The 134,994-nt window shown below is 55.9% G+C and overlaps 9 protein-coding genes and 1 long non-coding RNA gene across 77 annotated transcripts in view; 5 read left to right on the forward strand and 5 right to left on the reverse strand.

Annotated features, from left to right (window-relative positions):
- The window catches only part of GTF3C2 (general transcription factor IIIC subunit 2), a 23,651-nt gene extending 22,931 nt beyond the window's left edge, over positions 1-720 (forward strand). For all 6 annotated transcript variants that reach the window (XM_017340859.4, XM_051843071.3, XM_051843070.3 and 3 more), the window contains one exon: positions 1-720. This exon is cut by the window's left edge and continues 288 nt beyond it. The gene's annotated coding sequence lies outside the window, so the exon portion shown is untranslated.
- Positions 721-2,995: 2,275 nt separating this feature from the next.
- On the forward strand, positions 2,996-14,430 carry MPV17 (mitochondrial inner membrane protein MPV17). Of its 50 annotated transcripts, none has more exons than XM_070069311.2 (9): positions 2,996-3,128; positions 3,587-3,661; positions 10,525-10,640; positions 10,873-10,965; positions 11,050-11,145; positions 11,378-11,410; positions 11,653-11,705; positions 12,620-12,706; positions 13,387-13,729. In XM_070069311.2, exons 2-8 carry the CDS (start codon positions 3,592-3,594, stop codon positions 12,687-12,689), a joined length of 531 nt encoding a protein of 176 aa, XP_069925412.2. In that variant the 5' UTR covers positions 2,996-3,128; positions 3,587-3,591; the 3' UTR covers positions 12,690-12,706; positions 13,387-13,729. The 50 variants fall into 50 exon arrangements, 47 of the variants coding, with proteins under 47 accessions (XP_069925412.2, XP_089182785.1, XP_051699058.3 ...); XM_089326659.1 differs by having other exon boundaries at positions 10,560-10,640; positions 10,847-10,965; XM_089326666.1 differs by having other exon boundaries at positions 3,058-3,128; positions 10,560-10,640.
- A 538-nt stretch (positions 14,431-14,968) lies between these two features.
- UCN (urocortin) lies at positions 14,969-16,171 on the forward strand. Its single transcript, XM_008254603.5, has 2 exons — positions 14,969-15,107; positions 15,382-16,171. Exon 2 carries the CDS (start codon positions 15,395-15,397, stop codon positions 15,779-15,781), a length of 387 nt encoding a protein of 128 aa, XP_008252825.1. The 5' UTR covers positions 14,969-15,107; positions 15,382-15,394; the 3' UTR covers positions 15,782-16,171.
- A 112-nt stretch (positions 16,172-16,283) lies between these two features.
- Positions 16,284-39,296, reverse strand: TRIM54 (tripartite motif containing 54). Its single transcript, XM_008254602.5, has 9 exons — positions 38,677-39,296; positions 21,781-21,953; positions 21,084-21,255; positions 18,214-18,309; positions 17,445-17,678; positions 17,166-17,188; positions 16,943-17,067; positions 16,724-16,816; positions 16,284-16,436 (listed from the first exon to the last, which is right to left on the reverse strand). The coding sequence occupies exons 1-9, from the start codon at positions 38,842-38,844 to the stop codon at positions 16,426-16,428; spliced, it is 1,095 nt and encodes a 364-aa protein (XP_008252824.1). The 5' UTR covers positions 38,845-39,296; the 3' UTR covers positions 16,284-16,425.
- Positions 39,297-40,809: 1,513 nt separating this feature from the next.
- DNAJC5G (DnaJ heat shock protein family (Hsp40) member C5 gamma) lies at positions 40,810-43,925 on the reverse strand. The gene is made up of 6 exons (XM_008254616.4): positions 43,791-43,925; positions 43,055-43,170; positions 42,562-42,775; positions 42,241-42,385; positions 41,139-41,201; positions 40,810-40,949 (listed from the first exon to the last, which is right to left on the reverse strand). The coding sequence occupies exons 2-5, from the start codon at positions 43,165-43,167 to the stop codon at positions 41,155-41,157; spliced, it is 519 nt and encodes a 172-aa protein (XP_008252838.1). The 5' UTR covers positions 43,168-43,170; positions 43,791-43,925; the 3' UTR covers positions 40,810-40,949; positions 41,139-41,154.
- A 23-nt stretch (positions 43,926-43,948) lies between these two features.
- On the forward strand, positions 43,949-62,509 carry SLC30A3 (solute carrier family 30 member 3). 9 transcript variants are annotated; one of them, XM_008254618.5, is made up of 8 exons: positions 43,949-44,185; positions 58,656-58,837; positions 59,535-59,681; positions 59,779-59,932; positions 60,453-60,651; positions 60,870-60,975; positions 61,201-61,335; positions 62,222-62,509. In XM_008254618.5, exons 1-8 carry the CDS (start codon positions 44,040-44,042, stop codon positions 62,368-62,370), a joined length of 1,218 nt encoding a protein of 405 aa, XP_008252840.3. In that variant the 5' UTR covers positions 43,949-44,039; the 3' UTR covers positions 62,371-62,509. The 9 variants fall into 9 exon arrangements, with proteins under 9 accessions (XP_008252840.3, XP_089182774.1, XP_008252839.4 ...); XM_008254617.5 differs by lacking the exon at positions 43,949-44,185 and adding an exon at positions 54,013-54,352; XM_051843077.3 differs by lacking the exon at positions 43,949-44,185 and adding an exon at positions 54,493-54,615.
- On the reverse strand, positions 56,154-67,648 carry LOC149128163 (uncharacterized). Its single transcript, XR_016229529.1, has 3 exons — positions 67,510-67,648; positions 66,814-66,930; positions 56,154-56,291 (listed from the first exon to the last, which is right to left on the reverse strand). It is a non-coding gene; the product is annotated as an uncharacterized LOC149128163 (long non-coding RNA).
- A 3,225-nt stretch (positions 67,649-70,873) lies between these two features.
- Positions 70,874-92,765, reverse strand: CAD (carbamoyl-phosphate synthetase 2, aspartate transcarbamylase, and dihydroorotase). Of its 4 annotated transcripts, XM_051843065.3 has the most exons (45): positions 92,533-92,765; positions 92,188-92,327; positions 88,722-88,851; positions 87,800-87,942; positions 87,540-87,681; positions 87,190-87,361; positions 86,549-86,734; positions 86,266-86,378; positions 85,834-85,979; positions 85,471-85,602; positions 85,150-85,383; positions 84,818-85,039; positions 84,450-84,638; positions 84,148-84,272; positions 83,872-84,002; positions 81,863-81,975; positions 80,912-81,156; positions 80,519-80,765; positions 80,184-80,282; positions 79,800-80,024; positions 79,530-79,712; positions 79,154-79,372; positions 78,742-78,909; positions 78,243-78,425; positions 78,035-78,139; positions 77,033-77,272; positions 76,745-76,826; positions 76,294-76,460; positions 76,030-76,194; positions 75,810-75,941; positions 75,410-75,611; positions 74,896-75,086; positions 74,657-74,797; positions 74,403-74,504; positions 73,912-74,008; positions 73,676-73,726; positions 73,338-73,382; positions 73,063-73,232; positions 72,873-72,947; positions 72,266-72,478; positions 71,977-72,102; positions 71,691-71,846; positions 71,481-71,582; positions 71,254-71,348; positions 70,874-71,169 (listed from the first exon to the last, which is right to left on the reverse strand). In XM_051843065.3, the coding sequence occupies exons 1-45, from the start codon at positions 92,612-92,614 to the stop codon at positions 71,067-71,069; spliced, it is 6,729 nt and encodes a 2,242-aa protein (XP_051699025.3). In that variant the 5' UTR covers positions 92,615-92,765; the 3' UTR covers positions 70,874-71,066. The 4 variants fall into 4 exon arrangements, with proteins under 4 accessions (XP_051699025.3, XP_051699026.3, XP_089182763.1 ...); XM_051843066.3 differs by lacking the exon at positions 73,676-73,726; XM_089326637.1 differs by lacking the exon at positions 72,266-72,478.
- Positions 92,766-92,905: 140 nt separating this feature from the next.
- On the reverse strand, positions 92,906-96,917 carry ATRAID (all-trans retinoic acid induced differentiation factor). Of its 3 annotated transcripts, none has more exons than XM_008254622.5 (7): positions 96,808-96,917; positions 96,097-96,218; positions 94,244-94,315; positions 93,991-94,062; positions 93,780-93,901; positions 93,414-93,511; positions 92,906-93,216 (listed from the first exon to the last, which is right to left on the reverse strand). In XM_008254622.5, exons 1-7 carry the CDS (start codon positions 96,904-96,906, stop codon positions 93,112-93,114), a joined length of 690 nt encoding a protein of 229 aa, XP_008252844.3. In that variant the 5' UTR covers positions 96,907-96,917; the 3' UTR covers positions 92,906-93,111. The 3 variants fall into 3 exon arrangements, with proteins under 3 accessions (XP_008252844.3, XP_017196355.3, XP_008252843.1); XM_017340866.4 differs by having other exon boundaries at positions 95,673-96,218; XM_008254621.5 differs by having other exon boundaries at positions 96,411-96,917.
- A 646-nt stretch (positions 96,918-97,563) lies between these two features.
- On the forward strand, positions 97,564-110,952 carry SLC5A6 (solute carrier family 5 member 6; the record flags this gene model as incomplete). The annotated part of the gene is given in 17 exon segments (NM_001082637.1): positions 97,564-97,729; positions 102,294-102,381; positions 103,187-103,714; positions 103,961-104,026; positions 104,350-104,401; positions 104,791-104,858; positions 105,097-105,251; positions 105,618-105,758; positions 105,945-106,074; positions 106,553-106,641; positions 107,055-107,167; positions 107,492-107,559; positions 108,594-108,680; positions 108,826-109,007; positions 109,208-109,311; positions 109,561-109,676; positions 110,019-110,952. Coding segments are annotated over 15 exon segments (1,911 nt in total). The 3' UTR covers positions 110,166-110,952.
- Positions 110,953-134,994: the final 24,042 nt, after the last annotated feature.

Raw genomic sequence — 134,994 nt, forward strand, 5'->3', positions numbered from 1 at the left:
GCCTTCCTGGACAGTGATGCTGCCAGGCCTGACCTTTAGGCCTGCCTCCCCAGGACTCCTTAGATCTCTCTCCTTCCACAGACTTCTTTAGTCACAGCCCGCTGTGGGCAAGGGGACTGCTCTCCCACAAAGGCGCCTCAGCCTGAAACTGTGGCTCACGAGAAACGCTCGGGCCTGCCCCAGGCTTGGGAGTCAGATTGCTCATATTGAGCATGTTGTGGAGTGGGTAAAGCTAAGTAAAGGTACTGGGTGTTTTTGAGACCACTTGTGAGTGGTGTTTGGAGAACTGGAAAGGGTATCCACATGAAGGCTCTTGCTGGGCTATAATCCAGGATCCATTGTCACTGCCTTCCCAGACATCCTCTTTAGCTTAACCAACGGGCCCAAGAGGGTGACAGTCACTTACGGGACTGAAGCTGCTTCTAGCACCTTTAACCGAGGCCCGCCACCAACAGCCGGCCAGGAGATTGGCGGCTCAGCTCTTGCTCCTGCGTAGGAATCTCCACTAGTCACCTGGCCCTAGCTGGGCACTCCCAGACAGTCATGTTTTTAAAATCTTCCTTTCTATCAAGTCAAAGAGCAAACCTCTTGATTTTACTCATGGGTGTTAGAAAACCTAGTCATTCTTCCCTGTAATTGCCCTTTTAAGTATTTAACAATAGCTATCATGTGTTTCCCAAGTCTTTTCTTCTCTAGATTAAATATCTTCAGTTACTACAACCATTCTTTTACACGTCATTTTTTTTTAAATTTGAGAGGCACAGAGAGGGAGAATGTCCACTCCTCAGATGCCCTCAATTACCAGGGCCAAAGCCAGGAGTGGGGAATGGAGGTCTCCTGTGTTGGTGGCAGGAACTTATTATTTGAGCCATCCTCATTGCCTCCCAGGGTCTACATTAGCAGGAAGCTGGAGTCAGGAGCCAGAGCCAGGAATGGAACACCCAGTACTCTGATGTGGGATGCAAGTGTCTTAACTGTTAGGCTAAGTGCCCACTCCATGCACATCATGATTTTTGATCCTTGTGATCCTGCCACATAGACTTACTGTGGGATGAGGCAGACTCAAGTGACTACAATACTGCCTCAGCAAGGATAGGCCCCAGTAATGAGCAACAGGCAAACTGTAGTCTTGGAACGCATGGGGTACAGGCTGGGATCTGGAGGGCAGTAGAAAACCTCAGGAAATAGGAAAAATAGGCAGCCAACTCCCATCAGGGAGAGGGGAGAGTAGGTGGACATGAAAACCTCTGGCAGCCTAGAGGGGTGATGGGCAAGATTCTGGGGAGAACTTTTTGCTGCTCTAGGGAATTTATCATGTCAAAATCTCCTTTAAGAAGGGGGAATCAAGTAGTCCAGTCTCCTGTGCAGAAGAGGAAACCTTGGTCCCTAAGCAGCACAGGGAACCTAACGCATGGCCATGAAAGCAGCCGAGCATTGCGCTGTCTGCTGTCACCCAGCTCTGGTTGGGCCGCAGCCTTTGGAGCCGCTCTGCTCATTCTGCACAGCAGTGGCACACCCTGCAGTGAAGACAGGGAACGACTGGAGACCCGCGGCGGGTCCCAGCCTCCCTGCTCCTGCAGCTGGAGCTCAGCCGGAGTCTGCACATCCAGAAGAAACCCCGGGTGGCGCTTTCTGATCCTGCTCTTTACTGTAGACTCCCCCAGGCTGCGGTCCTCCAACCCTCTCTGCAACACATTCATTCACTCCCCCAGGCTGCGGTCCTCCGACCCTCTCTGCAACAACAATCATTCACTCCTGCACCTGGAACGCTGCTCACACTGTTCCCTCCAGGAACATCCTCCTCTGCTGAATCCTGCCCATCCGTTAGGGTCCCCGTTCAGATTCCACCTTCACCAGGGAGCCTCCCAGATTTCTCCCTCCCCCGTGCTCCCCAAGGGGGAAGGAAGGGGAAAGGAGGTACAGTGCTGAGCACTGTTTCAGGCACTTCGTGTGTTAATCTGAGGCAGGTGTTGTTTTTACTTCAGAGAAGGAGTGTGAACAAGGTCAGGTCATCAGGAATTGGTGGTGGGATTCGAGCCTGCCGGTCTGCCTTCAGAACACAGCTTTCCGACCTGCCACAAGCGTGGGCTGTTAGTAAATTCACTTCTTGGAAATGGTGTTTTGCAGACAGGAGCCTTTTAATGAAACGACAGTGAATTCTCTTGCTTCCCTGGCTTCTCCAGTATCTGTGACAGGATTCTCTCTGCGTTAACCACATAGGAATTGAGTGGACTGGGGCCGGAGGTAGGCAAGTGGAGAGCGGTGAGCTCCCTGCCTCCCACGTGTGGGTCCCTGGAGCTAAGCAGAGCTGCCCGCCTGACAGCGCCCCTTGCTAGAAAGGATCCTGCGGTGTGTGCACAGAATCCGAGTGTTAGAGCTGGAAGGGATTCAGAAATCACCTAGTAGCTCTCAGACACTTCGCTGTGGGCCCCTTTGTTAAAAATGGCTCTTTCTAGAGGTAATGTATTTTAAACAGTTGCAGTAGGGACCGACAGCCCCACTCCCACACAAACACCTCCTACAGACCCCTGGAAATGAGGGGTGCCGTTTGGAAGCCGGACAGTGCACCCCTTCGTTTTACAGATGAACGGTTAAGTCCGGGTGTAGTGACCGAGGCTCCCCAGTCCCCACGCCGCTTTCCTGCAGGGGCTGTTGTGGGCAAAGCGCTGAGCCGGGTGCTGTGAGGACGAGTGGGAATGAGCCCGTCCCACCCGCTCGGCTCACGACGGAGGCTGGGAGCAACCTGGCGACGAAAGGAGCGCACGCACTAAACCACCACTTAGGGCGTCCCTCCTGGTTTCTGAGACCGAGGGGCGACAAGCTCGCGTCCTTCGGAGCAGCGAGGGGCGGGGCATGGAGGGGCGGAAGCAGGCTGAAGTTGGACCCAAGTGGGAAGTAACGCCCGGCAACACCACACCGAGGCCCGACGCATCCCACTCGGAGAACGGGTGACCGAGCGAGCAGCTCTCCACGGTGTTCAGTGGCGTTGTGGACTCTCATTCCCCTCCGCCTGCCAGGGTCCCACCGTCTGCGGGCAGGCGGGCCGGAAGGGGCGGGGCTTGTGGCGGAAGTCCCTCGGCCAGCGCGCGTCACGTGGGAGGACTGCTGGGCGCGGAGCGCGCACTCAGGTGAGTGACGGGTGACCCGCGGTCACTGGCTTGGAGTGGCGCGCGCCACGAGCGCCCACAGGGCTCGTGGTCCTCCAGGCCCAGGCAGCGATGGATCCTTTGGCTGGCGTGGAGTTGGACTCCGTATGCGTACCGGTGCTAACTGAACCTGGGGGCTGACTGAACTCACTTTTCCGGGACCCAAGCTCCGGGTGGGCGCCAGGGCGAGCTTGCCCTGACAGGTTCCTCAGTCGGAACCTGAGGTGGGGTGGCAGATGGTTACCGCCAGGAACCCAGGGCTGCCACAGCCTTCTCCCCCGACTGTCCGGGGCGGCTCCTGTGACGAAGCATCCCTCTCGGGCCCCTGCCCCTTTAAGACGCATTGGAGAGGGGGTGGGGGAAGTGGGCCCAAGGATGTCAGGCGTCGTCTTCATCGTGGGGAGCCGTGGGGGTGACCCCCTCTCCTGTTGGCTTGGCAGGAAGCATGGCGCTGTGGCGGGCATACCAGCGGGCCCTGGCTGCTCACCCGTGGAAAGTCCAGGTCCTGACGGCTGGTGAGTGTCCCTCTGGGACCCGAGTGCGACCAGAGCAGGCTGATTGACAGGCGACGGCGCACCTCCCTCGTTTCCTGCTTCTTTGCAGACCCCACGCAGCCCCCAGTGTGCTTTGGAGGGTAGATTCCCCGAGGCTGTTCTTAAGCACACAGCAGAGGATCTAGGCATTGCCCAGGAGTCTCCAACTTGGAAAATAACTCATAGCAAATACTCTAACATTTTACAGTGCGCAAAGCACTTCCACGTCCAGTATATCGTGAGGGGCCCACAAAGCATATTTGAATCATGTGAGATCACACACCTAAATCTGAAATCGAGGTTCTCAAACAACTATCTTATTTTTCCTAGTATTTCTTATTGTGAAATACCCCAAAGAATAGTAAGACATATATTTACAGTTTAAGTGGTATTGAGAAGGAACATTCCTGTATCAGTACCCGGATTTGAGAGCCCGTGAGTGCCTGTCTGAGTTAGGCAGAGACTGCCATTTTCCTGGCTTCTGTTTATATCACTCTTTCGCTTTCCTATCTATGTGTGCATCCCCAAACAATATACTAGCCAAGCTTTTTTTAGAACTCAATGGTGATTGAGTAACAGCCTCACCGTGGTAACCCAGCGACTTACCTGCACGTGTTCCCGTCTTCACTCTGCAGGGCAGCTCCTGTAAGGGGGCGGCGCACAGCTGGGTAACTTTATAGGAGGAGGGGCCGGAAGTCTCTGACCACTGGGGCAGTGCAAAGGGGAATCTGGTTAAAGCGGGGTGTCCCCTGTGTTTGGAGGAAGGGCGCAGGATTCTAAGAGGACTCAAGAATGTTGGAAGGGGTGGGGAGCTACAGAAAGCAAGGTTGAAAGGGGCTCCTGATGGCCAGCATCGCCCCGCGTCAGCACTAGAGGCGTCACCGCGGGACAGGTCAGCGGATGGACTCTTGCCCCTCCTTGGGCCCTTCTCCAGCCTCCTGTGCCCAGCCACCTCGTGTCCTGTCCTCGGAGCGTCCGGCAGCCTGCATGACTCACCTGGCTGCGTGTGTGGTGACTCACGCTGGACTGTGTGGCTGTGATGGGAACTGACACGCTGGGCCCTCTGCCCAGCCTCAAATTCCCTCAGGGCCCAGAGCTGCCAGGTGGCAGGTTCCCCCTCGTGGCCGGCAGACTAGGGAAGGAAGGATAGTCCTTTGGTTTCCCTATTCAAGGGATCTGGAGCTGGAGCCCCAAGGGGCCTGAGTGCAGAAATGCGGCTGAGTGGAGGCTCTGGGCCATTGGTGGCAGAGCGCTCCGGCTCCCCTCCCTCAGCCTTCCTAAGGCTCTGCTCACGTCCCAGCTCAGCCCTGAAGCTACCTGTGGCCGCCTAGCCTTCTCAGACATTTCCTCCCTTGGACGTGGAGCAAACTACACATAAAGCGAGAAGGTGGATTTAGCTCACTGAGCCGTATGTGAACCCCAGCATCATAGTCCCTGAGGTCCCGTCCCACCAGAGAAAGCACAGAGATTTCAGACTTGGCTTTGGAAGACCAGGATTTAAATCTCAGGGCCATAGCACCTAGGAGCTGCGTTATCAGGACGCGTCAGTAAACCTCTTAAGGCTTCAGTTCTCTGAGGCTTGAGCTTAGCAATAGGACCTTACAGGGACAATGGAGGGACTATCTCTAAAAAGGCTTTAGAAATCAGGAAATGCTCAATAAACTTAAAGGCTCAAGAGGTTGGCCCTTCTTGTGACTACTGGCAATCCAGGCACAACAAGCTGTTCTTCTACAATGGTGTTGGGTTAGGTGTGTTCCACTTGCCATTGTGGATGACTGTCTTAGCCGTAGTCTCCAAAGAACAGAGCCTGAAGCCCGTGTGCAGGTGCTTTGTTGGGGAGTAGGAAGTAACCCCGTGGAGGGAAAGAGAACAGTAAAAAAGTGCATTATCAGATTGGCCGCTGCAAAGGGCCACTGGTTGCTCAACCCCTTGAAACTGGCTGAGAATCTTTCGAACTACTTAGAACTCTGAAAGAACAGTCGATTCCCTGCAGGGAAGAGGCTTTCCAGCTCCCACCCTGCGTTGGCCAAAGGTTCCCCTCGGGATGTGACCTCCCCGCAACGCGCTAGGTGCACAGTCACTGACGGCATCGACAGTGAAGGCCCAGGGGTGGATAGGCCTGGAGGAAGGATCCACTGCTAGGTCGAACTGCAGTGCTGGCTAGAATCAGACTTCAGTCGCAGAAATCTGAACCGGCTCAAGGGAAGTGTGTAATACTCGGTTTTGGCAAGCCGGAGTCAGGCGCAGGGCAGCCTGGGGAAGCTTTGCAGTGTGTTCCGCAGAGTCTGAGTCAGCCGTATCCCTCCCTTTCTTGCGGGCCCTTTCAGTCTCCACTTGGCCCGGCTCCAGCCATCTTAGGTCACCTCGTCCCACTATGGGGGTAGCCAGGCTCCCGCAGACACTGCCTTCCCTGGAGTCTGAAGTAGACCAGAATGTGAGAGCTCAACAGGCCTAGGAAGCCCTCCAGTCTAGTGCCTGGTACCACAGCAGAAAACTGAGGCAAAGGGAGAATGACATGCCCTGAGGCCTTGTGGTGGGCAGTAGAGCTGGCGTTAGAACCAGGGCGCTGGGGCCAGCGTTGCGGGAAAGCTGGGAAAGCTGCCACTGGAGATGCTGGCATCTCGTGTGGATGCTGGTTTGAGTCCCAGCTGCCTGCTTCCGATCTAGCTCCCTGCGCTTGCACCTGGGAAGGCAGCAGAAGATGGCCCAAGTGCTTGGACCCTGCAACCCATGTGGGAGACCAGAAGAGAGTTCCTGGCTCCTGGCTTCAGTCTGGTCCACCTCTGGCCATTGTGGCCCTCTGGGGACCGAACCAGCAGGTGGAAGAGCTCTTTCTGTCTCTCCCTGTTTCTAACTCTGACTTTGAAATAAATGTTTCTTTCTTTTTTTTTTTTTTTAAGAAGTGTTTGTTTATTTATTTGAAAGGCAGAGTTACAGAGAGAGAAGGTGCCCTTATGGGATGCCAGTGCTGGATACGTGCTACACCACAGTGTGGACCCAATAGATAGATAGATAACCAGCCGAGGGTGCTGCCCATGGCACTGCCCTGCACTTGAGAGTCTTGGGGCCAGCAGACGCTGAGCATAGTCTCGGCTGTATTTAGATACTCAACAGGCAGCAGAACCTTCCATTCTGGGTCATTTTCTCACAGTAGGTTGGGTTCAGACCAGGAATGGGAACATTGAGGCCAGGTGCACTCTCCCATTTCCCACATGCTGGGCTTCAGCTCCCCCTGGCTCTGTACCAAACCAGCCTCTTATCCCAACCAGGCAGGCAGTTAGTTCATGGTTGGAGACTCCTGGGCCAGCAGCAACGGCCCCATGTCGGTAGCTGTCTGTCCTGCCCACCTGCCTGTACTGCTCCTCATTCCAAGAAGCTGCTTCCTGTCCCTCTGCCATCTTGCCTTCCGTAAATGCTTTATTTTTCTCACATATAAGACTCCACACTAAAGTTAGCAGTTGGGGCCAGCGCTGTAGGTTAATCCTCCGCCTGCAGCACTAGCATCCCATATGGATGCTGGTTGGAGTCCTCGCTGCTCCACTTCTAATCCAGCTCCCAGTTTATGGCCTGGGAAAGCAGTGGAAGATGGCCCAAGTCCTTGGGCCCCCGCACCCACATGGGAGACCCAGAGGAAGCTTCTGGCTCCTGGCTTTGGATACACCCAGCCCTGGCTGTTGTGACCATTTGGAGAGTGAACCAGTGGATGGAAGACCTTTCTCTCTGTTTCTTCCTCTCTCTCTGACTCTGCCTCTCAAATAAACAAATCAATCTTAAAAATAAAAATAAAAAAGGACAGGAGCAAAATAGAGGAAGTAGGGAATTTACCCCTACTCTGGGAAAATGTAGAAGTTGGGGCTTTTCCACTTGTACGCAGGGTGATCCCAAATCTGTGCTGAGGCAGGCTCCCCTTCCCGGGCCCGCTGGATCTGGTGGGGAGTGACGGCATGAGAACTGGCACCGGCCCAGAGGTATGATGTCACACCCGCGCCAGCGTCTGCTCACTGGGCTCTGCGCCCAGGTTGGCACTGGGACATCACTACCCAGCAGCCCCTTGCCCTGCCCCATCAGGACCCTGGGCATTGGTGTCTGCAGGCCTCCAGCCACAACTCCAAGGAGAAGGAATCCAGGGCACTGGAAGGTCCTGGACAACCCCTCATTTCCGGGGCGGGGTCTGTTTGGGTTGGGGAAGGGGGCATGAAGAATCTGAATGGCCGATTCCTTCCTCAAAGGATCCTGAGGGCTGCAAATACAGGTCTTGTTCTTTGGACCAGCGCCTTAGACCAGCATGGAGTTGCTGTGGGTCCAGGGGCTCCAATCATCTGTGGGCAGAGCAGGAACCTGTGGTGTCTGAGATGAACAGAACTGGCAGAGGCTGCAGAGTGTGCACCACTTGTCACTTCCGCTGTCACCCGGTCATCCTTCCGGCTTGATGGGCACACTTCAGGGGCCTAGAATCCATCTTTCTCAAAGCCTGTTGGCTTCCAGGACCATGGGGCTAAAAGTCAGGAACCTGTGTGACTGTTGGCAAGGCATACCTCTCTGGGTCCTGGGAATTTGTTGCCTGTCATCCCCACAAGGTGACAGGAATACTAGGGAGTAAAGACAGTGTTAGTCCAGGAGGCATCTCTGATACACAGGCCCTTGGGGCCCTGGCTTGGGCAGGGACTCTATGCAGAGTAGCAGCCGCAGGAACCTCCTGGAACCTCCTGGCCTCTGAGCCTGTGACCTCCTTGTTCCTCCTCGAGAGAAGCCCTGCATCCATCCCAACTCCACTACTTACCAAGTCCAATCCCTCAAAGACTTCCTTTATCATCAGATGGAGGTGGGTTCACTTCCTGCCTAGGCCTTTTGTGAGGATTAAGTGTGTGAGAGCCCTTTGCACACTGACCATCTGGCCCAAGTGGACAGTCAGACCGTTAGTTCCTCCATTTAGGAAGTGATTGCCTTTTCTGTTCCCCTGTGCCGACCTTCTCACGCCCCTTTTCTCCCTGGGAGTGCACCTGGTACCTCCTGTTGTCAGGTGGGGGTGTGGGAAAGTGTTAAGAGCTGACTGCCTGGGGGTGGGGAGCAAGCCTCCGTTCCCTGGTTCTCTCCTGCAGCCTGACCACAGTCCTTCAGGCTGGACGTGGAGTTCTCCATGCCCTTTCCCAGGGTAGGCCTGTGATTTGAGGCTGTATGACATTTTTCCTTTGTTGATTTCCTGAGCTCCTGCCAGGGGGCTCCTCTGAGTGTCAGAGGGAATAGTTTAGCAGAGGTGTTTGGGCTTCTGTTCTTGTCCTTGGAGACTTCATATCTAGCAGTGTTCTGGGAAGAGCCCCCACCACTTTGGGGATTCCCTGGAGAGCCAAGACAGGGCTGCCTTGATGGGTGTGCCAGGGGGCCTGGGGCTGCTCCATGACCAGCAGCCCAGCCCCCAGCCTCCCCCAGTTGCCCATGGGTAGGCTGTCCTGGGGCAGAGCTGTGCGGAGGGTATGGGGGAAGAGCAGACCAGTGAGTGTGCAGCCAGCGTGGACGTCAGAGCCAGCTCCGGGCCAAGGAACAGGGTGGAAGATGTGTTTGCCCAGTGCTAATTGAGGGCACAGGGACAGTGGTGGCTGTGGGACCGGAGGGGCTCTCATTACTCAGACAGGCGAGCTGGAGGTTGTGGGGTCACCCCCAGACGGCCCCATCAGGGTGTGTTTGCTAGAAACCGTAACGCCACTGTCATTGACGGGGCTTTGTCAATAGAGATGATGTCTGTTTTGGCTTCTGGGTGGGGGTGACTGATGAGGGCTGCTTGGAGCTAGGCATCTGCAGTGACGGGAGGGGTTGCTGGTGCGCAGGCCTGGGGGAATGGCTGTGACACCTACACCAGCTCAGTCTGGGGTTGCCATAGGGAAGTCAGGGTTTGGCTGATTCTGCCAAGAGGTGGCCAGGACTCACTTCACCAGTCACCTGCCTGCCTGGTATCACTTGAGCACTGTTGTTTTAGAAAAAGAGTTACTCCAGGGGCCGATGCTGTGGCGCAGTGGGTTTACACCCTGGCCTGATGCGCCAGCATCCCATATGGGCACTGGTTCGAGATCCAGCTGCTCCACTTCTGATCCAGCTCTCTGCTATGGCCTGGGAAAGCAGTGGAGGATGGCCCAAGTCCTTGGGCCCCTGCACCCTTGTGGGAGACCGGGAGGAAGCTCCTGGCTCCTGGCTTCAGATTTGCACAGCTCCAGTTGTTGCAGCCAATTGGGGAGTGAACCATCAGATGGAAGATCTCTCTCTCTCTCTGCCTCTCCTCTCTCTGTGTAACTCTGACTTTAAAATAAACAAATATTTTTTAAAAAAAGAAAAAGTTACTCCTGCTGCTTTCATAAATAGAGACCCCCAGACCAAGGTAAAGAGCAGTGGCCAGGGTCCTTGCCGTCCTACACATAACCTAGTCACAGAGCAGTGTCCTGGAAAGACCCGGGTCTAACAGTCCCGCCCCGGTTCTTGCCTCAGTTCTGCCCTTACTGGATATGTGAGCTCCTGCAATCTTGTTTCCACACCTCTAAAAGCAGGGGTTTGGATGAAATGACCGTGCAGGTCTCAGCCCCAGGATCTTAAGATTTTCTTCCTCTGTCTATAGTTTCTGATTCCCCCATTGCTGCTCAGTACAGAGCTCCTGGGCCCTAGCCTGTTCATCCCGGTTTCTGATAGGCACACGCGAGGTGTCACCATCCTTGGGGAGAGGAGGGCTTTGAGGCAGGAGAGAGGAACTGGTCCTTTACCCCCAGAAGGAAGAAGCCCTGGGGCCCAGAGTGCCAGAGCAGACTCACTTCCCTCCTGGGAGTAGCAGCCATGTTCTGACAACACCCGTGTACCCTGCACAGGGTCCCTGATGGGCCTGGGTGACATTATCTCACAGCAGCTGGTGGAGAAACGCGGTCTGCGGGAACACCAGACCGGCCGGACCCTGACCATGGTATCTCTGGGCTGTGGCTTTGTGGTAAGTTCTGCCCGCAGCAGGGTTGCAGCTGCTGGGACGGTGTTCTGGTTCTGTGCTGTCCTTTAGTTGCCTGTGCCCTCTCCACGCTTCAGCCAGCCCTGCCACCCTCCTTTTGTCTTGGTGTCTGCCTCCCTGGGAGTTGGGTTCTGGTATTTGGGGGAAGAGCTTTGTGATTTAAAAGCCACGGGTCCCCTCACTGCATCCAGCTCCTCTGTCTGGGGCTGACTTTCAGGGCCCGGTAGTAGGAGGCTGGTATAAGGTTCTGGATCGGCTCATCCCAGGCGGCACCAAGGTGGATGCCCTGAAGAAGATGCTGTTGGATCAGGTGAGCAGAAAGAAGAGGGAGTCGGGAAGGGTAGGCTGGGGGCAGGGCATTAAGGTGCTCACGAGCTTTCATTTCTTGTCCTAGGGGGCCTTTGCCCCATGTTTCCTAGGCTGCTTCCTCCCTCTGGTAGGGACACTCAATGGACTGTCAGCCCAGGACAATTGGGCTAAGCTACAGCGGGTGAGCGGCGCAGGTGTGGGCAAGGCCTCTGGCTGCCAGGGTGGCAGCGCATGGGGAAAGAGGTAGGCAGAAGGTGGAGGTGCAGGTGGAGCCCTGGGCTGTGGAGCAGAGGAGCTGAGGGGAGTGTGAGACAGGAGTGTGCCCTGAAGAGAAGTTTGTGTGTAACATTCACACGGGAGGTGGGAGCTGCTAGAGGAAGACGTGTTAATTTGTTGTTTCTCTGTCTCTTCAGGATTATCTTGACGCCCTCATCACCAACTACTACGTAAGAGCTGACACACTCACAGCCTGTCCTGTTGCCTTAAGTTCAGAGATGCCCTGGGGGTCCTTCCAACCCAAGAACCCCTCCATTGGGGTTCCCATTGGCTGCGTGGGCACCATGCTCAGGGAAGCACTCAGCAGGTTTTCAGCTGTTACTGGCGTGCAGAAGTTGGGGCAGGGGCAGGGCCAGGTAAGGCATTGAGTCTAGGGGCCAGCCACCTAACCATCACCTTCTGTCCCTTGCAGCTCTGGCCTGCTGTGCAGTTAGCCAACTTCTACTTGGTCCCCCTGCACTACAGGTATGCAGCCCCCTACCCCACCCTGCAAGGAAGAGCCACGTTACCGGCAGTTGGAAGCAAATAGTAGGCAAGCTCAGGTCCCCAGTGGCACACTCTACCCTGGTCAGAGCCTCTCAGATCCCCAAGTGTTTTTTCCAGAACCTCTCAGCCTTTATAGAACCTGCTCGGGGTGCCTGCCCACTGACTGTCATCTTCCCAGGGAGGATTCTGCTTCTCAACCCTTGATTCTCTGCCTTTGATGGCACATCTGCAGGTTCAGTGTCTAGGGTGCCACAGCCTAGGTTACACAGACAGGTAGACCAGAGGGCCAAGTAGGAACCTGGTCGGGTTAGTTTACTGCAAAGTAGTAATAATAAACATGATTGCTCAAGCACAGTTTTTTAAAAAAGAGAGTGGAACTCACGATAGTAGTTAGAATGCTTGAGTTGAGGGGCCTTGGGGATAGGCCAAAATATAGAACTCATCAGAGGGAAGTCAAAATTTACATGGCTCACCATGCTAAAAGAATGGGGAATTACCAAATCCCAAACACTAGGATCCTGAACAACCTCTTTGAGCCAGGTTAACTTAAGATAAATGGAGATACTACTTTATCCAGCAGGCAGAGTATTTTTGAAAGGAAAAATCTCAGCTGGTGCAAGGTGCATAGAAAAATGTATTTGGAAAGGGTGTGGCCAGGGGCCTGTGTGGCAGACCTGTGCGTGTCACCACAACTGCTGAGGGTGCTTAACTTCGGAGGTCCTCATCCAGGAGACAGAGCTCGGGGATGGCCCCGGATCTGAGCTGTGTCCTCTGGTCCAAGCCACACAGGCCCCCCTCCATGAGGGGCTGGCGGGAGGAGACTAACTCCGGAAAGGCTCCCTCCCTTTCCCTTCCCCCTTCCTGCCCGTCACTGTGCTCTTCCTGCTCCGTAGGTTGGCCGTTGTCCAGTGTGTTGCCGTCATCTGGAACTCCTACCTGTCCTGGAAGGCACACCAGCTCTAAGCCTGCCTTGCTCCACTGTTAGTACCTTGCAGTGACAGCTTGACCCTAGAATGGTCAGACAGCCTCCCCAAAGGGGCCAGGGCAGTTTCCATGTGGTTGGGCCACTCGCCAGAACTTCATGGGATTTGCCCTCTGAGCTGGCACATTTCACTCTAAAATGTAAACTAACTGCGTCTGAAGTCACTAAAACCTTCATAATGCGTCACTTAACAAGAAGGAAGCTTTCTGAGAGGTGTCTCATTAGGTGCTTTTGTCATTGTGAGCATCCTAGATGAGAGATCAGTCACTTGAGGTGGCCTCTTGAGATGAAGCCTACAGGCCGCTACCAGCATAACTCAGCACACAGTCAAGGTTGTTAATAGGTAGGACACGCTAACAGTTAAAAGTAGAGCATAGTAAATACATAAGCCAGTAACATAGTCGTTTATTACCAAGAATTATGTCCTGTATGTAACCGTATTTACTGTACTCACATGACTGTAACATGGTAGGTTTGTTTCCGCCAGCATTGCCACAGATAGGTGAGGAATGCATTACACTTCCATGTTACAACATCACCATGGCCACAGTGCCGCCAGGTGGTGGGGGCCGCTGTGGGATGTGCAGGTCGTCACATCAGCATCATTAGGCAGCACCTGACTGTGATCATACTCCCACCATGGTACATAATTCCACAAATACATGTTTTTTTTTAAAGATTGATTTATCAGAGCCGGCACTGTGGCAGAGAGGGTTAGGCTGCCGCCTGCAGTACCGGCATCCCATATGGGCACCGGTTCGAGTTTCGGCTGCTCCACTTCTGATTCAGCTCTCTGCTAATGTGCCTGGGGAAGCAGGAGAAGATGGCGCAGGTGCTTGGGCCCCTGCACCCACGTGGCAGACCCAGAAGAAGTTCTGGCTCCTGGCTTTGGTCTGGCCCAGCCCCGGCCATTGCAGCCATCTGGGAAGTGAACCAGCGGATGGAAGACTTCTCTCTCTGCCCCTTCCTCTCCCTCTCTGTAACTCTGCCTTTCAAATAAATAAATAAATCTTAAAAAGCGCTTCCAGGTCTCCCACATGGATGGCAGGGGCCCAAGTACTTGGGCCATCCTCATCTGCTGCTTTTCCCATGCCAATAGCAGGGAGCTGGATCAGAATTGGACCGTCCAGGACTCGGACTGGCACCCATATGGGATGCCAGCATCTCAGGTGGTGGCCTTCCCACTGTGCCACAATGCTGGCCCCATAAGTATGTGTTGTACCATCTGACCTTGTCAGTTTTACACCCAGTGGCCAGCAAATGCCACTCATCCCCTCTCTCCCCAGACACGTCTGCCAGTCCAGCCCTTCCCAGCCCAAGTGCAGTTCCAACTCTTTGGGGTCCTTCAGACCGCATATGCTGCAGTCAGTATGGCATGGAGTGTGTATCTGGCACCTGCAGAGGAAATGAGCAAGACTCAGCAGAAAACCACTGAGGAGTCACAATTTCTCGAACTGGCCAGAGGCCTAGGAGCACCAACCCAGTGTGGACACTGAGATCCTTGGAAGTCAGGTCACCCGTGAGTTAGTGACAGCAGAAACTTGAACTCGAGTTTCCTCACTTCTTACCCAGTGATCTTAACTAGAAAGCCAAAGCTCTAGTAACACTGTTGTCTGCTTCCCGGGAGAAAGACTGGCCTTTGCTAAGCCACCACTCTGGGTGAACTCAGAAGCAGAAGGAGCAGCCTCATGTGGTCCTAAAGCACCTTGAGACTAGAGACCCTCTTGAGCTTAGTGCCTCATTCAGACAGCCACAGGACCTTAGACCCAGGGTTGTAATGAGGTCTTTAGTGGAGACTGTGGCAGGCGCTGGTGTTGGCTGAATGCCCGTGGTGTGCTGCCGACTCTCTGTGTGCACAACTGGTAGCTCCAGCAGGGGACTAGATCTGAGCAGCAGAGCCTTCTCCGATGCCTCTGGCTCCCGGCCTGAGGCCCCCGGACAGGGTCAGCACCATGGACAGCTTCTGCGGCTCGCCTCCCTTTCGTGTGCCTAAGAAGAAACTCGGGAGTGGTCTGCCTTGGGAAATGGGCCTCCACACTGCTGGCTGCTCTAAGGGGGCGAGGGGCACTGGGGGTGTCAGAGCAACCTCTAGGTCCCAGCCGGCTTCCGGATCTCGGTAGTCCAGTTCTGTTTCCAGCGCTGGCCTCAGGGACACGATCTCGTGTCCGGAGTGTGCCCCTCCGGGGGCGCGCAACCTGCAGAACTCGGGGCTGAAGCTGTCATTGCTTCCACGATCGGTGCGAGCTCTTCGCTGACGTCAGTCGGAGCTGTCCTGGCGCTATATAAGGCTGGCGGCGGTCCCGGGACAGACCCCGCGTTTCCCCAGGCGCACTCGGCCCGCCCCAAGGGACAGAGGCTGGAGCTCCGTCTCGCGCCGGGCGGGCGCTCTCCGACAACCTGTGAGTGGCTCCCAGCGTCCACCCAAGCTCCCTCAGCACCAGGACTCCGCACTCAGTCCACCCACCGCGACCCGCCGGGAGGGAGGCACGGAGCTCGGGGAGGAGGGCGGGGGGAAGGAAAGAGGTGGGCCGGGCAGCGGCTGGAGCTGGGGGCAGGCTGTGCGCACTGGGCGGCAGCCAGAGGGACCCGGCAGGGCACTGGGTGTGCGCAGGGAGTTTGCCACCTGCGGCTGCCCCAGGCACACCTCACCCCGCACTACCCCTGTGTGTTCAGGGCCGGCGGCATCATGAGGCAGGCGGGACGCGCGGCGCTACTGGGGGCGCTGCTCCTTTTGGCACAGCTGCGCCCCGGGAGCAGCCAGTGGAGCCCGGCGGAGGCGGAGGCGGCGGCCGGGGTCCAGGACCCGAGTCTCCGTTGGAGCCCCGGGACGCGCAACCACGGCGGCGGAGCCCGCGCTCTCCTCTTGCTGCTGGCTGAGCGGTTTCCGCGCCGCGCGGGATCGGGCAGCTGGGGACCCAGGACTGCGAGCGAGCGGCCGCGGCGCGACGACCCTCCTCTGTCCATTGACCTCACTTTCCACCTACTGCGGACCCTGCTGGAGCTGGCGCGAACGCAGAGCCAGCGGGAGCGCGCCGAGCAGAACCGCGTCATATTCGACTCTGTGGGCAAGTGACCGTCGGGCCGGGGCCGGCAAAGCCCCTACCTCTTCCCCCTCCACGGGCTGGACCGTGCGCGACCGGAACTGACTCAGTCCCGCTGGGCATCGTGCGTGGCCCAGTCACCCAGGGCACTCCCTGCGTGTCTTTTTTTTTTTTTTTTTAATAAAAGTGCGGAAGAGCCTTTGACTTCTGTGGTGGGGGCGCGGCAGCCACTACAGGGTCAGAACCTGTGGGAGGGACCCAGGTGCTCAGGGGCCCCGCGAGAGCAGCTTCCGGCCAAGCCCCCATGAATCCAGTTGCCCCCGAAACCCACAACCCAGAGGGCCCAGCGCCCCCGCACCACCCCCAACCTTCGTCCCAGAGCACGGGCTCGAGGGGCCGCTCCTGGCATCGGGGAGATGCCCAATGGAGGTTCGTCTCTCTTCCGCCCCCCAAATGGTGTTTGGGGAAGAGAGGAAGGCGGCGAGGTCGCCTGAAGCTGAGGCTACGGGAGTGGGCAGCGAAAGGAGAGATGGGTCGGGGACGCCAGAGTCCTTTATTGAGCCCCTACTCCTGGGGGCGGCCGGGCGCGGCGCCGAGTTGGGGCGCGGGGGTCGCTGCGCAGATCCTCCACCACCCCGGCGCGGGCACCGGCACGGGCTCTCCAGCTGGGGTCGGGTCAGCGTGGGCCTGTGCTCGGAAGGTGCAGCTCGGTGAGCAGATGCCCCAAAGGCCCACTCCCGCTCCTCAGTCACGTGGGCTTCTCCTCTGCTCGCCCACCCACCCAGGCTCTCACCCAGGCAGCGGCTGGTGGCGAGGAAAGTGTGCTTTGACGCGCACTTAGGGCTCTCCTTTGTGGCTCGGAGAGGGTGGGGGCTCCAAACGACCCCCGATGCCCGGGGGAGGGCAATCACCCGAGCAGGGGACAGGCGCGTGCCAGTCCGCCCCACTCCCCTGAGCCCTAGGCCCGCGCTCACCTTCCGGCGCATGCGGCCGCTCATCCTCTGGCCCTGCGCCGCCCTCATCCCCGTCCAACGCCACCTCTTCATCGTCTTCGTCCCCGGAAGCGCCTGGGCCGAAGGAAAGCGGGGTGAAGAGGCGGCCCGGTCTTTTCCGCCGCTGCACCCACGCCGAGGGTCTGAACGCACAGCCCCCGGCGGCCGCCGCCGCGCGCCTGCCCTCTCTCTCTCTCTCACCTGGCTGAAAGTCGATGGTCCTGAGCATTTCGGCCACGTGCTCCACGCTCACGGTGAACTGATCCATGCTTTCGTAGCCTGGCTCCGGCCGGCCCGCCAGCTCCACCTTGGACATCGCCCCGACCCTGCGGTGGCCGCGGCGGCTCAGCGGGCAACGTCCCAGCCCCCTCAGCCCCTCCCGGTGCCCGTGGAACCCGCGCGGCCCCTTCGCTCCCCTACTCACTTATTGATCAGCTCCTTGGCCTGCTGTAGGGGAGAATAGAGGGTGCGAGTAAGCACGGGGCGAGCTGCCCACTTCTACTTCTCACTCAGGCCTGTGGGGCAGGTGGGGTGCACATCCTAGTTCGTTAGGGAGCAAACGAGCTCTGGGCGGGGTTTGGGGAGGTGGGAGGTGACTTGCCCCAGGTCAAGAAGCGACAGACAAGACTTGAACCTGGGTCTACAGGTGTCAGTGCCCAGACTCCGACGCTATGCGGGGCAGCCGGCGCCCCCCAGCGCCCACCTGGAGGTAGAGCGCCATCTGCGGCTCCTCCATGGACTGGATGGCCGACTCCACCAGCTTGGAGGAGGCCTCCAGGTGGTCTCCGTACTGCCGGATGAGGCCGCGGACCCGCTGCAGCTTCTCCTCCTGCTCGCGGGCCAGCGCCTGCAGCAGCTCGCCCTTGCGCTCCTCCAGCACGGCGCAAAGGCTCTCGAACCTCTGGTTTAACAACTGCTTCTGCCTCCGGCTGTTGTCCTAGACCATCCAAGGGAGAGAAGAAGGGCGCTGCTGAAACCCTGTGGCTGGGAGAGCAGGGATGCTGGTCCTGCTTCTCAGTGTGACTCAGAGAGGCAAGAAAGCAAGGTGCACGTGGTTCTGGGCGAGTTCATGGCAGAACCGGAATCCGCCCTGCCAATCTTTCCAGAAACAACAGTGGATACTTTAATGCAATGCCGTCACCAGGGGCTCTCTGTATCTTTGGCCCTGGGCTTCCCTTGTATGGATCCATTAAATTCTCAGAAAGACCCACTGATCCGGCCACTATATCATGATCATCATCATCACCAACACCACCAAAGCATGGAGAAGTTAAATAACTGAACCAAAGTCACAGAGCTACTGAGCAGCAGAGCTGGGAGTCGGACCTGGCTGAGCATATGCTAACATTTTTAGGAGGCCAGAAATGTTTTGGCCGTGTGAGCCAGAGATCAGAGAGGAGCAGTTCCCTTGGGAGCCTGCACTGTCCACGTCAGCCCACGTGTTCCCTCGCCCCCGCCCAGCCCAGGCTCACCTCGATGGTCCGGCACACTTCTTCCATCTGTGTGATCACTGCTTGCACGCGGTCGTTGCCTGCCACCAGCATCGCGATGCCGTCACTGAGCTCACTCTGCCGCACACACAGGCCAGCTTAGGGCTGGAGGAGCTGGCCCACAGCTGCTCCCCTCCCTCCCCAGCTGGGGCTGCAAGGGCGAGATGTGCTCCCTCCCCCACCCCTCCATCAGTGCATCTACAGAGATCTAGAAGGTTTGGAGCCATCCAGGAAGTGGGGAAGCACACTCTCTGGTTTCTGGAAGGAGACACAAGCCTTCCATCGCCAAAGGAACTGACATTCTCCAAACACCCTCCAAAGGCCAGCCACTGCGCTAGATGCTTTATCTGTAGATTCGTGTCTTCCATCAGTTCTGCAGCATTCCTAGTGGCTGTCATTCAGATAATATTGCTTCTTCTCCAGGCTCTGTTCTCTCATTCTGGGAGTCTGATCAGCCAGTTAGACATTCCTTTTTTTTTTTTTTAATTTATTTGACAGGTAGAGTTATAGACAGTGAGAGAGAGACAGAGAGAAAGGTCTTCCTTCCATTGGTTCACTCCCCAAATGGCTGCTACAGCCAGCGCCACACCAATCCGAAGCCAGGAGCCAGGTGCTTCCTCCTGGTCTCCCATGCAGGTGCAGAGCCCAAGCACTTGGGCCATCCTCCACTGCCCTTCCGGGCCACAGCAGAGAGCTGGACTGGAAGAGGAGCAACCAGGACTAGAACCCAGCACCCATATGGGAGCTGGTGCCACAGGAGCTGGAGCCACGACACCGCCTCCCCCCCCCCCCCCAGTTAGACACTCTCATTCTCAACCTGTCATCCCCCAGGGCTGCATCCTGTTCTCAGTCCTCTTGTTCTATTCACTAATTACCTCTTCAGAGAAATCTGTCGTTTAATTAATTCCCTGAATGTTCTATTCCAACAATTAAGTTTATATTTCTTTTTTTTTTTTTTTTTTTTTTGACAGGCAGAGTGGACAGTGAGAGAGAGAGAGACAGAGAGAAAGGTCCTCCCTTGCCGTTGGTTCACCCTCCAATGGCCGCCGCGGCCGGCGCGCTGCGGCCGGCGCACCGCGCTGATCCGATGGCAGGAGCCAGGAGCCAGGTGCTTTTCCTGGTCTCCCATGGGGTGCAGGACCCAAGCACTTGGGCCATCCTCCACTGCACTCCCGGGCCACAGCAGAGAGCTGGCCTGGAAGAGGGGCAACCGGGACAGAATCCGGCGCCCCGACCGGGACTAGAACCCGGTGTGCCGGCGCCGCAAGGCGGAGGATTAGCCTAGTGAGCCGCGGCGCCGGCCATATATTTCTTTTTTAAAAAATATTTTTTATGTATTTACTTGAGAGGTAGAGTTACAGACAAAGAGAGGGAGAGACAGAGAGAGAGGTCTTCCATCTGCTGGTCACTCCCCAGGTGGCTGCAACAGCTGCAGCTGAGCTGATCTGCAGCCAGGAATCTGGAGCATTTTCCCAGGTCTCCCATGTGGGTGCAGGGGCCCAAGGACCTGGGCCATCTTCCACTGCTTTCCCAGGCCACAGCAGAGAGCTGGATCAGAAGAGGAGCAGCCGGGAGTCCAACCAGTGCCCATATGAGATGCTGGTGCTGCAGGTGGAGGTTCAGCCCACTACGCCACAGTATTGGCCCCATGTTTCTATTTCTAAAAGCTTTATTTGATTCTTTGTCAAAAATGCATGATCAGAAGCCAGTGTTGTGGCATGGCAGGTAAAGCTGCCACCTGTGACGCTGGCACCCCACATAGGTGCTGGTTCAAGTCCCGGCTGCTCCACTTCCAATCCAGCTCTCTGCTGTGGCCTGGGAAAGCAATAGAAGATGGCCCAAGTCCTTGGGCCCCTGCACCCTGGTGGGAAGATCTGGAAGAAGCTCCTGGCTTCAGATCAAGCAACTCCAGCTATTGCAGCCTGCTGGGGGAGTGAAGCAGTGGATGGAAGACCTTTCTCTCTCTCTGCCTCTCCTTCTCTCTCTGTGTAGCTGACTTATAAATAAATCTTTAAAAAAATAAAGAAAGAAAGAAAGAAAGAAAGAAAAAAAGATGGCCCAGGTGCTTGGGCCCCTTCCTCCATGTCGGAGGCTCCTGGCTTTAGCCTGGCCCAGTAGGGTCTGTTGTAGCCATCTGGGGAGTGAATCAGTGGATGGAGGATATCTCTTTATGCTTTTTTAAAAGACTTATTTATTTGAAAGGCAGAGTTACGGGGTGGGAGGGGGGAAGAGAGAAATCTTCCATTTGCTGGTTCACTCCCCAAATCGCTGCAACAGCTGGAACTGAGCCAGGCCAAAGCCCGGAGCCAGAAGCTTCATCCGGGTCTCTCATGTGGGTGCAGGGGCCCAAGCACTTGGGCTGTATTCAGCTGCTTTTCCAGGCACATTATCAGGGAGCTGGATCCGAAGTGGAGCAGCCAGGACTCAAATTGGTGCCCATATGGGATGCTGACATTGTAGGTAGTGGCTTAACCTGCTGCACCACAATGTTGATCCTGATCTTGACTTAAAACCAAGCGATGGGGCAGATTTTTGGCACAGCAAAGATGCCGCTTTCCATCTCTGCTTCCAATTCCAGCTTCCTGCTGGTGCATTCCTGGGAGGCAGCAGGTGACAAACCAAGTATTTGGGTCCCCGCCACCCACGTGAGAGATCTCAATTGAATTCTGGGCTCCTGACTTCAGCCTGGCCCAACCCTGGCCATTGCAGGCATTTGGAGAGTGAACCAGAAGATGGGTGATCCATGTTTGTTTCTTGGCTTTGGCAATGAAACTAAAATAAATAAAACCAAGCGGAATAAGAGGCCGACCCAGTCCTGGTCCCCAACCCTCTACTCCCTCCCTGCTGGATACCTTTTGGCGTTTGTAAATGGTGGGCAGCGGGGCCACCTCGCAGTCCTTGTGGGCCCCGAAGACCTTGCAGAGGGAGCAGGTGGGCACCTCGCAGCTCAGGCAGTAGATGTTGATCTTCTCGTCCTCATGCTCTTCGCACATGAGGTGCTGCTCGGCCTTGGAGTGCAGTGGCCTGGAGAGGAGCGCACAGGGGCGAGGTGGCGGGGTCAGGGGCCAGGCCCCAGGGAGCACCCAAGCAGGTTGGGTGGCAGGGAGGGCCAGGTGCCAGCCCCTGAGGAGCGCCCGTGCGTGTGGGGCCCCTCAACACCTTCTCTTCAGCTCCACCAATCACCAGCACCTTCCCTGCCCCTGCCGTGGGTGCTGCTGGGTGGGTGAGTGACTTCCATGGGGCTCTTAATTTGGAGAACAGAAGGACTTAAGAGGTGGAGGAGGCGTGGATCCGAAAAGAGACTGCATTTCGGGGGCCCTGGGAGCCCCACGGGACAGCAGATATGAGAGGGGAGAGGGGAAACCTGGGCCTGGGTGGGGCAGGGAGGCCTGGCCTCTCTGGGTGGCTGGGGGCAAGCCCCTGCCTCCTCTGGGCCCATCCTTGCATCCCCAAACCGAAGGAGCAGATCGCCTGATTCCACAGCCCCCCCCCCCCCCACGGAGCCCCCAGGCCGTGCCCCAGGCGGCACACGCGGCCCTGACGGCTCACCGCGAGGACTCCTGCTTGTAGATGTCGATGATGTTTTCCACGAGCAGGTTCCTCTGCAGGCCATAGACCCCGTGTCTGTCCAGGACAACCTCGTGCCTGCAAGATGGGCAGCGGAAGCGGCCTCCTGAAGACACGGTGCTGGAGCCCCGGGATTGCCACAGAGGGTTGGAGGCCTGTAGGGATGGGTGTTGTGAGAAGGCGGGCACGGCGAGGTGTGCGAGGACTGAGGGAAGCAGGGGTGAAGGTGGTGAGGGCGCAGGAGGAGGAGGAGAATGAGGCAGGGCGGGGCAGCTCCGGCAGGCGGGTGGCCATGGAGTTCCTGGGCCCCGCCTCGTCACCCAGCCTGGCTCTGTAAGTGTTCAACTCCATAGCCTAGCTCTTGTCAGGGCCCAGCCACGATGGGGTCTCTACCGAGGGGTCCAGTTTGGAGCGATGGGGAGATGTTGGCCTCTACAGGAAAAGCTGGGGTAGGAAAGGGGCTCGGAGCCAGACCGTAGCTGAGAGCTGGATCGGAAGTGGAGCAGCTGGGATTCAAACTGTCGTCCATTTGTGATGCCAGCACTGCAGGCGGCGGCTTTACCCACTACGCCGCAGTGGCATCCCCTGCCCTAGCGGTCATTACACTACACGGTCAGATACAATACAGCTTGGGCTAACTGAAGGTGATGTCCAGCGCTAACACGTGTCTCTGAGTCTTAGGCAGAGGCAAAGGTTTTCAAATGAAAACAAACTGCATTTCATGTTAAACACAGAGTGAGAGAAACACAGATGGAGAGAGAGCGCCCATCTACGGGCTCACGCCGCGAATGCCCCCAACAGCCAGGAGTGGGCCAGGCCAGAGCCAGGAGCCCAGAACTCCATGAAGGTCCCCCACGTGGATGACAGAGACCCTCGCACTCGAGCCATGCTCTGCTGCCTCTCAGAGTGCACTCCAGCACAGAGTGGGATCGGAAGTGGAGTCAGGCACCTGCCCATATGTGGACGTCCCAGGTGGCGACTTAACCACTGTGCCAAATGCTTGCCCTGGGATGACTGAGCATCAACACCCTTCACAGAGGGAAAAGGCTACAGCCTAAAAATCGGTGATGCAACTCTAGATGGACGTTACTGAAGCAAAGATAAAGAAAAGGCAACCCAGGTGTCAAGGCCAGGTGTCCCACAGAGCGCCAAAGGGCTCCTTCCCACCAGAACGGCCTGCTCGTCTGTGACGGAAACAAATCCTGGTACCTGAGCAGTCAACCAGAGGATGGAAGAGCTCTGTCTCTCTCTCTGTCTTTCTTCCTCTTATTTTTTTAAGATTGATTTATTTATTTGAAAGTCAGAGCTACACAGAGAGAGGAGAGGCAGAGAGAGAGAGGTCTTCCATCCACTGGTTCACTCCCTAATTGGTCACAACGGCCGGAGCTGCGCCAATCCAAAGCCAGGAACCAGGAGTTTCTTCTGGGGCCCAAGGACTTGGGCCATCTTCCACTGCTTTCCCAGGCCATAGTAGATAGCTGGATCGGAAGTGGAGCAGCCAGGTTTCAAACCAGCGCCCATATGGGATGCCGGCGCTTCAGGCCAGGGCATTAACCCGCTGCGCCACAGCGCTGGCACACCCTCACTGCCTTTTTTTTCTTTTTTTTTTTTTTTTGGACAGGCAGAGTGGACAGTGAGAGAGAGAGATAGAGAGAAAGGTCTTCCTTTACCATTGGTTCACCCTCCAATGGCTGCCGCTGCCGGCGCACCGTGCTGATCTGAAGCCAGGAGCCAGGTGCTTCTCCTGGTCTCCCAAGGGGTGCAGGGCCCAAGCACTTGGGCCATCCTCCACTGCACTCCCGGGCCACAGCAGAGAGCTGGCCTGGAAGAGGGGCAACCTGGACAGAATCCGGCGCCCCGACCGGGACTAGAACCCGGTGTGCCGGCGCCGCAGGCGGAGGATTAGCCTAGTGAGCTGCGGTGCCGGCCTCTCACTGCCTTTCAAATAGATAACAATAAAATAGTAAGACTTTGAAAACAGTTCAATTTCACGTTCTGTGCTTTTTACCGCAACTTTCACAGAGGGAACAGAGGGAACCAGGAGTGGGGGATCCTCAGCCCCTGGGGCTGCCGCTCATTCCCCGCTGCCAGGACCCACAGCCGAGGCAGCACGTGCCTCTCCCCAGCACCCCCCACACTAAAGAAGTTTCCTAAACGCTCCTCGCTCCTCGCAGCGGCTAATCCTGGAAGCCGGGAGGCCGAGACGCCCTCACTCCGCGGGCAGCCCACCCCAAGGCCTGTGCTGCAAGAGCCTTTCTCTGCGGGAGAGGAAGCAGGAAGCCGAGCGCACACAGGTGAGTGCGGGCACGGGGCAGGAGGGCCTGCACCCTGGCCTTCTCTGCGGCCTGGCTCAGCGCGGCACCACGGGCCAGCGTCTCCCATGTGGCCTTCCGGCCCCTGGTCCCGCGGCCCCCCTGGGCCCGGCCTGGCTGCCCCTTCTGAGACAGCTTCAGTTGCCTCCGCCCGACTCCCAGCCCTACTTTTTTGCCAGTCTCTGGCACACACACACACGCACGCACGTGCACACACACACACGTGCACTTTGCTCCCAGGACTACATTTGCCTGGCAACAAAATAGTAAAGCTGATCTCTGGGACTTTCCAGGGCTGCCCGGTGCGTGGTGCGAGACTCACGTCGCCTGGAGCCCTTCACTGTGCTTCCCAAAGCATGGAGCCACCTGCTGTGAGCGATAGGAAGACTGTGGCGGGTGGCAGCAGGGACATCGAGGGTCTGTATGAGTTTATTCTGATGCAGGTTAGGGAAAAACGCCTGTAAGACTGGGGATTTTTTTCCTGGATGTTATTGCTTAGGGTAAGGATAGAGAAGACATTGCTTAAAAAATGCAAATGTTAAATCATTCTCCAGGTATGGGTCTGCAGCTATGGCCAAAGTCAGGAAGGAGAGGTGCGAATGAATCCCTCTCCTGTCACAGTTTGTGGGACTGCTGTCCCCAACCTTTCACTTCAGAAAAGCATCCAGGGGCCGGCGCTGTGGCGCAGTGGGTTATAGTCTGGGCCTGCAGGGCCAGCATCCCATATGGGCTCTGGTTCGAGTCCTGGCTGCTCCACTTCCAATCCAGCTCTCTGCTGTGGCCTGGGAGAGCAGTAGAAGATGGGCCAAGTCCCTGGGCCCCTGCACCCGCGTGGGAGACCTGGAAGGAGCTCCTGGATCCTGGCTTCAGATCGGCGCAGCTCTGGCCGTTGCAGCCAATTGGGGAGTGAATCAGCGGATGGAAGACCTCGCGCTCTCTCTGCCTCTCCTCTCTCTGTGTAACTCTGACTTTCAAATAAATAAATAAATCTTTTTTTTTAAAAAAGCATCTATCCTGGATGTGTGGATAAAGCTGTTTCTCCTTGGTACCATCTCTGTGTGTGTGTGTTTTTAAGATTTATTTATTTGAAAGGCAGAGATACAGAGATAGAGAGGAGAGAGGAGAGAGGAGAGAGAGAGAGAGAGAGAGAGAGAGAAAGAGAGAGAGAGAGAGAGAGAGAGAGAGAGAAAGAAAGAAAGAAAGAAAGAAAGAAAGAAAGAAAGAAAGAAAGAAAGAAAGAAAATCTTCCATCTGCTGGTTCATTCCCCAAACGGCTGCAATGGCCTGGGGTGGGCCAGGCCAAAGCCAGGAGCCAGGAACTTCATCCGGGTCTCCCAAGTAGGTGCAGGAGCCCAAGCACTTGGGCCATCCACTGTTGCTTTCCCAGGCGCATTAGCAGGGAGCTGGATCGGAAGTGGGGCAGCCGGGACTTGAACTGTGTCGGATGCTGGCACTGGAAGCGGAGGCTTGACCCACTACGCGGCAGCGCCAGCCCCCACCTCTGTGTGTTAACATTGGGCATTTAACGCAGCCAAAGGAGGGAGGTAGCACTGCTGAGAAGGCCGTGGCCCTGCTCTGTGCGACCTTGGGTAAGTCACTTCTCTTGGAGCCCCCAATTCCTCAGCTATAACCTGTGCTTGTGAACTGGGTCACTGAGCCTTTGTGGAAAGAACTACAACAAGAAGTTCAGATGCGCACAGCAGCTGCTGCGAGATGTGCACGTGGGGTGGGGAAGGGAGTTGGTGGTTTCTGTCAAATCCTCCCATCTCACACCTGGAGGCTGCCACCACCTGTCTGGCCGTCTAGTGTGTCACCCCGCCTGGGTGCTGCCCGCTGGCTGTGTCTGGAGCGCCCTCTACCGTCCGTCGTAGGCAGTGCCTGAAACCCCATCTCAAGCAGCCTGAGTGTGTGCTGATAGGCAAATTCCTCCAAGTCGGCCCAGCGACCCTGTGGCTTCTCTCCTCCCCCGTCCTTGCCTTGCTCCTCTGTTCCCACCCCACGTTGTTATTTACTACATTTAACTATCACGTTCAAGAGTGTTTTAAAGAGCTTACTGGGACGAGACACCGTGAAAGACAGGAACTACAGCAATGATCTTGTAATTCCACTTTGGGAGCAAGCCCAGGGATCCAAATTACAAAATACAAAGATCACCACCGTTTATGCAGAAAAAGGTGTTCCCACTACATGAAGAGCGGCAATCAATCCCATGGAATGCTCTTCTTCAGTTAGGAAGAATGGGGTGGGCTCAGGCATTCTGTGCAGTGGTTAAGCTGCGGGTCGGTTCACCTGCATTCCTTTTCACACTGCCTGGGTTCGAGTCCTGACTCCACTCCCAGTTTCAGCTTTCTGTTTTTTTTTTTTTTTTTTTTTTTTTTTTTTTTTTTTTTTTAAGATTTATGTATTTAGCTGAAAGGCAGAGATACAGAGAGAGGAGAGAGAGCGAACGACCGAGAGAGATATCAATCTTCTATTTGCTGGATCACTCCCCAAGTGGCTGCAATGGCCTGGGCTGGGCCAGGCTGAAGTCAGGAGCCAGGAGCTTCTTCTAGGTCTCCCACAGCGCCTGTATGGGAAGCTGGCACTGCAGGTGGAGGATAACCTTCTACGCCACAGCGTCAGCCCCTCAGCTCCCTGTTACTGCAGACCCTGTGAGGGAATGAATGTGAAATCAGAGAACTGAGTCCCTGCCACCACATGGGAATCCAGGATTGAGTTCCTGGCTCCTGGGCTGTGGGGAGTGGGGAGGAAACCAGCAGATGGGAGCCTGTTCCCTCATTGCCTCTTGGGCAAATAAAATAAATTATAAATTAATTAAGACAAAATTGAAAAGATTGCGGTAGATATGCATGCACTGTCATGCAGAAATATCGAGTTGTTATGTGGAAAAATTAATTTGAACATATACTTGATACCACTTTTGGTAATACATGTGTGTCACTATTTGTTAAAGAAAAAATGGCAGTATATACACCACACTGCTGATGGCATTTGTCTCCTGGGGAGTGGGATTATGGGGATTTATTCATTCCACAATTTACATTATCTACAAGATTTAAATTTATACAATATATTTGTGTTATTTTGCAATTAGAATAAACAAAAACCTGCCTTTTAATATCAGCAACTACCTGGGTATTTAATAATAAAAAGAATATTAAATGACATACAATGGAATATTTTGCTTCTATCTTTAATTGCGTTCTTCGTAACAATGGGGAGAGACTCATGTTAAATTTTAATCATTGGGCCGGCGCCGCGGCTCACTAGGCTAATCCTCCGCCTAGCGGCGCCGGCACACCGGGTTCTAGTCCCGGTCGGGGCGCCGGATTCTGTCCCGGTTGCCCCTCTTCCAGGCCAGCTCTCTGCTGTGGCCAGGGAGTGCAGTGGAGGATGGCCCAGGTGCTTGGGCCCTGCACCCCATGGGAGACCAGGAAAAGCACCTGGCTCCTGGCTCCTGCCATCGGATCAGCGCGGTGCGCCGGCCGCAGCGCGCCGGCCAAGGCGGCCATTGGAGGGTGAACCAACGGCAAAGGAAGACCTTTCTCTCTGTCTCTCTCTCTCACTGTCCACTCTGCCTGTCAAAAAAAAATTTTTTAATCATTAAAAATCAGAATATAAATCTATATAGACCATAGAATCCTGGTTTTTAAAATAAATTTTGTTGGTTTTTATTTATTTGAAAATCAGAGAGAGATAGAGAGAAATATCTCCCATCTGCTGGTTTGCTCCTCAAACACCAGCAACAGTCAGGGTTGGGCTAGGTTGGAGCTGGGGTCCAGGAACTCAGTCCAGGTCTCCCACATGGGAGTCCAGGACCCAAGTGCTTGAGCCATCATCTGCTGCCTCCTGGGTGCACATTAGCAGAGCGCTGGTATCAGAAGCAGAGTGGGGATTCTATGCAGGCGTCCCAAGGTCTTATCTGCTGTGCCAAATGCCTGTCCCCTAGGATTCCAATTTGAAAATGAGTGATGGGTTTACAGGTGGTTTCCATTTTCCTTCATTGCATTCATCTACATTTCTCAAATTTCTCCATATAGACCATGAATCACTTTATAAGACACATAAAAATAAGAAAGAAAGTTTTGAAATATTTTTTCTTTTCATGATAGAATTGTGGGTTTGTACTTCTCCCTTTCTCTTTTTTTTTATTTTATTTTATTTTGACAGGCAGAGTGGACAGTGAGAGAGAGAGACAGAGAGAAAGGTCTTCCTTTGCCGTTGGTTCACCCTCCAATGGCCGCCGCGGCCGGCGCACTGCGCTGATCCAATGGCAGGAGCCAGGAGCCAGGTGCTTTTCCTGGTCTCCCATGGGGTGCAGGGCCCAAGCACCTGGGCCATCCTCCACTGCACTCCCTGGCCACAGCAGAGGGCTGGCCTGGAAGAGGGGCAACCGGGACAGAATCCGGCGCCCCGACCGGGACTAGAACCCGGTGTGCCGGCGCCGCTAGGCGGAGGATTAGCCTAGTGAGCCGCGGCGCCGGCCTCTCCCTTTCTCTTTTTTAAAATAATTTCTGAGTTACCTGCAAGGGCCTTGGGCTTTGGGAAAAAATTTTACTTTTTTACAAATGCAATGCTCAGGCCTAACATGAAAGACAGAGGGCGCTAGAGTGCCATAATAAAGTAAGAGGTGGTCAGAGAACATTACCTAGAGAACTGGTAACTAGGTTAACTCAACCATGATCAGGTGTGAGAAGATAGCATTCAAGACGGACCTGAAGTCAGGGCAGACAGGTAGCAGAAGATGGTAAGTCACAAAGTTGCAGGAGCCAGGAGGGTCTATAGGAATTTAGGTTGCCAATAGGGGATCAGGGGAGAAGCAAGAAGGGTGGGCTTTATCTCAGAGGGGTTTGATCCCAAGGGTGAGGATCTGAACTTGATTTTGTAGGTTACCTCTCTAACCTAACAGAGGAAGCTGGATGGGTGGGAGGGGGAGAGAGGCTGCGGGCAAGGATTGGCTGGGGAGCGAGTACCGCAGTCAGCGCACGTCACAGGGCGTTCGCTCAGAGAGTGGTGAGCCCGCAGGACTCGGATGTGTGGTGTTGGGTCGAGCAGGGAGCCAGAGGCCGCTCTGGAGTTGCAAGGCGGGGTGCCTGGGGAGACCGGGGAGTCCCTCACCAGGGGCCACAGACCCTGAGAGATGCAGGAACGGAGTTGGGGGTTGGGCTCTGTGGACTTGGAGGAGGAGAAAGTTACATCTTGACTTTCACTCGCCTCTGGTGGCGATCAAGCCCTTCCCTCGGTGATGAATGCGGGCTGCAAACCGCAGCAGTTTTAGTAGCACCTGGCTCTCTGTCACCAACGGAAATAACAGCTGTTTCCCTTTCACATTACGGTTGCTGCTGAAACCTCAAAGTTACACCTGTCATGATCTCTGCGCGACAGTGGGCGTTGGGCACACTGCTCCACCTCAGTATTCAATGTGTTAACCATCCTACTCTGTCATACACGCTTTCGATATTTGGGTAATTATATCTCAGGGCTCCGCAAGCTCCTTTTCATTATTGCTGCTCTCTCCTAGTGTCTTTTTAGACGTTTCCACCTTAATTCCCCTCCTTGCCCCCTTAAATGTTAATGCCCGAGACACACAGTGCAACCTCCTTAAGCACCGCATGCACGCCTATGCCTCGCACTCCTTCAGAGCCATGTGTGTTCCATTTTATGCATTTAAAAGCATCGCTCTGGGGGTGGGCCTTGTGGTTAAGATGTCCAATTCTTCATCAGAATGCCTGTTTGAGTCCCAGCTCCACCTTCGGATTCGAGCCAGTGCAGGCCCTGGGAGGCAGCAGGTGATGGCTTCAGTAGTTGGGTCCCTGCCACCCGTGGGAAAGACCTGGGAGGAGTTCTAGACTCTTGGCTCTGACCTGACCCAGGCCTGGAGAGAGAAGCAGCAGATGGGAGCGCTGTCTCTCTGCCTCTTGAATAAATTTAAAAAATAGGCTGGCACCGCGGCTCAGTAGGCTAATCCTCCACCTGCGGCGCCGGCACCCTGGGTTCTAGTCCCAGTCAGGGCACCGGATTCTGTCCTGATTGCCCTCTTCCAGGCCAGCTCTCTGCTATGGCCCGGGAGTGCAGTGGAGGATGGCCCAGGTCCTTGGGCCCTGCACCCGCATGGGAGACCAGGAGAAGCACCTGGCTCTTGGCTTTGGATCAGTGCGGTGCGCTGGCCGCAGCAGCCATTGCAGGGTGAACCAACGGCAAAGGAAGACCTTTCTCTCTTTCTTTCTCTCTCACTGTCCACTCTGCCTGTCAAAAACACATTAGGGACAAGCATTTCACCTAGCAGTTAAGACACAACGTGAGACACCTGCCTGGGTTTGAGCCCCAGCTCCACTCCTGACTCCGATGTCCTGCCAGTGCACCCTGGGAGGCAGCACTACTAGCTCAAGTAGTTGGGTCCCTGCCACCCATGTGGAAGACCTGGACTAAGTTCCAGGCCAATGGCTCCCACCTGGCCCAGCCCAAGCTCGTGTGGGCATTTGGAGTGAACCAGCAAATGGGGGATTTCCCTCTGTCTGCCTCTCTGCCTCTCAAAGAAACAAACAGAAAAAAAAATTTAAACTTTTTAAAAGTAAAAACATCATGGGGTCAGCATTGTGGTGTACCAGGTTAAGCTTCTGCATGCGATGCTGGAATCCATACAGCACCAGTTCAAGACCTGGCTGTTCCACTTCCAATCCAGCTCCCTGCTAAGTGCCTGGAAAAAGCAGCAGAAGACGGCCCGGGTGTTTGGGTCCCTGTACCCACGTGGGAGACCTGGAAGAGGCTCCTGGCTTCTGGCTTTGGCCTGGCCCAGCCCAGGTCATTGCAGTCATTTGGGGAGCAAACCAATGGATGGAAGATCTATCTCTCATCTATCTATAACTCTGTCTTTCAAATAAATAAAAAATAAATCTTAAAAAAAGATAAAAATGAAAGATAATGCATCAACTATGCACTGGGCTGCAAGTTCAGGCCTTTAAAACAAATTGTTTGTAAAACGGAATGCATAGGTTTCATAGACTGACAAGTGAGTCAATGGTACAAAAAAAAAATTGCCCTCTTCCCTGAGTGTAAGTTCCCGAAATCCCTCGTGACAAACAGGGATTGTGTGCTCCGAGGCAGACAGCAGCCTCCTTAATGCATCCTCAGAGCTCATCACCTCTACGTTGTGCTAAAGCTCTCTCTGCTAAGATTCCGTTAGCAAAACCACAGCTCCAGCATCTGCCTCTCTTTCTGTTTCCAGACCAAGAATTATCTACTGACTCCATGGTACACACAAATGTCTGGTTTTCCCTTTGCCTCTTACATTTCCACAAGGGAGACTGTCCCATACAGTGAAACTGTGTGCCAATGACGTGATGTGTGGGACCCAGGACACCCAGACTGACAGCCCCGCTTGTCCCCTTGTGTGACTGTAACCTGTTTCCTGCATCTTCCCCTATAAAATGGAGATAACATCCATTATTTTCTAACTCAAATGCAATCATGTTTGTGAATGTCCCCTATAAATTATAAAGCCCTACACAGCGGCAAAGGAAGGCTGGTGATCCAGATCTAGATCTCAAAAATAAATGACCACACAGAAACACAAGGGCCGGTGCCGTGGCCTACTAGGCTAATCCTTCGCCTTGCGGCGCCAGCACACAGGGTTCTAGTCCTGGTCGGGGCACCGGATTCTGTCCCGGTTGCCCCTCTTCCAGGCCAGCTCTCTGCTGTGGCCCAGGAGTGCAGTGGAGGATGGCCCAGGTGCTTGGGCCCTGCACCCCATGGGAGACCAGGAGAAGCACCTGGCTCCTGCCTTCGGATCAGCGCGGTGCGCCGGCAGCGGCGGCCATTGGAGGGTGAACCAACGGCAAAGGAAGACCTTTCTCTCTGTCTCTCTCTCTCACTGTCCACTCTGCCTGTCAAAAATTTAAAAGAAAGAAAGAAACAAACAAACAAACACGGGGCATGAACTATGTGTCACTGCTCCTTCCTCTCTGTGAAGAATGGAATGGAATGGGACGAGTAGATGGAATTTCATTCTAACTCACGTGCAGGCCTCTTGTGTGGCATCCACTCCATGTGCTGTGTGTGTCCCTTTCTCACCTTCTAGTTCTTTGTAACACTGCATAGCACCTGATAGGAATGCTCCATCCTGGCGCTGTGGCGTAGCATATAAGGCCACTGCCTGCAGTGCTGGCACCCCATATGGGCACTGGTTCAAGTCCCTGCTGCTCCACTTCCAACCCAGCTCTCTGTTATGGCCTGGAAAAGCAGTAGAAGATGGCCCAAGTCCTTGGGCCCCTGCAACCATGTGGGAGACCCAGAAGAAGCACCTGGCTCCTGGCTTCAGACTGGCACAGCTCCGGCTGTTGCGGCCAATTGGGGAGTGAACCAGTGGATGGAAGACCTCTCTGTCTCTGCCTCTCCTTCTCTCTCTGTGTAACTCTGACTTTCAAATACATAAATAAATCTTAAAAAAAAAGAAAATAATTGCTCCATCCAGCAAGATGCTCTGAAAATGCAATTAGGGGCCGGCGCCGCGGCTCACTCGGCTAATCCTCCGCCTGTGGCGCCGGCATCCCATATGGGTGCTGATTCTAGCCCTGGTTGCTTCTCTTCCAGTCCAGCTCTCTGCTGTGGCCTGGAAAGGCAGTGGAGGATGGCCCAAGTCCTTGGGACCCTGCACCTGCATGGGGAGACCAGGAAGAAGCACCTTGCTCCTGGCTTCGGATCGGCGTAGCTCCGGCTGTAGCGGCCATTTGGGAAGTGAACCAACAGAAGAAAGACCTTTCTCTCGGTCTCTCTCTTTCACTGTCTATAACTCTACTTGTCAAATACATTTTTAAAAAAATTAAAAAAGAAAATGTAATTACCTGACAAACCCATACTTATCTCAGAATGTTTCCCTGCTTCCCTGGCTATCCAGGAGGCTGCCAGCTGGGGGGCCAGACCTGGGGTGTGCCTCCCCCAGTCTGAGGTCCTGGCCAGTGGAAGATCATGCAATGGAAGACCACGCAGGTGTCATGAGCCAGGTGCTCAGAACACACTGGAAGGTTGAGGAACCTCAGAGAACCCTAGTCTTCTACTGGTAAAGGCTGAGCGGTGGGTGTGAGAGGGATTGTAAGTGGGGATAGCTGTGGCCGCCAGGTCCCAGGAGAGAGCCTGGCACAGAGGGTGATAACCCAAGTCCTGCTTAGCCAGGAGGGTGATGCGTGGGACAGCAAGCCACGTCAGGACACTGGTAACAGGACAGGAAGCCCTTATAAAATGGAAATCCTTTCTATTTTTTTTAATTTATTTGAAAGGCAGTGTTACCAAGAGAGGAGGAGATACAGAGAGAGAGAGAGAGAGAGAGATCTTGCATCTGCTAGTTTACTGCCCAGTTGGCCACAACAGCGGGGCTGGGTCAGGCGGAAGCCAGGAACCCAGAGCTTCTTCCGGGTCTCCCACTTGAGTGCAGGGGCCCACGCTCTTGTGTCATCTTCCACTGCTTTCCCAGGGAGCTGGATATGAAGTGGAGCAGCCGGGTCAGGAACCGGTACTCACATGGGAAGCTGGTATCACAGGCAGAGGCTGAACCTGCTATGCCACCACACCAACCCCTATACTATTTCTTGAACTTGTGAAACTTTTTTTAATTTTTTTTTTATTTTTTGACAGGCAGAGTGGACAGTGAGAGAGAGAGACAGAGAGAAAGGTCTTCCTTTGCCGTTGGTTCACCCTCCAATGGCCGCCGCGGCCGTTGCGCTCCGGCCGGCGCACCGCGCTGATCTGATGGCAGGAGCCAGGTGCTTCTCCTGATCTCCCATGGGGTGCAGGGCCCAAGCACTTGGGCCATCCTCCACTGCACTCCCTGGCCACAGCAGAGAGCTGGCCTGGAAGAGGGGCAACCGGGACAGAATCCGGCGCCCCGACCGGGACTAGAACCTGGTGTGCCGGCGCCGGAGGCGGAGGATTAGCCTAGTGAGCCGCGGCACCGGCCCGAACTTGTGAAACTTTGTTAGAATTACCAAGAGACATTAAAAATCAGTTTCAGATACTTTTAAAATCTACAGATACGTAAACAAGCTGGAAGGGGTGAAAGAGCCTGATTGACACTCGTGGCAAATCGCTGAAGAAACTGGAAGAGAACCCAGCCGTGCTAGGTGGTTTGTTCCCAAGCAACCAAAATTTTTCACCCGAGGAAGTCAGACTCATAACCCTGCTCTAAGGTTACTGCAAGCCACAAGATGTCAGTGCACCAATTTCTCATCAAGGTTGGGCTGGAGGAGCCGTGTAGCCCTCGGGAGAGTGGGAGTGGCTCGGGAGGCAGGCTGGGTGGGATCTTCACTGGTGGGCCTGCACCTGAGAGCAGGCTGTAACAATTACCCAACAAAGAACTGGAATTCGGGTGGAGTGACACCGAGGTCATCCCTCTCCCAGAGGGTCCTGTTGTTAGAGAAGGACCCCCCCCCAATCTTGCTATCCCTACCTCCCGAGTCCCTCCCTCTGGAGACGCCCTCCGGAAAAGCTGCCCCTGAACAACCTTGCAAAGCTCTAGCCATCTGCTGCATGACAGGCTGCAGCTCACGAGTGTCCACAGTCAAGAGGAGAGGCATAAAAATAAACCCAGGACTCGCTTCAAAGTAGTTTAGGAGTGAGGAGAATTTACAAATACAGAAACACATGGGATGATGTTTGTGTCAAATTCCCACGCCAACAGTTTTCTTCTTGTCAGAATTCTTGGTAGCTGAGTGGGTGCAAGTGTGGGGAAAGAGGCACAGAGAGTGGAGAGGGGGATAATGTGGTGTTTTGATGTTTTATTTCAATTCAGAGAGAAAGAGAGAGACATGCGGTAGCTCTAAAGAGAAGTAGGTAAGTTATGATGGTAACTATGTAAAAATACGCATGGGGACAAAGGCTTCAGAACAGTTCTGGGGAGCTAGGATTATGGAGAATTTGTTTATAGATCTCTAATGCTGTTCAATATTATCAATGATATCTTTAAGCTTTTCAAAGTGTTCTTCTTGATTGTCTAGTTAGCCTGGTCTTATAAAAATCACAGTTCCTAAAACTTCTTATTTGTTGTCCATCACAACAGTGTTTAGGACAAGAAAACACTGGAGAGCATCCAATGGGTTTGGCTGACAGGTTCACAGACGGTGGTGCAGCCATCACGAGGGAGCACCACACAGCTATGTGAAAGGGCAGCACGGAGCTAGCGTGTGGATATGGACAGCCATAGGGAGAGCAGCGAACACAGGCAGGCGCCGGACAGTGAGTCCAGTCTGCATGTGCATATGTGCCAACACGCACCCATGCATGGAGCTCTCCTGGAAGGATTCCCAAGAAAGTTGATAATGGTTACTTCTACCTGGGAAAGGGATTTGAGGGTCTGAGGTGGGTGGTGGATTCATTTTTCATGATGTAAATTCCTGTACTGTCCTCAAAATTTAGGTATGAAGCCCTTCAAAAAGTTCATAGAGGGGCACTGTGGTGCAGTAGGTAAAGCCACCACCTGCAACCCTGCCATCCCATATGGGTGCCTGTTTGAGTCCTGGCTACTCCACTTCTGATCCAGCCCCCTGCTAATGCACCTGGGAAAGCAGCAGCAGATGGCTCAACTCCTTAGGCCCAGCACCTATGTGGGGGACCGGATGAAGCTCCTGGCTCCTGCCTTCAGCCTGGCTCAGCCCTGACTGTTGCAGCCATTTGGGGGCATCAACCAGTGCATGGAAAATCTCTCTCCATCTCTCTGCCTCTGTCTCTCCTTCTCTGTAACGCTTTCAAATAAATAAGACAGTCTCTTTTTTAAAAAGTTATAAAAATGGAATTGTTTATTTTGGTTGAAAATGTTGAAAGTCATGCAAAGATTTTTCATAATATGCACTTCCCACCAACTTTTTGGAGGCCCCTCGTGTGAGTGTGTGTGTACTGATGTAAAATGGATATATTGTTGTTGCTTTTGTAACTATCACTTTTCTAGGCAATGCTCTAAGGGTCTAGTCTTCCTAAGCAGCTTGAAGATAGAGGAATCAAAAGTCCTATTCTTGTCCCTAAACTTAGAAAACAGACAATCTGATTATGCCTAGAGTTGTCAAAATGTGGAGGCAACGTGTGAAAAAACCAAATATGCTCATCTTTCAGATGGAGGTCTACCGAGATGCACCGAGACGCATATACCTCAGTGCAGCTGAAGAACTGGGTCAGCCTCCCACCAGGCCCTCCCAAATAAAGCAGCCAGGAGATGAGCCATTTGTGCTTCTCTCCTTGGAGGGTCCACGGTGTTCTGCACTTCAGAAGACCCACAGACTCATCCCAACTCCCAAATGGTCTGCACAGGGTTTGACTTGAGCCATCCCAAACCAGTATCCTAGAGCTTGCTGGAACCCAAGCAAGTGCCTGGACGCGGAAGGCTGACTTGAGCCAGGAGGTGACTCAAATCTCTGCTGGCCTCCACGTGTGGCGCCCAGGCCTGGGTCCCTCTGCCGAAGGATGCTATGACCACTATTCGACAGGCTGCATTGTCTGTGCCTCCCAGCCTTTTTGCTTTTATGTATTTTAGGTACTAGTAAGAGGCTGCTTCACTACAAACCCATGAGAAGTGATGGCAAATCTCCCTGCCATCTCCTCCTAGAGATCTCGCCTGATAGGTGTTCAGGGAGTTCCTTAGTCCAAGGGAGAAACCCAGGTGGCAGGCAAGGTGTGGCTTCTCACACAGGACTTGAGCAGGCACAGCATTTGGTCCGGAACCCTGATCTGGGTAAAGCTACTGGCTGTGAGACTCTCGGGCCAATGATGGCTGGTTTGGATACTTAGAAGGATAGGAGGTGGGAGTGGCCTCAATGGGGAGATGGCAGGAGAGACTTGGGGGTGCTGGGCACACATAAAGAGGGCACAGGACAGACACACAGTAGGGGGGTCAAAGGCACAGCATGGGATGGCCTGGCTTGGCCCATTCTTTCCCCCCAAACATGCTGCCCTAAGCAACCTAAGAAGCCAAGCATTTTCTTGATTAAGTTAAAAATCACCCATGTTTGGGGCTGGCTTTGTGGTGTAGTGGGTTAAGCCACTGCCTGCAACGCTGGCATCCCACATGGGCACCAGTTCAATTCCCAGCTGCTCTACTTCTGATCCAGCTCCTTCCTAATGTACCTAAGCAAGCAGAGGAAGATGGCCCAAGTTCTTGGGTCCCAGCACCCATGGGGGCGACCCAGATGAAGCTTCTGGCTCCCAGCTTTGGCCTGGCCCAAATCCAACTGTTGCAGCCATTTGAGGAATGAACCAGAAGATGGAAGATCTATCTCTCCCTCTGCCTTTCAAACAAATACAACGAATCTTAAAAAACAAAAACAAAAACAAAAAACCTGTGTTCAATACATTCTCTCCAAACCTGTGATGCAGATGAAGAACACTTGTTCATGGTCTCCATGTCACTGACACGCATGCTAAGCCATCCAGCTCAAGTCTACTCCGGGTTTTTACATCATTTGCAAGGGCAGATTTCTGGGTGTTTTCCCCCTTATGTTCCCTGAGATCTGTTCCAATAGCCTACTAGAACCTTCTCCAACAGCATAGGTCAAGAAAGCATCTTTATAAGGGCCAGTGCTGTGGCATAGTGGGTAAAGCTGCTGCCTGCAGTGCCAGCATCCCCTATGGGCACTGGTTCTAGTCCCGGCTGCTCCACTTCCGATCCAGCTCTGCTATGGCCTGGGAAAGCAGTAGAAGATGGCCCAAGTCCTTGGACCCCTGCATCAGTGTGGGAGATCCAGAAGAAGCTCCTGGCTCCTGGCTTCTGGCTTCTAGCTTTGGATCAGCCCAGCTCTAGGCATTGTGGCCATTTGGGGAGTGAACCAGCAGATGGAAGACCTCTCTCTCTCTCTCTCTCTCTCTCTCTCTCTGCCTCTCTGTAACTCTGCCTTTGAAATAAACAAATAAATCTTAAAAAAAAAAAAAAAAAAGGAGAAAAGAAAGCCCCTTTATAGACCAGCCTGGCACGTGCTCCTTGTATTTTTGAAGCCTGTGACTAAAATGGCTTCTGTGAGTTTGCTTCACTATGCTTTGCTCCACCACCACGGTAAATAAAACCTGGCTGTACGCTGGGGTGTACGCTGGGGAACACAACCTCTCTGCCTTCTCTCTGTGCGAGCCAGGGGAGGCCTCCGTGCTGAGCAGTCCGGAGGGCCACAGGCATGAACCGACGCTGGGGATGGGACGGTTCCTAGTCTCCTACCTGCCATGTCTCATTTCACTGGGCTTCGCCTTCAGAACAAACCACTCTGTGTCAGGACGGTGCTTTCTCATGGGGGTTACTGTTTCCTTCTCTCATTGACCCTTTCCTTCTCCCGGTTTTCCACACTGTTCTCAAAGTCCGAAGCCCCAGACTGAAATGCAGAGTCGAGCGCAGGCTCTCACGGAGCCCCCGGGGGTAGGAGCCGGCCTCCCGGCTGCTGCCCCAGTACAGGCTGTACCCGCCAGCCTGCTGGGCGGCTGCTGACTCATGCTTACCTTGGGATCCACAGGAAGGAGCCCGGCTCCTCCCCTCTTCAGCCACAACATCTACTGCCCGCCTCCCGGAGCCCCCCGCCCACCCCCTTCCGGGTCTCCACGCCAAGCCCACCTGGAAGACGTCGTTGGCGCACTTGCGGCACAGGTTGTGTTGGCAGGGCAGGATCACCACCGGCTTGGAGAACATCTCCAGGCAGATGGGGCAGATGAGCTGCTTCTCGAGGTTGTCCATGCTGTGCGCATCCCCTAGCAGAGGCTTGAAACCCACCGTGAAGTTCATCCCTTCAGCGATCGTGCCTGCCCTGGCCGCGGCCCTGGTCCTGGCCTTCTCCCGCTGCCTCGGGACCCTTCCTCGCGCCCCTTAAGCAGTCTGTAGACGCTCTGTTCCCTTCGGCTGCTCGCTCTGGAAATAGCTCTGCTACAGCTCCTGTCCCTTCCTCTCACAACTTGCCTCGTCCGTAGGGCGCGGGTTCCAGACACTTCTCGGTCTCTCTGCTCTTCGCTCTGCACCCTGCCCGGCCTCTCTCTCCCCTTCTCTAAATTCTCTTTTGTCCCCCAAACGACTCTCTCCTGTCCACTCTGTGGGCAGCACTGTCTGTCCCTTACTCCCCAGAGAGGAGATTAATTTTACTGTGGGGGTGGGGAGAGAGGGGCATCTGCATGACATTCCAGCTCCCGATTTAGCTCGTGTAAGGCGAGCCCCAGCTGTCACCCAGTGAGTGACCCTGACTCACACAGGGATGGGCGGCTCCCTCTAGCAAGGGCAGGGTGAGCGTCACTCCTGACGGTGAAAGGTGGGCCAGCAGTCATCCAGAGGCTCCTGGGAGCCCCTGGCCCCATGCTCTGGCTTGGGGTCCAGAACAGTGACACAGACTAAAGCGGCCTGTATGAGGGGCAGCATGGTTCATGGCTCAGGGTGGGAGGAGAGATCTGGCCAGACCTTCGGAGAGGGTCAATGACAGTCTCCTGCTCCCCAAGACCAAGTGGTTCAGAACAGGGCACCGGACACTAGGGAGACAGCCTCTCGTCCAACACGTCTGGCCCAGTTTTGTGCTTGCCCAGCCATTTCTTCACTCTAGGGAAAGAAGCTCAGGAGGCTGCAAGTGGCTGCTGCAGTCCTGAGAGAGTGGGATTCTGGCCCGCCCACCCACTGCTGGGGCCACTCCACGGAATTTCAGTTTGTTAGGAAACTGGGAGATGCTGGGCAGGCGGAAAGGACCTGAGAGCCAGAGACCTATTTTGAGCACCAGGCAGTCAGTCTCCAGGGAAACTTCAGAGCACCGAGAAAGCCACAGCCGCAGAGCATGGGCAGCGTCTGCCCGGCCCGACACGTGTCCCAGACTCCTGCCCTGCGAACCAGGCTCGCCGCACGTGGCTTTCTCGCTTTTTCTCCTACGGCCTTCTTCCTCTGTCGCTGGCACCATCTGTCTTCTTTGGGCCCAACACACGCACTGGGATTGTCAAAAGTTCTTTTATTTACTAACATTCCTTCACCTTTCTCCCAGACAAGGGTGAAGTTAGAGGAGTTCCTAGGCTCTGACCCTGAGTGGGCGGAGAACGGGTGGTGTGGAGAGGCAGGACGAAGAAGGAAGAGCGGGGAAAGAGTCTGCAAGGCACAGCCTTCGCCTCGTCACGTTTCCCGTCCTGTTTTAAGGACAAAATGCAGGGCGACCGGCCTGCACAAGGCGAGTCCAGAGGGTGGGGGCGAGCAGATGCTGAAGCAAGAACTTTGGCCAACCCCGGGGGCCAGGCTGGCGGGGGCTGTGCCGGCAGCTGGGGTCCAGGGACAGTCCACAGGTGGGATAACTGCCCCAAGCCGCATAAGCACTCACTTCTCCTGGGCTGACTCGAGGTGGCAGGGCTGAGCTGGCCACCAGAGGAGGAAGACCAGCCCCAGAAAGGTGTCTTGGCTTAGGAAGGAGGCTGATGGTAGGAGTTCTTGGTCCACAGTGGCAACAAAGGAAGGTTAACTGGTGCAGCAGCTCTGGGGACAGGGCCCACCCTGCTCGGTCATCAAATCTTGATGGAGAAATGCAAGTGGCTCAGACCCCAAGGTAGACCCAGGAGAGACAATCCTCAGGGAAAGTCTGCCACTGCTGCCCGAGGCCTCAAAGGTGGGCATGGGAGGGCTGCTCTCTGAGAGAGACAACAACTGAGACTGTGGCTAAACAGAAGAGTAGCTTGGTGGCACCATACGGCCAGAGTCATACCATCGAGGGCAGAGACGGGGTCCTTACTGGGATGGACGTCATCAATGCTTCTCAAGTAGGGGTTCCTATAGAAGAGGAGTCAGTTCAGGGTTCATGTCAGGACAGGGCTACTTGCTCCTCCTTTCAACGTGTCCAGTGGACTGGGCATCAGAGGGCACCCACACTGGGTCAGCACCTAGTGGCAGAAGAAGGTGGCATCTTACTGACTAGAAGGAATGATCATGTAGAATGTAAAGAAAACCCTATGTCTGTAAGGATATAAATACTTGGGGTTCACAAGTATATAAACTTCCCAGCTATGACTCCTGTGAAGTTAGCTTATATGCTTTTCCGATCCTTTGAATACCGCCTTCAGTTTACATACCCCTCTTCATCTTTTATTAAAAATCTTCACTATCTTCATCTCTTCTAAAACCACCTCTGGTTCCTAAAATGGAATTACCCATTCATTACATATATGAACATTTAGTAACACTTTTTCAGTCTACTAGTGAGAAAATGGTTACCTCACAGCTACTCATTAGCACCACAAGGTGGCACCAGTGTGGACTTCAGCTACACTTCAATTTTAAAGTTTATGTAGGGTGGGAATAATCTTTGACACATCATCCTCCTTTTGAGTAGATGCCATAAACTGCATCCTTGAGCCCATCTTTGATTACTGTATTTTATTACTTTATTTATTTATTATTTTTTGACAGATAGATTTAGACAGTGAGGGAGAGAGAGACAGAGAAAGGTCTTCCTTTCCGTTGGTTCACCCCCCAGATGGCTGCTGCAGCCGGCGCACCGCGCTGATCCGAAGCCAGGAGCCAGGTGCTTCTGGTCTCCCATGCGGGTGCAGGGACCAAGGACCTGGGCCAACCTCCACTGCGCTCCTGGGCCACAGCAGAGAGCTGGCCTGGAAGAGGAGCAACCGGGACAGAATCTGGCACCCCAACCGGACTAGAACCCAGGGTGCTGGTGCCGCAGGTGGAGGATTAGCCTATTGAGCCGCAGCACCGGCCTAGTTTTCTTTTTAAAATTTTTTAGCAATATTAAGAGAACAGATTGCTTGTATTTCATAGATGCAATTCTAAGACAAGCATACTTCCCCCTCCCTCAATTCCCCTCTTTCCTTCCTTTCTTTTCCTTTAATTTCTGCAATAACACCACATCAATTTACTTCATAATCACAGGCTCAATGCAGCACTAACCATAGCGAGTACCGCATTTTCCAGGCATAACCTCCCGCCTCATTCCTCAGTTTAACAGTGAGCGCAGCCCACCCGACACGCAAGCTCAGTTTGCCGTGTAGGATGCTCAGAAACCTCTCATCCCTCCGCCGTCTCGTTCTTCCCCTTCTCCCACGGCCAGCTCGAAGCGACCACTTGTAGGGGTCGACCTGCTGTTTTCCCAGCTCCTCCTTGCCCGCAACCATCTCCTCCTTTCTGATGCTGTACCCAGGCTCCTGCCGCGGGTCTCACCTGGCCGCGGGGGCTGCGTCTGGACGTTCGGCTGCTGTCTTCTCCTATTGACGTCCTCGGGGGGCGGCTTAAGGGCGCCGCAGCAAAAGCAGCAGCAGCAGCAGCAGCAACAACAAGTGAGCAGCGCGCAGAGGATGATGAGTGTCTGCAAGCCCGGCAGGAACAGCCTCGGTCCCGCTGCTCGCCCCCCCCCCCACCCCGGGCAAGCCCCCCACCCGCAGCCCCGCCAGCACCCAGGAAACAGGACACAAGAAGTGCTTGTCCCAGGATGGGCCGTTACCTCTCCTTCCTCCGTCTTAAGGGCCTCGGGGGAACCCGTACCTTGAACCAACAACTATTCACTGTATAGTAGTATCGGACACCTTCTTCCCCAAAGTGATCGTACAGATAGATTCCAAAGGAGCCGTGCTGGTCATAGATCTTCCGCTTCTTGGGGTCACTCAGCACGGAGTGGGCGGTGTTGATCTCTTTGAATATTTCTGCAGCTTGAGGGTTCCCTGGGTTCTTGTCGGGATGATACTGCAAGGCCAGTCTCCTACACAGGCAGAACCCCACAAAGGGTGGGGTGGGGGAGGGGATGGGGCCAGCCATGGCGGGAGGGCTAGGATGAAGGGCAGGGATATGTCTCTAGACAGAATGTGGTCCAAGAGGCCAAGCTCGAAACTCCTTCCAGAGCCACATGGAAGAGGGTGATGGCCCCATCTGGCCCCAAAGTGCAGGCTTGCTGGGATTTCAAAGTGGGTCAGAAAGCCAGCCATAAAGAGAAGTGTTTCAGGGAGGGCTTGCCAGGGCTCAGGGAAGGCGGGGTGGGAACCTGTAGGCCTTTTTGACTTCTTCCGGGGGGGCGCCCTTCTTCAGCTCCAGCACTGTGTAGAGGGTCGACCCCCTCTTGGACAGCCGGCGGGCTGCCTCGTCCACATGAGCCATGTCCTGGGCCAGAGGACAGGGAGCACCCGTGAGAAGTCGCACAGGGCAGGGCACAGGGAGAACTGCTGCAGACAGGAAACTCACTGACAGCAACAGGCAAGAGCAGCAGGAAAATGCAACCGAGCAGAAGAGCACGCAGCTCCCGGTGTGCCCTCACACTTCCCAGCATCCTCCAGCTACCCAGCCCCGCAGACAGGCCTGGCCGAGAGGGGCCCAAGGCACTGGGGCAGCTGGGCTGTCTCCGGAGCTTCTGTCACCTCCAGTAACCAGCACAGGGCTGTCTAAGCTCACTGCCGGGTTTGAAAGACGACGGTGGCCCCAGCCCCGGAACAGGCTGGGTGAGGCACAGCGACAAGCCACAACTCCCAAGGGAGAAACAATCCCGACCAAACCGTGTGCGGCCGAGAAGCCAGCGAGGCCAGGGACTTGTTCTCGGCCCCCCGCCCCAGCCCCCAAGCTCTCAAACCACCCCCAGAGAGGCAGCAGACAGGGGTTGGGCGTGGGGGGCTGCCGGGGAGGCAGGGACAAGGCCCCAGAGCGGGGTGCCCAGAGGCGAGCCAAGGCGACAAGCTGGGAGGGGGTGCGCTGAGTGCACATGGGCCCACGTGGGCCCGGCCCCTTACCTCGTAGTCGTCGTCGCTCTCCGAAGCCACGTTGGCTTCATAGACGCTTCACCCTCTCGGGTGTGAAATTTCACAGTCCGCTGCGGCCCATTGCGCTTGCGCGCTGCGCCGCCACTGTGGGCCGTTTTTGGTGCCACCGGAAGCGGAAGCACCGTATGCGGGGAGGCTACGTTGGCCCCGGGACTTATTTCGCAGGGGATCTGTGGTGTCCGCGGCCCAGGACCGGCGAGCGTTGCTCCCACTGCAGGGATGGACGCCGACTCCCGCAGCGTCTTTCTGGTCCACGAGGAGGGCATCGCCCCTCCTGAGTGCTGTCGTGGCTCCTCGGCTCACTTACAGAGAGACTGCCGAGCAGCGTGGATGGGAGGAGCGGCTGCCGCAAGCCTTCTCCACAGGTGTGTTATCTAACGCGGCTCATTCAGAACTTGGGGGTCTCCACTCAGGCGGCCTTGCCTTGCCACCTGGAGACTCCTTGAAGACCTGCCTCAAATGTCAGTGTGCTTGGGCCCCTTCCTTCACCCCACCCCCCCACTTCACCCCGCCCCTCACTGGACAGCCCCTTGTCTGTCAAAGCATCGTTAGTTTGCATACGCCTATGATATGGTAGCTTGAGTCTTTCCAAAAATCTGGGCCTGGAACACTTCCCTGAAATACTGTCGCATCATGAAGATGTACCAGGATGTAATTAAGTATAGAGTCTAGGTTAGATATTTAAGTTGTTTCTATTTGATAGTGTAATAACCTTCAAGTGACAATTCCTACACATAAATCCTTTCTGATTCTCTCCTCCCTCGCACACCCCAAGGGTAGATTCCTACAAGTGGAATGATTGTGTCTAAATGAATCCATGTTGCTGACTCTCTTCCCAGAAGGGTACCAGAAGTACCAGTTGCAGCCTTACCTGCAGATCTTGGGGGTACCTGTCTCTACCGGGCCTCCCCAGGGAGGCAGTGTTTGCATCACTCAGGATGTACCAGGTTGTGGTGTTGGTTTTCTTCCCAGAGGACACACTCCTCTCATATGTCACTGAAAGAGCTTTATTACTTCAGTAACATCTGCTACCTCTCTTGTGGATTTATCATCTCTTCCCTTAGTTACAATGATCTTAGTGCACTGCCCTCCCCTTTTAGATTCCGAGTGTTCAGTCGATCCTCTGCCCCAAGCTGGGAGCCGTCTAGCAAACAGTTATGCAGTAAGCACAGTGACCACTGAGTGAATGAATGTTGTCTGTAGATCCATGATTGGTGCATGGGGTAAGGATGAAACCCTGGGCCACCGTTCACCCCAGCCCATACATTCTGGGTCAGATGACTTTAGACGTCCCATGCTCAAGGAGAAAGCACTGAAGCCGATGCTATCTTTGATGGTTGGTTTTATGCCAAGTTTCCCTAATGAACCTCCAACCTCCCAGTCATGATCATGGGATGGCAGAACTGTCAGAACAAGCCAGCTCGTTTCTCCAGTTGCAATGGGAAGAGGGCAGAAGCCATTGGAAGTGCCTGGCCTTACATCATCGAGTGCTTGTCCCAGTCCTCAAGGCCCAGTGCGATCCTGCCCCGCCTCTGCGACCTGGTCGTGAACCCTGTCCTGCTCGTCTTGGGCTCTGCCCCATTACTGCCTGGTACTTCTTGGAAGACACCGTGTTCCTTCTTACTTCAAGAGCCTTTGAGGTCTCCGCCTGCAGGGCTCCTCCTGGGGCTCGTTTCTTGTGAGTGAATTCTCATCCTGGCTCTGTAGAGAGGCCTCGGAACTGGCTCCTCCTCCCTGTCCCACCTCACCGCACCCTCGCCTTGCTTTCTGAATACTTGTGTGTTGGTTTGTGTAAGGTCTGCCTTCCCTAGTTGACAGTTCCACGAGGGCAGAGAACTTGTTTGTCACCTGTTGGATCCCCAGCACCTAGAACTGTGCTTGGCTCAATGAACTCTTAAATGAGCTACAGTCCAAGGAGCCCTCTGCCACTCTAATGGCAGCCTGCTGGTCGGCCCATATTAAGAATGTCCTGGGGCCAGCCTCACGGCTCAATAGGCTTATCCTCCGCTTGCGGAGCCGGCACACCAGATTCTAGTCCCGGTCGGGGCGCCGGATTCTCTCCCGGTTGCTCCTCTTCCAGGCCAGCTCTCTGCTGTGCCCGGGAGTGCAGTGGAGGATGCACTGCACGCCATGGGAAACCAGGAGAAGCACCTGGCTCCTGCCATTGGATCAGTGCGGTGCACCAGCCGCAGCGCGCCAGCTGTGGCGGCCCTTGGAGGGTGAACTAATGGCAAAAGGAAAACCTTTCTCTCTGTCTCTCTCTCTCACTGTCCACTCTGCCTGTCAAACAGAAGCACTCAGCTGGGGAACTGGACAGGACAACCAGGCCCATCTTCCTCTTATGATCCTAGATGAGAAGAGACAATGACACAGGGCTGGCCTTGTGGTGCAGCAGGTTAAGCCACCTGCATGCCATAACACAGTGCCAGTTTGAATCCCAGATGCTGTTTTTCCAATCCAGCCCCTTGCTGACGTACCTGAGAAGACAGCAGAGGATGGTCCAAATGTTTGGGCCCCTGCCACCCATGTCAGAGACCAGGCTGAGGTTCCTGGCTCCTGGCTCCTGGCTTTGGCCTGCACCAGCCCTGGCTATTGAGGGCATCTGGGAAGTGAACCAGCAGATGGTTCTCTCTCTCTCTCTCTCTCTCCCTCTCTTTCTGTCACTCTTCTTTTCAAATAAGTAAATATAAATTTTAGAGAGAGAGAGAGAGGCAGAAATAAGGTAAGGAGGGAGATAGCAGTAAGATTCCAAGCTTTTTGTTTCTTGTTTGTCTTAGTTCCTAACAGTTCCTGGAGTATTGTGGGCGCGCAGCGAATGTGGGTTGGTTGAATGCTGGGCAGACAGACGTGTGGCTCCTCAGAGGCACTCTCCTTGATTATCTCCCGGATGCTCATAGCCCTGGCAGGTGATGGCCTCACATCCCCGTTATGTGGACGTGAGCCCTGAGAAAGAGGACACATTTGGCGCAGAGAGGAGTGAGGAAACATCTTTTACATCTTGCCAGAGGTTCCACAGTGCCATTAGTCCTTATCATTGCCCTCTGACATTCTAATTAATCACAGCTCAAGGCTCTTGAAATAGCTGTTATCTGTGCGTCGTGTGAGGCTGCACTCTGAACGAAAGGACACTGTGGCCAGGAAGCTGCAAAGATGGGAACAGGGCAGGCGGGGGAGCCGGGGGCCTTTGTTCAGAGGCTGGCTCTCCACGGGCCTCCTCCTAGAAGCCACAGCCCCTGTAAGACTTGTCTTCTAAGCCGGGGGGTCTCTTCCCAACCCAGCACAGTCCTAGGAAGAACACACAAGCCAGGAGGCGGAAGCCCTGGATCTTGGTGCTGCCTCCGGCTCTAACAAGCTGTGTGACCTCAGGCAAGTCCCCTCACCTCTGAGTCTCTCTCTTTTGTAAAAACCCATGCCGTTTCATGGAGTTGCTGTCAAAGGCCCATCAGATTTGTAAAACTAATGGTAAAAGCAGAAAATAACCATGCCAAAGAGTGATAAAGGACTGCACCCTTTTCTCAAATAGCCTGCACTCCCGCCGAAACTTGAGTTAGTGATCTTGTAGCTCACCGTCTCCCAGAGCCATTTGGTCTCTCCGGAAGAAAACCAAGAAGCATCCCTTATTTACCCATAAACAACTAAAGTTTTAGTCATATAGCTGGAATACACATCCATACAGACAGCAGACATGGGCATATTTAGACCCAAAATACCACGCTCTAGAGCATATGCAGTGGGAGAGAGAGATCATAATTTGTCACACCCAACCGCCAGGTTCTAGAATTGTTCAGCTTCTGAGCTGGAAGGGACCACAGAGATTTAACTCTCGTCGGATGTTTTCATTTTATATTTGAGGAAAGTGCTGCCCAGAGGGAAGAAGTGACCTACTCCCGGCCACTCGGTGAGGTCCAGACTTCAGTGGCGACACAGTGACTGCTCCTGTATGTACCAGCTTCCTCCCAACTTCAGAATCTAGGTCTGGATTTTGAAAAAAGCTGTGGGGGATAGTCATGTCCTCTCCCAGGCGATGTCAGATAATGTCCCCCTTTCCTATATGCCAGACGGACCCACATTCTCCCCAAGCCAGACAGCCTGGGCGGGAGGGGGTGGGCTTCCAGCCGGAGACGTTGCTTCATGCTCCTGCCTCTCGGACCTGCAGACCGAAAGCCAGGCTCACAGCACACCCGCCTCGCCTGTAGAATGGAGACAATAGTGTCTTCCTCATAGGGTTGTTAGGAGGATTAAGTATTTAATTTGAATGGTAAGGACTTATTATTAGAATTAGTATTATTTTAATAGTTTTTTCTATCCTGTCTCTCAGTTTTGTAAGGAGAGAAGTTACTTTCCATTTTGCCTCTGGGAAGAAGGAAAAATATCAGGGTCCAATTTTTTTTTTTTTTTAGGTAGAGTTAGGCAGTGAGTGAGACAGAGAAAGGTCCCCCTTCCGTTGGTTCACTCCCCAAATGGCTGCTACTGCCGGAGCTGCTCCGATCTGAAGTCAAGAGCCGGATGCTTCCTCCTGTCTCCCATGCGGGTGCAGGGCCCAAGCACTTGGGCCATCCTCCACTGCCCTTCCGGGCCACAACAGAGAGCTGGACTGGAAGAGGAGCAACCGGGACTAGAACCCGGCACCCATATGAGATGCCGGTGCCACAGGCAGAGGATTAACCAAGTGAGCCACGGCGTCGGCCCCAAGGGTCCTACCTTTAAGAAGACGTGAATTGTCACGGGTGGCTCCCCACCCCCTCTGCATCCTTCTCCCAGTCTCATAGAATCCGTCTTCTTGGTCCCCATGCAGTGCCCCCACGCTGCCCTCTGAAACATCTCCGTCTCCCAGTGGTTCTGCCCAAGCAGCCAGAACTCCGAAATTACCTCCCTCACTTCCTTTTCATATAACATTTAAAAGAAAAGCTGTTGCCTCTGTGAAATGATCTCAGCCCTGAGGGTTAGGAAGGAAGCAATCTCCTAAAAACATCAAAATTCAGTTTCTAGTGAGCGAGACAATGAATACCTCCCCCTCTCGATTCTTACTAATGCGAAAGGAATAGCAGATAGAACTTCAGGCAGTGTGAAGTGAAAAGCACAAGGCTATGTTTTGGTAAGAGCTTTTGAGCTGTAAAGATTTCTCTCCTTGTCCAACCACACCGTGTCCGTGCCCCCCACCCTGGGCTCTGCACTATTCTGGCTCTCCCTTGCCCCTGTCAGTAGCCCATCTCCCATGTTGGACCCTCCTCCTTCTCTCACCTCCTGACTCTGCATATGCTGTCTGCTTGGTCTTTATGCTTTGCGCAGGCTCTTGCTCCTCTCGCCCAGAGAGTCAGTCTCCCCGTGCCTCAGTCACTCTCCCAAATCTATACTCTTCCCTCTGCCCCCAAACCAGGTGTTCCCTTTGGTTCCTCTATGTCTGTTACTGTTGCGGGCATGTCCAAGATAATGAAGCTCAAAACCCAAGCATTGCAAGGCTGTAGACTCATTATTTTCCCCACATTCAGATTAAAAAGTCTAATTTTTTCTTCTTTTAAAAGATTTATTTATTTATTTGAAAGTCAGAGTTACACACAGAGAGGACAGAGAGAAGGAGGTCTTCCATCCTCTGGTTCACTCCCCAATTGGCTGCAAAGGCTAGAGCTCTGACGTTCCGAAGCCAGGATCCAGGAGCTTCTCCTGGGTCTCTCACATGGGTGCAGGGGCCCAAGGACTTGGGCCATCTTCTACTGCTTTCCCAGGCCACAGCAGAGAGCTGGTTCGGAAGTGGAGCAGCCAGAACTCGAACCAGAGCCCATATGGGATGCCGGCACTGTAGGTGGTGGCTTTATCCACCATGCCACAGCACCAGCCCCTTAATTTTCTTTTTTTCAAAATAGCTCTCTCATTGGTGCCTTCTTTTTAGCTCCCACATCCTTGAGACATCCCAGTTACAGAATCTCCTTATCACACTACCTGTGGCGCCAGCTTCTTCACTGCTTTCCCCACTGCCAGTGTCTTCCTGGATAGCTCAACCAGACCAGTGCTCATCCAGCAGGGCCTCTGTCATGGCCACTCGCCGGTGCTTAGCCTGCACGATGCACAGCCACCTTTACACGATGTATAGTCATCATTCGGAAGGCAGAAAGCCAGAGACAGAGACAGGGACAGTCTCCCCAGTCTGGTCCCAGTCCTTTTTTCTTCATCCTTTCCTGATTCCTATCATGCAATCCTTCTTTCTTCAGGCTGTTTTGCTTATTCTCCTGTGTTACAGATGGTACTCCACTTTTTAGCTGGCTTCCACATTCTCCGTGTCGGACGTGCAGGGACAAAGTGTGACCTCTCTGCCTCACTCCTAGATAGAGAATACATGGAAATAGGGAAACATGGAGGCCACCCAGAAGGCCACTGCAATAATCTGGACTGATTGCAGTGGTCTGGACAGGATGGGCAGGATTTGTAGACAGACTGAGTGTGGGGTGAAAGCAGTGGCCCTGAGATTTTTAGCAGGAGCACATCAAAGGATGGAGTTAGCAGGTGCTGATACGGGATGACTGCAGAAGCAGAAGGTTTGGGATAGAGTGACAATCAGCACTCTTTTGGGTTTAGGAAGCTTGAGATGCCTGCGTATTATTAGGGCTTACAGAGAAGAAAGGTCAAGTTGATGATTGGGTCTGTGAACTTGGAGTCCAACTGAGAGATCTGGGAATCATCCTCATACAAATGCTATTTGTTTTTTTTTTTATTCTTTTTGTTTTAATAGAAAATTTCAAACACATACAAAACCAGAGAGACTATACAGTGATTCCCCAGGTACCCAACATCCAACTTCAACAACAATTGCTTTCTGCTGTTACTCAATAGTTTTTAAAGACTTGAGACTAGACAATAGCTCCATGCAAGGGAGTGTACAAAGATGAGAGGGGACCAAGTGACCAGCTAATGTTGCATTAAAGATGCAGGAGGAGTGGGCACTTAGCACTGCAGTTAAGTTGTTGCCTGGGGTGGCTGCACTCATATCGGAGCACCTGAGTACTGTGCTTCTGATCCAATTGCCTGCTAATGTGCACCTGGAAGGCAGCAGATGATGGCCCAAGTACTTGGGTCCTTGCCACCTACATGGGAAACCCAGATTGAGTTTCTGGGTACTGGCTTCAGCCTGGCCCAGCCCTGGCTAGCCCGTGGCAGGCATCTAGGGAGCGAATTAGTGGGTGGAAGATCTGTTTCTCTGTCTCTCTGCCTTCCAAATAAAGTGGAAAAAATAAGACGGAGGACATAAGAGATAATGAGCAACCAGCAAAGGAGACTGAAAATAAGCAGTCAGAAGGAGGAAGAAAACCTTACTACAGTATCCTGGAAGCCGAATGAAGAAACAGGTAATTCTCAGATAACAATTTAAGTGGTAAGACGGACACAGTAGTATGAAAGCAGAGTGCATCACGTGAGAACTGATCTAGTCTGGGGTCCAGGGTAGGCTTCCTTGAGGCAGTAATATTTAAAGGCAGCCCTGGGGCCAGTTTTGCGGCATAAAGCCACTGCCTGCAATGCCAGCATCTCATATGGGCACCAGTTTGAGTCCCAGCTGCTCCACTTCCAATCCAGTTCCCTGCTAATGCACCTGGGAAAGCAGCTGAAGATGGCCCAAGTGCTTGGGCCCCTGTGCCCACATAGGAGACCCAGATGAAGCTCCTAGCTTTGGGCTGGCATCACCCTGGCTAGTGTGGCCTTCTGGAGAGTGAACCAGCAGATAGAAGATTCTCTTTGTCTCTCTCTCTCTTTTTCTGTCCTTCCCTCCCTCCCTCTCTGTAACTCTCATTCAAATAAATAAATAAATCTTTATTATTTCTAATAATTATTTATTTGAGAGGCAGAGTTACAGACAGAGAGAGGGAGAGACCGAGAGAGAGGTCTTGCATCCACTGGTTCACTCCCCAAATGGCTGCAGTTGCTGGAGCTGGGCCAAACAGAAGCCAGGAGCCAGGAGCTTCTTCTGGGTCTCCCACGTGGTGCAGAGGCCCAAGTGCTTGGGCCATCTGCTGCTGCTTTCCTAGGCCATTAGCAGAGAGCTGGATCAGGAGAGGAGCAGCCGGGCCTCTAACTGGCGCCCATATGGGATACTGGCACTGCAAACAGAGGCTTAGCTTATTATGCCACAGCACCGCCCCCAATAAATGAATCTTTAAAAATAAACGAATACATAAAGGCAGCCCTCCCTCACCCCCTTCTGGCCATCTGAAGTCCATCCTGCTTCCAGGCTGACAGCCAGCTCGTCCTCTCTTGGGTGGCTTGTGTGCCAGCCATTAGTGGGGTGCTGGGGACACAGTCTGAGAAAGACACAGTTCCTGCTTTCAGAGAGCTTGCCCTGTGGTGAGGAGACAAGCCAGACAAACATCTGTCCCTGCCCTGTGTGAGTGCTGTGGTCAGATAAGTCCCACAGAGGGGCGCAAACCCACCAGGGGCTGTCGGCATGGAGCAGCTGGAGCTCCGGGTTGCTTTGCCATCCCTTCCACTGGGTCAGGATCTCTCGAGCGCTAACTCTTACCCACTTGCTTGGATTCCAAAATTTTTAACAAAACTTATTTTATTCATTTGAAAGGGAAAGAGAGAGTATATGGGGGAGAGAGGATGAGAGAAAGAGAGAATGAATCCTCCATCTGCTGGTTTACTCTCCAAAGGCCTGCAATGGCCAGGGTTTGGCCAGGCCAAAGCCAGGAGCTGGAAACTCAGTGTGGGTCTCCCAGATGGCCTGCCTGGGCCATCACCTGCTGCCTCCCAGGATTCACATCAGCAGAAAGCTGGAGTTGGAGCAGAGCTAGCACTCAAATCCAACCACTGGAGTACAGGATGAGGGGATCCCAAGTGGCATCTTAACCTTTGTGCCAAGCGCCTGCCCCTAGATTCCAAATTTTACTCAACATCTCTAGTCTAGCTTGAATCCTGATCTCAGCATGGGGTTGGCTGACGTCTCTCAACAGGAACTCATCCAGGGTGGATTTCTAGGCTGGGTCTATAGAAGCTTCTAGAAGCTGGCTTCCTGCCTCCATCAGCCATTTGGGTTTAACCACGGCCTAATGGCTCAGCTTAGGGAAGACCGATACCTGAGGCAGGGCTGGGCAGGCAGTCAGAGCTGTGCGTGAGTCGGTGACAAGGGATGTAGAAATCTCTTGGATCCAGTCAGGAGGGGAGGGAACAGGTCTGTTTTTTCTCACCATCGACCCTCAGGCTAGCAAGGTGCATGGCCAGAGTAAGTGTTGGATGAGCAGTTCTGGCAAGGCCAGGGTTCAACCAGGCCACCTTCCAGCCCAGGAGTGATTTTCCTCAGGCCTGGCACTGCAGAGGACCCTTTGCAGAATAGTCAACGGGGCCACGTGCTGGCTCTTTGAGGAACAGGTGCAGGCACCCTATCTTGGGGCCAGGCTTTTCCAAGCAAAGGCAACTGTTGGTATTCCCACCGCCGGTGAGCCCCTTGCCCTTCCTGGCCGGCTTGGGGGTGGGCAGTGCCAGCGTCTGCACCCGGGGCTGCCCTCCGGGAGCAGCAGCCTGCCCGGCAGGGACCTCCCAGAGGGAGCCATTGCTGCCCCTGTTGTCGTCATCGCTGGGACATGCGTGCCAAGAAGCCGGTTTCTCCTGCGGTAGGGCCCCATGCTTTCTCCCTATTCTCCAGCCCTCCCTAGCCGCGGTACTCTCGTACTCTCACTCCGTGGCGCTGACTGGGAAACCCCAGGCCCGACGCTTAGAAGGCCGACAGCGCCGGGCGGGACGTGCCCGGTGCCCCGACATCGCCCAGCAGAAGTCTGAGTGTCACCCTGGCTCAGACTGGGGTCCACAAGGTGACCTTGGCTGGTGGTTTCCCCTTTTGCCGCCAAAGTTCGCTCCCTCTGGGATCTGAGGACAGCGCCGAGGCCCCACGCCCCTAGAGGAGGTTGGAGGGCGAAAGCCCCTCTCAGTCTCGCCCGGCTGGGCTTCGGCCGAGGGGAGGGAGGTGGGCGAAGAAGGACTGGCTCAGCCCGGCGGGGCGTGGGCGGGGCGCAGCGCGGCTCGGCGCAGACCCTGGCGTGCGTTTTTTGCCGGGCGCCGCCGCGCAGTGAGGTCCCTAGCACCTGCCGCCCGCGAACCTTGGCGCGGGCCCAGCTGCGCTCTCCCCCGCCGGAACAGCCAGCCCGCCGCCCAGCTTGCCTAATCCGTTTAAGCCTCACCTCCTCCGCGAAGCTCTCCCGGGTTCCCCATCAACCACTCTATCTGGCACATGCTCTTTTTTTTTTTTCTTTTTCTTTTTTGGAAGTGCACATGCGATCTCATTGTTTGGAACAACAATGTCTAGGGTAGGTGTCTATTCGCAGGACACACCGTGTGCTCTGAAGGATGCGGTCGATGGGTTCTCTTTGCCTAGGCTCACTAACCACTCCCACCCTCCACGTTTCCCCTGGCCCGCTCCCTCTCTCCCCTCCTCCTACGGGCCTCCTCTTCACAGACTGTCACAGTTCAGATGCACAATCCAATTCTCACCCCCTCCATTCCACAGTGGCGGCAGGTGCTAGAGGCAGGAAGCTTCCACTCACTCCGACTTTGCTGTAAGTCCTGGCGGTGCCCGGGCTTCGGTGAGGCTGAGCGAGGTGGCGCCAGGTCCCCGAGGGAGGCGCTGCAGGTGCGGAAAGCAGGAATCATCTGCCGCTAAGCCGACTCAGCCTCCCTCCAGAAACAGGGGCTCGTGCCCCAGCCTGGGACGGGACCGTGCGGCGCCTCGGGCCGGGCCGGGAGGGAGGAGGACGGGGCTCCACTGCGGGCCGCCAAGTCCTGTTCACGTCTTCTGGGACTCGGTTTACTCACCCGGAAGGTACGAGCAACGATGGGTTGGAGGAGAGTAGGAAGCCTACTGTCGCTCAGCTCTTTGAATTAAAAATAAACGGGGATTGGCGGTACGGAGCGCGGCCGCGGAGTCTGCTGGTGCATTCGTACCCCAGACTCCACAGAGGCCCCGGAGTTCTCCCGGACGCGTCACCACGCACCCACATTCTCTCTGGTTCCCCCGAGAGGTAAAGGGCCGTCATCTGCTTCTGCCTCGGCGCGAAGGCTGTAGCCGCGGGAGACCGGGTGGCTGGGCGATGCCCCCACGCAGGCCGGCGAGGGTGGGTGTTCCTTGGACCAAGGTTGATGGGGACATCCCCAGCCTGGAGGAGCTCCGTTTGTCACTGATGGGGGGAGCGGGGCGGAGGGCGAGACTAGTTCTCGGGGGGAGGGGCTACCGCCACGGGGCGTTTTCTAGAACCCGGGTAGTGGGGCACTCCCGCCGTCCCCACCGGACTCGGGCGCCGGGCAATGGGGCTCGGGCCATGGGGGCGGGGCTCCCGGGGCGGGGCTTAGGCGTGGGAGGGAGGCCGGGGAGCTTGGAGGCGGGACTTGAGGAGCTCGCCCCACGCTGGGCGGGGCCCCGGCGGCCGCGGGACCTGCGGTTCGGAATCCGCGCGCCACAGTCGCCGCAGTTCCCTCCACACTGGTGGCCCCACGACCCTGCGGGGAGTACGGGGGTCGGCGGGCCGCTCGGACTAGGCGCGGGGCCAGCCCCGCCTGTGCCCCCCTCGGTGGGGCCTGGACGGTCGCGGCAGCGGCGGGGACATGGAGCCCTCTCCGGCGGCAGGGGGCTCGGAGACCACTCGCCTGGTGAGCCCCCGGGACCGTGGCGGCGCGGGCGGCGGCCTACGCTTGAAGAGGTAGGGCAGCCCCGGGTGCCACCTCCGCCATCCGCCCGTCTCGCTGTCTCCCCGGCGCCGGACCCCGCCGGCCGCCCCAATGCACCGAATTTCCCTTGGCTTCGCGGCGCCAGACTCTGTCCCCTCCAGCCCCGACCCCCGCTCTCCTACCCCTATGGCCCGTTCCGCCTGCTCCTGGCCACCCCATTCCCTTCCAGTCCTTGGACTTACCGGGAGCGACTATCGCTCCGTCGGGCCGGAGCTCGAGCCGGCTGCCCCGATGTCCGCATTGCCCGGCCCTGGAGCGGGCGCACCTCGCCGCCGAGGCCCCGGGCCCTTCCCCGCGCGAACCCGGGCTCTGGGCGCCCCTTCCAGCTGCAGCCAGCTGTGGGCACCCGGACCGGAGGGAGGGCCCGGCTCGGCCGCGGGTCTTGTGGGCGCCTGGGAGGCGGCGGCCGCGGGGAGGCGAGGGGGCGGCAGGGAAGGAGCAGGTGCGGTCTGGGCGGCGGGGGGTATTCCCGGCTCCGCACAGACGGGGCCGGGGGCGGCGAGGTGTGAAATGAGGCGCGAGCGGCGGGGACAGCGGGCCGGGGGCGGCCGCAGAACCGCCCGCGCGCCCCGCCGGCCGCCCTGCCCCTCGGAGCTGCTGCGCGGGGCCTCCTGGGCCACCTTCCACTGGCCATTTTGTGCATGGGGCCGACGGTCCGTGAGTCTCCGGAATTTGGCAGGTCTTCGGCTTTTTTCCAATCTCCCCGTTTGTCTCGCCGCCGTTCTCCTTTTGTCTCAGACGTGGATCTCGATGTTTGGGTGGGGGGCCTTTAACCTGGGTGGGTGGGGGGAGCGGGAGAGAATTCTGCTTCCCGCAGGGGACTGCAGAGGTGGGCAGCTGTGGGGCTCCCTGGCCCCGGGGGTCTCTTCTCCGTATTCTTTGGTTGTGCTTCAGCCCCTCTCCCTCCCCACAACACCCCTCTCCCCCACACAGCATTGTTTGTTTGCTGGGGGTTTAGAGGGAGGAAGAGAGGGAGAGGGGGGAGAGAGAGAGAGGGAAAGAACAGGAGAGAGGAAGCCGCCTTTTCTCCTCTCTAAACAGAATGTCCCCCCACTCACACACCCACACACCACCACCAAGCCTTCTTTAGTGCCCGATTTATGCAGAAAAAGGGGGCAGCCTGTTGATGGGTGGCTACCTTGATGACTGGCTGGGCTGTGTCTGCAAGGCCCCGGGAAGCGGCTTGCCCGCTGCCCAGAGCTACCCAGCCTCTGCCTGCTCTTCAGACCCGCGTCGGGGACTCCCATCCGGTCTCCATTCTCGTATGACCATTAGTCACCCAATCCTGCAGCATTTTCTGAAAGAGGCTCTCCCCGACTCCCTACCCCTCCTCTGAAACTCTGCGCAGGGAGCCTCTGGCCTGGCCTGGCCTGGCCCCCTCCGTCCCCTCCCATCAGCAAGGTCATGGGAGGGCTGGGGACATAGGTGCTGAGTCCACCACGCATCTGCCTTTGTGTCCCTCTGAGACAGTCATTTCCTCCTCGGCCCCTCCCCCTGAACCTCTGAAACCCTGGCTGCAGACCTGTAGATGTTGCTTCCCGGGGGCCGGAGCACCCTCCTCCACCGCTGCCTCAGCTTCACCGCCGTGTGCAGTTGTTGCCCCCATTAGAGCAGGTCACTCCCTGCCCTGGGCCCCACCGTCCTTTGTTCATAGCCTTCCTCGCACCAGCCTCTCGCTGTGTAGTCGGTTGTTCGCTGCACATCTGTCTCCCCCCACCCCTAGAGCAGGCTGCGTTGTGTGTGCCTCACCTGCCACACCTCACTGAATGAATGAGGTTGGGTTTCAAAGCCACCCTCATCTCCCCAGCCCCTCTGGAAGCACACCCGGAATCACAGCCAGGTCTGCCTCGGAACAGGAGCTTTTGAAATTGAAGAGATGAATTTACCTACTAGCACTTGGATTTTCCCTACTCGCACCCCCCTCCAACCTGGGCTCACCTGGCTGGCAGCTTCTCCCGCTGGAGGGCCCCAGGCACCCCTCCCCCACTCCACTCACTGTGCTCGCCTTTCTACTTGGAGCTGTGTCACTTTCACCCATGAGTGTTCTTGTCACACCTCCAGGAGTATGTCAAGGGCGGTGCTTTCTGTTTAGGTTCTTTATTCTGTGAAAGAGTCTGTCTTAGCTGGGGCTCAAGTGGGATGGTTGTAGGGGTGAGAATTGGACTTACAGCTCAGTCAGCCAGAGCTCAGCCTCTGGCCCCCCAGGCGAGGCCCCAGCTCTGTACATTTGTCAAGGGAAGCTTAGAGTAGCATGCAGTTGAGGTGGTAGCTGCTGGGTGCTTATGGTTAGACTGAGTTCCAGTTAGTGTCCACTGGACTCCAAACCCAGTGCTCCTACCACCATCAGCCCCAGCTGTCGGAGTCTGCACCCCCCCTCCCCATGGCAACCCCAGCTCTGGAACCTGGCCAGTTCTCTATACCAGGAATCTTGGGCTTTCTGGGTCCCAGTATTCTATTCCCTGTTAAAGGGCCGCATTTCAGCTGCGTGGCTCGAGAGGGAAGGGGTCTTGGCAAGAGGCTCACCAAGGCCAGGGCCCTGTGCTGAGCCCCACATGCTTTCATAGCACCTGCCCTCCAGGCTGCCTCCCTGGCACAGCCACCTGCTCTTTATCAAAGCCCTTCTCATTCCCTGACTTTCTCCACAGACTGAATCTCCAAGCCCTGAGGGCACTCGCACTGCCCCGATCCATGGCCGTGGTCACCTTCTGCTCTGTGCTGTAGGACTGGGCACACATTTGTCTTGTTCACTAGACACTCCCAGACTGCTCCTTGTGCATCCCTTGTGGTGCATGTCAGAAGAGATCCCCTCAGTTGGGGTCTGGCCTCAGCTCTGCCATGGCAGCTGCGTGGGCTCCCTAAGTCCACTCCCTGTCTCAGCCTTGCACTTGTCCTTTATTTGACGTCCGACTTCACTGGCTGCAAGGTGGTTCCCAGCTGTGAGGTTCTCTGGCTGGGTGTGGAAGGAAGCTGGCCCCCATGTCTCATTGGGTCCTCTGTCCAAGCTCCCACGTAGGACCAGGCCTTGGGAAGGGTGCGAGATGCCCTGGGGGACTGAGTGAGCAGGGCTGGGCCAGGCTGAAGCCAGGAGCCTGGAATGCCATCTGGGTCTCCCATGCTGAGCCATGTCGCCTGCCACAGTCTCTTCACAGAACCCTCAGAGCCCCTCCCCGAGGAGCCGAAAGCTGTGGAGATGGCCTTCCACCACTGCCACAGGGACCCCGGGCCGCCGCCGGGCCTCACCTCGGAGAGGCTGCAGGCGCGGAGGCAGCTGTACGCCGCCTGCGCCGTGTGCTTCGTCTTCATGGCCGGGGAGGTGGTAGGTAAGTCAGCCCCACCTTCCCGACACCTGCCTTAGCCCTGAAGGCATTCCTGCGTGCCCAGGTCTCAGGAAGTAGGAGGCAGGGGCCAGCGTTGTGGCACAGTAGGTTAAGGCACCACCTGCGATGTTGGCATCCCATATGAGCACTGGTTCAAGTCCCGCCTGCTCTACTTCTGATCCAGCTCCCTGCTAAGGTGCCTGAAAAAAACAGCGGATGACAGCCCAGGTGCTTGGGTCGCCACCACCTGCCTGAGAGACCCAGATGGAGGTCCAGGCTCCTGGCTTCCGCCTGGCCCAGCCCTGGCCGTTGTGGTCATTTTGGAGAGTAAACCACCGGATGGAGGATCTCTTGTTCTCTCTCTCCCTCTCTCCCTAATTCTGTCTTTCAAATAAATAAACAAATCTTTTTTTCTTTCTTTCTTTTTTCTCCTCTTTCTTTCTTTTCTTTTTTATTTTTTTAAAGCAAGTGGAAGGCAGTGAGGGACAGAGCACAAAGTCCCAGGCCTAGGCCTGGGCCAGTGGATGGGGCTGACTTCTCACTGTTAACTGGTGTTTAAAAACCCCATTGTCTGGTTAGTAAAGTCAAACGTGCCATTGTGGCTGAGTGACAAGAAACTAGAACTGCCCATCCCCTGCGAGAGGTGCCGGTCACCTTTGGGTCCCTGCCCGCGCTGTGCTGTGCACTGTACACCTTACAGGTGGGTATTTGGCGCACAGCCTGGCCATTATGACTGACGCCGCCCACCTGCTGGCGGACGTGGGCAGCATGATGGGCAGCCTCTTCTCCCTCTGGCTCTCTACCCGCCCAGCCACCCGCACCATGACCTTCGGCTGGCACCGCTCAGGTAAGGCCCTGGCGTGACCCAGTGGCCGCCCCCATCCTGCCAGAGGGACCCTCTTGGAGTCCTGAGCAGGTCTCTAACAGCTCCTGTCCCCCTGCAGAGACTCTGGGGGCTCTGGCCTCTGTGGTCTCCCTCTGGATGGTCACTGGCATCCTCCTGTACCTGGCCTTCCTCCGCCTGCTGCACAGCGACTACCACATCGAGGGCGGCGCCATGCTGCTGACCGCCAGCATCGCAGTCTGTGCCAACCTGCTGTACGTTCCAGCACGGGGCCCGTGCTCTGTGCACCTCAGGGCCAGGGCTCCTCCTCCTGGATGGGAGAGCTGGCTACCTCCTCCCCACCACACCTGGATCCACCCCACTGTGTGTCCTGGCCTTGCCTGCAGGGGCTGGGATCAGCACCTAGACTGAGAGCCCTCTGGGTATCAGGGCTGTCCCCAGCGTCCCCTCACCCCCACCCCATGAAGGAGGCAGCATCATCCCTTGTTTTCCGTGCACGAAGTGGCTCCCGACAGGACACCAGGTGACTTGGCCGAGCCACTTAGCTGTTGAAGTAGCAGGGCCAGGATCCGAATCCACGGCGCTGGCGCTATGGCCAGTCTTCTTTCTTCCAGGCTGCGCTATCTGTCTGTCTTGGACCATGCTGCTTTCTCCCTGGGACTGGGAAAATAGGTGGAGACAGGGCTACTGGGGAGGTGAGAGGAGGCGGCGTGGCAGGGGCAGAGGAGGCCAGGAGCCGGCCGCCTGCGCTGAGCTGCTCTGCCTGCCCCGCAGAATGGCCTTTGTGCTGCACCAGGCTGGCCCCCCCCACAGCCATGGGTCCCGGGGGCCAGAGTACGCGCCGCTGGAGGATGAGTCGGCACAGCCCCTTCCCCTGGGCAACACCAGTGTCCGGGCAGCCTTTGTGCACGTGCTGGGGGACCTCCTGCAGAGCCTTGGGGTACTGGCTGCCTCCATCCTCATCTACTTCAAGGTACTGCCTGGGGCCTGCCCCAGCCTTCCTCCCAGCAACTCCCATCCATCTTTCCCAGCACGGTTGGGCTGCCCCTCCCCACTCTGCTCCCACCTTCCAGCCCCCTGGACTCCTCCCGCCCTGGGGCAGGTGCCCTCTCCCCTCTGCAGGGTGCTCAGGGGCCCCCCAGGTCCTCCTCTGAAGGGCCCTGCTTCCTGAACGGAGGGCCCTCTCTGCAGCCTCAGTACAAGGCGGCTGACCCCATCAGCACCTTCCTCTTCTCCATCTGTGCCCTCGGCTCCACGGCGCCCACCCTGCGAGATGTTCTTCGCATCCTCATGGAAGGTGAATCAGACAGCAGCGCTCCCCACCCCGGGGCCCTCTGACCTCACTCCAGTTCTAGGTCTCCAGAGAGTGAGGAAAAGGCCTGGGTTGTGGGCCTATTGCAGAGGGGGCTGGGGTGGGGGTGTCCCAGGCTGAGTGAGCACAGACAGGGGAGGAGGAACCTGGGGTGGGGCTGCCCCTGGGAAGAGGTGCTCTGGCAGTAAGGCCTGGGGGTTTTGCTTGCAGGCACCCCCCGCAGCATAGGGTTTGAACCTGTGCGGGATACCCTGCTATCCGTGCCAGGAGTCCGGGCCACCCATGAACTGCACCTGTGGGCCCTGACGCTCACTTACCACGTTGCCTCTGCACACCTGGCCATCGGTGAGTCCACAGCGGCCCCACCCCACCCCGACATGGGTCAGTAGCTTGGATTAGGAGGATTGGTTCGGTCTGCCTTGATCTTTCTGTCTGTCTCTGTGTCATACACACACACACACACACACACACACACACAGGTTGGAGACCGGGGGGCCTGGGCACCAGTGTTCTGGGGAAGTTCACCCTTTCTGAGGCAGCACAGAGAACCCGCGACCCTTTAAGTGACTGCCAGTCCCTGCAGGTCAGGTGATGGGCGCACAGCACATCACTGCAGTGGGAATCGCATCCCTGTTGCAAGTGGTGATTATGAAATCTGTATGGCAACTAGGAAAAATGTTTGTGGCGTAACGCTGAGAAAAAGCCCAATATAGAACGATACCCACATTACGATGCCACTGTTAAAATATCCGTGGTGACTCAGGAGCTGACAAAGGGTTTTTGAGTTTCTTCCAGATGCAAGAAGCAATCAGGGGCATACAGTTTGCCTGCCAAAAATACAGTCTGAGACATTTGCTGGTAACTAGAGGGGACCATGGGACAGAAAATGTAACATCTGGATTGTCCTGAGCAGTTGAGGAGGCGGCTGCTGCAACCTCGTGCTGTGGAGGGGTGCAGCAGGCAGAAAAGGAGAGGGAACTAGCCGGGCTCGGGCTCAGCCACGGGTCGGTGTGGCTGGTTGGGCGAGCCCCTCCAAGCCCCTCCCACGCTGGCCTTGACAATTCCTGCCATTCATGCAATGCAGGGAGAAAGCAAGCTCCCCACTCACGCCTGGCTTTCAGGCCGTGCAGCCCTTGGGCCTTCCCTCCGGCCTTATCTCTGCTGAAAAGGCTGCTGCCTGTGCGCGGACTCTCCCCAGGGACCAATGCTGCCTCTTATCGCTCCCCCACAGACTCCGGGGCTGACCCTGAAGCCGTCCTGGCTGAAGCCTCATCCCGGCTCCACTCCCGGTTTGGATTCTCCAGCTGCACCCTGCAGGTGGAGCAGTACCGGCCTGAGATGGCCCAGTGTCTGCGGTGCCGGGAGCCCCCCCAAGCCTGAGCCGCGGTCCTGCCCTCACCCCACTGCCAGGCCCAGGACTCAGCCCCGGACTTTCAGCACCCATCTCCCTGATCACGGAGAAGGGGCTGAGCTGGGCCCATACCCCTTCCTCACTCCCTCCTTCCACCTGCCAAACTCCCCGGCCCCAGCCCCAGCCCCAGTGGGCAAGACCAAAGTGTGCGTGTGGGGAGTGGGCCGGCGCCAGGCTGCACAGCTGGGAGTTCAGGAGCATGGAGGGGTGTGGAAGCCCCACAGTCCCTGCCCCCCAGGTCTTGAAGCCGTGAGCTGTGCAGTGCGCTTGTCCAGGTGGCAGGCTGGCCGGCTGGCTGGCTGGGGCTTCTGCCTGTCTGTGTGCTGTCCGTGTGCCTATGCCTAGGGGAGGTTAGCAGGGGCCCCCTCCCCACATGGCTCTCGCTCTGTCTATGCAGGGGCCCCAAAGCCTGCACTTTGTCCCTGTGTCAGCCCGTGGTTTTGTCTCTGTGTGTGTGTTTCTTGGTGCTGTGGCCTGTGTGTGTCTGTGCCTGTGTGGCTGTGCTATGGTGTCTATGAGTGTGCTCTGTCCACATGTCCCTTTGGGGATGTCTGTCCATCCCTCCGTTGGTGCTGTGCCCTCAGCCGTCCCAGAGAGGGGGAGGACTCCGCTGCAGCTCCACCAATAAACTTGTATCTCACCACATCCTCTGCAGGGGGACGGGAGACCCAGTGTGTCATTTGGGAGGTGGAATGACCTTCCCAGCTTCCCAGCGGGATGGAGCCTGAGCGCTGGCCTCCAGGAGTGGCCCCAGTGCCCTGGGCTTGGTTGCAGGAGAGCCGGAAGGCAAGGAGCCAGGGTACCTTCACGGTCGTTCCCAGCAGGCCAGGGTGCCCTCGGGCTGGCTGGAGGGGAGCTGGGGCCTCTGGGGAGTGGTTGGACCCCAGTGCTCATGCGGGCTTGGTCTTCAGGCCTGGGAGTGGGGATGCCAACCCTGAGCCCAGGTGTGGGCTTGGGCCCCTGCGGGCCTCTTTTACACCCAGGTCCTCTTTGTCTTCAGAACCACGTATTTGGACAGATTGGTTCTTACAAACCAGTCTCATCAAGGAATTGTTGATTTTCTCTTAAAAAAATCAAGCCCTTTGTGCTTCGACTTCAGAGCCAGTGCTCTGGATGGGCAGGAGTTACCCGGCCTCCCCTCCCCGGGCTGCTGTCACTGCAGCCTGGAGCAGACGCTGACGTCTTCATGAGCCCATGTTTAGTTCTGTGATGCCCCCCAACCCCGTCCCATAACAGAAATATCTTTATTGTAAAATTATTTTGCTCATTTCGAGGGTCCAACAAAGGAAGCGTGTATGAAGTAGCAAGCGAATGCTTCCCCTGTCCCTGCTCGTCAGTGTCGCTGGCGTCTGTTCCTCCCCACCCCCACATCTTTGTGCACATCCCACCGCTTCTGCACAGCAACACGATGAGATCACTTTATAGGTGAGGTAGTGCACCCTGCTTTTAGGCCCCAACTGTATGTCCTGGCCTCATCTTGCCAGGTCAGTACACGAAGACTGGACTGCTTTTCTTAAGGCCGATCGGCCCCATTACCTGTGCAGCTGGCAGCCTGGCCCGGTCACTGCTGGGCCCAGCGGCCCTGGCTGCGGCCAAGCCTGCAGGCCGTCCACTCAGGCTGGTGGCAGGCAAAGACGCCCCAGCTGCCTGCCACGCTTTGCTAGCTCCTGATACTTTCTCATTTTCCGTCTCATTGATTACAGGCCCCGAGCGGCAGGGTGGGGGTGGGGAGAGTGAGGAGTGGAGGACAGGAAAGGAGGGTGGGGAAGAGGACGATGGACGCCCCGCGGGCAGTGGGCAGCTTCAGCCATGGCTCCGTCCTCTACACTGGCACTGGCCCCTTTTGCACTGGGGAATGCTGGGAGATCAGGAGCCCCCAGAACATCCAGTCGCCTTCGCCCCACAGCCCTGCCAGATGAGCAACAGGAAGCTGAGAAGGAAAGGGACTTCCTCAAGTCAGCCAGCAGTGACGGCTCAGCGCCGAGCCCCGCGCTCGCCCACGTGTGTCTCAGCAAACCTGAACTTGGCTCCTCTCCAGCACCTGCTGCACCCGCTCGCCCAGTCCCGGGGCTCGGGTCAGGCTCCCTGGTTCCGACTCTGCCCTCTGCTAATCCTGCGGTCCTAGCTCCCCTCTCTGCATCTCAGCTTTCTTATGGGCGAAGCCGTCGGAGTGACTGGCCTGGTGTATGGAGGGCATGCATGAGAGGTAGCTTTGGGGTTGAATCCAGGGTGCGGGAGATTCCAGGGGAACAGGGGCCCAGCACTCTGCAGGGACAGGCACTGACATTTAGGGAGCCCACAAGGGACTGTGGGGCAGGCGGTGGTAACTGCACATTCCAGGTGAACGGGCCTACCTGCCCTGGTCACCCCAGCCTGGCAGTCAGTGGGTTCTGTCTGCGGGAACTTCCTGGCCCCTCGCCCTTGCCGCTTACCCCTTGGCCCACCTCAGGCACTGTTCTGTCTGTCAGGGACAGGGGCGGGCAGGAGGAGCAGGAGCACGGCCCCCTTGGGAGCCCAGGCACTGCTTATCTGCACAGCTGCCTGCCTCCCCCAGTGGCCCACAAGCCAGCCCCTCCACGCTTGCCCAGAGCCCCTGCCCTCTGCGATGATAAAATACGCCCGTGGGGGGAGGGGGAGGAAAAGGGCTGGGCGAAGGGGAGGGGACAAAGGGAGCCGAGGGAGGGCAAGGCAGGGCTGGGCACATCCTCTTGGCCTCTCCACAGCAGGTGAACTGGGGAGGAGCAAGTGAGGAGGGGGCCAGAGGAGAGGCCAGCCAGAGTGATGAGAGCCGGGGCTGTCCCGCCACCCAGCGCAGTTGGGGGAGTGGTCAAAGGGGCGCCTGAGGCCCAGGGCCAGATGGAAAAGTCAGGACAGGAGGGTACAGATTCCAGGGCCTCCTGCTAGAGGCTGGGCCCTGCCTCCCCCATGGGCTGCTCCCGGGGGGAGTGCCAGAGGTGAAGGTGACGGACCAGATGGGGTCCCCCACTGGAAGCTACGGGGTGCCAGTGCTCTGTCCATCTCCTGCCCCTGCCTGGATTCAGGGCAGGCCCCGCTGAAGGAGGAGCCGAGGGCCCTCTGACTGAGGGGAGCAGCGCCCTCCTGAGGCCTGTGCCATGGTAGCAGCCAAGGCGGCCAGAAGTCTGGAGGAATCTCAGGACCTACAGCCCCTTTCCTGCAGATGCGCCCCCTCTGTGGGGACTGTGCTTGAGGTTTTTATAGCTGAAGGGCTCCAACAGTTCCCAGGGACCCCCCTCTCCCCGGGCTGAGTGCTCCCGGCCATCCCATCAGCGCCGGCTCAATGCCACCAGTTGTTGGGCAGTTCCCATGCCCCAGCGAGGCCGAGTAGGACCTGCCCGTTGCAGCCGTGACCACACGCGATCCCCCAAGTGGGCCCTGCTGTCGGGATGGCGAGGGAAGGTATGTGGGCAGAGGGGGTGGGGAGCAGGACCTGGTTGCCGGGGCCTGAGCCTCCCTCCCCTGCTCTTGCCACTGCCCGTGCGCTGACCCAGCCCCTCATCCCAGTCAACCTGCACTCCAGCTACTACGGCAGCCTGAGGACAGGAGAGGCAGCCCACGCCCAGCTCCATTCTGTTCCTTGTGACCCCAAAATGATGGACTGTCCATCTGAAAAAGGATTGGAAAAGCCTGGGGAGAAACACGAGGGAGCCAAACCCAGAGAATAAAAGGCAAGAAGGCGTACTAAAGGGAGCCGCTTCCAGCGTTGCAACAGGCTTGCTTGTCCCTGACCATGAAGTTGGCCTGCTTCTCGCCATTCCCCCTCCCTGCCCTGCTGCGGGCATACTCCTTGCCTTGGTTGCCTGTCCAGGCTCAGTGCGCAGCTGGGCCCTGGGTAAAGGCCCTGCAGTGCTGCTGGTGAGGAATGAACGGACAGAGGACGCGAGCAGATGGACGTGGGGCTGGCGGCCTGTCCTCAGCTGCTGGGTCAGTACAAAGCCGAGACACATCCCTCCTTGGCCCCAGCACCCAGCAGTGGGCCGACAGACGCTGGCTTCCTGGGTGGCTCTGCTGCCGCACTCGATGGCTGAGCAGTCAGGGGCATCTCAGGGAGGCAGCTGCTGGGCTAAGGCTCTCAGGGTGGCCGCCTGGACAGCGCCGCCTCAGCCCGCCAGACATGCACCATGCCGGGCTTCCTCCGGGGCCCTGCTTGGGGACGCTGCCCTTAAGACTCCGTGGGTTCACTCCGGCACTCCCCAACTTTCCTAGGCTCTTCCAGGTCCCAGTCCCCACACTTTTCTTCCTTGCCTCCTGACAAATGGCTTCAGCCCCTAAAGTGACCCCGAGACACGTGGCAGCCACATCCCTGCCACGAAGCATCGCACCGACAGCTACTGTGACCGCGTCCTTGCTTGGACTCCACCCTCTTCAGCCCACTCCCAAGGGCTCCCCCGTACCTCACGCTCCTGAAATGCTGGGTCTGGGAGAGCCTTCTCCTGAGTTCTCCTGTGGCCTCTTCTGAGTCCAGCTCTAGCTCTCTCCTCATTTCTCCTCACTCCCATTCTCTTGGTGAGCTAATTAAGACACAAAGATTTTAAAAGCTCCAATTACTTTCCCATTGATTTGAGCTAACCAGTGTTTGCTGAGCACCTGCTATGCGCTCAACACTGCTCCAGGGCTTGCGATGCGGTGGTGACGGAGGGGCAGCTTTTATCCAGTTGCAGTCCCCTAGCTCCGTGACACCTCCGTAAAGGTGGCCACAGCACCCGGTAGGAATCACGGGACAATGAATCCATTGCCCCCACCCCAGATCGGCCCTCTGGCCCACCGTCATCAGCCTCCATCCTCCCAATCTCAAGGCCCCACACCATGAACTCAATTTCCACTCTCCTGGCCTTGGAATCTTGTCATCACCCGGTTCCTGCATTCCGGTGCGATTCCAGTCAGCCCCCCCAGGTGGCGCAATGCCTCCTGCTTTGCTGTAGCCTTCCCGACTCACACCGCTCCACTGTCTAGATTGACACAGCATCACAGGCACCTGTCAACGCGGGGAACCTAACCCTGCCCTTCCAACTGCAAGCCCTGAGGTGCACCGACCTGCCCTCACTTCCGTTCCCTTGGTGAATGAACAAACACAAAAAAGCTTCAGTTACCTGTACGCGGATGCTTTGGTCGCCAGCTGTTTACTGAGCTGGCTGCAGCCGGTTAGCGGTCGCAGGAGCAGGATGCAGGTGCAGAGGCTCCAAGGGGCTGCCTAGTGCAAGGGAATGTCCTCCTGCACTGGATGGCGAAGGGCTGGGGTGAAACAACTTTGCAGCAATGCTAAGCACCATCACGTGACCTCCCTCTTGGAAGTGTGCGAGTAGGGGAGTGGAATTAAAGGAAAGGGCCATCTAAAAATAAATGTCAAAGAATGCTACTACTTGTAACGTGCTTAGAACAGTGCTTGGCACATGCTTAGAGCCGCTTTCTTTTTTTCTTAAAGAAATAGATCAAATCTTGCCTATCAGGAGGGAAGGAGATCAGGAGATTGTTTATAGTTAATGACAATCACATAGAACACAAGAAGCTATTCCTCGGTGGATGTGATGCAAGCTGACACTGGTATCTTGTTTTACTAAAAGGATTGTTTTTGTTTTTATATTATTTATTTATTTGAAAGAGTTAGAGAGAGAAAAGGAGCATCCATCTGCTGGTTCACTCCAGAAATGGCTGGGGCCAGGAGCTTCTTCTGAGTCTCCCACGTGGGTACAGGGGCCCAAGCACTTGGGCCATCTTTGCTGCTTTTTCCAGGCACATTAGCAGGAAGCAGGATTGGAAGTGGAGCAGCTGGGACTTGAGTTGTTGCCCTTAAGAGATGCTGGAGTCGCAGGCGGCAGCTTTACCTATTATGCCACAATGCCTGCCCCAAAAGGGCTATTTTTGTCTTTTGCAGACAGCTTTTATTTATCTTCAAATTAAAAAAAAAAAAATTGCAAAGCAGAGGGGGCCAGATCTATGCGCTGGTTCACTCCCCCAGTGCCCACAAAAGCTGGGGCAGTGCCAAGCTGAACTCAATCCAGTTTCACCTGCGCATGGCAAAGCCAAGTACTTGCACCATCCCCTGCTGCCTCCCAGGCTGTGCAGGAAGCTAGAACTGGCAGCGGAGCCAGGACTCAAGCCTGAGTGCCCTGACAGGGGATGTGGGCATCCCAGGCAGTGACTAACTGCTGAGTCAGATGTCCGCCCCACTTCATTCTATTTCCCAATGTAATTACCAAACTTCTGGTTGTAGGGGAAAGTTGATTCAACTTGGCGCTGTGTTATGATTAGGAGCGCCAAAGACAGGATCAGGGCAGGAACACCTCCCACCACTTCACAAGCGAGAACGCTTAGCTGCTGGCAGCAAACATGGCTCACGCTGGAGGACGGGGCTGAGTCCTGTGACAGACTCCCGAGTACGCGCTGGGGAAAATAATCCCTGACACGTTCACGGAGCTGCAGCAGAGACTCTGCAGCTCTGGAAAGAAGTGTTCTCTAAGCGACGATTTCCCAACTCATAAAGGCCCTCCAGTACTGGAGACAGAACCAGCCAGGATCGGGGTTTGCAGACTGCAAGGGGCGCACAGTGGGACTGGAGAGATCACAGCTCTGGCAGACTTGGCCTCCTGCCCAGCTCCCACCTGTGGCTATAAATGAACACTGAAGTCCACATCCAGACCCAGGGGGGGTCCGACTCCCAATCCCAACAAAAGCACGTGGGAGCCCCTGCCGGGCCAGTGTCTCCTGACCCACACTTGTGATCCCGTCCTCAGGTTCAGCTGTGCTGTGCACCTGCCAAGCTCATCCTGCACTGCCTCCTGGGCGGACCGCTTCCCCACAGGGGACTGTACACTTAGCTTCTGCTGCTTAGCTGGTTCCTGATGCTCTAAAGCCAGAAATGACCATTCCCTTTCCATTTTTAATAGAAGGGTGGATTGAAGCCAAGCTGTGCCGTGCATGTCTCGCCAGCCACCCACTGGCTTCTCCGAGCGTCTCCTCTATCAGACGGCTGCAGGGTTGGGGTGCCTTGGAATCAGAGTGTGCACAGAGCTCCTTGGCAGACCAGGCTGTCAGGAGTGGTCCTTCTCCTTCTCCATCTCTACCATGGGAACAGTCCTTGGGAAAAGCCAGTTCTTGCTGAACGGTGCTGGAGTAGCGCGGACCACTGGGAAGCAGTTTAATCTGTAGGTGTCACTGGATGCCTTTTTTTTTTTTTTTTTAAAGGTTTATTTATTTGAAAGAGTCACAAAGAGGCAGAGGCAGAGAGATCTTCCATCCACTGGTTCACTCCCCAAATGGCCACAACAGCTGGAGCTGGGCTAATCCAAAACCAGGAACCAAGAGCTTCTTCCAGGTCTCCCTTGCAGGTGCAGGGGCCCAAGCACTTGGGCCATCTGCTTTCCCAGGCCACAGCAGAGAGCTGCATCAGAAGTGGAGCAGCTGGGACTGGAACCGGCACCCACATAGGACGTTATCACTGCAGGCAGCGGCTTTACCTGCTGCGCCACAGCACTGGCCCCCACCGGATGCCTTTGACTTGAGGCTATGAATTGAGGGCGAGAATCACCTTGCTTGTTCTTAAACTCCCACTGCACAGGGTGCTTGGTACCCAGCAGGAGCTAAGTTCCAGTTTGCTGGAACAAGACAGATCTTTCTGTGCTACTGAAGATGAGGGAATGAAGAGCTGCTTGCTGGAGTCCTCCCCACAGCCACAGGCGCTGCTCTGCACACGCTCCTCCCCAGGGTCCGAGCCGAAGTGCTCCTTAGTCCCAGCCAGCAGAGGCCCCTGGGCATGGTGGCAGGAGGGCTCCACGGCGACGGCGGCTGGAGGACTCCAGGGTGAGGTGCTTTTAAAAAGTTTACTTAAAAGGCAGAGGGACAAAGAGAGAGAGAGAGAGAATCTTCCATCTGCTGGTTCACTCCCCAAATGCCCAAGACAAGCACGGCTGGGTCAGCCCGAAGCCAGCACTCCACTGGGGTCTTTTAAGCAGGTGGCAGGAGTCCGAGCACTTGGGCCATCATCCACTGCCTTCCAGGCACTCAGCAGGAAGCTGGACCGGAAGCAGAAGCGGCGCTGCATCCTTGAAACTCTGCTACGGGATGCAAGTGTCCCAGCTGCCTTGGCCTGCAGTGCCAGTGCCCAAGCTGAGGACGCAATGGACAAGCGAGAATGAGAAGGCAGGAGGAAGGGCCGGAGCCCAGCGCTCAGCCTTCCTTCTACTGGGACCCGGGCGTCCTCCCAGCACCAGGAAGAAGGCAGAGCTGCCAGGACTCCGCGTGCGACTTAACAGGGGGAGGAGGTTGGACTCTGGCTCTGACCTCAGTGTGACACGGGACCACATGTTCCTGCCTGAGTCCCAGGAGCCACAAACCAGCCCAGGCCTGCCCAGCGGGCCTGTGTGTAACCTGGGAATCCACTCTTGATTTCCTCACACAGAGCTCTGTCTACTGCACTCGGCACCCCATGCCCCTACTCACGAGGAAGCAGGACCCAGAGGCAGCTCAGCTGTTTATTAATGTCAGTAGAAAAGCGACTGCACAGCGGGGTGCAGCCGTGGAAGCAGGGCCGGTGGGGGCCCCAGCGTCTGAGTGCGCCCACACGAGGCAGCTGCATGTGAGCTTCTGGACGCTCCCGACCATCTACCAGGAGCGCTGCCCCCGTGGGGGGCACGGGGTTCCTCGCCAGGCCCTAGAAACGGCCCAGCACGGTGGCTAACAGAGCCATGCGGATGTACATGCCGTTCTCGGCCTGGCGGAAGTAGGCCGCCCGGGGGTCCGAGTCCACCTCCACGCTGCAAGAGAAGCACGAGGGTTACAGCCCAGCCAGGCCCCGCCCACCCCCCCCCCCCCCCGGCCCCGCCGTCGCTGAGGGTCACCTTATCTCGTTGACTCGGGGCATGGGGTGCATCACCACCATCTTCTTCTTGGCCCGGGTCATGATGTGGGGAGTGAGGATGAACTGACCGAAGCACTGCAAGGCAGGGCGGGGCCCGTTAGCACCTCAGGGCAGGGCTGGCCACAGAGGAGGCGGGCCAACTCCGAAGGGCGCCCTCTGGGCCCACATGTGGCCCCGCCCCGCCTGTGCTCAGCCTCAGGCACTCACAGATTCATACTCCTGGGCAGAGCCGAACCGCTCCTTCTGGATCCGGGTCATGTAGAGCACGTCGGTGTCAGGCAGTGCTTCCTCGATGCTCTCAAACTCCTCCTGGGGGGCGGGGGGGGGGGGGGGGAGGGAGCCAGGTGAATGAAAGGGTGGGCTCTTGCCGCCCGATGCCTGGCCCCCAACCTCCGGGCCACACCCCGAGGGTCTCACCTGCTTGGTGCCGCGGGACGCCACAAAGTCCCACACGCTGGATGGCATGCGCAGGCTGGGGGGCGCCACGTAGCGCAGGCTGACGCGGTACTGGGTGAGCAGGCAGGCCAGGGAGTGCACGGTGCGCCCGTGCTTCAGGTCCCCCACCATGGTGATCTGGGGAGGAACCCAGTCAACAACAGGACCCCAGCCTGTGCAGCCCTGGCCCCTCCGCTCAGAGCTCCCAGCAGGCCCTCCGCTGCAGAAACCGGGCCTGCGCTGCCAGCCTCCCCAGCCCCGCCCTCACCGTCATGCCGTTGACAGTGCCCAGCTCCTCCCGGATGGTGAAGATGTCCAGCAGGGCCTGGGTGGGGTGCTCGCCAACCCCGTCCCCGGCGTTGATCACCGGCCTCCGGCAGTGCTTGGCCGCCAGCTGCGGGAACGAGACGAGGAGGGTGCTGGTGCCTGAGGCTCAGGCCTCTGCCTTACTCTTCCTGGTCCCCCCGCCTGCCCGGCCCAGCCTGAGACGCGCGGGCACAGAAAAGCCTGGGCAGAACTGCCCCGTGTCCCCAGCTCGGGACCCGGGCTGGCCTCACCTCCACGGCACCGGGCTGGGGGTGCCGGAGCACGACGACGTCCGCGTAGCAGCTCATGGTCTGCACGGAGTCGGCCAGCGACTCGCCCTTCTGCACAGAGGACGTGGCCTCCGAGAAGCCGAGCACTGCGCCCCCCAGCCGCGCCATGGCCGCGGCAAAGGAGCTGCTGGTCCGTGTGCTCACCTCGTAGAACATGGAGGCCATGACCTTCCCCTGGGGAGACGGCAGGTATGAAGGGGGTGTGTGTGTGCCACTGCCGCCCCTGCCCCACCCAGGCCTCCTTGTGGTCTGCCGCGACCTTGGGGGTCCCACCACCGCTGCCACTCTTGACTCCCAAGAGCCCCTGACCTGGGAGTGGGGACACCACGGCGCTCTCCTGTAACTACACAGCACAGGCCGGATGGCGGCGCTCGTGGGCAGAGGGGCAGCTGCCCCAGTGGGGAGGGAGAACACAGGGAGCGTGTGACAGAGCAGAGAGGGCCAAGCTGACAGTGCAGGGTCTGCAGTCACGAGGGGACCTGACGGCAGGGCAGGACGACCCACTCTGACCGCGGCACGGCCGTCCCTGTGGGGACGGCTGGCCCCAGCCCCAGGCCCTGACCCTGACCTTGAGGATGTCGAGGCTCCTCTCCTTCTGCACCATCATCCGCAGAGTGTGCGCCACATTGAACAGGTGAGACATCTGCGAGAGACCCCGTGTCAGCCGGGGAGGCGGTGCGCGGCCCCCAGAGACCCTGCCCCAGCTTCGCGAGTCCTCAAAGCTCCGGGTGCCACCACCATTCTCCCTCCCCCAGCACCTGATCCTTGGTGAACTGCTTGACAGACAGGATATGTTGGCCCACTAGTGAGTGCAGCAGGGGTGAGGTCTGGGGGTGCAGCAGGCCGGGGGCCCCCAGGTTCTGGGGCGATGCCTGTCTGGGAACTGGTGGTGGAGGGTAGCAGGTGCCATCAGGGGTTCCCATCAGCTCTGCAGTGAGGGATGGGGCAGAAGAGGCTGGTCAGAGGGCTCGCCCACCCTGGGCCAGACGGCAGGGGCCCCCACGGGGAGTGCGTGCGGGGGGGCGCCTCTCACCTGGCTCAGCTGCCTTCCGAGAGGGCTTCTCCTTGGGATCCTCAGCTGCAAAGGGGCCAACAGGGCAGGGACGCGTTTGCGGCAGAGGTTCGGAAAGCGCACCCCCCTTCCCAGGCACAGGCTGGCAGTGCACGGGTTAACCCACCTCCCGCCTCAGGAACCACAGCAGGTTAGGGGAGGCCAGGAAGGACAGCAGCGGCTCTGGGGACAGATCCAGGATGCCCTGGGGGCTGTGCTGTGTGGGAACACGGTGCCCTCCCAGGGCCTTCCCAGTTGGCAAAGGGGTGGTAGGCAAGAGAACAGCCAGGCTCACACCAAAACCAAAACCAGGGCTTTACCCCACACTCTGCTGCCCCGGGGGGTCCCAGCTCCCAGGCGGAGGAACGTGGCTGCCCACAACAAAAAAGGGCCTGTGAGAAGCAGCGGCGGCTCATCCGGGCAAGGGCAGGGGGCAGGGGGCATGGGGCGGGTCCAGGGTCACAGGCAGAGAGGAGGCGCCTGCCTCGGCGAGCCTGGACGCCGGGTGGGAGAGGACCGTCCCCACGCTTCTGAGTCATGGGAACAGCGCTCCTACCTGGCAGCCCTGGGTCGGAGGCCCTGTGGATCCGGGGTGGCAGGTGGAAGCGGCTGTCGGGAAGTCCTTGGACGCCCCGTCGGGGCCTCTCGGGAGTCTGCAAGGGCAGTGTTGGCACCATGTTTTGAACAGTTGCAGACCCAAGCCCCAGCTTCCCCTCAGGGAAGGCCACCGCCCCCCGCGCCTGCCCTGCAGCTCCCAGTATCTCCCCCAGCGCCCGTTCTCAGGGTGTCGTCTCAGGCAGCAGACAAACTGCTCGGCCGGCGACTGAGCCCCCAGAGCGACTTGGCTGCCTGGGCTGGGCGTAGCTGTGGGCTTGCGTTTCTCAGGGGAGCCCCGACACCGGCAGCTACCCCCACACTGCACGGAGGCAGGTGGTGAGGACTCCACCGTCAGGCTTGGAGCCTTCTGCCCGGGACCAGCAGTCACGGTGTTCAGCTGCCACCCCGGGTCTCCTCCAAGTGGCCCTGACCCAGAAGCAGGGCAAGTACCGTGGTCATCTCACTGGAGGCAGGGGCTGGGGGCTGGAGCTGGGGAGCAGCGCCCTGTGGCCACTTCCGAACGTCCTGTCCATAGCCCGGAGGCACCAGCACCTGCAGGCAGGGGGCAGGGCAGGTGAGTGCGGCTGGAGCAGAGCGCGCCAGGTGCTGGGGAGCAAGGCCCTGCAGGCGTGCTGGGAAGGGAAGGAAGCAAAGGGCAGCGTCGTGGAAGAGGCCGCGGAGGACCGGCGGTGTCACACGCATACCTGCCCGTCGATGTAGGCCACCTCCCCTCGCAGCACCACACGGCGGACGGTGCCCTTCACCTTCTGCCCTTCAAAGGGAGTCCAGTGGGCCTTGGAGAAGGGCATGTGGCTGGGGACTGTCCACTCGTGCTCCAGGTCCACCTGCCCAGAGGGTCACGGGTTAGACTAGGGAAAGGCCGTGCGGGGGAACAGACCGTGCCCGGGGCTGGAGAGGCCGGCTCGGGGCCCTCGTGCTGCACCTCCACGTAGGTGTCCTCCTGGGGAGGCAGGTGGAAGATCCTCCGCGGATTGTGGTGCAGCCGCTGCAGCAGGTCGTCCAGGCTGAGCCGGCCCTCGCTCACGGCTGTCAGCAGCAGCGGCAGCATGGTCTCCAGCCCTGGGAAGCCAGGGGGAGGCCTGGGCCCGCACTTCTCCTCCAGGGTGTGGGGGGCTGAGGGGAAGAGAGCATTACCACGGGGCCGGGCACCTGCCCGTCGGGAAGCCATACTGCCTTAGCACTGCACTTCCAAGCCTCTCGCTGGTGTTCCGGGGCGCGGGCTGCTGACCCCCTGGGGCCCACACCTCCTGCCTGTGCTTTCTCTGGTTCGTACTTGTGCTCTTCTGCCTGCCCACTCCCACAGAACCCCCCCCCCCGCCCCCCGGTCACAGACCAGGCTCCACATCCGAGCCTGGGGGCTCATGGGGCCCATCCTCTGGCAGGCGCTGCCCCGCGACTTGAGCTGTGTAGAGCAGGTGCCCGCTGGGCCCTCTCACCGTGGTCTGAGGCAAAGCAGTCGATGGCATCCATGTTCTCCCAGAGGGCCTCCACATCCTGGCGGGAACCAAGCTCGGGCCGTACCTCGCCCTTGCCAGGCCCCAGGCGCTCCAGGTCATCGCGGCTCAGGAACAGGTGGTGCGGTGCCACCTCGCAGGTCACCGGCAGCCCTCGCGCTTTCGCGGCTTTGATCAGCAGGATCTGGGGGAGAGCGTGGAAGTCCGGAGGCGGCGCCTTTCACCCACCCAGCCCTGCAGAGTCCCCGTGGCCAGGATCCCTTCTGGGAGAGCTGCAGCCAGCGGGGCAGGGAGGCTGGCAACACGTCCTCCTGCCCTCCCCTGCCCCGAGGACACCCTGACCTTTGGCGTCACTGGGACCAGGACCCTGCTGCACGCTCACCTCCTCCTTCCGTGCCACGTGACAAATGTGCACGGGGCGCTCGGTCAGCTGAGCCACCATGAGGACGGCGGCAACGCTCTGCCGCTCTGCGTGGGCCACGATGGGGAGGTGGGCAGGCCATGTCTCGAAGTGCTGGGCGTGGAGAGAGACGGTGAGGGAGGCCCTGCTTCTCCGCACGCCCGGGGCCGCCCGCCCTGGCCCTCCTGGGTGCATCTCCCACCTCCATCCACTGGGCCACGCTGTCCAGCCGTAGCTCGGAGAAGGTCTCATTGAGGTAGAGCTTCAGCCCTGCGGCAGACCCAGCCACGGCGCCCAGGGTCCCTGCGTTTTCGGATGAGGCTCCCAGAAACAGGGCAAAGTCACAGCGGGCGCCAGCCTCTGCCAGCTGGAGGACACACAGGAGAGGTCACTGGCAGCTAGGCCCACACAGGCCACCCCGGCACCAGGAGCTCTGATGGCAGGAAGCGGGAGTGCTGCGGCTCACCTTCTGGGCCAGGGCCAGGGCAGGTGCATCGATGATGGGGGGCCGGGTATTCGGCATGGCGCACACCATGGTGACGCCCCCAGCCAGGGCAGCAGCAGTGCCCGAGGCAAAGTCCTCCTTGTGCGTGCCTCCTGGCTCCCGCAGGTGCACATGGACATCAATCAGCCCTGGGAAGACGTGGTGGTGGCAAGATTAGAGGCAGATTCAGAAATGGGAGGGACGCTCACCAGGCACTGAGTTGGGGTGGCAGGGAAGTCAGCAGCAACCGAGGAGGGGAGGGGACAAGGCTGCTCACTCGAGGGCTCTGTGAACCAAGGAACGAGAAAGCTCAGAGCAAGGTGGGTTCTGGGCCCGAGTCTACGCAGTCCCGTGCACAGAGCAGGCCCCACTGAGGGTGGCTGCACCTGCTGACCCCATGTCCAAGCCAAGCCCCCCACAAAGCTGCCCTTACCAGGTAGGCGCACAAGCTTCTGAGAGGTCATGCAGTCAACGTGCACCTTCAGAGGAGGGGCGGGCCCGATCTGGCCCAGGGCCTGCAAGGGGAGGGCACGGCCGGCTCTGACGGAGGGGCAGGGTGATCCTGGGAGCCGTGGGTGGGTCCTGGCTTTCCCCTAACCCATGTCCCGCCTCTCTACACCCATGCATCTTCACCGTGAGCATGGCCGTCTCACTGGACATTTCCCGACCCCCAGGAGGTCGTGCTCCCCACCCCCACCACAAGCACAGGGCTCTCAGCTACCTCCACAAAGAGTTTGGTGCACTTGATGTCGATGATGAGGGGCACGGAGAAGTCGGCGGCCAGGCGGCGGGTGCGGTAGCCCTTGGTGACAAAGGAAGAGAGGCGCCGGCCGCCAGCCCCACGCATGGACAGGTTAATCACCAGCTCAAAGTGATTCTCGGCCAGCTGCTCCAAGATGCTTCGCTGCGGCGGGCACTCCCCATCCACGGCCTCCTCGAAGTGCCAGTCCACAGCTGTTACCTGCCGGCCGGGAGCCAAGGTCAGGGCCAACCTGAGCCTGGCAGGGATCAGGAAGGCCATCTGGAGGAGGGCAGCAGGCCTGAGAGCCCACGATGAGGAGACGCAGGACCCAGAAGTTAGGGGCTGAGGGCTGCCTCTATTAGTTATGGGCAAAATGTCATTGCTTGACAGCAGAGAATCTGGACTGCGTGGAACAGTAAGACAGGTTGTTGCAAGGACTGGGCAGCAGGAGCTCACCCGCAAGTCCATGCAGATAAAATGCCAGAAGGAAAAATAGCAGAATGTTAATAGCGGTGGAGTCTTTGCACGGCACTTTATTTCTCTTAAAAAAAAAAAAAGTTAATTTTTAAAATGTATCTGAAGGGCAGAGAAACAGAGATCTTGCGTCCACTGGTTCACTCCCCAAATGCCCATAACAAAGTAGGCTGGGTCAGGCCAAAGCCAAGAGCTTGGGACTCGGGCTGGGTCTCTGACACAGGTGGCAGGGACCCGAGGACTCGAGTCTTTACCACTGCTGCCTCCCAGGGTGCACCTTAGCAAGCTGGAACTGGAAGCAGAGGTGGGTCTTGAACCCGGGCACCTGGATACCGGATACAGGTCTCCCAAGTGGCATCTTGGCTGCTGCACCAAATACCTTCCCTCCTTCTGGTCTATCCTACTTGTTCACATTCAATACACATAGAACACACACACACTCACACTCACTCTCTCTCTCTCCCCCAGGACAAAGACAAACGCAGGGGCAGGCGGTCGGGGCCGTACCTTGACGCCGTGCTCCGTGTAGAAGTCAGCTGTGCCCAGGCTGGCGTAGAGGCTGTAGCCCAGACTCTCCAGCAGCCGCACGGTTGGGAGCAGCTCACTTTTGTTCTAAGACCAAGCGGGGCAGTGAGGAGCTTGTGCTTCTCCCGCCTCCCACCTCCAGGTCAGCCCCGGCCTGGGGAGCAGAGCCTGTCCGCCGGGGCCCCGGTACCTTGTAGCTGCCAATGGTGAGCAGGATGTTCTTCTTGGGGATCTTGAAGCCGGTGCTCAGCATGGCCTTCAGGTAGGCCTCGCAGCGGCTCTCCCCAAAGCAGGCCACCTCCCCGGTGCTGGTCATCTCCACTCCCAGCACCACGTCTGCCCCCGCCAGGCGAGAGAAGGAGAACTGAGGCACCTGAGGGGCAGGCGAGATGGGGCCCAGCGTGAGGGGCCCAGGCGCCCTCCCCCTGCTGCCGTGAGCTCCACTGCTTCCCTCTGCCCCTGCTCAGCCCGCCCACCCCTGCCCTCAGACCTCTCCTATAGCCCCTGGATTCTGCACGTTTACCACAGGCTGGTCCGTAACAGTGAGCGGGGGCCCAGCTGGAGAGGAAGCACGCAGGGACCGTGTGCTCACCCGCGGGAGCCCAGTTACCTGCGGGCTGGCAGCTCCGCGAGCCGAGGGAACCCTCCCCAGGGTCTGTCCACCAGCGCCGGGGGCTGGGCCTCCTCACCTTCACCCCCACGACTCCAGAGCCAGTCATGAGCCCCACGGGTTCCACCTTTTCTCCCATGATGACCCGTGTGGCCAGGGCTACGAGGTCCACGCCCAGCGTCTTGGAGACAAAGGGGAAGGAGCGGGAGACACGCACGTTGCACTCGATGACCTTCAGCTGGTCGTCCTGGGCAGAGAGGGGCCGGTCAGACCTCTGCGCTCGCTGACGACTGCTCCACCTGCCTGCACGGCCCCTCGCTTGGGGTGACTGCCAGTCTCACAGCGCTGCGGGCGTCTCTGCCGCCCCTCCCTCCAGGCTCGGAGACAGCAGGGGTCATCAGGAGACACACACCGCAGGGCTCTGTGGTGCTGTGGCCAGCACGGGGCGTGAAGGAGCCGTGGCCTCTCGCCCCTCCCTGGAGCCTGATTACCTTGGCGATGAGCTGCAGGTTGAAGGGTCCTGTGACCTGCAGCTCCTGCCCCACTGCGTGCACGATGGCTTTGATCCGCTCCAGGGTTTTGGCGGTGATGTCTTGTGGGGGCGTCACCAGCGTGGCATCGCCTGAATGCACACCTGCGTTCTCCACGTGCTCAGAGATGGCGATGGCTGCCACCACACCATCGCAGGCCACGGCGTCCACGTCAATCTCCTAGCGGGGGGGACACGCACAGTGTGCGTAGGGCAAGGCCATGTCTCCCTCCCTCCAGTGGCCCCAACACAACCCACCTTTCCAGTGCACGGCACCTGCAAACCCAGGACCACAGGGAGGGGGCTGCCCCGGGGCTCCTTTGCCTGCAGGCTCTCACCTTGGCCTCCTGGATGAACTTGGAGATGACCACGGGGTGCTCCTTGGAGACGGCTGCTGCGCTGCTCAGGAAGCGCTCCAGGTCCCCGTCGGTGTAGGCCACGTTCATGGCAGCCCCACTCAGCACGTAGGAGGGGCGGACCACGCAGGGGTACCCCACGGTCTGACAGAACTGGCGCGCAGACTGAGGGAGGCAGGGGGGTTAGCTGGCTGGCCACGCTCCTGCACCGACACCGCCCGGCCGCCCACGAGGCCCCGGCCCCCGGCTTACCTCTAGATCGCTGAGCTCCCTCCACTGGGGCTGACTGATGCCGATGGTGTCGAGGAGCCGAGAGAACTTGAATCGGTTCTCAGCAGAGTCAATGGCTTCAGGGGAGGTGCCCAGCACCCGGCACTGCTGCCGGTGCAAAGCCATGGCCATGTTGTTGGGCAGCTGCCCGCCCATGGACAGGATCACACCTTCGGGGTTTTCTAGTTCATAGATGTCCATCACCACCTGTAGTGCGGCGGGGAGAAACAGAGAGCGGCAACCAAAGGGGTCAGGGGTGAGCGCCTTCTCGTGCCCTGGCCCCTCACTCCAAGCTCCAAAAGACTCTTGGGTCAGGCAGCTTGGTCCTGGCCACCCAGGCTACAGGGCAGCCCCGGTCCTTCGCACCTCGAAAGAGATCTCGTCGAAGTACAGTCGATCGCACATGTCATAGTCGGTGCTAACGGTCTCCGGGTTGTAGTTCACCATGATGGTCTTGTAGCCCATCTGCAATAGCGGGGGGAAGACAGTCAGCAATGGGTGGGGGGGAGAGCCCGGAGGAACCCAGCCAGAGCCCCTGCTTCAGAGCGCCCACCCAGCTTCCTAGCTGGGGAGGGAGGAAGTCCAGGTGCTGGGGAGATGCAGCCCAGAGCTCTGCGACAGAAGCAGTGCGGCAGGATGGGTGTCTGGCCAGCGCCGAGCACAGCCGCAGAGACGCTGGGGTGAAAGGTCAACCCCCAGACCTTTCGCAGCTGCTGGATGCAGCCCACGGCACACCAGTCGAACTCGACGCTGGAGCCGATCCGGTAGACGCCGGAGCCCAGGACGAGGACGTGAGGCGTCTGGAAGGTGAGGTCGTGGCTGTTGCCCCAGTAGGTCAGGTACAGGTAATTCGTCTGGGCTGGCCACTCGGCTGCAACCGTGTCGATCTGTTTCACTGCTGGGCAGATCCCCAGCTCCTGACGCAGCTTGCGAACAGCCAGCTCTGTGCTAAAGGAGAAGCAGGGTCAGGGACACGGGTCCTGGGGGCGAGGTCCCAGGGCAGGGATCAGGGGTCGAGGCTGGCCGCCTCCGAGCTCCCCACGCCCTCCCTCTCCCTACACTCTCAGCCCGAGGCCCTCACCGCCCTCTCTGACCTCAGAACGGCAAGGGCAATCTGCTTGTCCGAGAAGCCAAGGCATTTGGCCTGGTGCAGCAGGTTCGGCGGCAGAGGCTGCCCTCGGTGCTGCTCCAGCAGCTGGGCGTGTGCTACGATGCGCTTCATCCGGTGCAGGAACCAGCGGTCGATGCGGGTGAGCTCGTACAGGCGCTCCACCGAGTAACCCGCCCACAGGGCAGCGGCCACCACAAAGATCCGCTTATCTGTTGGCGTCTCTAGCTCCTGAAGGGGAGCAGACAGACAGGAGGACACAGAAAGAATTGTGCGGGGGTAGGAGGGGTCAGAAGGCTCAATAAAGAAGGGGCGGACGCTTGGCCCGGGGTGAAGACACCCGCCCCCTTGCTGGGGACCTGGTGTCCACTCTAGACCGGGGCCTTACCTACTCCTACTAAAGCAGACCTGGGAGGCAGCGCCCGCAGCTCAAGTGCTTGGGTTCCTGCCACCCCCGTGGGAGGGCTGGATTGAATTCCCAATTTCTAGCTTTGACTCAGACCAACTCCAGCCATTGCAGGCATCTGGAGAGGGAACCCGGGGACGGGAACTCTTTCCCCTTGTTTCTCATGAAAACAAAGAAATCCAGAAAATGAATGCTAAGCAAACACATTCCCAAACACACTGTCAAGTCAGCATGTTCAAAAGCCTGGGAGCTTGGGTGACTCCTGCCGCATTACGGGAGGGAAGCCGTGTGCCGGAGCACAGGCTGTGCACTCAGAAACCTGGCAAAATCTGGCCCCCTTGCTGGCTTTGAGCAACTTCCAGAACCTCTCCAAGCCTGCGGCCTTATCTGCAAAAACAAGTCTAATAGTCCATCTTCACGTTAACACAGAACTCTCAGCCAATGTCCAGTGACAACGACTGCTACTCTCACTGGCCACCAGCTCCTGGCCCAGGACAGAGAAGTAGGGTGCACTTGATGGGTGCTACTTACCATATCACTGACTGGCTTCACGGTGTGATCAAAACCCACACAGTTCTCATCCACCATGCGCAGGGCTTTCTGGAAGGCCTCCTCAAAGGAACGCCCAATGCCCATGACTTCACCTGGCGGAACAGGAGGGAGGAATGAGGGCCTGGAGGCAACGGAGGCGGCGTGCGCTGCCCAGGGCACCCACGGTTTGCCATGACGTTTCCGGGAGGTTCTCACATCCAGCACCGGTCCTGTCCTTCCACACAGGGTGGGGAACTCGACCACAGGTGGAGTAAGGCCTGTGAAATCATTTGGTCTGGCCCGCAGGTGGCTCTCAAAATTCAATACTTCTATAGCAGGCCAGCTTTTAAGCCGATAATTTTTTATGGTCCATGAATGATGTTCTATTCAAATGGCCCTTGGCAGAAAAAAAAAGGTCCTCCATCTCACTTTAGAATTTTGAAAACTCTGGATAATAAGATGATCCTAGCTCTCTGATCCATCCAGAGCCAACTGGCCTTAGAATAATTTTTCTTCCTGGACTTTCCCCATGTGCACTCTGCATCTTGCTTTCTTCCTCGTCACCAGCATGTTCCCACGATGCTGTGCGCCCTCACACAGCACCAGTCTAATTCCTGTGCGGTTCCCCATAACTGGACTGCTGACTTGCAGAAGGACGGCCAGCTTTGCAGCGTGGACCAGTACAGGGGAGGCCGTGACGTTTTCCGAGGTTCGGAAGAAATTTCCAGAAACACACCAGGGCGACAGGGAAGACAAACCTCACGGCCTTGCTTTTTCTGCGCTTTACAACCCAGCCTTCTAAGCTGTGGGCATGATCATTGTGGGTGATTTCTGCTGATGGCAAGATCGTATTTTCCTTTGGCTAAACTATCTTTCCTCATTTTTCAGATTCATGTTTCTTACTTGCGTAATAAAACTTGCACAAAGTGAGGGCTCTCATCTGAAGAACACCTGAACGGATAGCGACGCCTCGCTGTCTCGCGGCCCGGAATCGGTCTGTGGCTGTGCTGCCTGCGCCCCACCTCCTTTAGCCCTAATTCCATGATGGCTCCATTCCCATGTTTGTCTTCATTGTCATGTAACAGAAATTCACTCCAGAAGGAACCGCTTGGCAGTCTTGGAGGATTTCTGAAGATTCGGAAATAATTTCTGAGCGGAGACGTCCTTGTTTAAAGGCCACCAAGGCCTGCAGTGGAACTGAGCGCGCGATGAAGCGCTCTCCCCGTCAGGCTGGCCGCGCCCCGTCGGGGACACCCACCTGCTGCTTGGGTTGCACTGCTGTAAAGGGCAAACTACCACAAAGCAGCACGCTCACCAGCCCAACCCACCACGCCCTGCCGCCGCTGCCTGGATGACCGTTCACTCATCCAGCTCTCCGAGGGCCTGCTCGGACCCTAACTCTATGTCAGAGAACACCTTGATCGGCGGGCGACCGCGGCGGAAAGTGGCAGAGCAGCGGTGTCGCGAGTGGCTGCCGACGGCCCTCGCTCAGACTGAGGAGGGCTCCCAGGACACCGGCGGTGCCCGCTCCCCTGGAACACCACTGCTCACACCAGCACAGGGAACAAAGTGTCCCCGGTGTCACAGGCAAGTGACGAGGCCACGGGGAGGTATGGGAGGAGCTCTTAGGACTGTCTCCGAGGACAGGCAACGTGACGGGACAGAGCACACGCAGCGGGGAACCGAGGCTAGCTCTCAGTTCTTGGCTGTGCCACAACTCCCCTCTGGCCTGCAGTCAAGCCACTTTCTTCCTTTGAGTACCCAGCACACTAATTTGTAACCCAAGAGAGGACAGATGGTCAGAGCGCTGGCACCCCATTCCCGGGAAGTCCGTATTGCAGGGCAGACCGCAGAGGACTTCCACTGTCTTCACTTGCAATGTCCCTATTAGCTCCGAGAAACCCCTTCCAAGCGCCCAACGCGGGAGCTGGAAGGCCGCGCCAGGGAGCTCTGACGGGCTCCCGCCTCGGCCCGGGGCTCCCGGGGTGTGGTCTGGGCCCGGCTCTCACCAACACTCTTCATGCAGCTCCCGATCTTGGTGCTGACGCGCAGGAATTTGCTGAGGTCCCAGCGAGGAATCTTCACCACGCAGTAATCCAGGCTGGGCTCGAAGGCTGCCGTTCCCCCCGTCACGGAGTTCCTGGGGTGGTGGAGGTGGTCAGCCTCAAGGTGGCCTCTCCACCCCCACAAACCCAAGCCAATGCCCTCTCCACGCTCCCCATCCCGTGAGTATGTTCTTCCAGTCCCCACTCTTACCACCACCAATTTCTCCCCCACCCCTGTACCTGAGCTCAGGCAGAGGAATGCCCAAAGCCAGCTTGGCTGCCACGTAGGCCAGTGGATAGCCGGTGGCCTTACTGGCCAGGGCAGAGCTGCGAGAGAGTCTGGCATTCACTTCGATGATGTAATACTGCAAAGAGAACAGAGAGAAAGAATCAACCTCCTGGGCTGGAGGCCCTGCCTAGGAAAAGCAGGACGGACGCCACAGGGCCCTCCCGAAGGTCCCAGCCTACCACAGAGACCCAGCATCCACTCCAGGGTCCTCAGAGCCTTGAGGAAGAGGCGACAACACAGCCGGGAGGCTCACCTGTTCAGACTCGGGGTTCAAGGCGTACTGCACGTTGCACTCCCCAACGATTCCCAGGTGCTGGGTCACCTTGATGGCTGTCTGCCGCAGCAGCTGATACTCCCTGTCGTTCAGCGTCTGGCTCGGGGCCACCACAATGGATTCCCCAGTGTGGATGCCCAGTGGGTCCAAGTTTTCCATGTTACACACCTGCGAATGACAGCGAGCCCCGGAGGGCGGTCACTGCCAAGGGGAGGTGGGAGGCCGCACCCTGGGGGCCTGTTTTGTTATCTCTGGGACTGCCCCTAGCTAGGGTCTGAAGGACCCTGAGTCCTAGAAGACCTCAGCCCAGGTCTCTGGATGCACCCTGTCCCACCCCCAGCACTCACCGTGACACAGCTGCCGTAGGCGTCTCTCACCACCTCGTACTCAATCTCCTTCCAGCCCTTCAGGGATTTGTCTACCAGCACTTGGCTGGTATGGGCGAAAGCTGGGGCCACCAGAGCAGAGAGTTCCTCCTTATTAGAAGCGAAGCCAGAGCCCAGGCCACCCAGGGCAAAGGCTGCCCGGACCAGCACGGGGTACCCCAGCCGCTCGGCAGCCGCCTGGGCCTGCAGGGAGGGGGAGAGACACACACATCATTTCCTGCTGCCTAGACCCAAGGCACCCAGGATATAAAGATGACGACACCACCCGCCCCGTGCCCGGCCACGTCCCGAACCTGTTCAAGAGAGCTCGCCGCCTCACTGGGGGCCACATGCTCCCCAATCTCTGCCATCCGAGCCGCGAAGGCCCGTCGGTCCTCAGTCAGCTCAATGGTCTCCACGGGTGTGCCCAGCACCCGGACCCCATACCGGGCCAGTACTCCGGCCTTGGTCAGCTCTACGCCACAGTTCAGAGCTGTCTGGCCGCCGAAGGTCAGTAGCACGCCATCCGGGCGCTCGTTGCGTATCACCTGCGGTGGGAGAGGGACGTCCCAGGCACTGAGTGCCCCTGGCCTGTTCAGAGTCCCCTCTGCAGGCCAGCCGCACGCCGGTCCTACCTGGGTCACGTAGTGCGGCGTGATGGGAAGGAAGTAGACCTTGTCGGCCAGCCCCTGAGAGGTCTGCACCGTGGCGATGTTGGGGTTGATTAGCAAGGTCTGGATGTTTTCCTCCTTCAGGGCCTTGATTGCCTAAGACGACGGGCACGCTCCCTGAGCCCCCGGGCCAGCACTTCCCCCTCCCTTCCGACTTCCATTCCTCACCGCCTCGGGTCTCTATGCATCCCCCAGCCCCTGCCCCCCACCCCGCCCAAGTTCCTCCCTCCACCCTGGGTTCATGCTTTGGCCCTCTCTCCTCTTTAGCCTCCGTCCACTCCCAAGGGCCAGGCACCCAGAGGGTGGGGCTGGCCGTTCCCCACCTACCTGAGAGCCCGAATAGTCAAACTCTCCCGCCTGGCCGATGGAGAGGCCCCCTGAGCCCAGGATCAGCACCTTTCGTGGTGGTGGGAGGCCAGAGCCTGGGGTGGGGACCCCAGGGGGACACAGGCGCTCAGCCAGCCGTTCGCGAACTGTGGAGGCAAAAGTCACAAATTGGCAGAGCTGAGTGGGATCTGAAGTCTTCTAGATTCATGTGTTCACAGAACCAGCGAAGCACCTGGTGTGAGGGGCAGAGCGAGGACCAGAAGCCAGCACTCGGGACTTTAGTTTCAATGGAAGCAGCACCAGGGATCTTGGCTTGGCCCACCCCACCCCTTAGCCTCCCAAACAGGAGCCTGCTGGGGGACAGCCATCTGTGTCCATCCTAGAGCCAGCTCGGGCCTCAGGTCCACAAGCCAGCGCGATCTAGGGCCTTACCTGTCCGGCCCCCAGGGTTCCCGGCTGAGGCCTCTTTCACAGTTTCCAGAAAGATATCGAAAAGCAGCTCCATATCTGAAGGGCCGGCTTGGTGCTCTGGGTGAAACTGGACACTGTTGAGGAGATCGGCTCATGAGGCCACGCTGGTCACTGGCGGCCTCGGGGCGGGCAGTGGGACAGAGGACTTGGGTCTGCTGCTGTGCTTCGCTTTCTCACCGTTGAGGTCCCCGGGGCTCTGAGGCTACAGACGCCCAGCCCCAGGGCCCCCACGGCGCAGGCTCACCTGAAGAAGGGCAGGCTGTCGTGCACAATGCCCTCGTTGGATCGATCGTTGGCGTTGGTGAAGAGAGGCGCCCAGCCTGCTGGCAGCGAGTCTGTTTCCACGGCAAATCCGTGGTTCTGGGATGTCAGGAAGCAGCGCCCGGAGCCCACCAGCAGGCAGGGCTGGTTATGCCCTCGGTTCCCATATCTGGAGATGGAAGCGATGCCGAGTTGCAGGTCCCTCAGCCTCCCTTCACCACTGCACCAAAGCCAGCTCTCGCTACCCTCACTAGCCCCCTCCTGTTTCCATGCTATTCAACACCAGCTCTTCCGATTCCAGAGACGTCCCACCCCTCATGTCACAAGTGTGGGCCCCGGGCAGCAGGTTAAGCCACCCTCTGTGACGCCAGCTGGTATCCCATGAGTGCTAACACACCTGGGAAAGCAGAAGATGGCCCCAGCACTTAGGCCTTGGGCCCCTGCACCCACGTGGGAGACCCAGAGGAAGTTCCAGCCTCCTGGCTTCAGCCTGGCCCAGCCCTTGCCACTGTGGCCATTTGGAGGAGTGAACGAGTGGATGGAAGACTTCTAACACTGCCTTTCAATTACATAAATCACCAAAACAAAAAGCATGGGTCCCTTTTTCCCCCCAGCAAATCCCACCTCATCTTGTAAGTCTTGGCCCCAATGGCTAGGGCCAAGAGCTGGTGTCCCAGGCAGATCCCAAAGATGGGTCGGGGGTTAGGTTTAGACAAGACGCGGCTCAGTGTGGACACCACACTGGGGTAGGAGGCAGGGTCGCCCGGGCCATTGCTTAGGAAGAGGCCCTCGTACTCTGTTGTGGGCAAAAAGATCAAAACGTTAAAACCAGGATTTTAACCAGCACAGACACAGCTGCAGCCGACCCAAGAGAGAGCAGCAGCCCTGGTCTCCCCCTTCTTCACTGCAGCTGGGTCAGAGATCTCCCACCCAGGCCTCTGCTCTGAGGTCCTGGACTGGCCCCAGCTACTCACCCTGACTGTCCAGTGCTGTGTCCCAGGGCACTACAGTGACTTCGGCCCCGCGCCGGCAAAGGCAGCGGATCTGGTTATACTTGAGGCCACAGTCCAGAGCCAGGATCCGAGGGCTACCTCCTGCATTGAACACCTGTGGGGTCTGGGGAACAAAGGGTGACAGACGGCAGCCATGAGCAGCAGGTGTAAGACACGCCCACATCAGCCCCCTCCTGATTCACCCCTGCCGTGTGCCACACTCTCCCCCTCTACCTCTGTACCTTAATGGACACCTCTGGGACCAGGGGGCGGGCATTGGGGTCCAAGAATGGCAGGGTTGAAGGATCTGTGCCATCCTGGACCAGCTTCCCCAGCAGAGACCCTTGTTCCCGTAACTTCTTCGTCAGCTCCCGGGTGTCCACTCCTGGTAAGACAGCTCAGCCTTAGAGAGGGCATCCCCCAACCTCCGTCACTTCTGCTCGGGACCCTAGGCCACGCACAGCTGGGCCATCCCGATGGCAGCACTGTACCGTGAGGTATTCTTGCCAATAAAACCGCATGGGAATTCAACCAGGACTCCAGGGCTATCCATTTACAGGAAATAGTATCAAGGGGGAAAATACAGTAAATGACACCACAGGAATGTAATCGACCCAGTGGCCACTATGGGACACTCCTAAGGACAGACAACCGCTTTCATCACATATCACAAAGTCCACAGACTGCACATCGACCAAAATACCACGTGGGGGCCTTGTGTAGAACCAGATTTAAGTAAGAAGGACAACATCATTATCAGGGAAATTTTAACCATTGCCTGCATATTTGCACGATATTATGGAATAACTAACATTTTTGAAAGTACAATATTATTGTGGCCATGTTTTATAAAAGATCCCTTTTACACAGATACTGAAGTATCTGAGGATGAAATGATACGATTTCCTTCAAAATCATCTAAGGTGGTAGAGGTATTGATAAGGTGACATTCACTGTCCGTGGAGCCTTAGGAAGCCAGGGGTTCCTGACACTGTTCTCTCTCTGGTACGATGGAAATCGTCGATCTCAGCGATAGTTCAGTTCCCCAGCCCCAGACTTTCCAAACCTTCTATCCCAACCTTCCCCAGCAGACTACGACCCCTGGATTCTTCCCGCCAGGTGGGCCGCGCTATGCCGACACAGCCGTGCTGGGAGTCACCGCACCTTGCAGGCCCGGGATGCCATGCTGCTGCAGCCACTCGTGCAGGGTGCAGGCGGCGCTCCAGTGGCTCGGCGTGGGGCAGCACTCTCCCACCACCAGTCCTGCCACGTGGATCCCCGAGGACTCAAACCACTGGAGGGAGAAGAGGAGAGGTGAGCAACCCATCGTTGAGAATCTCCTACGGCCCGTTCCCCATTGTAGTCATGGACCCCCAAACTCTGCCATTGCTTTAAGAGACCAAGCACTTGTACCTTCACAGAAAGCTCCTTTCCCAACCGTGCTAGCCCTAGTGTGAAACGCTCAACACCTGGGCCCAGGAGGAACTACAAGGACTTTTTCTCTGTCCCTTCCTTTTACTTATCCCACACTGAGATCACAAATCTCCCCTCCTAGGAAACTTGTGCCTCTTTAAAGCTCATCTAATTTCATTCCCACACCTCTTTGCAACTTAAGCATTTGTGTCTCTGTTACCAAACAGAACCCCAAAGCAAGGTGCCTGGCACGTGGTGTCAATCAGACATTTTCAAAGTGCCCGCCAGGTGCAGCCCACAGAATAGAGCTGGGGAAGAGGCAGCAAGCAATGAGGGATGAAGTCCCTGCACTCACCAGGTTCCAATTCAGGGAGCCAGAAAACTAACAAGGAGACATGGAAATAAACAAGATATTTATTACTGAGCATGATAAAAAATCGTGATAAGTTAGGTAGGTATGGAGCCAGCAATGTGGTATAGCAGGTAAAGCCACAGGCTGCAATGCCGGCAACCCATGCGGGCACTGGTTCGTGTCCTGGCTGCTCCACTTTCAACCTAGCTCCCTAGTAATGGCCTGGGAAAAGCAGCAGAAGGTGGCCCAAGTGGTTGGGTTCCAGCTACCCACAGGGAGGACCTGGCTCCTGACTCCTAGCTTAGGCCTGACTCAGCCCTGGCTGTTGTGGTCATTTGGAGAGAGTCCCAGCTGCTGCACTTCTTATCCAGCTTCCTGCTAACGTGTCCAGGAAGGCAGCAGATGATGGCCCAAGGACTTGGGCCCCTGCCACCCATATGGGAGACCAAGTGAAGTTACTAGCTTTTGGCTCTGGCCTGATCCAGCTCTGGCTATTGCAGCCATTTGGCAATGAACCAGTGGATGGAAGATCTCTCTCTTTCCCATTCTGTCACTGTTTCTAATACATAAATCTTTTTAGAAAGAAAAAAGGGGGTAGCTATTTGGCTTATCAGGTACGATGCCAGTTAGGATGCCTGTGTCTCACATGGGAACGCCTGGGTTCAGTTCCTGGCCCTGGCTCCTGGTTCCAGCTTTCTGCTAAAGCAGACCCAGGAAGGCAGTGCCGAAGGCTCAAGTAGCTGAGTCCCTGCACCCACGGGACAGATCTGGATCAAGTTCCTGACTCCTGGCTTCCTGCTCTGTCACCTCCTGTTGTGGACATTTGGTGAACCAGTGGATAGGAACTCTACCTCTCAAAAAAAAGAAAAATCATGTAAATCTGTTCATCAAGAAGTAGTATTTAATAATTAAACAGGAAGTTTCTGTGGGAGGGAGCAACACATTTAAACTGCATCCAGCTCCATGGAGAAAGGCGTAAGGGCAGATGGACGCTGAGCCTGCTCTTCAGGGACCTGAAGAACAGTGGGGCAGGACCCTCCCCAGCCGGCTGGAGCAAACCGCACATGTGCAGGTGCACTGACAGCACGTCTCTGTCTCCCACCTCAGAAGCATCGTGCTGGCTGTAGGGAGGACGTGCTCACCTTGTCTCAGCAGTCTATTTTATAAACTCCATTTTGGCCGTGTGCCTGGAGCTGATGAAGTTGACAACTGATGCGCCAACCAAATTCAAGGGACACTGCATTACAAACTAGAGTGTCGTGCATTCAAAGACTTTTGATGGGGGCTGGCGTCTGAAGCCACTGGATGCCGGTGTGTGTCCCAGCTACTCCACTTCCGATCCAGCTCTCAGCTGACAGCCCGGGAAAGGCAGCAGAGGATGGCTCAAGTGCTTGGGCCCCTGCCACCCACGTGGGAGACCTGGATGGAGTTCCTGGTTCCTGGCTTTGGCCTGGCCCAGCCCTGGTCGACGCAACCATCTGGGGAGTGAACCAGAAGGTGGAAGAACTCTGTCTCTCCCTCTGTGACTTTTCCAAAATAAATAAATAAATAAATCTATCAAAAAAAATAAAGGTTTATGATGAAGACAGTGGTTCCTTTCCCAGAGCTAACTCTCTCCAGCATCAAGGTGACTGGGAAGGCAAATTAAGAATTCAGGGTTCAAGACCCAGCTGCACCACTTCCGATCCAGCTCTCTGCTCTGGCCTGGGAAAGCAGCAGATGGCTCAAGTCCTTGGGCCCCTGTATCCACGTGGGAGACCCGGAAAAAGCTCTGGCTCCTGGCTTCAGATTGACGCAGTTCTGGCTATTGCAGACAATTGGGGAGTGAACCAATGGATGGAAAACCTCTCTCTCTCTCTCTCTGCCTCTCCTTCTCTCCCTGTGTAACTCTTTCAAATAAATAAATAAATCTTAAGAAAAAAAAAAAGAATTCAGGGTTCAACAAACCAGGAATTCAGACAAAACAAGTTTTGAGGACTACTAGCCTTCCTCAGGCAGGGCTGGGTCAGGCCAGAGCCAAGAGCCAGTAACTCCATCCTGGTCTCCCATGTAGGTGGCAGGGGCCATCATCTGCTGCCTTCCCAGACACATTAGCAGGGAGCTGGGTAGGAAGTGGAGCAGCCAGGCCTTGAACCTGCACTCTGATATGGGATGCCGGCATCATGAACAGTGGCTTCACCCACAGCCTTCCACTACCACCTTAAGGCTTGAACTCGCACAGGGTAACTTAGTTTCCAAATAGCAGGGAAGGAAGAGGGGAAACCTCACGGTAAAAAGAAACTGAGTTTTCTTATGAGGGCTAAGAATACCACTGACATGTAGAAAGCCAGACAGGACGAGGTATGGGGGCCCAGGTGTCACCGGTGCTGCAGGTAAGCTGTACCCACTGTCACTGGTGGGGTCTCGGTGTCTTTGCCCCTAGTTTTGGTCAACCTAATGCAATGCTCCCAACACAGGACTCCACTGCTAAAACACTTCCACTGGTTGGACTCCAAGGCCCTCTGCGTCCACTGTTACCCAACCTTTCTGCAGGATTTTTTTCCTTACTTCTGCATTCTTGGCAACCTGGGTTAACACCCTCACCTCTCCCCTCTTGCCATGCCTTTGCTAAGTACCCACTCATCTCAGCTATGTCTGGTGCCCTGAAGACCCCAACACAGGGGGCAGCTCTCTGCTCCTCCCCCAGCACGGCGCTCCTTGCCACCCAGGGAACTTTGCGACCCCCAACCCAAGGACGGCGCTCTGCAGCGGGTACCCTCCTTCTCCCCGGGATGCCCGGCCGAGTGCCAGCGCTGTCACTAGACTGAGAGGTCACAGCGCCCAGCCAGCAGGCACGCAGAGAGAGCGAGCACGGGGCGTGGCTACCTTGCTGAGGCCGAACTCATCCAGCTCGTCCCTGGGGATGCCGTAGTTGCCGATGAGCGGGTACGTCAGCACCAGGATCTGTGCTTCGTACGAGGGGTCGGTGAGGGCCTCGGGGTAGCCGACCATGCCGGTCTGAAACACTGCAGGACAGAGGCGGGGCTGGGCTCGCGCAAGGGCACCCTTCGCAACCCTGCCCCGCGCGCCCTGCGCGGGCTGCCCAGCGGGGCTCCGACCATGGCCCCCGAACAGGGCCGGAAGATGGCGGGGTCCGGGCAGGCGGGCTGGGCGGAGAGGGGCAGCATCAGCGCGGGGCGATGAGGTGGGCGCCCGCCCGGGCTTGCTTACCTACTTCGCCGGCCGTCGACACGGCGGCCCCGAAGGGCTGGCCCCGCAGGACCGAGCCATCTTCCAACACCAGGGCCGCCATGGGGACGGAGCTGCGGCGTGGGGGAGCGCGGAGACGCGGGGAGCCCCCTGGAAGCACGCGAAGCGGCGCGCCGGATCGGTCCACGTGGCTGCCCGCGCCGGGCGCCGGAGAGAAGGCGGGCGCTGCAGGCGCTGAGCCCCTGGCGCGCTCGGCGGCTGCCGGCACTGCGGCGGCGCGGGCAGCCGGCGGCGCGGGGCGGGGCCGGGCGCGGAAGGGGCGGGGCCGGAGGAGGCCGCCCCCGAGAAGTACCTCCCACCCCCATCAAGAAACACAAAGGCAGGAAGCCCTTCCTAAAGAGAGAGAAGTGTTTATTCTAATAGTCAGCAGCACAAGTGGAATCGCGCAAGGGCCCGCGCCTGACACTCCTGGCGGTGCAGTTCCCCGCCTGCCTTCCGACAGCAGCTTCAGCCTGGAGGAGCCGCCACGGGCCCACCGCGCGCGTCTGGCCCGCAGATCTCCCTGGCTGGTGGTCCTAGAGCAGCAGAACACCCCTGTGGTCAGGACGTCTTGGCTTTTCGGCGCTGGGTCCCCCAAAGCAGGACAGAGATGGACAGGGTGGTGGATCCCAGAATCCCGAAGAACATAAGCAGTGAGAACGAGCCCTGGAACAACAGATCAAAACCACACTCACTCCACACCCCAACCCAGCTTCTCTCCTGTATACCCTCCCCGTCTTCCCGGGCACCTCTACAGCGCTCCTCCCCCGGGGAGTCTGCATAAGCCCCTCACCTCTGGCTCTGCTTCCAGGGAGGTTCTTACCATGTATGCCTCATCCCAATCGCAAGGCCCAACTCCTCACCTGGCGCATACACTTGTATCCATGGAAGCCATCAGCACACACACACTGCAAGAAACCTGGACCATCGGGGGCGCAAGAGCCATTCTCAGGGCACATTTCTGGGAGACAGAAGTAGAGAACATCGCTGGATTTCATTAGGTGTATTTCTGAAACACCTTTTCAAGTTAGGTTCTCTCAATCATTTCTAGGTCAAAGGGACAGGAAAGATTACAGCTCATCACACCTAATAATTACAGTAGAACGTTTAAGATCTTTTCTTTCCAAGGGTCGTTAGAACCTCAGAACAAAATGCATTCAGGCATTTTTGGCTTTCTGCTCTAAAGTGGAGAACTGTCCAAGGAAGGAAGGTGAGGTGAGCCAGTGTACCTGGGTCTCCAGTGCTGTTACAAAGGTTCTTTTGCCCTTGGCAGGTTTGGTTGTCTGCGTAAGAGGTGACGGTGTCCCAGGCACTAATACCCCCAGGACAGCTGACATCATGCGGCAGTACCCTGAAGACAACACAGTACGCAGCCTAAGCTGCTGAGCTCATGGCACTGCCCCCTTTGGTTCTCTCCCTCCATCTTGTCCCCATACTCACAATGTCTGGAGCTGTGTAAAGCCTCGGAAGGTGTCGGTCAGGTCACCCTGGAGCGGGTTTGTTTGCAGCTCTCTGCAAAGCACACACCGTTAGCACTCTGCTCATTGAAGACCCTGCTGACATTCCCCTAGCTTTCCAGAGTGGTAATGCAATTCTCATCCCGACTGTCCCAAGTTTAGACGCCGATATGCACCTCCCCATCAACCTTTAGCCATTATTCGCTTTCTGGGCAGAAGGGCACCTGACTACTTACATGATGACAGCGCTGTGTGCCTGAGGGAAGTTTGGGCCAGGCTGCTTCAGAGAACAGTTCTGGAGATCCAGCCTGAGGAAACAAAGTGTGTGTAACGATGTCTGCTTTCTCTTCTTCCACGGCAAGGTCTGTGTTGGACTACGCAACCCCCTCTTCAGCTAATGTCACGTGAATACAGCAGGGTTCAGAGTCACAGACCAGATGCTGAGGTTGACGTTTTAGGCTCGTGTTACCCACTACCGTCACCCACCAGCTACCCACGGCTACTTTAACCACTTCAACCCAGCAATCCAGTGCCTCCCTCGCACTGGCCACATTTCAAGTAGAAATGTTAGTAGTGCTGTGCTGGTCAGTCCAGACATGGAACGTTCCCACTGTTACAGAGAGCTCTGTTGCACAGCACCGCCCTCATCAGTTTGCCTACGAACATGTGCATAGACTGAAGAAATTAGTATTTGTGTAGAATAGTGGATCTCAAATTATATCGACCCTCAGATCCACAGTACTCCTTTAAGTGGAAAAAAAAAAAAAGTCATATGAAAGAGAGTTTTTCCAAGTCCATTTTCTACCATAGACTGGTGACAAACTCCTGGACATCAAGGACCATGCAACATTTAAATTTTTTTTTCTGCAATACCTGTTGCTGTCTATTCCTTTATCCTACAAATATTTACTGAGACACTCTAAACTACAAAAATTGGGAGAATATAAAAAACATGTAACTCAGCATCTTAGCCCTTTACTGGCATATAATACAGAACCAGACGGTCATCAAAAATTACAATATGGGAAAAAAATCCACAGGACCATCCACAGACTGCTATGGACATTGAGGATCAGAAGTTAAAAAAACAAAAAGGCATTACTCTGAGATCATTCACCAAAGGTGTTGGAATTGCAGATCTACTATGTCCTAATTTGCTGGAGGATGGTAATTTTGGGTATGGAGAGAGGTGGGATGCCTTGGGGGGTGTGCCAGTCTGACTGGAGCTGGACCCTTAGGGAGAGTTTGAATGGCTGAGGAATCAGGATAATGTTGGAAAAGTGTGTCGGGACTGGTCTGTGGTGCTTCATGGTTTGGCCTTTATCCTGAGGGCAACAGTTCTAAATATTAAAGCAAGGAAGTAATAACGGTAAAATTTTGCTTTTCAGAAAGTGGAATACAGAGACCCATTTAGGTAGATTAGGGAAAGATGAGGATGGAAGCCAGATATAACATCTGGAGTTTGATGTGAGGGTACACTCAGAGGATTTAATAAGCAGCTGGAGGTGCCCAGGCCCGTGGGCCTGGAGGAGTCAATGGTGCTTAGAAGGCCTGGCCTAGGCAGACCCCTGCGGAATGGGTACAACTGAGGCACCGAGACCCAGGGAAACTCTTGTGAGTGCAGAGAAAGGCAGCAAGGCCAAGGAGTGAATCTGAGAGACTAACCTGTACAAGCAGGTAGAGGCAGAACTTGTCCCAACACAAATATAAATAAGCCAGAAAAGGAACAAGAGCCGCGGAGCAGTGTCTTGGAGGAATTTCATGGAGACACACAATAAATAACCCAAAGGCTTGATAATAAGCAGACCAAAGCTCTTTTTAAAACAAAATCATAAATAAAAAAATCATAAATAAAAGCCTTAAAAAAAGCTACACAAACATTATGACTTTTACAAAGTTTCATCCATAAAGAAACACAAGGTTGTGTTTCTAACAACCTTGTGCTATGACACATTTAAAAGTTTGAGAACCAGAGTTTGGATGCCTCCAACTAGGCACCAGCGTTCATCCGCAAAGCCAAGCCGGGAAGCCGGGCAGCCGCCAGCGTGGGAACCGTTCCAGCCTCCAGGGATGGCCTCCGCGCCCTCACCCCACGATGGCGCCCGTCGGACCCAGGCAGCAGCGCGCACGCAGCGTTAGCCCCGGTGTCTGCTCACAGTAAACCGCCACTGCGGACACGTTGTGCACACCCCCTGGACACTGGCTGCAGATCTGCAGGAGAGAAAACACACGTGTTAGGCTTCCAGACAGAAAACGGAGAACCAACTGGTGCCAAGAATTCACCGCCAGTACCCCGAGCCCCTGTTACCAGGCTGGACCAGGACACTTGGGTGCCACAGCTGGCCAGGGAGGGGATGTCTTTGCTATGCCCTCCCCAGAGCCGCCTCCTTCAGACAGCCCCACCTGGCCGGGTGTAAAGAGGCTGCGGGTACTCCGAGAACTCATCAAGCTCCACAGAAGGTACCGTCCAACCGCGGCACAGTGCGTGGACAGCGAGCCCGAGAGCCAGAGACCCGTCCGTTCCAACAATGTTTTTAAGTCATTCAAAGATGAAGCAGCGAGGAGATCAAATTTCAAAGGCCTTTGAACGTGGTGTCGGCGCGAGCGCCCGAGGCCAGAGTGACGTGAGTGTCGCCGCGAGCCGGACGCGGCTGCGGGATCCCGGCGGCTGCCCTCCAGGGACGAAGCCGGGGCGCAAGGCCGGCGTCGGGGAGGGGACTGCCGCGGGCGGGCGAGCGGGCGCGACACACCGGCAGGCCAGCGGCCCTGCTTCAGCCCGACCTCAAACTTGCTCCTGTACCTCGGGTAGCGCCACAGCCCTTTCCACGCCCAGAGCGAGGAGCAGGGCCGCAGCCCAGCGCACCGGGCAGGTACGATTGCCCGGCTCGCGAAGCGCCATTTTTCGCTTCCTTCGACCTTTTCTGTGCCTCGCGAGACCACACCGCGGCCCCGCCCCCGTCCCGGGGCGTGGCTTAGTCGGCCGGCTCCTGGCGGCCGGGGCGGGCTGTGAGTTGCTGCTGGTTGCGTGGGGTACCGCGCGTTTCCGTGCGCCCCAGTTTTCGTTCTGAGGGGACTGGCGAAGGCGCCTGTGCAGACTGCGGGATCCTCCAGCCCCGCGTCTCCCGCGTCCGGACGCCACGGTGGCGTCCGCACAGCGGCTCGGGTGCCTTCAGATGCCCTCAGTAAACATGGCGGCCAGGCGGGCCGGGGGCGGGGCCTCGCTGTCACCCTCCCTGTGTTTTGCTGCCCCGGCTCTCCGGCGACCCACGTGTGGAGACCAGGCAGGTGGGCCGGGAGGGTGTGGACCAGTGCGGAGAGGCTCGGCCGAGCGACGTCAGGGCGGGGGCGGAGAGGCGGGGTGGGACGGGACCGGCAGGCCCCCGGCGCGGGGACTGAAGTGCAAACGGGGCGAGGTGGTGAACTCGGCACGTGCGGAGGGAAGGGAAGAAGCCGAGAAAGGAAGCGGTGAGAGTGATGGACCAGCGAGTGGAGGGCGAAGGGCAAACTCCGGCGGCCGGACGCGAGCTTGGGAACGCCCCGGGCACCCTGTCCCTTCCACCTCCGTGCTGAGAGCGCGCGGCGTCCCCGGAGCCTGGCGAGGTGGTAGGGGCGGGAGAGACTTCCCTCATTCGTCTTCCTTGCTTTTCCAGGAAAAGGGAGCGATGCTGAACTCAGGTAGAAGCAGGGGACCTTCCTAGTCCTGGCCGAGCCACGGAGGTGAGGTAAGGCGGGGTGGCGCGGAGTCCTGGCGCGGGGCGCTGGGCGAGCCGGGCTCGGGGACCGGCAGGGCTGGCTTGGTCAGGGTCAGCCGGAAGCCCAGCTGAGTCGACCGAAGCTCATTTGAGTAGCTGCTCCAGGTCGTGCTTCCGCGGACCCCCGGGATCTGCCTGGAGTCTCCTGGATGCATGTTTGCATCTAGTTGGCTGGCGGATTCTCTGAGATGTTCGTAGCCATTTGCGTTTTAGTGAGGGTCCCGAAGCCTTTCATGTCGAGGGATTCTGGGGGACAGTTGCTCCTGCTGTGGCCCCTTTGGGCCCTGTAGGGTCGGAGCAGTCGGGTGCAGCGTGTGACCACAGGGTTTGGGCATCTTAGAAGGGCCCCCCACGTGGCTGTGCCCTCCCCATGACAGGTAGCTCAGTTCTTGGCTCCCACACCCTCAGAGACTTTAGGGTTTCCATCAGGGCAGCCTGTTAGCTGCTGCTCTGTTCTTAGAATGGTGTGTGTGCCGGCGCTGCGGCTCACTAGGCTAATCCTCCGCCTTGCGGCGCCAGCACGCCGGGTTCTAGTCCCGGTCCGGGCGCCGGATTCTGTCCCGGTTGCCCCTCTTCCAGGCCAGCTCTCTGCTGTGGCCCGGGAGTGCAGTGGAGGATGGCCCAGGTGCTTGGGCCCTGCACCCCATGGGAGACCAGGATAAGTACCTGGCTCCTGCCATCGGATCAGCGCGGTGCGCCGGCCGCCATTGGAGGGTGAACCAACGGCAAAGGAAGACCTTTCTCTCTGTCTCTCTCTCTCACTGTCCACTCTGCCTGTCAAAAAAAAAAAAAAAAAAAAAGAATGGTGTCTGAGGAAGGCTTTGTTACTCAGGTTTTTCTTGTCTTCCTGGCTCTCTCTCCTGCCATCCAGAAGGGTTCTCAGTACCCCATGCAAATAGAATTCTTTTGTCTTTAGTACTCTACTTACTTGAAAGGCAGAGTTATGAAAGGTCTTCCATCCACCGGTTCACTCCCCACATGGCCACATTGGCCAGGGCTGGGGCAGGCTGGAGCCAGGAGCTTCATGCAGGCCTCCCACATGGGTGCAGAGGCCCAAGCACTTGGCCCATCTTCCACTGCTTTCCCAGGTGCATTAGCAGGAAGCTGGATTGGAAGTGGAGCAGCTGGGACTCTTAACCCAGCTGCAATGCCCACCCCTGCAAATAGAATTCTACTAGGAAGCCCCAGCAGTAGAGGGGCTCCATATCTTTTTCTTTTTTTTTTTTTTTAAGATTTATTAATTTATTTGAGAGGCAGAGTTACATACAGAGAGAGTAGTCTTCCATCCACTGGTTCACTCCCCAAAAGGCCACAACAGCTGGAGCAGGGCTGGTCTGGAGTCAGGAGTTTTCTTCCGGGTCTCCCATGCGGGTGCAGGGCCCCAAGCATTTGGGCCGTCTTCTGCTTTCCCAGGCCATCAGCTGGCACTCAAATTGGCGCCCATATGGGATGCCAGCACTGCAGGCAGAGGCTTAACCTATGCCATAGCCCCTGCTCTCCCCCCGACCCTGCTTTTTTTGAAGATTTATTTATTTTGGAAGAGTTGGCTTCCATAACCTTGGCAGCTCATGACAACAGCCTCGGGTGATCACTGACGTCATAAATAAGAGTGTCAGTTGTTATCAACAACAGAAGTCACTGTGCACTTGCTCCCCATGTAGGACCTCTGTCCTTAATTTGTTGTGCTATGAGGATTAACGGTAAAACTTGTCTTCAAACTTTATACTTTATATGTCTGTATGGGTGCAGACTGTTAAAATCTTAGTATAGACTTAGTATAGAGTTGATCTTCTGTATATACAGAATCTAATGAAGAATGGGATGGGAGAGGGAGTAGAAGGTGGGATGGTTTGGGGGTGGGAGGGTGAGTATGGGGGGAGAACAGCCATAATCCAAAAGTTGTACTTAGGAAATTTGTTAAATAAAAGCTTTCTATAAAAAAGAAAGATATTAAGCACAAAGGAAAAAAAAAAAGAGTTGCAGAGAGAGAGAAGTCTTCTGCTGGTTCACTCCCCAAGTGGCCAGGACAAAGCCAGGAGCCAGGAGCTTCTTCCCAGTCTCCCAGGTGGGTGCCGGGAATCAAGGACTTGGGCCATCCTCCGATGCTTTCCCAGGCACATTAGCAGGGAGCTGATCAGAATGGAACAGCCTGGACTCGAACAGGCACCAGTATAGAGCAACTTAACCTGCTGCACCACAACACAGGCCCCCAGGGTTTCCATTTCTGTCCGCTGTGTCATAGTCAGTACTGGGACAGTTTTTGCTTTCTCCAACTCCTGCCTGTCCCTTTAGTGCAAGGGTGGGAACTTATGGCCCACGGGCAGATTAAGGCCTTCAAATCATTTGGGCTGGCCATGGATAGGACTTGAAATTCAGTAAATCTATAGCAGGTTAATTTTTAAGTTGATAATTCTGTATGGCCTGTGAATGATGTATAAATGTCCAGTGACTCCTGGCAGGAAAAAGGCTCTCTACCCCTGCTTTAGTGCCACCTGTTCTTATTTGCAGACCTCTCCTCTCGCTCTCCTGTTGTTCCCAGCATCTCTATCATAGCATGAAAAACTTGCCAAGGAGGAATGAGAAAACTCGGGGTGCTGCAATGTGCAGAGGCCCAGGGCATCATCAGGTTAAACCAGAGTGGCCTGTTGGAACCTTGCTCTAAGAACTCACATCTGTAACTCTGTAGAGCATGTGATCCAAGGCTGCTTGCTCTGGTTTCCACTATTCACTGGTCCCGGGAGGTTCAGAGTTCAGGTGTGGTTTATGTGAGACTGCACCTTGCCAGTCACACAAGATCTGCCCGAACAGTGTGGGAGAGCCAGAAGACAGCTTGATCTTTCACCTAATAGGCAAGAGTGGAAGACAGTTCATATTAATCTGGGTCTAGGTTAGTTGAAATCTAAACTGTGTTCCATGAATGACTGATTACAATTAGCAGTCTGCTCCTGTGCCAGATCTGGGAGTGCCGAGGGCAGGGCCTCTGGTGAATCATCTGTCCGAGCCACAGACAGCGCTGTTTCTCTCTTGTTTTGTATCCTGCTACTGTCAGCCTTAAGCGAGTTATTTGCCCTTGTAGGTCTTGGTTTCCTTTTGAGAACTAGAGAGTATTGTTTAACCTGAGATGTGGTTTTAGAAAGTGTTAGCTGCTGGCCAGTGCCGCGGCTCACTAGGCTAATTCTCCACCTGCGGCACCGGCACCCCGGGTTCTAGTCCCAGTTGGGGCGCCGGATTCTGTCCCGGTTGCTCCTCTTCCAGTCCAGCTCTCTGCTGCGGCCCGGGAGGGCAGTGGAGGATGGCCCAAGTGCTTGGGCCCTGCACGTGCGTGGGAGACCAGGAGGAAGCACCTGGCTCCTGCCTTCGGATCAGCACAGCACGCCGGCCATAGCAGCCATTTGGAGGTTGAACAATGGAAGGAAGACCTTTCTCTCTTTCTCTCTCTCACTGTTTGTAACTCTCTCTCTGTCTCTCTCATTGTCTAACTCTGCCTGGCCAAAAAAAAAAAAAAAAAAAAAAAAAAGAAAAGTGTTAGCTGCTGCTATTTCATTACTTTATTACTGCGAATGTTTATAAGGCACTTAGCGTGCTGCTGGGTGTATAGCAGATGTTCAGAAAACACTGCCTGGGGCCAGCATTGTGGGACAGCAAAGCCGCTGCTGGCAACGCTGGCGTCCTGTCTAGGAGTGCTGGTTCCGAGTCCCGGCTGCTTTGCTTCCGAGTCAGCTTCTTGCTAATGCACTGGGGAAGGCAGCAGAGAACGGCTCAAGTGCGGACCCAGGTGGGAGACCAGGGTGGGATTTCTGGCTCCTGGCTTTGGCCTAGCCCAGACCAGGTGGTTGCCGCCCTCTGAGGAGTGAACCAGTCGATGAAAGGTCTCTGTTTCTGTCTGCCTTTCAAATAAGTAAATCAATACATCTTTTTTTTTTTTTAATCAAGATGTCAACTGTCATCATGTTAGGTTATCTAAATGCATGGTATTCTCTGTTATCTCTCTCCCATAATAATAAGAACCTCAGGGGGTTGCTTCTGCAGACAGGATGCTATCTGTGGAGGGTAGATGGAGAATCACTAGGCCTGGCTTCTAATCTGGTTCCTGACTCTGATCGGCTGTACCTTTGGAAATGGCACTTGAACCCCATGGGCCTTAGTGTGCTTGTCTGTGAAATGAGGGGATTGTAACAATCAACTCCAAAGGCTTAAATTTTGAAACGCTGCGATCCCGTTCCTGTTCATCTGCAAATTGTGTGTTCTCGGAGTGTTCAAATTTCTTGTGTAGGAATTGGAAAAGCAACGTTCCTGTCTTCTCCCAGGGCCTCCTTTCCAGCTCTCTAACACACAGGGTTGCCAGACGTTACTTAGGCTGAGAGCCTAATCCATGTAGGAATGCTGGTGAATATGAGCTCCCTGCTCTGCATTCTGGAGCCTCTGGGGCTGAGTTGGGGGCTGTGGGTGATAGGGCCGTTTGGGCTCCAGTCATTGGTCCCCTGAAGGGGCCAGAACAAATAACTGCTGAGCCTTGCCCCACCCTTAATTCCAGGTCTCACCTCAGCCACTTGTCCAGCCAGACCCTCAGTCTCTGCCCAGCTCCCAGGCGTCTCTGCTCGGAGGAGGGGTTGTTTCTCCAGGTAGGTGTCTGCCCGCAGCACGGTAGGGCTGTTCTCCCGAGACGTTCCTCTTGCTTCCAGCTTCTTGGCCAGTTTGCTTCTCTGCAGAGTGGTCCTAGAATCGTAACTCTGAACCCCCTCTCATCTTGCCTCTCACTTCTGAATCCAGTGTGCTCGCTTGCTGGACTGCTGTCGACCACGGTGAGGCAGGTAGAAGGGCCGACAGGTGGATGGCAGAGGCTTATCTGGTGGTTATTAGGGAGGACGTGAAGAAGGGGGCATGGAGCAGTTGACCTGGGGGCATCTGGAACGGAGTTTGGGGCTGCCATGGAGCCCCATGTACTGAGCTCACTTGTACCGAGAAAGGGGTGCCTTCAGCATGGTGACGCTGGGGATCGTGGGAGGCAGGGCCAAGGCCAGGGTGAGCCAGGGAAGCCCTGCGGTTATTAGTCTCTGTTCCTCCTTCCCTGCTGGGCTGTGGCGCCAGGCTGGGTCTGATGGCTTAGTACGTTGTAGTGACTGGGTCCGTGCCTGCAGGGCGGGGGAGGGAGTTTCTCAGAAGAAACTCGGGCTAGACTTGATTTTCCTTTGGGTGGAGATTTAGTATCTGTTATAGTCCTGCACTCCCAACATTCCTTGCCAAGTTAACTGTCTCCTGACTGTCCCTGCTGCGTCCCCCCTCAGCTGCCTCCCTGACAGATCCAACCCAGGACCTTCAGGGGCAGTCACCGCCCTGCTGGCTGGCCCCAGTGTGACGGGCATGGCGTGTGCAGGTGCGTGGCCAGGAAGGTAGGACGGGCCTGATCGGGAGCTGATTCTTTCGCAGCTCATCCTGGACCATGTCATTCGGTGCACAAGGAGGATTCTGAGACTGGCCGGAGTCCAGTGTGTAGCCGTTGGCTGCCACCGTCCAGCCGAAGGATAGCCCAGAGCCCGGGTGCAAAGCGCAGACGCAGCGAGGATGAGCGTGGGGGAGACCACCTCAGCTCCCCCCACCCCAGCCCCGGACTCGGATGTGATCACATCCACTTTCTCCCTCGTGGACTACGTGGTGTTCAGCCTGCTGCTGGTTTTCTCCCTTGCCATTGGCCTCTACCATGCTTGTCGTGGCTGGGGCAAGCATACTGTTGGCCAGCTGCTGCTGGCGGACCGCAGAATGGGCTGCCTCCCGGTGGCTCTGTCCCTGCTGGCCACCTTCCAGTCGGCCGTGGCCATCCTGGGTGTGCCATCGGAGATCTACCGGTTTGGGACGCAGTATTGGTTCCTGGGTTGCTGCTACTTCCTGGGGCTGCTGATCCCTGCACATGTCTTCATCCCCGTCTTCTACCGCCTGCATCTCACCAGTGCCTATGAGGTGAGCAGGGAACGCAGGAGGGAGCTGGGGTCCCGGATCCCCTCCACCCAAGGAGAGGGACAGAGAATCCCCTGTTGTTTCCCAGTTCTCCTGGTAAGGTCAGAGTTGAAGGGAACAGAGAGCTGTGCTGAGGGCCCAGATGGGGGTTCCCTCAGGCCCCTGCCTCTTGAGGGCGGTTGTGTGTGAATCCTGTGGGGTGGAGTCAGGATGAATACCGTACTCTTTTCCCTCTACGCTCCTGCCCAGTACCTGGAGCTGCGGTTCAATAAGGTGGTGCGGATTTGTGGAACTGTGACCTTCATCTTCCAGATGGTAAGGGGAGTGAGGATGGAAGGGGAGCTGGGACGTGGTGGGGGCTGAACACAGCCACGCTGAGGGGGGTGGAGCGTGCCCCGTTCTCACACTGGCAGGACTGAAGATCCGCGAGACGTCGGCGTCGCTGCAGCCCCCAGAGGCGTCTTGCTGCCCGTGCCTTCCAATGCCACAGTGCTGGCAGCGAGCCAGAATTCGGGAGGGGAGGGGAGTGGGGAGTGGGGCAGGAGACGGAAGCCGCGGGGCTGCTGGAGCTGAGCTCCTTCTTCCTGCTCTCCTCCTGTTCTCATCCCCTCTCCTCACCTCCTTTCCTGCCCCGGCAGGTGATCTACATGGGAGTTGTGCTCTATGCACCATCCTTGGCCCTCAATGCAGGTGAGGAGTTGCAGCCCTGGCCCCCAGCCCTGGCAAGCAGAGAAAACCCCATTAGAGGGGGCCCATAAAAAGACAGTGTGAAGAAGAGAACCCGATGTGACCAGGAGCTGGTGTACTGCGTAGGCCATGGGGTTGGTCTCATGCAGGGTAGAAGCAGGCTTGGGCCCCTCCCTGGAGAGCTGTGCCCCATTGGATTGGCGAATCAGCACCTCTTGCTGGAGCTCTGCACGTGTTTCTCTTCCGTTGTGAATGATTTATTCCATCCCATGGCCAAGTACTTCACCTCTGTGACATGGAGTGGCTGCTCTCACCAGGGCTGCTCTAGCTCCCCCACCCCCACCCTGCCCAAACCTCTTCCAGGGGTCAGACAGGACTGTATCTGCTTGCAGTGACTGGCTTTGATCTGTGGCTGTCAGTGCTGACCCTGGGCATTGTCTGTACAATCTACACTGCTCTGGTGAGTGCAGGAAGCCCCAGGGGGTGGCGGGAAGGGGTCATGTAAGGAGGGGAGTAGGAGGAGATGGGATGAAGCTCCAGGGTGAGTGAGATGAGATTTAGGGATGACCCGTGAAGGTAGAGCATGGGGTGGGGATTAGGCCCCCAGGGACCATACAGCGTCCTCACTGCCATCGTGCTGTCCTCCCCAGTGGCCACTCTGAGAGACATGTGACAGGTGTGCTGTCTTTTCCCCACAGGGTGGGCTGAAGGCCGTCATCTGGACAGATGTGTTCCAGACACTGGTCATGTTCCTAGGGCAGCTGGCGGTTATCATCGTGGGGTCGGCCAAAGTGGGCGGCTTGGGGCGTGTGTGGGATGTGGCCTCCCAGCATGGCCTCATCTCTGGGATCGAGTAAGTCCACCCCGTCCCCTGGCTGGAGTCTGCGGTGCCTGGGAGCAGAGCCCATGCTAGAGCCTGGTCTCAGGGCTGTAGTAACGGGGCAGGCTGGGAGCCTGAGGCGCAGCTCTGCGCAGGTGGTCACAGGTGCCCAGCTGGTGTTCCCCAAGGGTCTGGTGTCGCGTGGCTTGAGGCCGGAGAAAGGGAGCCTTTCCTCCAGCTCGCTGTGTGTGGGGGTGTGCCTGGCCTCTTGCCCTCTGTCCCTTCCTCGGCCCTGCGGTGGCGCCTCTGCTCTGCTCTCTGCTGACCTCTGTTGCCAGGAGGGCGGGCAGGCTGAGCGTGTCTGGGCTGTGCACAGTGACTGGCTGGCGTCTGTTGCAGGCTGGACCCCGATCCCTTTGTGCGGCATACCTTCTGGACCTTGGCCTTCGGGGGCGTCTTCATGATGCTCTCCTTGTATGGGGTGAACCAGGCCCAGGTGCAGCGCTACCTCAGTTCCCGCACAGAGAAAGCGGCTGTGCTGTGAGTGCTGGGGCGGGAGGCAGGCGAGGCAGGGGCTTCCCCGGAGGCAGCGGGGTGGGGCTGGATGCCAGGGCGCACGCTGACCCTTTGGAGGCAGGACAGAAGTCCCCTTTCTGGAAGCTCGGGGCACATGCCCAGGGTGTCTGCTAACATCGGCTCTCTCCCTGGCTCTGGCCTCTTGGACAGCTCCTGCTATGCGGTGTTCCCCTGTCAGCAGGTGGCCCTCAGCATGGGCTGCCTCATTGGCCTGGTTATGTTCGCCTATTACCAGGAGTATCCCATGAGCACCCAGCAGTCTCAAGCAGCCTCTGACCAGGTGAGGAGGCCTCCCTGGCCCCCTGCTATGCCAGTGAGGGCCAGCCCAGGCCCCCGCGAGGAGCGGCCCCCACGAGGAGCGGCTGGATGGGGGCCATGAGGACTGAATGGGCGTTGCAGGGAAAGTCCGTTCTAGCTCGTGAGCTCCCAGCTGCCGGCACCACCCAGTCGCAGTGCTCACCCTCCCGAGCTGTGGGCCCGGGACCCCCTACTGCACCACAAGCTCTGCTGGGCGCTCTCGCCCACCTGGTCTCATCTGGGCCTCCTGACAGCCTCATTTTCAGAGGAGAAAACAGACTCAGCTGAGAGAGGCGGAGCTGGTGTGAGCCACTCTCTGTGGAGCCCCTTTTCCCGCCACTTGCTAAGGGTCACCGGGGTCAGCAGATACTCTGGGCTCTCCAGATTGGCGGGGCAGGTACGGAGGGGCTTCTCTGCGGCCCAGCGGTAAGGAGGGCTGTGCGCCTGTGCTCTGCTTGCAGTTCGTGCTCTACTTTGTGATGGACCTGCTGAAGGGCCTGCCGGGCCTGCCGGGCCTCTTTGTCGCCTGCCTCTTCAGTGGCTCCCTCAGGTACCCCTCGGGCTGGGCGCAGCTGACCCTGCGCCGCACAAGGGGGTGGGTGAGTGGGGAAGAGGCTCGCCTGAGTTTCTCACTGAGCCCGGCCATCGGGAGGATGAAGGACGGCTCATCACCGTGGGACGGAGCATGCCCTCTCCCAGAGATGCCCCCGTTTTGGTTAAGGGCTCATTTATAGTACCGAATCAACCTACTTGAACCAGATTTACCTTCTTATCATGAAGGACTAGTGTCCTTGGCTTCTGGCCCGCCTCTGCAGTCCCCTGTGTCCCCTGTGAGGCTGGCATTGTGGCTGAGTATGTCACCTCTCCCACCTTTAGGGCACTGGTCTCCAGGGAACCCTTGGGAGGTCTGCCCCCTCGGCTCCTGGGCTCAGTGCAGCTCATCATTCCCACCCTCCCTTCCAGCACCATATCCTCTGCTTTCAATTCGTTGGCAACTGTTACGATGGAGGACCTGATTCGACCCTGGTTCCCTGAGTGCTCCGAAGCCCAGGCCATCATGCTTTCCAGAAGCCTCGGTGGGATTATGCCTCCACGTCTCTGCAGTCTCGTTCTCTCTAAGATATGCACTGTCAGCAGTCTACTGTAACATACCTGCTTCATCCCGGGCTCGGCGCTTGCCTGATGAAGTGCACAACCTTTCGCTGCCACGGCTGAAGCACACAGCCTTATGCTGCCATGGGTGTTGACCTCTCGGGCATTTCCTGGGAGGTCTCTGAGTTGTGGAGGGGTGGGGACAGGTGGGAGGAACAGCTGCCACGGTGTCACTGTGGTTTGGCTGGGGAGGTGGCTTTCCTTTTCTTGTGTTCACTTATACTGTTCCTCCCTCTTGTTTCCCCCAGCCTTTGGCTATGGGCTGCTTTGCCTGGGCATGGCCTACATTTCCTCCCAGATGGGACCTGTGCTACAGGTAATAGCTTTGGAGGGGAGGCAGCAATTTTAGAAAAGGAGGTTCATGCATTGAGAGACAAAATGACAGTGGGAGGGAGAGAGAGACTGTCCATTGGTTCACTTTCCAAATGGCTGCAACAGCAGAACTGGGCCAAGCAGAAGACAGGAGCCCAGAACTCAATCCAGGTCTCCCACGTGCATGGCAGGAGCTGAAGCACTTGAGCCGTCACCTGCTACCTCCTGGGACACATTGGCGGGAAGCTGGATCAGAAGCAGAGCAGCCAGGATTCTTTTTTTTTTTTTTTTTTTTGAGGGGGGGTGTTATTTATTTATCTGAGAGGCAGAGTTACAGACAGAAGGAGATAGAGAGAGAGAGAGGTCTTCCATCTGCTGGTTCAATACCCAAATGACCACAATGGCCAGAGCTGGGCCAGTCCAAGTCAGGAGCCAGGAGCTTCTTCCAGGTCTCCCACGTGGGTGCAGGCATCCAAGGACTTGGACCCTCTTCCACTGCTTTCCCAGGCCATAGCAGAGAGTTGGGTCAGAAGTGGAGCAGCCGAGACTCCAACTGGTGCCCATATGGGGTGCCGGCACTGTAGGCAGCTGGCCCCGAGCAGCCAGGATTCTAACCAGCACTTCAATTTGGAATGTGGGCATCACAATCAGTGACTGAACCCACTGCACCACACCTCTTCCAGAAAGCAATGTTTAAGGGAAGAAGGGATTGATGGAGAGAGGAAATTGAGGAAAGCAGTTCTGTTGGGCATATGCGGGATGGATGTCAGAAATTCCCCTGTGATAGGCCACCTTTAGCTGTAGACAGACTCAAGTAGCCATTTCTGGGCTGTTGCTGGCTAAGAGGGATCTAGGGCCAGCCTCAGCAGAGACCACAAGGGACGTCCCCTTACTCTTCCTTGTGTGTTCTGGTTGTTCCAGGTGGAAAAGGCAGATCTGCCGGGCGGGACTCTGCAGCAGTGGTGGGCGGCTGTGCTCTGTGAGGCTGGGGGCCTCTGAGCCTGTGTTTTCTCTTTTTCTTCAACCCTTATCTCCCAGGCTGCAATCAGCATCTTTGGCATGGTCGGGGGTCCGCTGCTTGGACTCTTCTGTCTTGGGATGTTCTTTCCTTGTGCCAACCCTCCTGTGAGTGATGCCTCTGGCTCCATGGTCTTGCACAGAGGGACGGGTCTGGAAATGGGTTGGCAGGCTCTCCCCAGGAGTGCTGGGGGCTGGTGTGAAGGTTGGTGGGGTCAGCCTTGTGACAAGAGTGTACCGTGTCTCTGGGCAGGGTGCCGTCGTGGGCCTGTTGGCAGGACTCATCATGGCCTTCTGGATCGGCATTGGGAGCATAGTGACCAGCATGGGCTCCGGCTTGGCACCTTCTCCTCCTAATGGGTCCAGCTTCTCCCTACCCAGCAATCTGACCATCGCCACTGTGACCACCTTAATGCCCTCGACCTCCCTCTCCAAGTGAGATGGGGCTCGCTCTTTCACCTTGAGGGTAGTAGCTCTGCTTTGAGGGATTTCACAGGGGCCGTGCTGAGGGGTGGGCTAGCAGGGACCTCAGGGAAATACTGAGTGTGAGGTCCCAAGGTCGTGCAAGCAGGTGGAGTCTAGTGTCCTAGGAGTGCCCTGTCAACCAGTTGCTGACTGTCCTCTGTTCTCCCCAGGCCCACAGGGCTGCAGCGGCTCTATTCCCTGTCCTATTTGTGGTACAGCGCTCACAACTCCACCACCGTCATTGTGGTGGGCCTAATTGTCAGTCTGCTCACTGGTGAGGGCGGGGACTGTGGCACCGAGGAGTGAAAAGGGGGCGCTGGTTACTCTGCAGCCTGGGCAAAGGGACCCTGCCCTTCAGGGCCGTGGGTGGGGGTGTGGGCTGCCCACGGAGATCTAGGCTGGGGGTGGGGAGAGCTGGGACCTCCTGGGCCCTACGGAGAGCAGAGGGCCACTCTGGGTATCTGGATTTATCTACATATCTCCGGATGGGTCCCGAGAGACTCAGAAGTGCCTTTGCCTTCAGGAGGAATGCGGGGTCGGCCCCCGAACCCACGGACCATCTACCCAGTGCTGCCCAAACTGCTGGCCCTCCTGCCCTTGTCCTGGCAGAAGCGGCTGCACTGCACAAGCCACTGCCAGGTAGAACTGCTGACCCCGGAGCCCCGGCCTTCCCTTCCCTGCGCGGTGCCCCCTGCTGGCCAGTACCTTCCCTGCCTTTCTCTCCCTCTCCCCTCTCCCCTCTCCCCTCTGATGTCTGGGGCCTGTCCTTACTTCTGCCCACAGGGCCATGATGTTTGGGGTGCAGAAGGACCCCAGGCCGCTCTGCCCTCCTCCTCCTCTTCTCCGTGCTCCCCACGCTGTGCTCCTCTGTGCTCCCCTCCAGCAGGCATCAAAGCAGGACCTCGCGCCTTCCCAGCAGAATCCTTCCCACCCCTTATCCTATTCACCAGCTCCGCCCCCTCTGCTCTGCGTGCTCCCCAGGACCTCCCTGTGGACACTGAGCTGTTTCCAGAGAAGATGAGGAATGGGGCACTGAGGGCCAGTGGCGACAAGGAGCCCATGACTGAGGCCAGCCCAGTCCATCAGGGGACCAGCCCCACCTTCATCCTCCACGAGACCTCCTTGTGATGTGGACTCAGGACCCAGCCTCTGTCCTCGCTGCTGGAGCGCAGCCCAAAGCCACCATGCAGTTTGGAGAGGAGCCACGGGGTGTGTTCCGCAAGATGGGCCTGGAGCACGGAACCCACCCACAGCACCTTGTGTCCCAGGTCTCACCCGCTGCAGAAGCTCTCGCATCTTGGGCAGGGCGGGTGGGGCAGGGACTCTCCAGTTCCTTGTCAGTCTGTCTTCTTGGGGATCAGAATTTCAGGGAGTAAAATTGTGCCAGAAGTAGGGTAGAAGCAAATCCTCTGGGAAAGGGAATGGCTTGTGATCCCACATAGCCTGGGCCCTTAGAGGTGAGGAGAGGCAGCAGTTCCGTTACAGCTGCCCGGGGGTCCAGCTGGACCAGGTTAACCATCCCCACCAGAAAGCTGGAAGCCACAGAGGGCCTCGTGGTTGCATTCAGGTTGTCCGTGACACCTGTGCCTCTCTCCTTACCGGTCGACCTCCATTCGTGAGAGGGACATCGTGGTGTTCTGGGCTACTCGGAATGGGTAGCTGTGCTCATCTGCTTGGTGGGGAGGCAGATTTCCCACCTCCCTGTCCCCACCCTCCACCTCTGCGCTGGGCACGTAGGGGCCAAGTGCTGTGGCTTCAGGAAACCAGGGCCGCGACCGAGTCCACTGTGAGGTGTGCCGTCCTCTGCTCCAGGCCGCTTCGTGCCACTCTGTCATCTGTGCTCCTGTTTTCTCTGGGAGCAGCTGCTTCCACATTACCTTTGTTCCTGGGGAATAAACTGCTGTTGAACCTGGAATGTGGGCTCCTGTACTGTCTGCAGCTACTTTTGTCCACCTGGCCCTTCCCCTGGAGAGGATCAGGAGCTGCCTCCTGTGCACGGGTGTCCTGGAGAAAGAGGGGACTTGGGAGCTGGTGCTGTGGCTTCACGGCTCCGTGGCTGCCCTGGGGGTAGGGGGCAGCATTGTGCTCATTTGGGGGGAGGCTGTGACCTGTCCTGTTGGACCGCACTGTGCTTTACCGGACGAGTCCTTTCTGCTCTGAGAGCTCACTTGGGGGCTAGGAGAAGGGCTACTGCTTGTTCTTTTTGTTATTAAAAAAAAAACAAAAAAACCTGTTTAAATTTTATCTAAAAGGCAGGAGGTAGAGATCTTCCATCTACTTGTCTGTGTCCCAATTCCTGCAACAGTCGGGGCTAGCCAGACTAAACGCAGGAACTCATAACTCAATCTGGGTCTTCCAACTTGTGTGGTAGGGGCCCAAGTACTTCAACCCATCACCTGCTGCCTTCTAGGGTATGCATTAGTGGGAAGCTGGGATCAGAAGTAAGTTGGCACTTGAACCAAGGCACTCTGATATGGGATGTCGGCATCCCAAATGACATCAACTCCTGTGCCAAATGCCTGCCCCTGTTTTGTTCATAAAAATAGAACATTCTGGGGCCAGTGTTGTGGCATAGCAGGTTGAGGTGCTACCTGCAACGCTTGGATCCCATATGGGCACAAGTTCAAGTCCTGACTGTTTCAACTCTGATTCAGCTCCCTGCTAATGCACCCGGAAAAGCAGCAGAAGATGGGCCAAGTGGTTGGGCCCCTGCACCCACATGGGAAACCTGAATGGAGCTCCAGACCATGACTTTGGCCAGGCCATTGTGGCCATTTGGGTGGCGAACTAGTGGATGAAAGATCTTTTATCTCTCAGTAACTCTGCCTTTCAAATAAATAAATAAACATTAAAAAAGCAGAGCATTCAAGCTGGGCTTGTATGGTCTTGTGAAGAACACCGTGGCCCTGCCTTTCCACACCCGGTCTCTGGCCCTGTCTAGCTGCTCAGGTTCTCTAGGCCTCTTTAGCAGAGGCGCAGTGCCAGGGTTCATCTGAGGGTTCAGCATGAGCTGTGGCTGCCTCCGCATGGTTCCCAGTCTCAGTCCAGCTCGCCTACATCCTGTGCAGCACAGGGCAGGAACGTGCTGTGTCTCTTCTACCTCCAGCTTACTGAGTGACCTCCTAGCCCCCAAACCACCCTTTCTCCCTCCTGCTCTGACCAGGAACAGGGTTTACCATGCTGAACCCATGTCCCAGGCACTCCTACTCCACCCACACCTCACTGTGGCTCACGATGACAGTGAAAGATCCTAATGGGCCTTCAAGCTGCTGCATTGAATTTTTTTCTGGTCCACAAGGTTTTGGAATTGAAAATTAAGACTTGGGGCTGACATGGTGGCATAGGTTAAGCTGCTGCCTACAGTGCCAGAATCCTATGTGGGTACCAATTTGAGTTTTGGCTGTTCTACTTCTGGTCCAGCTCCCTACCAATGTGCCAGGAAAAGTAATGGAAGATGGCCCAAGTGCTTGGGCCCTGCCCACCCATTTGGGAGACCTGGAAGAAACTTGGCTCCTAGCTTCTGGCCTTTGCTGCTGTTTGGGGAGTGAACCCTCTCTGTCTGCACCCTCCACACCCTTCCCCCTCATAACTCTGCCATTCAAATAAATAAAATGGCTCCTTTAAAAATAGAACTATTAAAATTCTTTCTCAGTGTGCACTTTGTGTATCTGATCATGAGCTACTCTGGGTCTGGGAAGTTACTGTGCTAGGCTGAAGCTATGTCTTGTCACACTTTGTATTCCTGCAGCCAGTGGCTTGGCCAGGAAATGGGGTACTGGGGTCGGACCCTAAATATGCAGAGGACGCTGTCCTCGCTTGCTCACTCATGATGGACAGCCGTGGTGCTCACCTGCTATGGCCTGAGCTCTCCGTCTTCCCCACTCTGGCTTGCATGGACACCCCACTAGTTTCTGTTGTCCATGGTGAGAAGACCTGCCCCCAGAGGCAGTTATAGTAAGGCCCTTGAGCCAGGAAACAAGGCTTGAATTTCGAAGAGGTTGGCATGAGAGATTTATTTTCATTCCCAAAGAATACATGAACTAAAAAGTGGCATCTTCCCACAATAATTAACAGCCTTCAGGGCTGGCGCTGTGGCGCAGCGGGTTAATGCCCTGGCCTGAAGCGCTGGCATCCCGTATGGGCACCAGTTCAAAACCTGGCTGCTCCACTTTGATCCAGCTCTCTGCTGTGGCCTGGGAAAGCAGTGGAAGATGGCCCAAGTCCTTGGGCCCCTGCACCCATGTGGGAGACCCAGAAGAAGCTCCTGACTCCTGGCTTTAGATTGGCTCGGCTCCTGCCATTGTGGCCAGTTGGGGAGTGAACCATTGGATGGAAGACCTCTCTCTTTGTGTAACTCTTTCAAATAAATAAATAAACCTTTGGGCCCCTGAACCCAAGTGGGAGACCCGGAATAAGCTCCTGGTTCTTGCCTTCGGATCAGCGCAGCTCCGGCCATTGCGGCCATCTGGGGAGAGAACCAGCAGATGGAAGACCTCTCTCTCTGTCTCTACCTCTCTCTGTAACTCTGTCTTTCAAATAAATAAAATAAATCTTTAAAAAAGGAAAAAAGGAAGTATGAATCATGAACCAGTGCAGGCTTTGTTGGGTCTATGTTACTAAATCCAAAATCTCATGAGAAAAGTAGCCTTGGAGTGCAGTTAGCACTTGCTGGGCTCTTCCTCTTCTCCGGCTTCCTGAATCACTGGGTTCTCAACCTGTTACATGGAGCAGAGCAAAGGTGGGCCTCCATGCTAGGGGCTGTTGGGATATAGGAGCTCAGGTGAATGGAGGAGGGGGTGGCCCAGTGGGACTGTCACGGCCAAGGAAGGTGAAGATGATAGCAGCAGGGAGGGGCAGTCTGGACTGGGTGTCCTTGTGGGCTGGGGGGCATTGGCGTGGGAGCTAAGTGAGAGGGGCACCCCACCTCCCCAGGGAGGAAGGCTTGCTGGGGGCTGTTAGCTGAGGTGGAGTCAGTGGGAGTCCACATTTTAGCAGAGAATGTGTCTGAGGGGGATTTTTCATTTTTATCTTATAATGATGGAGCAGGAATACTGATGAGATAGTAAAATTCTGGGTGCAAGGTGGGCTATTGCTGAAATAGGGGTGTCAACCATTTTCTTTGCTAATAAGGGAGGGCCTTTTGGGTCTGTCATGGCTATTTTAGAGGTGGGTCCCACAGCCAAAACCACAATGCTAACGATATTATAATGGGCCTAAGGTTAATTAAAGTAACAGACAGGGGACAGTACGGCTGCCTTCCCTGGGTCATTTGCCAGCCCTGTAGTTTCTGAGTGGTTATGAATTGGGAGGTTCTTGAGACTTCTGGGTTCATCTGGGCTTCCTCTGCTTGGGGCTAGCTGTTTGCCTGTGCTGACACGTGTGGGGTGCTTGATGTGAGGTAGCCTGAGCAGCAGGAGGGCACGTGGATGGGTTGTCAGAGCCTGGGCGAGGCTGTGATTGTGGGTGCTCTACGTGAGGACTCGGAACCCAAGCAGAATGAAGAGGGCTTCAACACAGGTCAAGTAGCCCAGCCTGGGCTGTGGGAAGGGAGTGCAGCCCCCTGCTGGGAGCCTGTGCTGGAAGCAGCCTGGAGGGGGTCAGAGCTGCGTGTGGGGGATGAAGACGTCCAGGCAGGGTGCCTGAGGAGGGTGAGGAGGACGTGCGTGCAAGAGGCCAGGGTGAAAGCAGTGTGTATGTTTTTTAAGATTTATTTAATGGGGTGGGCACTGTGGCACAGTAGGTTAAGCCTCCACCTATGGTGCTGGCATCCCATAAGGATGCTGGTTCGAGTCCTGGCTGCTCCTCTTCCAATCCAGCTCTCTGCTATGGCCTGAGAAAGCAGTGGAAGGTGGCCCAAGCGCTTGGGCCCCTGCACCTGTGTGGGAGACCTGGAAGAAGCTCCTGGCTCCTGGCTTCAGATCAGCTCAGCTCTGGCCATTGTGGCCCTTTGGGGAGTGAACCAGCAAATGAAAAACCTCTCAGTAGATTTATTTTACTTAAGAGGCAGAGTTGTAAACAGAGAGGAAGAGACAGAGAGAGGCCATTACCCACTGAGAAAGCCCAGGGCTGCTTAGAGGAAAAGACGATTCTAGGGCTGGGGCCAAAGCACAAGATGTCCTGGAACAAAAGCCAAGTATTTCCCAGGGGTTAAGATCATATCAAAAGGACACAGAAAGCTCTCTAGCCAAATCTGTGATCATCTGAGCAGGAAAATGATAGTAATGGATTATAGCCCATTGACTAAAGGAAGAATTCATGAGTTCATGTGAATAAAAGCAAGTGAACAAATCTGAAGTTAGATACAGAATGATGTATAGTTTCAAATAACTTGCTCTGCACAAAATATGTATTAATTGCAGGAGGAAATCACTTTGTATGAAGCAGCCTGGCAGACAGCATCTTTTTTTTTTTTTTTTTTTTTTTTTGGACAGGCAGAGTAGACAGTGAGAGAGAGACAGAGAGAAAGTTCTTCCTTTGCTGTTGGTTCACCCTCCAATGGCTGCCACGGCCGGCACACCGTGCTGATCTGAAGCCAGGAGCCAGGTGCTTCTCCTGGTCTCCCATGGGGTGCAGGGCCCAAGCACTTGGGCCATCCTCCACTGCACTCCCTGGCCACAGCAGAGAGCTGGCCTGGAAGAGGGGCAACCGGGACAGAATCCGGCGCCCCGACCAGGACTAGAACCCGGTGTGCTGGTGCTGCAAGGCGGAGGATTAGCCTAGTGAGCCGCAGCGCCGGCCTCAGCATCTTTATCATATGATCAAAATGATCATCTTCCTTCAGTAATGGACAACTCACAGTCACGCACCCTCTGATGGGCAGAACCGGAGACTTCCATGATATTCCTGTCAAAGGTACATAGCCGGAATCTGATCCTAGCAAACATCAGATGGAGCCGAATTGAGAAATATAAGATAACTGGTGTGTCGTCTTGGAAAGGTTGAAAGGCATGGAAGTCAAAGTCAAGGACAGGTTAAGGGAAACTAGAGTGTAATGGCCCTTACGCCCAACATTGCCTGTGTTCCATACGTCTGCCTCTGACACTTTCATGAGGTAGGGGTGGTGACTCTCCAGGCAGGACGCTACCTGGGAATTTTATAACACCTCCACAAGTTCCACGTGGAGCCTAGTGCCACCGGAGAAAAGGCCGTGGGGTTCTTGTCTTCATGCATGAGACAGAGAGCGGAGTGATAAGGCTTTATTGCGGATAGGGCATCTGTCAGAACAGAAGGGACAGAGAGGGTGCCCAGTCGCTCGGACGCGGGGAGAGCGAGGTTACATGGTTGAATGGAGAGAATACACCTGGGCAGGCCAGGCGGGCGGCTCAGCAGAGGCAGAGGGCTGAGCACGCAGTCGGGTTGGACTCCCTAGGTTTTTAAGGGGATCTATTTACCTACCTCCCCCTCTCCTCCAGGACGAAGGATGGGGAGTCCTAGCGGAAGGGTTTGTTGGGTGAAAATTAGCAAATTCCTCCCCATGTTTGCTGGCAGGGCAGCCGGCAGAGCAGAGGGGCTTCTCTTAGGGCATCTGTGAAGGTTTTATCCCCCCCCCCCCCCCGCCCGTGTTACCAGGTCAGGTGATTGATCCAGAGGAGAGAATTCTCCTGGGAACTTTCCTTGCGGGGAAGGGCTGGGACCACATGGGAGGTTCTCAGGGTCTGAGCAGGACTTTGAAGTGCAGATACTGGGCCTCTGGAACTCCCGCAGCAGGTGCTGGTCTTCAGGTCTTTCTCCACACACACAGGCTCAATTTCTGACTTCCTGCCTAACACTACATACACTACTACCATACAGTTCTGGCCTCCTGATGGGCGTTTACAAGATTCCACTTCTACCTGCTCCCCGGGTCTGCCTCTCCAAGAGCCCCCTCCTGGCTGCTGCAGCAGGAAGTTTCTGACTTCACTGTCTTGCTTTGCTGTCCTGTCCACGTGGAAATTCCCCTACGTGAGACAAGAACCAAGGCCGTCTTTTTCCCTGTAACATTTTGAATGACAGGTAGAGGGATAACACTACGTCGTGGGTTTGCAGGGACTTCCAGTTCACACAGATGTAAATCAGCTACCTTAATACGGCATCACTCCAGAATTTTGAGGCTTCCATGGACTCTGTTTCCCTAACGTAGCCGTGCCCTCTAAGAAGCCACCTGTGGCTGTTTCCCTTCCTCTGGGAAGCAAAGGGTCTGTCAGCACCCTCCAGTCCGAGCAGCCGGCCCTGCCTCCATCAAAGTTGTGGTAGTGGTGGGAGGGACCTGGAGTCCACTGACCATTTGCAGTTACAAACTTTTCCTGCCCTTCCACCATGCCGCTGAAACCGAGCCCAATGGTGCCTTGAATGCAGAGGCTGGATAGCACCGCCCTAGCCAGTCCGTCTTAGCTGAACTCACGGGATGGAGGGAGTGGGACACCTGGCCCTACAAGATTCTAATCACCAGACTCATGGGGTCATTTGCTCCTCCAATACATAGCACTTCAGTGGCCAGTGTCGTCTCCTGGGGTTTCCTTGAGGGGAACTCCAGTGCAGGGCAGGAAGTAGCTACCCCTGCATGAAGCCCCCCGCCCGGGCTGACTGTAGCCCACGTGGCCCCCATGCCAGCCAGGTGACCTTGCACGGGGGCAGCCCATGCACAGCATCTTGTCGATGCCCTGGGGCTGGGCCGCGGGCTTCCTGCTCACCAGTCCTAGGGCCACACTGCCTTCTCCTTATCTCAGCTTCTTTCACAGATGAAACAGAGAAGGAATGCAGGGGCCTGGGCCCGGCCCCCCGCCAGAGGTCTCAGCTCCTCTGCAGTTTCACTAGACCAGCCCCCCTCCTTGTAGCCCCCAAACAGCCTCACTCAGAGGGCGGTAGTTCTTGAGACCCAGAGACCTGCTACTCCCTCCTCTGCTGACACATTAGACTTTCTCCTCCCTTCACTCTCAGACCTTGTCCTCGTTATTTTGATTTGGCACTGGGGACTGGCAGAGAGAGGCATCTTCCATCTTTTGGTTCACTCCCCAATGGCTACAAAAACCAGGGCTGGGCCAGGCCAAAGCCAGGAGCCGGAAACCTCATGCAGGTCTCCCACATGGATGGCAGGGGGCCAAGTACTTGCACCATCTTCCACTGCTCTCCCAGTAACAGTAGCAGGGAGCTGGCTGGGAAGTGGAGCCAATTGGGACTTGACCTGGTGCCCAGAGAGCATGCCAGTAACAAAGGAGGGGGCTGCACCTTGAAGCTGGCCCGTATTTGTGTGTTTGTGTGTGTGTGTGTGTGTGTTTAAAAGATGTATTTGAAAGAGTTAACGAGAAAGGGCCGGCGCCGTGGCTCAATAGGCTAATCCTCCACCTTGCGGCGCCGGCACACCGGGTTCTAGTCCCGGTCTGGGCGCCGGATTCTGTCCCGGTTGCCCCTCTTCCAGGCCAGCTCTCTGCTGTGGCCAGGGAGTGCAGTGGAGGATGGCCCAGGTGCTTGGGCCCTGCACCCCATGGGAGACCAGGAAAAGCACCTGGCTCCTGGCTCCTGCCATCGGATCAGCGCGGTGCGCCGGCTGCAGCGGCGGCCATTGGAGGGTGAACCAACGGCAAAAGGAAGACCTTTCTCTCTCTGTCTCTCTCTCTCACTGTCCACTCTGCCTGTCAAAAATAAAAAAAAAAATAAAAAAAAGAGTTAACGAGAAAGAAGAAGAGACAGAGATCTTCCATCTGCTGGTTACTCCCCAGGTGACCGCAATGACCAGCGCTGGGCCTTCTTCTGGGTCTCCCACACAGGTGGCAGGGGTCCGGGAACTTGGGCCATCTTTTGCTGCTTTCCCAGGCTCATTAGCAGGGAGCTGGATCAGAAGTGGAGCAGCCGGGACTCGAACCAGCATCCATATGAGAAGCTGGTGCTGCATGTGGTTGCTTTACCTGCTGAGCCACAGCAGCAGCCCCCCCCCATATTTTTTATTTTTTATGTTTTATTAAGATCGTTTCTTGCATTCTCTGCTGTTTTTGTTAAGTTCTGATTATTTGGAAAGAGCTGAGTCTGAAAGAATTAATATTGTTTTTGGGTATCTACTTATTTTAAATACTTGTGTGCTCACCTTTAACTGATTAAACCTGGTCTGTAACTGAAGGCAGCCTCACTAAATGGGTGGATGTTGTTTCACAATGACGAAGGGTTCTTCTTTGACCAAATACTTTAGGCTCTTTGGCATCTTTAATAGGCTTTCTCAGAATCGAGGTTGTAAGTTGTTTGTTTTTTAAAAAATTCCTTTTATTTGAGAGGTAAGTTACAGACAGAGAAAGGAAGAGACAGAGAGAAAGGTCTTCCATCTGCTGGCTCACTTCCCAAATGGCTACATCAGCTGGAGCTGCACTGATCTGAAGCCAGGAGCCAGGAGCTTCTTCCAGGTCTCCCATATGTGGGCAGGGCCCCAAGCACTTGGGCCATCCTCCACTGCTTTCCCAGGCCATAGCAGCGAGCTGGATTGGAAAATGAGCAGCTGGACACAGATCGGCGCCCATATGGAGAGAGAGAGATCTTCCATCCTCTGGTTTACTCCCCAAATCACTACAATGGATGGGGTTATGCCAGGCCAAAGCCAGGAGCCAGGTCTCTCACATCTGTGGCAGGTGCCCAAGCACTCTGGTCATCTGCTGCCTTCCCAGGCGCCTTGGCAGGGAGCTGGATCAGAAGTAGAGCAGGGGCCAGCGTTGTGGTGCAGTAGGTTAGTCCTCCACCTGTGGTGCCAGCATCCCATACAGGCTCCGGTTCAAGTTCCAGCTGTTCCACTCCTGATCCAGCTCTCTGCTGTGGCCTGGGAAAGCAGTGGAAGATGGCCCAGGACCTTGGACCCCTGCACCCACGTGGGAGAGCAGGAAGAAGCGCCTGGCTCCTGGCTTCGGATCAGCACAGCTCTGGCCATTGCGGCCATTTGGGGAGTAAACCAACAGAAGGAAAACCTTTCTCTCTGCCTCTCCCTCTCACTGTCTATAACTCTAACTCTCAAATAAAATAAATAAAATCTTACAAAAAATAAGGAAGTAGAGCAATTGGGACTCCAACCGACACACATATGGGATGCTCACGTTGCAGGTGGTGGCTTAACCGGGTTAATATGTGCCACAGTGCTGGACCCTGATTGTAGGTTATTAAACAAGTGTGTTCTAGCAGGCTGTACCTAACCCATGTGCCCTTAGAAGCTACAGACCTAGAACTCTTCAAGGATGGAGACAGTGTCACGGACCAGAGAATCAAGGGTTGGAGAGGCTGTAGTAACTCTCCAGGAAGCTTGGAAACAGCAGCATGGGCACCAGACCCCTCAGCCCAGAAGGCTGAACGCAAAGCCCTCACCGTGCCTTATGCCTTAGGGAGGTAAGAGCAAAGGAATGCTGCTGACCTTGGCTTCACCTGGAATAGAAAACATGATGCACTTTGAGTCTTCCTTGCATTCAAGGAAGATGGGAAAAAATAGAGAGAAGCCTGCCAATTTCCCACCATGCTTCACGGGTGGCCCAGATCTGTCTTCCACAGGACTGTGAGGAGTTAGGTGGGCTGACAGGCAGTGAGGTCACATCCCTGTTGGAATGAGAAAAGGGGGAGTCAAAATGCTTGCTTCTGCACCTGCGCTGTGGTGTAGTAGTTTAAGCCCCTGTCTGCGGCACCAGCATCCCGTATGGGCACCACATGGAAGATCTGGAAGAAGCTCCTGGCTCCTGGCTTTGGATCGGCCCAGCTCCTGCCGTTGTGGCCATTTGGGGAGTGAACCAGCGGATGAAAGACCTTCCTCTCTGCCTCTCCCTCTCTCTGTAACTCTACCTCTCAAATAAATAAATACAATCTTTAAACAACAACAACAAAAATGCTTGCTTCTCCCCCAGAAGCTACCTTTGGCAAAAGCAAAGTGCCATCCCTCTCCTCTGAGTGTCTAGTTTTATCATGAGAATAGAAAGACAAAGTTGCCTATCCTACCCTTCTGAGTTGTTGTTGTTGCTGTTTTATCACGAGCAGGCTGGACAGGATTACAATTCCAGCCCTCTGGTGGGTTTTGCTCCCGCCCTCTGGTTGTTAGCTGCTCCTCTGCTCCCCCAAACTGTGCTTACAAGACCTCGCTTTGTGCGTTTGACTCTCATTTGACCGCAGGGACGCTGGTCTCCGTGCAGGGGGAGAGCCCGGCAGAAAGGAGGCCTCAGTGCCAGGTCGGTGCCCATGTCATGTTTGTTTCCCCTGCGTGCTGTTGCCAAAGATGCTGGCTTGCAAGGCTGGCCCACAGCACGCTACTTCAACTGCCAGGTTTATGGAAGATTCCAGGCCTTGCGTGCAACTCCCTTCTAACTGCTGCTGCACCCCCTACGGGGTGGCTGTCTGAAACCCAGAAGTGGGTGTCCATGTGGGCTTGGATTTTTCCCCAGAGATGACCAGCATTTGGCCAACCTAAGGGCCAGGGTCTGGTCAGGGGAGGGGCAGGAGTGGTCCTGGTCAGTGCCCATCCTACCGCCACGCACAGAGGAGACCCAAGGCAGAGGCAGGCTGCTCCTAGAGGCTGTTTAGGACAAGTTCGCACAATTAAACTCAAAACTACTGGCTGGTAGGCAGGCAGGCAGGTGCCGTGGGGAACGGGGCGGAAGCGTCACCTTTCCGTCTTGGTTTTTCTTTGGGTTGGCATGGCTGGGGCGGGGCGGGGGGCAGAGGGGAGAGGTGGGGGAGACCCATCCATTTCCAGGGTGAGAGAAGGAATACCAAAGGAATTTTCTATTCAGTCTGTCTCACTTGTTTCTAATAAAGGAAGCGGCTGAACAACAACCAGAAAACTCCACTTGGACAGGTCTCTCGGGTCTTCCTCTCAGAGCCCCCTCCCCCCACGCTATGGCAGGAGGCTTCTGACTTAAATAATCTTGTTTTGCTCACTGTGAGACAAGAACCAAGGTCACCTGTTTCCGGAACAGCATGACCCCTTGTTATCTTTGTCCCACAGGTAGGACTTGCAAGTGTAATTTGGCAGATGGCAACCCTGAAAGGGGAAACTTGTGTCTCCATTGAAGCAGAGTGTTGTGTAAACATACCTGATTAGCCCGAAAACATCTCCTTAGCAATCCCAGATACACACACCTAGATTACTGCTGCGTCTTATATCAGTGGATCTACTCCGGGTTGGGGTAGAAAGGGTCTGGTGGGAAAGAAGTGCCTTTTGGCTTTCATTCTAGGTACAGGAATGGTTGCGTGTTGTTGACGTTTTTGATGTGGAATGTTGACGCACCTGCAAGATAAAGCTGTCCACAAACTAGGTCTGGCTCCATCGTGACACAGAAAATCTCCTCTAAACCTGAGACACTGCACTTTGACCCTGAACAGCAGGAAGGTATTGGCCCAAACTCCAGTAAGACTGAGGAATAACAAGAAATAGGGGAGAACGATACTGAGCCCCAGACGGTGCCTTGAGTGCAGACGCTGGGTACCGCTGGGCCCCGTCTCCTAGCCAGTCCGTCTTAGCTGAACTCATGGGATGGAGGGAGTGGGACACCTGGCTCCTCCAATACATAGCACTTCAGTGGTTTCCTTGAGGGGAACTCCAGTGCAGGGCAGGAAGTAACTACCCCTGCATGAAGCCCCCTGCCCGGGCTGACTGAAGCCCACGTGGCCCCCATGCCAGCCAGGTGACCTTGCTCGGGCAGCCCACGCACAGCATCTTCTCGATGCCCTGGGGCTGGGCCACGGGCTTCCTGCTCACCAGTCCTAGGGCCACACTGCCTTCTCCTTATCTCAGCTTCTTTCACAGATGAAACAGAGAAGGAATGCAGGGGCCTGGGCCCGGCCCCCCGCCAGAGGCCTCAGCTCCTCTGCAGTTTCACTAGACCAGCCCCCCTCCTTGTAGCCCCCAAACAGCCTCACTCAGAGGGCGGTAGTTCTTGAGACCCAGAGACCTGCTACTCCCTCCTCTGCTGACACATTAGACTTTCTCCTCCCTTCACTCTCAGACCTTGTCCTCATTATTATTATTTTTTCAAAGATTTACTTATTTATTGGGAAGCAGAGTTACAGAGAGAGAGGAGAGACTGAGATAAGAGATCATCTATTGGCTGGTTAACTTCACAAAAATGGCCACAGCAGCCTGGGCTGGTCCAGGCCGAAACCAGGAGCCGGGAGCTTCCTCCAGGTCTCCCACGTCAGCTTAGAGGCCCCAGCATTTGGGACAGCCTCTGCTGCTTTCGCAGGTGCACTAGCAGGGAGCTGGATTGGAAGTGGAGGAGCCGGGACTCAAACCAGCACCCATATAGGCTGCTGGTGCTGCAGGCTGTGGTATAACCCTCTGCACCACAGCGCCGGCCCCTGTCCTCATTTTTATTTGGCAGTGGGCAGAGGGACTAAGGTTTCAGGAACCTCTCTAAGCCACTGGGAGAGGTTCTAATTCCCCGGCAACAACAACTGGACTCAGTATTAGAGGGAAAATTATCAACCTAGAGTTTTATACTGAATCAAAATTCCATCCCAATTTAAGTATGAAATAAAGACATTTTCAGATATACAAGGACTTACAGATATTCTTCGAAGAATCACCAGAGAGGTACTCCTGAGAGAGGAATCAGGAGAGATGCACAGGAATTTGGAGTTGGTTCTTTGTCTCACGAGGATGAAGAATTCTGACACGGACAGTAAAGGGTGGTGAGCCCAGCGAGTGAAAGCGGATTTCACAGAGAAGCAGAGACTCCTGCTTGCCAGGAGGGTCCCCAAAGAAGCTGTCATCCAAGTCTGGGTCTAGGGAGCTTACACAGGGGCTGCATATCAGTTGATTTTCTGGGTCTGCTTTGTTTTTTCTGTGTCTCTTGTTGGAGCAGTCACAGTTCCTGACCAGGTCACAAACGGTACTGTGTGACGGTTGAGAAACACTGTTGCCCTGACTAATTAAGGTGGGTTGTGCCTACCTGATCAGTTGCTCAGCCCTTGAGACACGCTGGTTTGTGGTGTGTTGTGTGTGATGCCAGAGCCTGGTTCTATGGGTACAGGACCCACTGTGTTCCCTAACTATCTGTCTTTTCATTTTTGTGGGGCAATGTCTTTTGTCTAATTAGCTGATGTTTCATACAAACACCTTCCCACAGGGCTCTTCCTAACGGCCTGTTAGCCCTTCTAACTGCACAACACGCACTCAACAATAGAAGTGAATTATCAGAGGAAATCATGGATGACTTAACCAGCGATACTTACCACTACCTCTGAACAAGCAGAGAATTAAACAAGTCAGTATGACTGGGAAGTGAAATCCAAGATCATAGTAGCAACGGTGCATGATGGGAGAGCAAGGACAAGGGAAGTAAAGTGAGCCGAAGTCTTTCGTCCTCTTTCTTAGATGATGAGATACAGACCAACACTGGATAATGAACAGAAAAATTTAGGTCTGAGTTAAACTTTGAAAGATAATACAAACCGAGGGTATCACTTCCACATCATTAGAGCAAGAAAAACAAATGAAACAACAGCAAAAACCTCATGATTCATCCAACACAGGTGGAAAAGGAGTTGGAGAAAAAGCATGCTAACAGACATGTTCAATCAACTCACAACCATCACTAATCCCAATATCCATAACTATGCAAAAATTCAGCCATAAAAGTCATAAATCTCTGATTTAGAAAAAAAAAAAAAAGGCCATACCAAAGCCAGGAGTCAGATTCTTTTGGATATCCCTCGTGGGTACAGAGGCCCGAGGACTTGGGCCATCTTCCACTGCTTTCCCACGTGCATTAGCAGGGAGCGGAATTGGAAGTGGAACAGCTGGGATTTGAAGTGGTGCCCATATGCGATGCCGGTATTACAGGCAGTAGCTTTACCCACTATGCCACAGTGCCGGCCCCCTTATTTTTTCCTTTCTAGTGAAGTTAAACTTGCCTTCTCTTGTGTTCATCTGCTTCATACTTTGTTGCAGATAAGGCAAGTTCCCGGGGCTCATCTCAGCTCTTACGTCCCCATCTAGTTCCCTGCTATTGCACCTGGGAAGCAGTTGATGCTGCCTCAAGTGCTTGAAGTCCTGCCCCCGACATGGGAGATCCGGATAGAGTTCTGGGCTCCTGGTTTCTGCCTGGCCATGCAGTTGTAGCCATCTGGGGAGTGAACCGGAGGATATGTCTGTCTCTCCTCCTGCCCCCTGTTACTCTGCCTTTCAAATAGACCAATAGACAGATAGATGGGAAGATAGATGATAGACAAATCTTTAAAGAAGAAGAAAACCCCAGGCGCACATAGTTTCACTGTTGGGTTCCACTAATCCTTCATAGAATAAAATGTTTTAATTTGTGTGACAATTCCAGAGCATAGGAAATGAGGAAGCCCTCCTGAGTGCATTTTCTATATGCCAGCAACAAACATTTAAAGTCATGAATTCTTTAATAATAGCATCAACCTAATATCAACATCAGTATAAGAAAGGAAAAGTATAGATCAGTCTCCCTTATGAACATAGATGCAAAATCATAAACTATTTTTTAAAGATTTATTTATTTATTTGAAAGTCAGTTACACACAGAGAGGAGAGGCAGAGAAAGAGGTCTTCCATCTGCTGGTTCACTCCCCAGTGGCCACAATGGCTGGAGCTGCGCCAATCTGAAGCCAGGAGCCAGGTTTCCCACGTGGGTGCAGGGGCCCAAGGACTTGGGCCATTTTCTACTGCTTTCCCAGGCCACAGCAGAGAGCTGGATTAGAGGTGGAGCAGCTGGGACTCAAACCAGTGCCCATATGGGATGCTGGCACTGTAGGTGGCAGCTTTACCCGCTACTCCGTAGTGCCAGCCCCCAAATCATAAACTAGTAGATGGAATTCAGTAATGTATATAAAGAGATAATATATAATCACTAATTGATATATATATATATATATATTTTAAAGATTTGCTTATTTATTTGAATGGCAGAGTTCCAGAGAGGCAGAGAGAGAGAGAGAGAGAGGGAGGGAGAGGGAGAGAGAGGTCTTCCATCCACTGGTTCACTCCCAAATGGTTGCAATGGCTGAAGCTGGGCCGATCTGAAGCCAGGAGCCAAGAGTTTCTTCTGGGTCTCCCACGCGGGTGCAGGGGCCCAAGGACTTGGGCCATCTTCTACTGCTTTCCCAGGCCACAGCAGAGAGCTGGATCGCAAGTCCAGCAGGCGGCAGCTGCACCCTCTGTGCCACAGTGCCGGCCCCTAGTTGATATATTAATTATACTACTAAGTGATGATACATTAATCAGAAATGAGAGGCTGGTCAGCAGTAGACACTCAAAAATATAATCCTTCATATTAATAGATTAAAACAAAAGTCTCACCATCATCCCAAAATACATGGAAAGAATTTTTCATGAAGTTCAATGCTAATACTCTAAGGGCTTCCTTAAAGTCTAAAAAAAGGGAAACGGTGGAAGAGAAAATGTAATGATGAAGTGTTGAAAGCTCTCTTTGAGATCAGGCACAGAAGAGTACGCCACTATTCCAGTCTCTTCAACACTGCCCCGTCAGCACAGTCACACGGGGCACAGGACGCAAGGGACAAGTGTGACAACTTCAACTGTATTGAGGTTTAAAACTTCTTTTCAGTGAATGACACCATTAAAAGAGTGAAAAAGATGGGGCCAGCGCTGTGGCACAGCGGGTTAACGCCTTGGCCTGAAGCACCGGCATCCCATCTGGGCGCTGGTTTAGGACCTGGCTACTCCTCTTCCGCGCCAGCTCTCTGCTATGGCCTGGAAAAGCAGTGGAGGATGGCCCAAGTCCTTGGGCCCCTGCACCCGCGTGGGAGACCCAGAAGAAGCTCCTGGCTCCTGGCTTCAGATCGGCGCAGCTCCAGCCATTGTGGCCAATTGGGGAGTGAACCAGCGGATGGAAGACCTCTCTCTGTGTGTCTCTCTGTCTCTCTGTCTTTGCCTCTCCTTCTCTGTGTAATTCTGACTTTCAAATAAATAAATAAACCTTAAAAAAAAAGTAGAGAAAATGTAATTGCAACATGTGTAACCACTGTGATTGCAGCATGTGTAACCGCTGAGATAAACAACATCAGAGGGGTCAGAGCTGTGGCCTAGTGAGAAAAGCTGTCACCTGCAGCATCTGCATCCCATATGAGCATTGGTTCGAGTCCCAGCTGCTCCACTTCTGATCCAGCTCTCTGCCAAAGCACCTGAGAAAACAGTGGAAGATGGCTCAAGTGCTTGGACCCCTGCATGTGGGAGACCCAGAGGAAGCTCCTGGCCCAGCCCCCATCAGTTGTAGCCATTTGGGGAGCGAATCAGCAAATGGAAGATCTCTCTCTCTCTCTCTCTCTCCCTCTGACTTTCAAAATAAATAAATCATTAAAAATTTTAAAACATAGTATTTATCTTAATGGAGTTAATATTTTTTCTACAGAATTTTATTTGTAAATGTACACTAGGCACCAAGGCAACACTCTGTTGTAGCTGCAGGTGATGAGAGAGGCTTTGGCAGCCCTGTGGCAGCCGTGGCAGCCCAAGTTCATGTGTACAAAGCTAATCCCCATGGTGAGGTACTAAGAGGGTGGAGACTTCATCCAACTCTGGAGTTTAGGGGCAGAGCCTGTGGAAAGTGAGTAGGTTCAGATAAGGTCGCTTGGGTGGAGCCCCATAATTCAATCCTGGTGGATTTCTAAGTAGACACACTCACCCATGCACCTGCTCTCTCCCCATTGGATGCTCTGCACCACGCGGGGACTCCGCCAGCAAGAAAGTCATTGCCAGAGGAAACCCCTACACCTTGCACCCCCAGAACCAGGACCTAAACCACTTTCCTTGGTGAAGTGAGCCTGCCTCGGACATTTCATGATATTACTGCAAAATGGATGAAGAAAGCAGGAGATCCAGACGGTTAATGAGAAGAGGATCTGGGGTCTCAATTGCCTCAGTCACAACAAACAGCTTACTTTCTGCCGGATTTCTCAGTTCCACGTGTGCAGGCCAACTTTACTTTTAGCTCTGTGAGGTTCTCCCGTTCTCCTCTTTGCTTCTGCTTGAAAGCCTTGTCCCCCTTGTCCAGCCCCTGCCCTGCCCTTGGGCTTGCTGGGGATTCTTCTTCCACTTTTGCTGTAGATGCAGCACCTGTCGTCTCTTCCCCAGATCCTGCTACTATCGAACTTTGTCATTTTAGGGGCCTGCATTGTGGCATAGTGGTTTAAACCGCCACCTTTGACACCAGGATCCCACATGGGCAGTGGTTCAAATCCTGGCTGCACCACTTCCGTGCCGGCTCCCTGCTAATGCACCTGGGAAAGCAGCAGAGGATGGCCCAAGTGCTTGGGTCCCTGCCCCCACGTGGGAGACCTGGAAGAAGCTCCTGGCTCCTGGCTTTGGCCTGGCCCAGCCCCAGCCATTGGCCATTTGGGGAGTGAACCAGGGGATGGAGGATTTCTCTCCCTGACTCTCTCTTTGTAGTTCTTCCAAATAAATAATTTTTGGACACTTTATTTTATTTTATTATTTATTTATTTATTTATTTATTGACAGGCAGAGTGGACAGTGAGAGAGAGAGACAGAGAGAAAGGTCTTCCTTTGCCGTTGGTTTACCCTCTAATGGCCGTCGTGGCCAGTGCGCTGCGGCCGGCGCACCGCGCTGATCCGATGGCAGGAGCCAGGTGCTTCTCCTGGTCTCCCATGGGGTGCAGGGCCCAAGCACTTGGGCCATCCTCCACTGCACTCCCTGGCCACAGCAGATAGCTGGCCTGGAAGAGGGGCAACCGGGACAGAATTCGGCGCCCAGACCGGGACTAGAACCCGGTGTGCCGGCGCCGCTAGGCGGAGGATTAGCCTAGTGAGCCGCGACGCCAGCCCGAACACTTTTATTTATACATTTTGATCAATGCAAAATTTCATAGGATGAAAAATTATGATCAAAATATAATTGTGAAATGAGGCACCTGGCAGAGCCCTGGAAGAGGGAAATAGAGACGCTCAAGCGAACTGAGTGACAAGAGTACAGGCTGGAGCCCTCAGAGGGCCCGACATTGGTTTCTGAAGGCTGCACCTCATCCAGGCTTGGGCACATCTATCCAGGACTAACCGGAGAGCGCCAGCCTCACTGCCTGGGGCCTGGGCTGAGAATATCTGACCAGCACTTGTCACCTTCTTGCTGGACAAGTTGCTTTCAGTAGGGCAGACAACAGGAAACTGGACGGAGTCATAGCAAGGAAAATGTGTTGGGAAGAGGAACTGGGCCGCTTCCAGAGCAGTCATTGCAGGGGACTTCAGGCACGGTAAGAAGGTCGGTTAGACTTCTGCTTTTGGCTTTGCTATATAAAGAGCCTGCTCTGCTTGCCCTGGATCCAGGAAGTGAGGAGAGAGAAAAAAAGATAATAAATGAATTTTTATGAGAACAACAAAAAATTTTTTTTGAGAGGTAGAGTTAAAGACAGAGGGATTTTCCATTTGCTGGTTCACTCCCCAACTGGCCACAACATCTGGAGCTGGGCCGATCCAAAGCCAGGAACCAGGAGCCTCTTCCGGGTCTCGCACATGGGTTCAGAGGCCCAAGCACTTGGACCACCTTACTCTGTTTTCCCAGGCCATAGCAGAGAGCTAGATTGGAAGTGGAACAGCTGGGACTTGAACCAGCGCTCATATGGGATGTCGGCACTGTAGGCAGCGGCTTTACCTGCTGGGCCACAGTGCTGGCCCCAGGAGGTTTGACTGCATGTGGTTTTTCCTTCAGTGCACAGCGGTCACATGACTGTGATAAACCCACCCTTCCTTCACAGATTTCTTTTTTTTTTTTTTTTTTTTTTGACAGGCAGAGTGGACAGTGAGAGAGAGAGACAGAGAGAGAAAGGTCTTCCTTTGCCGTTGGTTCACCCTCCAATGGCCGCCGCTGCAGCTGGCACACCGCGCTGATCCAATGGCAGGAGCCAGGAGCCAGGAGCCAGGTGCTTTTCCTGGTCTCCCATGGGGTGCAGGGCCCAAGCACCTGGGCCATCCTCCACTGCACTCCCTGGCCATAGCAGAGAGCTGGCCTGGAAGAGGGGCAACCGGGACAGAATCCGGCGCCCCAACCGGGACTAGAACCCGGTGTGCCGGCGCCGCAAGGTGGAGGATTAGCCTATTGAGCCACGGCGCCGGCTCTCCTTCACAGATTTCAAATGTCACCTTTAGCATAAGCTTTCTTGCACATATTCCTAACTCTATTTCCGTACTTTACGCGGTAGAATACCACTGATCAACTTGTCTGCCTTTAGCCCTTTCACTTCATGTTGCAAACTCTATATAGCTTTATATATACTTCTATTTATATTTGCATACACTATAGGGAAGATTCTCAATACTCTGTTTTGGATTTTATTGTGTTTAATTTTTCGGCTGCTAACTCCACTTTTCTGGAGATTCCGATTTCAAAATCCTGTTCCGATTGGTTGGGGCTGCGTTACATTGATGGATGAGTTGGACTGGCCCGCATGACGGTAGCACAGAAATCGCTTTTCCTGGGCGAGCAGCAGGTGTAAGTGGCTTTCCAGCGCCCTTTTTGAATTTTTCCCACTTGATTCCGACAGGCGGGCCCACAGCGCTCTCACTGTCGGACTGTCCACAAGGGGTCCTTCGACTCCAAGGGAAGGGCGGTGCTGGTGGCGTTACGCTCGGGCTCAGACGTAGAACCTGCGTCGCCGACCTGCTCCAGGGGCCGGAGGAACCGTGAGCAGCGCCGCCTCCCTCACCTTGAGAGCCGCTCACGAGCGCTCTGCACAGAGCCCGGCACCGTTCCACGGCTGCGGGCTACTCTAGAGCGGTCATCTGGCTCCGTTGGCTAAGAATCATTTGAGTCTTTCCTTTAATCCCGCATTTACAGCTGTACAGGTGTCGTATTCGCCTCATTATTACAGGGTGGGAGTAGAAAGCCCTGTTGATGCCCTTAAGAGCACCTCAGTACCCCTGGGCAAGGGATACATCCCTGTCCCCAGGCTCTGCTGACACTCCCTGACTGGGAGGGGTGCAGCTGCCCCCACGTGGTCTCCAGGGACACTCGATGGTCCAACTCCCTGGATTTGCTCTTCTGAATAGGTCACATAAATGGAATCATAAAATGTGTGGTCCTGGGGCCAACACTGTGGCATAGTGCATAAAGCCGCCACCTGCAGTGCCATTATCCCATATGGGCGCTGGTTCGAGTCCCAGCTGCTCCACTTCCGATCCAGCTCTCTGCTATGGCCTGGGAAAGCAGTAGAAGATGGCCCAAGTCCTTGGCCCCTGCACCCGCGTGGGAGACCCAGAAGAAGCTCCTGACTCCTGGCTTCGGACCAGTGCAGCCAATTGGGGAGTGAACCAGTGGATGGAAGACCTCTCTCTCTGTCTCTGCCTTTCTGTAACTCTGTCTTTCAAATAAATAAAATAAATCTTTAAAAAATTATTTGTTTATTTGAGAGGAAGAAAAAGAGAGAGGTTTCTTCTACCTGCTGGCTCACTCCCTAAATGCCAGTAAGCACTATGGCTCGTCAGGCTGAAGCTGGGAGCTGAGAACTCAATCCAGGTCACTACATGGCTATCAGGGACTCAGGGACTTAACGTCTGTCTCCCTTTCTCTCTGTCACTGCCTTTCAAATTAATTAAATAAATTAATAAGCCAATTACTCAACCTTTATTCTTATTTGAAAGACTGAGACAGAGAGCTTCAGCTGTCGGTTCACTCCACAGATGGCTGAAGCCAGGAGCCAGGAACTCCATCCGGGTCTCCCATGTGGGTGCAGGGGCCTAGGTACTTGGGCCATCTGCTGCTGCTTTCCCAGGAGCATTAGCAGGGAGCTGGATCACAAGCAGAGCCGCCAGGACTCAAACCGGCGCTCCAATATGGGATGCTGGTGTCGCAAGTGGCAACTTAAGCTGCTGTCCCACAAGACTGGCCCCAAATAAATAAGTTTTCTTTTTAAAATATTTTATTTATTTGTTTAAGAAGTAGAGTTTCAGACAGTGAGAGGGAGAGACAGAGAGAAAGGTCTTCCATCTGCTGGTTCAATCCCAAATGACCGCAGTGGCCAGATCAGCGCCGATCCAAAGCCAGGAGCCAGGAGCTTCTTTCGGATCTCCCATGCGGGTGCAGGGGCCTAAGGTCTTGGGCCACCTTCCACTGCTTTCACAGGCCTTAAGCAGAGAGTTGGGAACTGGTGCCCATGTGAGACCCCAGCACTGCAGGCAGAGGTTAACCTACTGTGCCACAGCGTGGGCACCATAAATAAGTCTTTTTTAAAAGTTCATGTAAAATTGAATTAAAAGATAAATTTTAAAAATTAAAAAAAATTCACTTAAAATGTATCAGTGACCTAATTGTAAGAGTGAAAACTAAAGCACTCAGAACAGAATTTAGGAGTGAGGTGTTTGGATTAGACAATGTTTTCACCTTAGGTACGGAAACCAAATCAAAAGTACAATAGAGGGGCCTGCACTGTGGTGCAGTGGGTAAGGCTGCCGCCTGCAGTGCCGGCATCCCATATGGGCACCACTTCCGATCCAGCTCTCTGCTACAGTGTTTGGGCCCCTGCACCTGCATGGGAAACTTGGAAGAAGCTCCTGGCTCTTGGCTTCAGTCTGGCCCAGTCCTAGACATTATGTTCCTTTCTCTCTCTCTGTAACTACATCTTTCAAATAAATAAATAAATATATTTTTAAAAACTAAATGCAAATCAAAACCAATGAGAAAACACTTCATAGCCACTAGAATGGCAACAATTAGAAAGACAAATAATAAGTATAATGAGAATGTGGAGAAATTGACAATTTATATTGCTGATAGGGATGGAAAATGGTACTGGGCCCAAAGTTAACCACACGATGATCATCTAACATGGCACTGCATTCTAGAACTGTAGTCCGGAGTGGGGAAAAGGGGCTGGCATTCCCAGGCGCATTAGCAGGGAGCTGGATCAGAAGGGAGGCAGCCGGGACTCCAACCAGCGCCCATATGGGACGTTGGTGCTGCGGGTGGGGCTTTACCCACTACGCCACAGCGCTGACCCCCATTCAACTTCTTCAGACATTAGGGAAAATTGAATTAATGCCTAACGAAACACCGTGACACATCCATTGGAATGACTGAAATAAAAAGCACTGACAACACCAAGTGCTGGATGAGATGTGGAGCAACTGGGACTTCCGCACCCTGCTGGTGGGAGGGCGTAATGCAGGAAAACCGTTAGGCAGTTACTTAGCGTGTGACCTAGCAGAAATGAAACCTCACACTCACTCAAAAGTGTGGGTAAATGATTATAACACTATTTATAATCACCAATAACTGGGACGATCCAGACGTCTTTCAATGGGCAATTAGATAAACCGTCTGTGGTATTCCACACAATGGACTACTATTCAACAGGTAAAGAAGCATTGTGGCATAGCCGGTTAAGCCACTGCCTGCAATGCTGGCATCCCGTATGGGTGCTGATTCAAGTCCTGGCTGCTCCACTTCAAATCCAGCTCCCTGATAATGTGATTGGGAAAACAGCAGAAGATGGCACAAGTGCTTGGGCCTCTGTACCCACGTGGGAGACCTGGAAGAAGCTCCTGGATCCTGGCCTTGGCCTGGCCCAGCTCTGGCCATTGTAGCCATTTGGGGAATGAACCAGCATATGGAAGATCTCTCCCTCTCTCTCTCTGTAACTCTGCCTTTCAAATATATAAAAAATCTTTTAAAAAAAACAATTAATCATTGATATACAAAAAAAGCATGGGTGAGTCTCAAAAATCGGAAGATTATACACTTTATAATCCTTTCTCAGGATTATACACTTTATAATGATTATACACTTTATAGTGTATAATACTATTGACATAGCATTTATATTGTGTTAAGGCTTTTTTACAAGAAACTTTATCTGTTCATTGTAAAGGGCATTGCCAAGAATGCAAAGGAAGAGTGCACAGGGCAAGGCATGGGGGAAGGAGAGGAGGTTTCAAGTGCAGAGGTCAGACAGACACTGCCCGTTTTATAAAACGCTGAAGGATCCTTGGAACTTAATGTCTTCAACAATCCTGGCACGAGTCCCCCGTGCACACTTTCGGTGGAATTTAAGCGTCCTGGACTGAGGTCATGTTGGCCAAAGCCACCAAAGTCGCATTATTCTTGTGGCAGACATGCCATTTTCAGCTTCTTCTACTGTAATTTTACCCCTGCAAAGGTATATATGGAAATACTCATTGCAGCTTTATTCATCTAAGAAAACAGATCATACCAGGAAAAGGCTATGTGGGCCCCAGACTGGGCTCCTGGCCGGAAGCAGCAGACATGACGGGTTGGTGACTCAGGTCAGTTATTACCCGGGGGAACTGTCGGGAGGGTTGGCGATAGGTTCAACGTCAAATCTCGAGGAGCTAAGCCACAAACCACTTAGGAAATGGTGGTGGAGTACAGACCCGGAACACTGTGCTGGCACCAAGAACTCTGTGCTGTAATTGGCAGTGGCCCCAAGAACTCGCCCTGTAGCCTCCACTGCTCCCAAAGCCACACGCCCGCTCTGCCCAGGGCCCATCGCTCCTGGTATCTACCTTTGGTTTGCACCCTGGCATGGGTGCAGATGAGAGCGGAGGGCGAGCTTTCTCATAGCCGGCCCGCCAGCAAACCCAGCGAGTGGCCCCCGTGTCATGTGCTGGTAGGACATGGGCTGCTACGTTGTGGCACAACAGTGTTTAGTCCCTGAACAGAATAAGGTAGTTAAAAAAATTTACTTGAAAGGCAGAGGGCAGAGATAGAGGGAGAGACAGAGAGAGAGGTATCTTTCATCCACAGGTTCACTCCCCACATACCTGCAACAGCCAAGGCTAGGCCAGGCTGGAGTTGGGAGCCGGCAACTCCATCTCGGTCTCCCTCATGTGAGGCAGGAACCCAGATACTTGGGCAACATCTACTGCCCCCCGGCGCATTAACAGGAAGCTGGATCTGAAGCATGGAGTAGCCGGGATTCGAACCCTGCACCCTGGTGTGAGATGTGGGTGTCCCAAGCCATGGCTTAACCCACAGTGTTACAATGCCCACCCCAGAACAATACAGTGTTTTTTTTTTTAAGA

This window comes from Oryctolagus cuniculus, chromosome 2, assembly GCF_051225735.1.
Source record: "Oryctolagus cuniculus isolate XC-2025 breed Fujian yellow rabbit chromosome 2, ASM5122573v1, whole genome shotgun sequence".
NCBI classification, from domain to species: domain Eukaryota; kingdom Metazoa; phylum Chordata; class Mammalia; order Lagomorpha; family Leporidae; genus Oryctolagus; species Oryctolagus cuniculus.

What these genes read in the sequence shown, in the direction of transcription:
- TRIM54 (XM_008254602.5), bottom strand. Translation starts at nt 38,844, where the DNA reads ATGAACTTCACGGTGGGTTTCAAGCCTCTGCTAGGGGATGCGCACAGC. An exon ending in TACAAGCAGGAGTCCTCGCG is followed by an intron (nt 21,256 to 21,780) that starts GTGAGCCGTCAG and finishes GCTCCTCTCCAG; the next exon opens with GCCACTGCACTCCAAGGCCG. An exon ending in GCCAAGGAGCTGATCAATAA is followed by an intron (nt 17,068 to 17,165) that starts GTGAGTAGGGGA and finishes CGGCCACCGCAG; the next exon opens with GGTCGGGGCGATGTCCAAGG.
- SLC30A3 (XM_089326646.1), top strand. Translation starts at nt 54,884, where the DNA reads ATGCCCCCACGCAGGCCGGCGAGGGTGGGTGTTCCTTGGACCAAGGTT. An exon ending in TCTTCGCATCCTCATGGAAG is followed by an intron (nt 60,976 to 61,200) that starts GTGAATCAGACA and finishes TTTTGCTTGCAG; the next exon opens with GCACCCCCCGCAGCATAGGG. An exon ending in CTCTGCACACCTGGCCATCG is followed by an intron (nt 61,336 to 62,221) that starts GTGAGTCCACAG and finishes GCTCCCCCACAG; the next exon opens with ACTCCGGGGCTGACCCTGAA.
- UCN (XM_008254603.5), top strand. Translation starts at nt 15,395, where the DNA reads ATGAGGCAGGCGGGACGCGCGGCGCTACTGGGGGCGCTGCTCCTTTTG.
- DNAJC5G (XM_008254616.4), bottom strand. Translation starts at nt 43,167, where the DNA reads ATGGCTCATGTGGACGAGGCAGCCCGCCGGCTGTCCAAGAGGGGGTCG. An exon ending in GAAGTCAAAAAGGCCTACAG is followed by an intron (nt 42,776 to 43,054) that starts GTTCCCACCCCG and finishes CTGCCTGTGTAG; the next exon opens with GAGACTGGCCTTGCAGTATC. An exon ending in GACGCAGCCCCCGCGGCCAG is followed by an intron (nt 41,202 to 42,240) that starts GTGAGACCCGCG and finishes ATTCCATTTTAG; the next exon opens with GAACCAGAGGTGGTTTTAGA.
- MPV17 (XM_051843095.3), top strand. An exon ending in AGTCCAGGTCCTGACGGCTG is followed by an intron (nt 3,662 to 10,524) that starts GTGAGTGTCCCT and finishes TACCCTGCACAG; the next exon opens with GGTCCCTGATGGGCCTGGGT. An exon ending in TGGGGCAGGGGCAGGGCCAG is followed by an intron (nt 11,597 to 12,619) that starts GTAAGGCATTGA and finishes CCTGCTCCGTAG; the next exon opens with GTTGGCCGTTGTCCAGTGTG.
- ATRAID (XM_008254622.5), bottom strand. Translation starts at nt 96,906, where the DNA reads ATGGCGCTTCGCGAGCCGGGCAATCGTACCTGCCCGGTGCGCTGGGCT. An exon ending in GCACACAGCGCTGTCATCAT is followed by an intron (nt 94,063 to 94,243) that starts GTAAGTAGTCAG and finishes TGTGCTTTGCAG; the next exon opens with AGAGCTGCAAACAAACCCGC. An exon ending in TTTACACAGCTCCAGACATT is followed by an intron (nt 93,902 to 93,990) that starts GTGAGTATGGGG and finishes TGTTGTCTTCAG; the next exon opens with GGTACTGCCGCATGATGTCA.
- CAD (XM_051843065.3), bottom strand. Translation starts at nt 92,614, where the DNA reads ATGGCGGCCCTGGTGTTGGAAGATGGCTCGGTCCTGCGGGGCCAGCCC. An exon ending in TCCCAGAGGTGTCCATTAAG is followed by an intron (nt 87,682 to 87,799) that starts GTACAGAGGTAG and finishes TTTGTTCCCCAG; the next exon opens with ACCCCACAGGTGTTCAATGC. An exon ending in CTGGAGTCGTGGGGGTGAAG is followed by an intron (nt 78,426 to 78,741) that starts GTGAGGAGGCCC and finishes CCTGCCCCTCAG; the next exon opens with GTGCCTCAGTTCTCCTTCTC.